Genomic DNA, 140,745 nt, shown 5'->3' on the forward strand with positions numbered 1-140,745 from the left:
AAGCCTCTTAAAGAAAAATGTAATTTGTGCCTCTGCTTTGCCCTGGGATGAGGAGGCCACGGGAGCGTGCGGGGCTCCCTCGGAAGCTGCCACCCAGCCCAGGGCTGTCCTGGCTCCTCAAGCTCCGCACCAAGACCCAAGAGCTGCCCGTCAGCGACTTAGAGCAGGCTGCCAGGGACACGCGGCGAGAAGGAAAGGACCAGCACAAATCAGGAGAGTTTATGAGGATAACTTACATTAATTTTATCCTTTATAGGCAATAAACCTTTGCTGGTTCATTACTGGCCACTGTTTTAAAGGAGTTTAACACGGAGGGGAGGCGCTGCCCGTCCCCACGGGCTGCTTGGCTTTGCTGCGTGCTGTCACCACGGAGGAGGAGCGGTGGGTTTTGGGGACAGCGTGGGTTTGCTGATGGCGCAGGGGAGGGGACACGCGCTGGCATCTCACCTGCGGGCACAGAAGGGCCGGGACGGACCCCAAGCGAGGATTTTCTCCCCCAGACTGAGGTCCCTTATGGTGTTGTCCCCGCTGGTGGTGGCGGCAGAGGATGGGATCCCCGGTCAGAGCTTCGTTTGCTCGGTTTCCTGCACGTCCCAGCTTCGCACCCCTGAAGTTTTAACTCTACTTTTGGAAAGTGTGTGCTGGCCTGATTAACCCTTTCCTTTCTGCTCACAGCAAGACTTCAACCAGCGCCAGCAGCCCAGGGGTGCCACTGCAGTGCCCCAGCCCTGGTGACAGGGCATGGTCCTGTAATAAAAATGCAAACGCTGGGGCTTCCCTTTCCTTTCCCCCCCTCCGTGCTGAACGTCTCCGACGGGAGGCAAGCAACGCCGGGCGTAGTCAGGAATGCATCCCCGAAGGGCCGGGGGCAGGAACTGGCCCCTACAGCCCATCTCCTCCGCGCCGGGCACCGCCGACTCATTGCCATCATGTGGCGAAAACGAACCTCGTTTTATTTGCTGCTTACCTTGTTCAGCTTAAACGCCCGGTAAAAGCAAGTGCCATTAGGTCGGAAAGAAATTACAGAGCAAAATATCCAGCTGCAAGCAAAAATGATACTAAAGGTACAAAGCTGGAAAATAAAAAAGAGCGGGGAGGGGGGGAACCTGCACACACCACTGCTGCCTTATCTGTAGTTTCACCGTGATTAAACAGCATCGACTTGGCTGGAGACTTTCCCTGGGTCTTGAACATTAGAGAAATATTATTCTCAGAATTACTTGAAGTTTTATTTAATGCAATAAAAGCTCATTTTCAAAGGGAATTAGTCCTGAAATAGATGACTATTAGGAAATGCTGGATGATGTATAGCTCAGCCCTCTGAACTAATGAACTCCCAAATACCTAGCGGTGAAGCGCAGGGGAGGGGGCTGTGGGGGTGCTCGATGCTTTTCTGTCAGAGAGGTGGCTAACAGGACAAACAATTAAGAAAATGTCTAATTTAGCACCGAAATTAACAGCGGTCTCAGAATTTACACCAGCTATTCCTCTACCAGAGCTTTAGTATTTTCACAGATTGAGCCTAAGCAAAGTTCCTCCCTTTTCCAAATTACTCAAAGGAGATGAGAAACTAAAACCAAACCAACATCCCCACCCCAGAAAAAACACAGAGCAAGAGAAAACCAGAGGTATTACCTCTCTTACAGGGTTTTACAAGCCACTTTCTATTATTAGAATTGTTAGCATCATTTAATGAGCCGTTATTCCCAGGGTCCCCTCCAGCCTTAACCAAAGGGAGCTACTGCTAATTTTAAGAAATTACATCAGCTATTTTGCAGTTTATTTCCTCCCAATTCTTGGCACCTTTTAATAAAGTGAAGGAATTCAGGGCAAACAAAGGAGAGCAGCTGGAGCTGGGGTCTCAGAGGTACCACTCACGTCCCCAGTAAAACGCCTCTTTGCAAGAAGAGAAGAGAAAAAGAAAAGGGGAAACCAGTAAACCAAAAACCAGTAGCAAGGGACCAGACCCTACCCCTGCAAAGACAACAGCAAACCTCTCATTCCCTTCGGAAGGCTCCAGGCTGAGGGTAGAAAATAAAATGACTCAAGGAGAGAAGCTGCATTTCAGGTATTTATAAACTTCAACGATCCTTACCTGAAACCTGGTCGGGGGAACCGAGGTTCCCAAGGAAAAGCTCTGCCAGATTGGTAACTGGGAGCACCTGAGCGCTTCCTCCGAAGCTCTCGCTGACGAATTAAGGGACAAGTTCATTTAGAAATCATTTGCTTCTCTGCAATTTTATTTAACTCTGCAGTGGTTCTCAGCACACCCCCCCCCAGCAGCCAGGGCAGCTCTTTAACACGCTCCCGTGAATATTTCTCCATATAAGAGGAATAATTAACCCCGTTTCCAGTGGGAAGCAGGTACACAGGGGGAAAGGGAGCCAGCCCCCCCCATGCGGAGCTGCACTTTTGGGCAGTTTGACCCAGAATTGGCGTGTTCGGCACCGGGGCTGCCGGGAGCATCCCTTCCCGCCCCAGCTTTGAACCGGGGGGGGCCAAGCAAAAATTTGGAGAGCCAAACTAGATGATGGGAAGCAGAAAGAACCCAACCTAGGAAGGCAGCTCCTGTCTGCCAGGTAAATGCCGTATCTGGTGAGGCTGTCCTTTTTAGCTGTCTATATAAATAAAAAGGCTCCTCCTCGTCTCCATTTTTTTCCGCCGAGCAGCCTGTGTTCATTGTAGCAGTAAATGGAGTTCTTTAAAAAGGTGTACGGGAGCTCTCAGTATTACGGCTGCGACGCTGATGGACACCATAGATCACGCGGTAACACAAAGCAGTGCCAATGCGGGGCCTGATCCTGCTCCCGCAGGGATGCGCAGAGCTCTGGGAACCCGTGACCCCAATGTGGGGGCAAAGCCACCCCGAGAGCCTCGGGGAGCCGCGGTGCCCAGAGCAGGAGTCGGCTCCTGCACTGGCAGCATCCTTGAGCTCCTGTACGGTTAGGCACCAGCTTTCCCGAACAACCAGCCTGGTCCCCAATTTCCAGCGCGCGGCAGCATCCCCCGGCCGCTGTGGGTACCGGCCTGCAGCGCAGTCCTGCTCCCCGCTTTTTGGGGGTGTCAACGAGGGTTTTTTCCTGTTTCAGGTTTTCACAGCCATTTACAAGCGATCTGATGATTCTGCTGGCTGCGGTGGAGATGCCGGGGCTTTCCTCCATCCCACCGCGTTAGCTCACCTCTGCTTCACACGCACCTCCCGGGACTCACATCTTCTCCCCAGATGACGCCCCGACCGCCCGTCGCTGCTCTCCACCATCCCTTTGCTGCTCTCCTGTCGTTGCCGCTGTTGGCTCATCCCCCGGGTTCTCCCAGGAGTTGAAGGCAAGACCCTGCTCCTCCGGCACGTCCCCGGAGCAAATGCAGCCGCACGGGCAGGGACGTGCCGTCGGTACCGGCATCACAGCCAAACCCGCTCTGAGAGCCCAGAGCTCGGAAAAGCCAACGGTGTTCGTGAAACAAAACACAGCGATGGCTGTAAATGTGTCTGGGTGTCAGGATGCTGCCCTGCGAAGCTCTGCCCTCTCCCCTTCCCTCGGCCGCCTTGTTTCCATTTCCACAAAATAAGACTCGAGGCTAAGCAGTGATGGCTGCTCAAAATAAATTAATAAGGAAAAGCGTGCTGCAAGGTGAAATTGGGTCTGGACTGACAGGTGCGGGGGTACCTCCGCCGGGGACAACGGCATCAGCCTGTACGGTGCACCCTGTCCGACACACGAGTGCAGGAAGAAGGAACTAATCCTCGAGTAGCATCCCTGCACCTCGGCGGGAGCGGAGCGGCGCTGGCCTCGCGCGGCCGGCATCCCAGACGGCACCCCTCGCGGCACCCCTCGCGGCATCCCTCGCGGCACCCCTCGCGGCATCCCTCGCGGCATCCCAGACGGCACCCCTCGCGGCACCCCTCGCGGCACCCCTCGCGCGGCCAAACCGCCTCGCCCCCTCCCTCCAGCGCAGGGGATGTTTTGGCTGAACAGCCCCGCTCCCCCCCCGCATTCCCGCCACCTTCTCTGCCTGCACACGGGGCTGCAAGGGGAGAAACCACCAACGTCAGTTCCAAACTCTACGCCGCCGCCAGATGTTTGTTTAATTAAGTGAGTTCCCATTTTGGGAATTAAACTGGCCGTGCTGGTTTGCAGCAGGGACGAGGCGGTGGGTGGCCGTGGGCACCCTGCAGTGCCTGGCCTGGACGTGCTCCTGCCCAGAGCTGTCTTCACGCTTCACCCAGCCACGTTATAAGGAAGTTATCGCACTTGAGATAATTGAGATAAGACTTGGCCATGGGAAAGCAGAGATTTTGCAAATTATGTTGAGATTTGTTTAAAGCGCACCTTGTAAAATCACACATGTTAAGGTAAAATAATCTGGAATATACTACTACCATTAATACATTCTTTTATATGACAAATAATAACGTGTTTATAAAATCTGTTGCTGCACTGATAGAAATAGTTCTAAAAAAAAGAAATCTGATATAAAATAAAAAGACTTTTTAACTTTAGAAATTCAGGTGCACTCATCCATTTCAGACAGTAACAGAAATTCCTTTCTTTTTTAAAACACCACCCAACCAAACAGGAGCAGGAGCAAAAAAGAAGATCCTTAAAATGACGTGCAGAAGGGGGGGGGGCCTCAAAATTTTTCTCTTCTCTTGAGAGCTGAGCAGAGAGGAGCAAACGGCCTGAGCTGAGATCCAACGACCTGGCTCCCCTTTCCGGGGACGGCTCCCGGCTCAGGTGGCTCCTTTAGGAAACGAAAAGCTGCGCATTTTCAAACCAGTTGGTTTAAGAAAGAAAGAGAAGAATCCCCTGTATTTCTGAAAGCCCAGCTAATGTATATACGTACATATATTTTCTCATATATATACTGCTTCAAGAGGCATAACAAATTACCATAATTCGGGTTCCTGTTCCACCTCTCCAGGCCAGCTAAATAACGCTATTACACCCAACGCGGCTGCTGCAATCCCCGCTATATACATCAGGGTTCCCAGGCCCAGCGCGGTGCTCCGCGTGGCGCGGGGTGCCCCGTCCGCACCCAGCCAACGGGGACACCCAGCCCGTCCTTCGCCACAGCCGCCCGTGCCGCGTCCCTGGGGCCGGGGCCGGGGCCGCCGTCCCGCGGTCCCGAAGGAGGGCAGCCCTGCCCAAACGGTGCCGCCGTTGGAACGTCAGCCGCCTCCGAGTATCCGAAGGCAAGGAGCTGATGAGTGCACGGGACATTTTTCTCACCCACCTCCGCTCAGGCGCTGGCAGGCGGAGGGACCGCAGCAGCAGCAGCAGCGTCCATCACCCATCCCCAAACCGGACCCTCCATAACTAACGAAGGAATGACAAAAAAGGGTTTTTTTCCCCCGTTTGCCCAGCTCTGTGCCACCCCCAGCACGTTTCTCAGGACAGCCCTGTTCCGTCTGTGTCTCTCTTGGGAGGGATGTGCCCTCTCCAGCGGCCACGGAGGAGATGGGCAGAGCTGGACCACGATGGGAGTTTCCAAACGCGGCGTGGCTGCGTCCTGCACCCCGGGGGGACCGGCCCGGCCCCCGCAGCTCTCGCCCAGCATCTGGCGGCTGCTGCAGCCCTTCACCAAGGGTGCGCTGAGCCCTCGCCCGCTCATTACACATCACCCCACAACCGCCTTGCAGCAGGAAAAAGCAAAGCGGGTTTCCCGGGTGCTCCCTGGTTAACTTCTGTGGCCGCTGGACCTCGACGCTTGGGGTTTCCCCTCCCGCTTCCCAGCGTTTTGTCCTTCTGGGAGATTGCAGGGCCCCAGGGCTCGCCCCTGGGTGCCGGGCAGGCGCGGTGCCCGGTGGGTGCCCACGCGCGCCCATGTCTAATATCAGAGCTCCACCTAGCGCTGCGCAGCCCCTCCCGCCGCCAGCCCGGCCTGCCAAGGCGAGGGGGAAGGGGGGGAAAAAGGGAAAAAAAAAAATTAAAACATATTAAAGGTGTTAATAAGCGACTTATTTAAACGGACTATCACATATTGAACATTAATCACCTTGCAGTAAAAGTGTAATTAAGGAGTCACTCTGCCTTCTGGGGAAGGCTCGCTTGGAAGCCGAGAGAAAATGGTCTCTTTATTAACACAAATTATTTTATTTGGCTAAAGGTAATAATTCTAAGTGAGGTCAACGGGACTCGTGCACACGCGAGCGGCGCCGGGTCCCGGCCAGCGTTTCCATGGTGACTGAGCCAAGTTCATCCTCCGCGGTAATGGCTTTGCTCTCCCACCACCGCTCGGGATTGTTTCTCGGGAAAAAACAGCCTTCGATCTGTCAGCGGCATCTCCTCACGGCACCCCGCCGGGGACTGCGCGGGAGAAACCCCCGGGCTTTTCCAGGTGGTTTTTGCCAAAGTGCCATGTTTAAAGGGTGGCAGCACCGTCCCCCCCAGCCGCTCGGTGCCGGGGGCTCATGGCATGGCACCCACCAGATGCTGTCCCTGTGGGAATGGCGTTCAACAAGCAGGACCAGCACACAATATTGCTTTTTGTATTTGCTAGCGCAGCTACGGCCCAAAGTGGTTGTAGGACGGTTGTAGCACCACGTCCATCCCGGCCCTGCACGCACCGCTGCAGCCATGGGAATTTTCACCACCGCCTTCCCGCGGGGGAGCCAGGGCTTTACGGGGGGCTGCAGCTTTCCCAGGGAACTCCGACAAACTGGAAACCCACGAGGAAAACCGTGCCAGGGACGTGCCCTGAGATGTTTTCCAGGCAGAAACCCATTTTCCTCCCCATTTTAGCACAGCTCTAACTAACGCGTTTGGTGTCTTAATGGGCACCAAGTTGCAGCGAGTCATTTTCCAGGCTTTTACGCCGTGAGTGTCCATTATGAGCAGGGAACAGCATATTTAAAAATCTATCTAATTTCATAAAATCAAACTCTAATAAACATACTAGTAAAAATCAGAGAGGGTTTGGGCTGTAAAACCGCATTTTCCCGAGCACATTCCTATGCTCAGAGAACTCATGTGTTATTCTGTCTCCCGCAGATTATTGTCTGAACACAGCGGTGATTTATCTGTCTCCCATGTCATGTCATCCGTTTATGTACAGTATTATACGTAGAGTACGGCATTAACATTTTACTATTATTCTTACCTTTCAATGCAAAAAGATAAGAGTGTAAATCTGGGAGACAAGGGATGTGTCAACAGCGCTGAGCCTTGCTCCCGGGCGCCGGTCCTCCTCCCTCGGCGCACCGAGCCTCAGCTCACCGGGGGACCGTGCCCAGCCCAGCGACCACGATGGGGACATCTCCATCACCGAAACGTGCCCTCACCAGCACCCACCACAGCCCCCAGCAGCGCCATGGGCGCGCTCGCCACCCCCCCGATAAAACACCCCCCTCAACCCGAACATCCCTTCTCGGCACAAAGCGTCCTCCCGCGAGGCTGCAAACACAAACCTCCTCCCTGCCACGCCAGGCGGAGCAACAAACAGCCTGTTCACAACTTACGGCCGGGCCCACGTAACTTATTAACACCTAGTCAAGATTAATCAAGTAGGGAAAGCTAAAGCAGGTCTCTAATTAGTTGCTGATGATAACTATATTTGTCATCCTCTCCCAATTAGTCTACTGTACATTTTGGAGTTTAATTGCACCTTGTTCTTCATTTAAATGTCACCATGTGCATATATTCTCCTCATTCTTTGGTAAATTTGAGAAAAATTTGACATTAAATATAGATTATCTTTAGATTTTCATAATTAACACAACTGAACTGTCTTCGGCCTAAATACATCTCCTTATGCTATAAATCTGGCCTCTCTCTTGGAAGCGGGTACTTCCAGGGGCACGGCAGACGCGGGTTCGCATCCCCCTGGCACTGGTGACGCTGGGACCATGCACAGGTGGCACTGGTGGCCATGGTCAGGAGGTGGCCTTGGGCTCTCTTCCCTGCCCAGACCCCCACGGAAGGACAGGACGGGGCAATCCTTGGGTTTTTCTCTCTTTCGGATTTTTTTCTTGATTTTTCATAGCTGATAAGGTTTTTAGGAGTCTGATGTGCAAAGGGTGGGTCAGACTATACCCAGGGAAAGGATGAAGGTGAGGAGATGGTGTCACCTCCCTCCATCCCGCTGCCAAACCTGCCCCGGGCAGCGTGGGGACAGGCAGCCCCGCTCAGCCCTCCTGTCCCGCATCCCCCTTCGGACAAGACACGTCTGCTGCTCTAGGCGGGTCGCACCCGCTTCCCCGGCTTAGAGGATATTCGATATATCGATGTACAAGGGAGAGCTCTGGCCGAGTGACCTGCGCCTCTGCATCCCTCTGCATCCCTCTGCATCCCGCCGCCTTTAACCCTTCAGCGGCTGCCCAGCGCTCACCGGCAGGGCTCTGTGCCTCCAGCCTCCCCCGCCACCCCGCAAAGTTGTCACCGGGGCTGGGGACGCCCAGCCACATCGCCCCCCGCACCCTGCGTCGGGCTGCGCGCCTGTTCGCTGCCCCGCTGTGCAGCCCGGGCTCCCTGCGCGCTGCGGCAGCTCGGAGGGAGCGAGCCCCGGGGGATGGCTGCTCACGAGCCGTTCCCCGCCATCACCGCAGAGTTCAAGGCACCGTGTGAGCGTGGAGTCTCTCTCCTGCCATAACCAACGCTCCCCGTGTCCCCACGCCGACCCCCCAGCCCCGTCGGGGCCAGACCTGCGCCAAGCCACCATTGCAAGGGAACGAAACCAAAGCAATGGCCCAACGCACCAACGCTGCAAACGGAGCTCCGGGGCAAGGGCGCGATGGGACGAGCCGGGATCGGGGTCTGCCCCGCGCTGCCGACGTGCCGGCCCCCACATCCCGCGGGGACTCGCGCTTGCCGGGCTCCCCCCGAGGGGAGCCATCCGCCGGGCACCGGCACACGGGAGCGGCTCCACAGCCATCCCCCTGCTCACGCTGCTCGGTGGCGGAGGCTGGGACCAGCACAAGCCCCCCGCCGCCCACCCCAGCCCCCCCGAGCTGCCAGGGCAGCTGGATTTGGCCCGTAGGGCACCCGCTGCCGCCTCCTGAGCACGGGGCGAGCCGCAGGAGGTGCTGGTGGCCAGCAGCTCTGCCCACAGCCCTTGCCACAGCAATGCTGGCACGGAAAACGAAGGTCAGGCTTACAAAAAAGAAGAGGAGGGGAAGGGGAAAAGCAATGAAGGAAGCTGTACGGTCCTACCTGTCCCTTAGGAGGAGGCTCAGCGCACAGATCATCCCTACCGCCTATTAAGAGCAAAAAAACCACTCCGGGCTATGCATTTCCTAACTGCTCCGGGGCTCGGCGCGTCCAGTGCAGGGGCTGCAGCCGCTCGCTTCCCCGGGAGGAGGCTGCTGCTGCGTGAGCGGACGGGGGAAGGAGAGGAGAAAGGAAAAGTGGGAAAAAAAAATTCAAAAAAAAAAACCCAAGGAGTAGTCAAAAAGTGTATTAGAAGCAAATTTGGAAAGAAATCAATGGCACGTAATTAGATTTGATTTTTCTTCACGTTTTGTTTGGCTGGGGGTTATGTATAGACTCTTTATATGAGCGGAGCGGAGAGATTAAAGCGCGGAGAACAGGTGCCGGATCACGAGCCGGTGGCCACCAAAGCATGACAGCTCCATCACCGCTGTCAGGAGGCACGGCAAAATAAACATATAAATAAATAAAGGGGAAACCACGCAGGGAGGAGACAGGCATTTGCTTATTTACTATTTTAGCTGCTGCTCCCCCCACCCGCGCACCCAAACCCTCCCGTCAGCAGGACGGGGGCCGAGCAGGGACGGGGCTGTGCCGCACGCCTGCCCGCTGCCACCGCCCCGCGCGGCCCCCCGGGCTAAAGCCTCCCGGCGCCGTGGGGGACCCAGACGAGCCCTGCCCTGGACGGAGGGGCACGCACAACGATAGCGATGTCCCAAAAACCGCATGAAGGGAGCCCGTGTCCCCGCTGGCAGGGATGCCTCTACACCCCCCAGCCTTCACTGTCCTGTCCGGACAGCGGTGCAAGCCCGACATGGGTGCTTCGTCACCGGGAGAAGAGAAAAGAGACCCCTTGTGCCGATTCAGCCCACGTCTCCCGACAGCATCGGTGTCTTTAAAACCGCAGGTGTTTCTGTTTGAGGTTTTAGTTCTCCTCCTCTAAATGGGAGCGATCCCTACGGTGCTTGGAAAGCAAAGCCAAATCCCGGCCCGCCGCGGCGCGGGCTGCACGCGGGGACGCCGGTGCACGTGGCTATTCCTTAGGTAAATACAGGCAAACACCGGGCTGAAACCGTGCCCCCCGCACAGCACGGCAGGGCTTGATAAACCCGGACTGACGGCGAACCTCAGCCCTCCCCACACCCAGCAGCACCCAGGAAAAGCTGCTTTTTCTTTTTTATTAAACCTGCTTCCTAAGGCACCTTTCCACAGCCGGAGAGCCCGGCCCCACGCGGCAGCGTCTGCCAGCCAAGGCTTGGGAAAGGGGCGCAGTCTGTCGGGAAAGAGGACGGGAACCGCTGGGGGGCCCGGGGGGCTCCGGTGGGAGCACACGTGCAGCCACATACGTACACACACGCAGAGCCTTGGATGCACTGTGTGTGTGTATATATATATATATATGCGTGTGTGTATGCCCACATATATATAAATATATATATATACCCCCTGTGCCGCTTTCAGTGTTGAGTTGCCAACCCTCGCTCCTCATCCTCCGAAGCTGTGGGGTATTTTTTTTTTACCCTTTAACCTTGAAAATTAACCTAAAACACAGGGCGCTGTGCACATGACTTACTCAAATAAATTGCATCCTTAATTATGAACACCCTCCGCTCCTCTGTGCTCCAGGCCACGCTGCCCCAGCGGACACCCCCCTCCTGATGAGTGGTTATTGAACACGCGAACAACAATCAACACTAATTAAATACTCAGCTGTTGAGAGGAGACAATGTTTATCAAAAAATGCAAGAGGAGGGGAGCGCATCTTCTGTTTTCTATAATTAGTTAGCAATATTCCCCAGGCGGTCTTGGAAATCGAACTCGGGTTTGTTCACATCTGTTTGGCACAGGCAGACAAAGGCCACCGCGGCCCCGGCCCCCCGGCCCCCCCCCAGCCTTACACCCCAGCGCAGCACCCGCACGGTGCCACCGCAGCAGCCCCGGCCGGCGGAGGAAGGCCACCTGCCCTCCTCATCCTCTCCACGGATGTCACCGGTGGGGATTAGGATGTTGAAGGGGGAACAAGCCACGGGAGCGGCTGTCGGCTGCGGAGCTCCTGTCCCGGGCGGAGGCGTCCCGGCACCGCGGGGTCCCCGTCCCCACGGGAGCTGCCGGGGGCTCGGAGAGGGCAGAAGGGGAAGGGCGAGGGCACAAGGTGTATAGACCTTCCCTCACACCCCGTTAAAAATGAACTCCTCAGCAGCAGGAAGTAATTTGAATGCAAATTTATACCTTTTTAATTCTTTACTTTAATTCTTCAGCGGTTTTCAGCCAGGGAAGGGGCAGGACAAGGCCGTTAATTTCCCTCTGCCTCACGTTATTACCGGCTTAAAGATCTACTCGGCGGCAGAGGACAAGAGTTAAAATTTCCCTGAAGGAGGGGAAGTAAGGCGATTAGTGATCGCCGGGGTTTGAATACTGAAGCCTGGGAAGGGCTCCAGATAAGAAAACGCTGGTGTCATAGTTTGTACATGAATGAAGAACAACAGGAACAAGAAAATCTCTCCGTCATACTCTACGCTCTGATATTTATCCAAGAGCTGCTGGACAGTCCCTGTCCCGTAGCCCCACACTAATATTGCCCATCTTCCTACACACTGCCGATAGTACAGACACCCTTGTAATAAACCCAGGGTTGCTAAAAAAACAACTTCAGGAAATGCTCTGAAGTTCCTACGCTGGCAGGCTGCAAGCCCTTCGCTCCTGCAGAAACTGCTGGAGCTACACCACGCGCTTACTCCTGTCACCCGTAGGCACCCCGCTGCCTGCAGGCGCTCCTACACTGCATCCGGACCGACACGAGTGCCTTTCTGAAGTCTATTCCACTACGTTAACAGTTCATCTTTCCAAATACTGTCCATAATTCAATATTCACGAATATTCTGCGTGCAGCATCATCCCCAGCCCACCCCCGCGGCGAGGCGGGGCAGCCGCATCCCCCATGCCGGGAGGATGCTTGGGTGATGCTCGGCTGCCGGTCCAGCGGGAGCACGAGCCCTGGGGACAGCCCCGCCGCAGCCCCCTCCTGCTCCCTGCCAGCAGCCGTTGCTTCCCAGCCTCGGCCCCGCTCGCCGCTTCGATCCGTCAATACTCGGCGCAGTCGCCGGGAAGGGCGGGCAGGGCCCCGGCCCCGGCCCCGATCGATGGGCAGCAGCCGCCGGCCCCGTGGGTGCTGCACTTGTTGAGCAAGACCACGGTGGAAGGAAAAGGACCCACATTTAATACCTTCCTCCTCCATACAAAGCCAAACCCAAACGTGTAGGAGCAAGCAGGGGGGCAGCAACAGCTTTTAGTGTCTTGCAGAGGCTGAATAACGGCAGCACAAGCCAGTGCTGGGAGCCGGGGAGGAGCAGCGCCTCGGGACGCGAGCCCCTCCTGCAGCACCCTGTCACCGCCCTTGGGCTTCACCTGTTGCACCTGACACTGCTAACGACATCCAAGCCTTGGTAGTAAAACACACTGGGAAAAACAGATGAAAGTTCAGGACGGCTGGGCGGTGCTGCCGGGCTCCCCGTCCTGCGCACGTCCGGGTGAGGAGGCCTTCCCCCCCTCTTTTCGGCCCCTCCTGCTCTAATCATCAAGAGCAAAAGCTCGCTGGGGATCAGCACGTGGCTTCTCTTGGCAAGTTTGGGGGTTACAATAAATAAACAGCAAATGATATTTCCAGGGTACTTTTCATCCCAGGGGTCTCAAACCGCTGTTGGTAAGACCAGGAATGAACCCATACTGTCTCCCTGCGAGACGGAGAAGGGCCGGTACCCCCGCTCATAGGCGGGACGTCACTGCGGATGGGGGGGCACCGGTGCCGCGAGCCGGGACGAGCCGGGTCGCTGGCAGAGCAGAAGCTGCCACCGTTGCGGCTGCACTTTCCGACTCGCTCGGCTCATGGCATCAGCGCTCCGGGTTTATATAACCGGACTCAGAAACCAGTACATTGCCCTTCCACTCCACTGTGATCTACCCTGAATACCTACAATATTTCTGGGAGTAAACAATCTCCAAGACTCATTTCTTAGAGCAGTAGCAGATGGTCAAGAGCATTTCCTGAAATTGAATATTATAATGAATTTAGGATCGAAAAAATTTACATAATAATCTGTTTTAGATTCTGATAGTGAAGAAACCTACACAGAAACTGCTTCTTTTCAGCTATTTGAATTAAAGTATAAATCTTCAAGTACTTTAATTATAAACAAACTCTTCGCTATTCCAGACCCATGAAAGAAATTGAAAAATTAACTACCCGGCGAGGCTCAAGGCCACATGTCAGGCTTAATTCATCGGCGAGTTGAGTTTACCTCTCGTGACCCGGCGGCGGGGCTCACCCGGCGGCGGCTGGAGCGGGACGCTTAGCCGGGGTCGTGCCTGCTGCGCCCAAGTTCACTCGAGATTTGGCTGATCCCGACGAGACCCCATCAAACTGCACGGAGAGCGTGATCCCACGCCGGCTTGGCTCGGACTGGAAACCCGCAGAGCTGCCCAGGGAAGGCAAGAGGTCTTGGATCGGGAGGTGTTAGGGCCTTTGAGCGCGTTGCCACGGGGGGTGCCAGGTCAGCACCCACAGCCGGGGATGGGGATGGGTGGGGTGAAATGAGACGGGAGGGATGGGATGGGGTGGGATGGGATGGGATGGGATGGCACGGCATGGCACAGGTGGGATGGCATGGGATGGGACGAGACGAGACAGGAGGGGACGAGACCATACCGCCCTGGGGATTAGCCGTGCCCAGATCCTGGGGGAGGAAGGTCCTCCAGAACCGGCACAAAGCCCCGGTCACGCACAGTCGCTGGGAACCGGGTCCCACCGTGCCTCCCCCTCATCTCTCCACCCGCTGGGGGTGCCTGCGGTGACGCAGCGGTGCAGACACTGCGGCGAGGCTGCGAAGCCCCTCTCGGGGTCACCTCCCCACGGTGGCACCCGGCACCACCCTGCCAAAAGCAGCCCCGCGCAAAGCGCTCCCTGGGACGAGGCACAGGCGCCGTCGGGTCCTCGGCTGGAGACGCTGACGGGCGTCCCTGGAAGCAGGGGGGCATCCGAAGGGGCAGCAAATACAGCAGCAATGGCCAGATTCTTTAAAAACAGTCCTGATTTCCTTAAAAATAACCGAAAAGCATCTGGTCCAAAGCCAGCTCTCCTCCCCGGGGCCAGAGGAGCAAGCTCGGAGCCGGTGGGGACGACCCACGGCGGGCTGTGACGAACCCGCCGCCGGCGGTCGGGGCTGCGGCAGGGACACCACCGTCCTCCCGCGGCTGCTGGACCACGGGAAAATTTCACTTCCCACCCTCGTGCTGGGAGATGCAGAGGGCCTTCCATTTTAGAAAAGCAAATATTTAGTCTAGATAAAAAACCCCGAGAGCGTTTTCCCCAGGTAATACTAGTAACTAAAATAATCACATTCACTTTGCTGGTTTAATTTTATATTTCCATTTCTACCTTATCTTTTTTCTGCAAGCATCATTAAACCACACCATAACAAAAATACATGAACTGTTATTCTTTCAAGAGAAGCCATAAACCACCTCAAAGCTTTTCAAGTTTATTCTTATCTCGTACATCTTCCTCTGGTTCTTTTTTTTTTTTTCCTTCATGCATTTCAGAAAGGTAGTTTTCCCTAATGTTAAGAATAGTTGCATTGAAAATGAGATGCTGCCTCTGAAAAGCCCCTCTGGAGGATTAAATAAGTAAAATATAGCCAGAAAATAAACTGGAACCTCATTAAAATAATTTTGCAAGAAGAAATTCTACTTTACAGTAGGTTTTCAATATCACTTAGGAAATTCTTAGAGTCATATATATATGTTCTTAATTCAGGACCTTCCATTAAAAAAGACATTACAGAGGGAACTGAAAGGCCATTTAGTACCCTTGTTTATATAAAAATGCATATTAGGCACAGATGCAATCTCCAGCAAAAGACTTGTGATATAGTTTGAATAAGCTCCGCTTTGCTGAAAGGTGCTAATGAGGGTTGGCAAAGCTGCGAAGGCGCCGCCAGACACCACCACCTCATTTATTCTGCCGGGTAACGCGAACCCTCGCGCATCGCTCTTGCATCCCCCTCGCTTTTAACTATTCTCACCGATCCCCCCGCGGCGCCGCTGGGGCTCGGCTCGAGGCTGTTTTATGGCACCGACCTGCTCCAGCCTCGGGGACAGGGACGGGGCCATGCAAGCAGCTTGCTCCGGGGTGGCAAAACCACCCGATTGCCCCCAGCTGCCGCTCACGGGATGGAGCTCCTGTGCCAGGAACGACCCCAAGTGGAAAAGGGGCAACTCTCCTTCCTGTAGCTCCATGTCACGTATATTTAATGTATGATACTATCCCATACGTTGGTATAAGCACAAGGACACTTGGCTGCAGCACCGGTGGGACAACCTCCATCGCTCCACCATCCACTACTTGTTCTCACCCCGGGACCCCCTCGCTCCCGTCCCCACCTCCAGCTCCCCCCTCCTTTCTCTCTCCTACCCACCCCGGTACCCGACCGCCCGACACCACGCAGGAACAGGGGACGTTTCCCGAAGCCCCGGCACCCGCAGGCGAGGTGGCAGCGAGGGGTTGCTGCGGGGCCGGGGCTGGGCCGGTGCGCCCAGGCAAGTCTGCAAGCAAGGGTGTCAGCGTACAGCACCCTGACCCTGGGGAGGCTCGAAAGGGCGAAGGAAAAGGCACATCTGCAGCGACAGCTTTCAAAATGGGAAAAATAATTGCAGTTTTGGGCGGTGGAAAGAGGAGAGGAGGGAAAGCGTCATTTTACTATTCCTCCTCCTGCAGGAGAAGCAGGCAGCAATTGCTCCCATAATTAATTAAACATTGGAATAGTGCTAATGATTTATATGGGCGTGGAGGCTTCGTCCTGAGGCCCTCTGAGCCCCCGGCAGCGCCGGTCGCCCCGAGCTGCTCCCCAGGGCTGAGCGCGTCCCCACTGCCCGCTTTCCCGGGCACTTTGGTGCTGGGACGCTCCGGTAACACCTCGCCAGGACCCTGAACCCGCAGGGTCAGGCAGGCTTTTTATCTGCTGTACAAACCTTTCAAAGGCAGCTTTACAAATGTTAAGAAAGGACATTTATACCCAACTGCAGGCACTACAGCTTCCCTCCGCGCAAGCGGACGTGAAGGGGGACGCGTGGAACGCGCAGGATGCGACGTTCAGATCTTCAGAGAAAACAGCTGAGCTACGGCTTCCCGAGCACGGGGAAACACTGCTGAGTTCGCAGCTTCTAAAAGAGGCCAGCGAAAAAAAATTGGCAGGTTCAACTTTACATCAATTCACAGCGCATTGTTACATTTTTAAAGTATAGAAAACTATCGATCATCAGCAAGGCAATTACTTCTGCTCATATTCAAAGCCACGCGGCAGGCGATAAGGAGGGATCACCGAATCCAGCCAGCCATTTCACACGGAGGAGGCAAAAAACCTCCATCAGGGGGAAAAAGCCACGAGCGGAGGCTCCTCGCGGGTGAGGGGCTGGAGGTGTCTGCACCAGAGCCGTGGTTAAATCACGGAAATTGCCAAGATGGGAGCAGGTTTGGACATCCTGCTTCACCAGAGGCTAGAATACAGGCGACCCCAGGGTGTACCCCCAGTGTACCGACAAATACTTCATCTCCAGAGGCTTCAAAAACCACCATGAGCGTAATTACTATTCCCCGTCCCCTTGAAAACACGAGAACTTCTTCAGCTACCTCCAAACCTCCATCATTTTGAGGTGGGCCTCGAAATAACTGTAATAATCCTGAGACTGAATAATCCTGAAGCCCAAGGGAGGTGAAAGCATCTTCCCTTGAAGCAAAATAACCCCTCGACCTCCCAGTCAGAACCCCGCCAGGCGCTGGGATGATACCGGTGCAAAATCCGGGCCGCGCAGGCGTTACGCACGGCCCAGCCACGGCAGAAACGCCGCTGCGGTGACCGAACACGATATTTGGGTAGCAAGTTTTGTAGAGAATAAATATCACACTTCAATTTCATGGTAACTTAGGAGGGTTTACTGGCAAATACCATGGCTTTTACATGGTTCTACCAATTACCGAGCAATTACACGTCACCTAGATCTGGAGGACATACAGTGGCGATGTAATGTATTCCTCTCTGTGTTAAGAAGAAAAAGGCAGTTAATACAAAACACTTTTTTTTTAAATTATAAACCCCTTCACAATATTCCTGTGTGACATTATTAAAACGCCACATCAATATCAAACCCAAAGCAAAGACTGCCATCCCATTAACACATCAGTTGTGGGATGATCAATAAAAATTTACTTTAAACTGCGCCATATGTCGCTCCCCACAAAGTTTTATTATTCAGATTCATCAGTTTGTACCTCAACCCCCGTGCAATTAAATCCCATTTAGCAGCACTGACCTTCTGATTTGAACTTGTCATTCCTACAGCTGGTTTGGAGTTTAACAGCACTTTTAAATAACGAAAACAAAATGTGAATTAACGGTGGGGTTCGGGGAGCCCTCCACCGGGAAATCCCCCCCACGCTGCTGCCGGCGACACAGCTCCCGCGCCGGAACAGGGAGAGGAGGGGAAAAAAGGGAAAAAAAAGAACGCCGGCACATTTTAACATGTTGTAGCGTATTTGTAAACATCGTTAATCACGGATTAGCAGATGGTAATGTTAATTGCACCTGTGGAAGTAACAAGACCTCAAGGTTGATTACATTTACAAACTCGGATCGGGGCTGCGGCGCGGCGGAGGATTCCCCACCGCCGGCGAGGAAGGTGCCCCTCGGGCGGCGTTTCCAGCACCGGCCGCTCCTGCCCCAGCCCAGCGGGTGCCAGGACCGGCCCCAGGACCGCGCTGTTCCCGTCAGCCGTGGTACCACCTCCAGCTTTGCAAAGCCAAAGAAGGTGTTCTCTGTCCCCAAAGCCCTTCCAGCCTCAGGAAACCTCACTGGGACCCAGCGATGGATTTGACGGAATGGGATTTTTTTTCGCTTGCGTTGATAATCTGTGCACAAAACTGAATTTTGGGGCATGAGCTGAGCTTCTCTCGCAGCCAGTTCTCCCTGGAGTTGATTTTGGGGGATGAAAAGATTTGTGTTCACAATCGTCTGAGGATAAAAAGGCCAAGGCGTGGAGTGCATCTTCTGAACCAAGGAGGACAAATATTTTGCCACTGTGCTTAGAGACGCTTTGATTATTGAGAAATAATTTTGGAAGGGCAATTACTAAATTTTAAAATCAATTTGGTAAATAAGCCTCTGAAAGGAATCCATGACAAGCAGCAGGGAGGGAAGAATTGACTTTCAAATTACACACACACTTTATTCATATCTAAATATCAAAGAGACTGTATGTACAAACAGAAGTAATCAGGAAGCATGTTTTGATCTTGCTGATGTACACAAAAAATGACAATTAATGTCCTCCTTTATGATATAAAGCCGGGAGTTTTTTTACAGTTACATTACAGGGACGATTATAGTCAAGCTTAAGGCTAAAAATAATGAAAGACTATAAAAACTACATTTTAACATTTAAAAATACCCAGGAAATTAACTGGAGAAGCAGGCAATGATCCAATTAATGGATCGCATTTATTAGATCAGGGGCAAATCGCACAGCACAAAGCTCCATCTCCAAAGGTGCGAGTGTGCAGAGGTCCCCGTGCTCCTCGCGGGTCTCAGCCTGGAGCAGGATGGAGCTGCGGCTGAAGCAGAAAGCATCGGCTGCGGCAGATACATCCAAAGCCGGCCGGGCGATGGCAGGGGGGCATCCCAGTGAAACAAAGCCGGGCCACAACTTACCACCAAGGGCAATGGGCTAAATGCAAACAGCAGAGCTGTCCGGAGTGGGATTTACTGCACCCACAAAAGCCTGTATTGCAGCTCTCAAGCAAAAAAGTCTGAGCTGCACCCCTAGTTACGTGCCCTGTCTCTTAAAATTCAAGCCTCATGCAACTCCCAGTAAGCCTTGTCTGATACTCCAGGACCAAATCAAGGTGCTCCGTGGACACAGCGGCTGTACGGGGAAATTCGCAGGGGATCGCGATGGCTGCTGGACTGATGGACAAGCGACTGCGGGAACTTCCATCCACCTCCCTCGCCCCGTCGGCAGAGCCGCTGGGGGCACTGAGGTTTCAAAGCTTTTTGGGAGCCTTCCAGAAGTAAAGTAGCTGCTCCATCATTACTCACCTGCTGCCGCATTAGGGGGGTGAGCCGGCACGGCTAAGCACAGTGTGACGGCGCCCGGCCTTCCCAAACACATGCAAAGCCAGTGAAGTGCCTCCTCTATTAAAGTACTGCTCAAATAAATGAAAAAAAGAAAAAAGGAGAAACCGCAGTTCCTATGAAATCGGAAATATATATACTTACCTATTGGTCAAGAATAAAGAAACGGCTTCATCCTCATCCCTGCTGCCCAAAAGGAAGGATTCAGTTAGCCCCAAGCACTGAATCTTTCCTCTGAAAAATGAGCAAATCTGAGCCACGGGCACCCTCTGCTGGGGCACCCTCGGCTGCATGAGCAGTGCCGGCGGGGCTGGCCCGCAGCCTCCCTGGCCCCGGGCCTTTTTATTTCAGCATTAAAATAAAAGACGCATTCAGCTCACAAAATGCAAGTGCTACACACCCGCCCAGCTGCCGCCCCAGCAATGCCCCGCACTGTGACTCAGTGACCAGCTCGCCGTCAGCCCCGGGCAGCAAAGCCCTGCTCGCGCTATAGCTGCCGTTTGGGGGGGATTTGGGTTTTGTCCTTTTCCACAGGAGAGGGCAAGAGGGCAGCCACAGCTCGGGATACGTCCCACCGCACCAGGCACCCTCTCCATCACGGCCGCAGACGCAGAAGTGAGTACTCGACACCTTTGAAAAGCAAAAGCTTTCACTGCAAAGCTGTGCAGGATCCCACCTGCAGGCCAGGAGGGCACAAACCTTCTCGTGGGGCAACTCCAGGACCCCCAGCAGCGCGCGGGGGCAGCCGCGGCCCCGAGACACCTCCGTGGCCACCGCACAGAGGTCTCCGAGCAGGGGAGGGAAATAAGGCCCCAACTGGGCAATCGGCTGCGCGAAAGCCCAGCGCCGGCCACCGCGTCTGCTCGTCCCTCGCAGGCTGTGCAAAGTCCCCGTGGCCGCGGCAGCCGCCGAGCTCCATGTCCCGTCCCCAACCCTGGGCACCTGGGGCGTCCCCAGCCCCGCAGCCGCCCACCGCGGCAGCACCCACCGGCCAGGCCCTCCCAGGGACACATCTGAAAAACCTCCACATCCACAGACTGGTTTACAGACTTCATTTAGCTCAAAGGAAAGTCCTAATTAGTTACTCTGAGTGATTTACTTGTTCATTTGGAAGGGGGGAAGGGGGGGGACTAAGCTGAATTGTTTGAAATTATCCCTAAAGGGCACTGTAAATTAAGTGTTAATGAGGAATCCTATGCAAAGGGCCACAGTAGCTAAATAAAATAATTAAGGTGCTAAGTGATAACATTCATTTGGTTCTCAATAATTTAGCCAGTCTGGTTTTCAACCAGGATATTTGCAAATGAAGTTACCCTCACCCCCTCCCATGCCATCAGAGGGGACGGTGGTGCTGGGGCAGCTCAGCAACCAGTAGGATCAGGCCCACCATAGAAAGGAAACTTCCCTGGACGAAGAGAACAAGCTCCTGATTCCCCTTCCCACCTGAAGGAAGTGCCCTGTTCCACTAATCACACTCTGGATTTATGTATGACACAAAAAGGATGGATTCGGGCCTACAACCAGTCTTTAGACAGGCTTTATTTCAATGGGCTGCATTTTTCCCCGCTACAGCTGCTTTCTAACAGCTCGCGTCCATCCTTTACAGGGCTGCAGACCTGGTTTACAACCAAATACAACGTGTGTTTTCCCACATTCAAGCAGCAATATGTAACAGAGAAACTGCCTCGTCATGAAGAAATTGCTACCAAGTAGTCCCAAATCATACCTGGTTCTCACCAGCACCCTCCTGGCTGCTAAGGGGGCGGTGGGCTCAGGCACGGGCACAGCGTGGGCACAGGGCACGGCTGCTCTCAGTGGCTGCACCAGCCGAGCACCGTCTCTCGCCTACAGCCCAAATTCGCTCCACAGCACGAGCGATGTACGAAGTGCCCCGTGCAACAAGCACAAAGCTCGCAGCCTTCACCGGGTATTTTACTGCAAAAACTGACGAATTTCGCTGCTTTTAAAACCTAGCTTTGTCTCCCTTCCTTACAGCCGCTCCTCCGAGGTGCCAGTGGGAGGTGTTACCTAGTACGTGCAGGTGGCTGACTTCAGCGTTAAGCCAAGGTTCTGGTGGTATCGCGCGTCAGCCAAGATGCTGCTCAGGTCAACGGGGCTCTCCCTGTAACTTGCAGCATCGGTGAAGAGCCTGGAAAGAGCGCTTCCATATCCACACCGACAGAGCACAGCCATGAAACGCCGAGCAGCTTCCCCCGCCAAATAAAAAAAAAGTCAGTCACCGTGCCTCAGCTTTTGGCTGCAGATGGAGTGCAGGAGAATACCTGTAGGAAAGTAAAAATGTGTTAAAAAAAAAAAGATCATTTTTTAAACCACAAGAAAATCGTTCTGCGGGCCTGGATGTTTGTTTGGTTCTAAATACAGAAATTTGGACTATGATGCCTTTGTGCATCAGAACTGTTTTTACCAGTAGCAACAGAGACGTTGAGGGACTCGATGCCGGGGTGAAGCGCTCTGCCAGGGGGTATGGCCAGCATCCGATGGCACAAGAGCTGCGTCTCTAGGGACAGTCCGTCACCTTCACTACCTGCAGAACAAAGACACCGCTCAGGTCAGCTCGCAGCCGCTGCCATGTCCCTTTTCCCCCCACCCGAGTACAGTTCTTGCTAATGCTCCGTCACAACTACACCCTTGCCCCTGAGCTCACCAGCAACCTCACCAGCTCCCATGGAGCAACAGCCAAGAACTACCAGAGGCGAGTCGGGCACCTTACCGGCCTTCCCTTCCAGGCCCACTCCAGTCGCCCTGGATCTGTTCTCCAGTACCTGAAGCGTTTTTGGGGAATACCCGTGCAACACGCCTGCATGCACAGCGCAAAGCACAGAGCCTGAGCGCAAAGATCCCCTGCGCAAGCAGCCACCGTGCCAGCAGACGGCTGCCCACGTACGCGGGCGGCTGCCGGAGGGACAAGGCAGACGAGGCCACAGGCCTGATCTGGTCCAGCAAATCCCACATCCCTATTGATAGTGACGGGTTCAGCCTTTTCAGCACACAGTACCACCAGCTGGGTGCAACTTGTGAATGCAGACGGTTTAACCAGAGGCTTCAATTGATTAGTTGTTAAACCATCCAACAGCCCTGATATGTTTGGGCTGATACACTGGTGAAACAGAGTTGAAATCTATCCCAGGTCATTAGTAGTTGTTTGACTCACACTGTCACAAAGGGAAATGGAAAGGGAGAGGCTTTAAACAATCCTGTGCACAGACAAGTGAAAATGCAGAAGACCACAGACCTCCCAGCCCGCTCGGCTCCCCAAAGAATTCTTCCACATTCATTATTTAGAGCTACACAGACAGCTACACGGCTGCAGGAATACCCAGCTCACTTCTAAGACATGCTCACCCTCTGACAAAACAGGCTCGGCATGCTGGAAGCCAAACGTTCCCCTTCAACAGCCATACCCCGACCCCAGTGGAACCCCAGACTCGTCCCGGGACGGCAGCGCGGGGGCACACGCTGCCTACCAAGGGCTCTGCCTGCGTGACCAGTGCTGTCAGCACGGACTCGCTCAAGCTCACCTAAATTTAGACACTGATTACACATTTAGACGCTTCACTGTTACCTGAAGTTTTAACAGCATACACGTATGCTTTAGGCACTGTCTATGCCACTGGAGACTCACTCCTCCACAAGGGAAATGAGCTCTTTGCTGGGCTGAGTTGCCACAGAATTCTTCCCCTGTTGTCTACTTACAGCACCTCCCCAGCGGGTCCCGCGCCCCGTCCCCATGTACGGATCCGTGCGACGCCCCTCCGACCGCACAGGGTAGGAGAGTGCTGTTATTCCCATTTCATAGACTGGAAGCTGAGGCCCAGTCTCATGTTTTGCTGGCCTGATCTAAGCGGCAAGATGCATTTTGTGCAACCAAAAGAATGCTTTGGGTAAGGCATCTTGCATCACCTTCCCACATGAAATAAGCCATACTGGCAAAAGCTTCCTTTGGCTGGGGTGAGTGAACCTTCAGAAAACCAAAATCCCGTTCTAACCATTATTTTCTTCCTTCTTTCTTTAATCCAGAAGTGCAGACAAGACCTGGGTGAGTTATCCAAGGTCACAGGGGAAGCCTGGGTGACACAAGGAATCGAAGCCAGGCCTCCCATGGCCCGGCCTGCCTCTTCATCACTAGACTGTGGCTCTCTAGGGATGCTTCAAGAAAAAAACATATATATATTATCCTACCTTTTCCTGATTTAACACAGAAAAGTTTTACAACTTACAGTCATATTTGCCTCCTGAGCCTCTCAAACCACACTCTCGTGGGACTCTCCAACTGGGACAGCAGCTATTGCCAGAGGTGCGACAGCAATCCTCTCCTCTCTCTGATAAGGGTCTTACGATTCCTAATAAAGGCAGCAATTTTGCTTCCACCTTTTACAAAGCTTTTTATGGCTCTGGCTGCTTAAAATAATTAGGAACCATAAATTCAGGGCAAAAAGACTTGCACAGTGTGACACAAGGGAGGGAGTATTGACTGAATCAGATTAAATCCTAGTTTATACTGGTGAACAAAACACTTCCCACTTCAGATCCTTGACTTCCATCTCTTCGCTTTGCCCCTCACTGACAGGCCTCAAAGACCAGAGTTAGAGCTTGGCTGAAATGATAAAACAGGTTTCCTGCCCTATTTACAATTAACACCACTGTAACAACTGCAGTTTCCAGTGCAGGAAGTTCAAATTCAGGCAGAAGCAGCCATGCTGGCAGTTCAGAGAAATATGCAAAATGAGCACCTCGATAAAACCAATTCCATGAACAGTCTTAAACCCCAAGCTACAGACTGAAGGTGTAAGAAGAACAAATTACCCAGAAACTCTTCTTGCTCAGACATCTAAGCGCTCCCAATGTGTTCCTGTTCGCACAAGGCTCCCAGTCTTTAGGGCAGCCAGCCTGCCTGTCACCTTCGGCAATGACTCCAGCGCTGACAACATTAAGCTGGACTGTCCAAATCACTCTCTGCCAAGCCAGCGAGAGTGCCAGGAGGGTGAATTCAAGTCTGCAAATGCTTAACTTGCAAGACAATCCGTGCAATGCTAGGAAGCTCACTACCATGCTGAATTATCTCTGCTGCTCTCTGCAGCTGCAGGTACACTACATATTCAGATCTAGGACGTTTGTTCAAACCACCTCAGCATCAGACGACTGTAATGTTCAATTTTCTTTTCAGCGAAGAGTTAGTGCTCAGCAGAGAGTTGAAATCATTACTGCTGCAAGGTCCGGGAGCTCTCCTCATGCATCCACCAATCAGCCTCCAATCTCCCTTGACAAAAGGATATTTGGACTTTTTCCTGGAGAAATCTCCCATAATTCAAGGTAACGACACCACTGCCACTTTCACCCCCTTCCTTTCTCCTGGTGTTGTCGTTGTTTCTGGGATGCATTTCTTTGTGGTCCATCAGCAGCGCTGCCGGCCTCCCTACTCCCTTTATAATATAGCTCCACACATCTTGTAGAGATGCCAGATTTGGGGCATTGTCTTGTCAGTATTTCTAGGAGTTCAATAAACATTTTAATTAAAGGAATGTCTTCTGAGCCAAGAAAACCACAGCACGGGGCAGGATTACAGCCCCTTGATGGCTCATCGCCAGCATGACACTACTTCCAAGTGTAAAAGCTCAAACCAGCTCTTGTGCCAGGTGACACAAAGCGAGGGGCTACAGCATGCTACAGCAGCACTCCTGGGTGAATTTCTTTCTCTGGCTACCACGAGGCAGTTACTCCCCTTCTCTTCACCTTCTGGGAGGCTGCACGACCCCAAACTCTGCCTACAAAAGAGAGCATCCTTTGCAAGTATCCACTACACAAAGAGGGGGCAGAAGCAGAGGGCCCTGTAGGAATCGCCCGGTGTAGGTGCTCAGGAAAGCGGCACCCATTGCTCAAACAGCGCACAGGTCTGGCAGGGGGGAGGTGACACCTGCTCCTCCTGCTGGTACCGCAGCAGCCAACAGCTCCTGCCTTTTGGCATACAAAAGCAGCCACTGACTGGTCTCTGTGGTGCTCTCCGTGCCACCAACTTTGTGTTCAGACCATCCCCAGCACCAGCTCCTCATGCTTCTTTCCAGCCCTGGGCACAGAGATATATTCCTGGTTTTTTAAGAGAAACACGACAGAGCAAAGACACGGCACAGCTCACCATTACAGCTCAGCGCAGCAAGAGCAAACACATACCTCCTGGTCTCTCAGGTTTGTGGTTCACCAACACAGAAAATCCAGGCTCAGGGCTCTAGGACATAATGGAAAGCGCCGCAGAACACAATGCAAAACAACACGCTGTGGCTTCACTGACCCAGACCTGTCCTGCCACCAAAAACTGCCATCCAGACCCTCTGTTCATCTACACAAACTGGCTTGTTCTTGCAGTTCCTACTGGGAGTCTTCTCAGCTCCCCCTCTTCTTCTGGGTCCCTATTTCATTTGCAGCCAGATCATTCTAGTACTTCTTGCTCGGCTTTTGTTTTCCAGACCCAAGTGTGACGTCACGTAACAGACCTGCCACTAGCTTTGGAGTAAAACATCACCCTGATCGTTCCCTCGCACATGCACTTCCACCAAGCCCAAAGCTCTGTAAATTGAAATACCTATTACTATAATAACGGGTTTATTCCACCGAAATTCCAAGCAACTGATGACAGGAACATTTTCCACATCCTCAGGCTTGCTGACCGTTCCCACGACTTCCCAGCCTTCTGCAGTTTTAGCCTAGAAAGGGAAAGGAAACAAATGTTAAAAAATTGCCTACTTTTCAAGCTTAAAAAGAAAATAAGTCATGCATGCAAACACACTTTTTTTTTTTTTAATGTTTTCAGTTAAGCTGACTGGCTTTTCTAGTTTTTTTGGCATCCCTTGAATTTCTACCACCAAAGTCCTCCCACACAAACCTTGATTGAAGGGGGGGGGGGAAGTAATTTTCCTTCTGGTGTTTATTCCAGTTCAGCAAGCAAACAAACAGCAACTGAAAAGCTTTTTTTTGCCCATACAACAGTTCTAGGAAGGTTTTTTCCAGGAAACCATACAAAAAGAGTAGTGTTAAACAAATCAGCATAAGGCTAATCCACAGAGCAGTGCAGTGGAAGTTCTCAAGTGCGGGCTCAGCCATCAGAAGCCCACAGTAACGTTTTAAAACACAAGTGCACATTTTCAAACTCAGATGCCAAAAATCAGCTCATACAAAAGGCAGGGCACTCAACCCTCAGTGCCTCACATAACCAGAGAACCAGCCTTCTCTCCCACACCCTTGTAAAAAGAGCCTTATTTGTCTTGGAAATCCATTTTAACAATAAAAGAGCTGCTGCTTCTTGCCAGCTTCATTTCCTGTGAAACTGGCACTTTTTACATGACGTTACATCAAATGTACACCAGCCAGGCAATGCCAAGGGTTAGGCCAGCGACTCTGGGTCCAACTAAATGAACTGCTGCAATGGCTCAAAACGTTAATAAAACAAGCTTTACAGTAACAAAGTGATTCTTCCATCTGTTTCAATTAAATATCGATGTATTTTATATATCTTTCATTTCACCATCATCCAGAGCTCCAGCTGCCACAGACCTATTGTACAGCTGGACAAGGGTTTTCTAGCACCAAGCGGGAAGAGTCCAGGCTTACCTCTGCTCGGCCTCCTCGCGGTCACACCAGACTACGACGAGCTGTTCCTCAAAGGGACACAGGCACGCAGCGACCCCGGGAGCGCAGACCGGGCACCTCCATTCCCCTGAGGGTCTGCAGCCTTCCCCCTCCCACCCCGCGCTGAACGCTCCGACCCCACTGCTCCCCAGGTCTGGGGGATCCCACACGAACAGGGGAGGGCAGATGAGAGCCTGCAGCTCCCTGCTCCGCGTGCGCACAGCGTTCAGCCGGTCCCCAGCCCTGCCAGGGCACAGGGGACCTCCATGAGGAATCGGAGCAGTCACACGGTGCTATCACAGGGGATGGACGCACTCTGCCAACTTCCCTGGGTTTGTTTCAGTTTAAATCATTTTTTTCCATGCGCATTCCCCCTCCTTTTGCAACACTGTTCTGCAAAGGGCCCTATCTCACCTCACCGCTTAGGTATAGCGTAAAAAGATTCCCAGCAGCTCGCACCAGCCCTGGTTTCTCCTCTCTCCCCTGCTCCAAAGGCTGCCCAATGCTGCCATCGTGTGCCTGGGCCCCGGGACGCTGCCTCCGCCACATGCCGGGCAAGACCTGGGGCAGGCAGCAGCGCTAGCTCCGGTCCCCACGGAGAGAAAGGGAGACAGACCCCGTCTTACCGAGCTCGCAGCCTGAGTACGGGAGACAGGCACAGCGTTACCCTGCTATCGCCATCTTCCAGAAGAAGACCCATAACTCAGAGCCGTTACCCCCACCCGATGGAATGGGACTGGGGGTGCATGCCTGTCAGATCTGGGTGGTCCAACAGCACAGACCACCGGCAGCAAACAGGAATGCAAAGCAGGAGCACAGGACACTGCAAATAACTGAGTCCTTTTCCTGTACCTCCTCGCTGTTCAACAAATGCAATATTTGAGGTTTCTTGAAAGAAAAGGGAAGAAAAATGCAGATCATTCTACCTTCAAAAAGCTCCGGAGATCATCTGTGCTGTAGACATCGAAGACTTCCATCGCTCCAGAGCTAGCTTTGCTCACTGTCGGAGTCAGGGGGCAGCTGCAAGGAAAAAAGAAAGGAAAAGTGTCATATGAGAGCAAAAAAAGAAATCCAGGAGAATTTTTACTTCTGTATTTCCTTCTCTTGCCTCTGCAACCCAATTCCAACTAGTCCACTAAAGATCTCGCTCACTATACAGATATATTTCCTATGGAGAATAGGAGGGCTCAGAAATTAACCCAGTAGGTAGGTTACAGCAGTTCTCTGCACAGACGGACAACTGAAACACAAAATGGATTAAAACAAAAAGTAGTCAGGGAGGTTCCTTACCAGCCTGGAACACCACGTCCCACAGCCTCCCTGCAGAGCCCAACACAACGCAGCAGCTAGCCAAATTCAGCTCTCAAGCTCCGTCCTGGAAAGCCCTCTAAAGAAGCTGTCAAGCAATGCAGGCTAGAAACCTCTTTGGGAGCCAGCAGGAAAAGAAAGAGAAAAGCTGAAGGAGCAGATAACCGACCCCGTACCTCGTACCTGTTCCTCTGGCTTGTCACCACTCTGTCCACCCCCAAGAAGTACGCAGAGCGCAGCAGTGCCCCCAGGTTCATGGGATCCTGGATCTGCTCCAACACCAGCCAAATCAGCTGTTGGTTCAGATTCTCTTCATCCCCCAAATCAGGCTTTTCAGCTTCCTCCAAACTCTTGAAACGGAGAGGAGTGGCCTCCAAACAAACTCCCTGGTGGACCTGACCTCTGCAGAGAGCATCCAGCTCTCTCCTTTTGACGTGGTGCACAGGGACTCCCCGGGCCGTGGCCTGAAGGACAAACTCACTCATAACAAGCCGCCGAGAGCCGCTGCTCTGCTTGAGGAACAACCTGAACAGGTCCCTTCTTGACTGGGAGAGGGCCAGGGCACACGGTGCAATCCCAAATAAGATCTCTGAGCCTTTAGTCCTCTCGATGGACACAGGCTTTCGTTCCAGCCTCTTCCTCGCCTTTGAGAAGTCACCCTCTCGCCAGCTCCACAACTCCCTGTTGGCTGGCGCAGCCAGTCCTCTCTCGTACCGCTTGTGCCACGGCCGCGGCCGGCTCTGCGGGGCCAGGCCCCCACGGGAGGTACAGGACTCGGTCACCGCCTGAGAACCCCCCAGGAGGGCTGGTGGGGGAAGCTGACCGCCGCCGTTCCTGCCTCGGGGTGGCCCTTCCTCATCCCCGCGGGCGGCTGGCGGTGCGGAGGGCGGGGGCCGCTGCTCCCCAGTGGAGCGGTATCTCAGCCCGCGCCACCATCGGCCGCGGGTAGCGGGTGACAGCCCCACGGCCCTCCAGACGCTGGACTTGAGCGCTTGCTCCATGGCCTTTCCACCGGGGAGAGGCCAGCGCGGGCACCGGCGGCCTGCCCACGGGAAGCGGTACGGCCTCAGGCCGCGGTGAGCTGACAGGAGGCGGCCCGCACCGCCCCCACGGGCACGGGGGACGAGCGCGGGGCCCTGGGTGGGGGGGAAAACACCGAGCTCGGCTCCAGAGACAGCCCGGTCGTAAAACCTGGACGGCGGCAGGGGCACGGACACGTGTGGGACGCCCGCCGGGCGGGCTGGCGGGGCTCCCCGGCACAGCAGGAGGCACTGCCGGCCGCAGCGAGCGCCGCGGACACGCGTGGGCCCCGCCGCCGCCCCGCTCCTCCCGCGCCGCTTCCGGGCGGGCACGCGGCCGCACCAGCGAGAGGAGGGAGGGTGCCCCGCCCCGCGCGGCAGCGCCGCCTGGCGGTGGGCGGGGGCGCGGCCCCCCTCGCTCCCGCCCCTGATAACGGTCGCCCCGGAGGGGAGCGGGCGGCCCTCAGCTCGCCTCAGCTCAGCCCCCGGGCACCGGGAGGGGAGCGGAGCCTCTGCTCCCGGCCAGAGCCCGCCAGGGGCCCCGGCAGCCGTGAGGGAGGAGGGCGGCTTCGTCCCCGCGCCCCTGGGCCGAGCCGGATCACCCCGTTGACGAGGGCTGCAAAGGGCAGGGCTGGTGCTGCCCCGAGTCAGGGGGGAGCCGGCCCCCCGGCCTCTGCTGGCAGGGCCTTAATTCCGCAGAAAACAGCTTTTAACCGCTTCATTAGGGCTCTCACACCGACTGGGGGGAGAGGCTGCATCCTACAGACCCCAGCGCAAACAACCGGCACCACGCAGGTCCAGCAACAAAAGCGCTGGTGCTTTGGAAAGTCCTGGCCCCGGCCTAGCCTAGGTATTTTTAATATTAAAAAACGAGTTTTTGACCTGCAGCTACCTCGGGGGGCAGGGATTTCTCTCAGACCACGTTCCCAAAAGCCGTGTGTGCTCAGGCGGGCTGTAAAACCCCAGGGACAATGGAAACTGTCCAAATGGCGTCCAACGGGCTGGAAGCGCGCGCTGGAGGGCGACGTCCTGGCCTATTTGCTGCCCAGGGACGGGAATTGCAAAGTGCTTCTCTAAACACGGGCAGAAAGGGCTCCGGCGGCATCGGGCAAGCCCTGGGCGCTGCCACGGGGCCCGACTCGCTCCAAACCTCTAACTTTACACCAAAATGCTGCTCTTCTAATTACACGATATTTTATATCCATCTTTTAATTTCATAAATGGGTAGACAAGGGGCAGGTCATTCACAGGGAACCAGGTCATTCACAGCAATAGGTTTGGGGCTTCCAGGGGTTTATCCCTCAGGCAAACACACCTGCGTGGGCCATGGGGGACAAACGACAACAATATTATTTTAAAATGATTTTGCAGAGAGAACTGGAAGTGTTTCAGTCCTTTTCTATACTGTTAGTCTAAAGCATTGACAAGTTACATCAGGCCTCAAAAATAGAATGAAATTGCTTTTGTAGGTTCAGAGATCTCAAGTAAAATCACATTTTTCCTGCTGCTCACCAGAGCCAACTGTGCTCATGGTTCCCCCTCACCAAAAAAAATGAGAGCTGAGACTAGTCCCCTGAGATCACATAATCTGCCAGATAAAACTGCTGTACCTCCAGCAAACATGTTAACATAACTGATGATATATACTATATATGACAAAAGAAAAAAAAAGCACAGGAATAGGAAAAACCCATGGTTTTAATTCTACAAATGCTCTCTACCTATTTACAAGGTACCCAAAATATCTGCCTCAAATCCAGCAATGGCAGCCAGTTCAGCTATTCATTACTTATTTGCAAAAACCTTGTATTTCAGCAACAGCAAACCTGAGCTCAGGAATGTGCCTCTGCGCTTGGACAAGCTGAAAGGGGACTGGCGAACAAAAATGCCTTCAGTTAACGACAACGATAACCTGTCTTGCTCCAAGGGAAGCACGAGAGACTGAAAGAGTTCAATATCCAAGCCCGAGTAGCAAGAGCAGCTCATCCCTTGCATAGTTTAGTCAAACCCAGCCGTGCCCAGCAGCCTACCTGGGGATTTCAGCGAACCCCTACGGAGTGCGGCTTCATTTGAACAAGGACGGGCGAGTCCAACCTCCACAGGTTATCCGTGAGACAACTGGATGCTATTCTGCTCTAGAAAGCAATTACAGTTTTTCTCATGAAGAACCAAAACCACACATTTCTGTTTGAACTCTTCACAAAAGAAAGGCTTAGCTGTGAACAGTAAAAAGGATGTTATGTTTTAACACAAAAACTACAATATACACAACAAAAGAACCACAGGGTGCCTCTCTTTATTCTTTATTTTACAGTTCACAATTAGAAACCTACTGATAAATTACACCCTCCTGTTTGGGGTTTTTAAATGCCTCAGAGTCGTGCTGCCAATCCCATCTCATCCCAGGAAGATGGCTCAAGGTGCCACCAGGTTACACGAGGCAGAGCGGTCAAACAATCCGCGCCAAACCCCTCCACAGGCTGTGCTTCACGTGGGAAGTTAACGAGCAGCAGGAATTATCCCCTAAAAACACATTTGAAATGGAAAAATATACTGGATATCATTTCAAGGTTATTTTATAGACTTGCAAATGTTACAAATGTTCTTGGGGAAAAAAAACCAAAACTTCCAGGGCTGCAGGTCAGCCAGGTTGTATTTGCAGGGAGCAACTACCCAGACCGGCCCTTTTTCAAGACCTTACATCTTAAGCAATTCTCTCCAAAGCCTCCTTTTACAGAGCAGAAAGATAAGTTAGGTCCCTCCTTAGCCATGCATTTCAACAGCTGCTTAACTTCCTACACAGTTGTGGCCACCAATTCAGATGTTTCACCAGTGCTACCCACATACCTGCTCATTTTTTTTTCTGCTCAGTTCCCAATTTCTCAACTTTTTTTTTTTTTGCCTCCAACTCCTAGTTCAGCCATCTTCTCTTAAAAAGATGGCACACACTGCACAGCGCATCTGCTGAATTTCAACAAGCTCCTGCAAAAGAAATCCTACGGAAAACATCAGGAGTTTTCATATAAAGTCTAACTGAACACCACAGGGGCATTATAAAAAAAGCACAGTAGTGCTTGAACCTTCCTTAGCCGAGTGCTGAATTGAGGATCATGGTGGCAGGGAGACTGAAGAGCTTTTCCAGCTGGCGCAGGCTCTCCGCTGCAGTGAGGATTGCTGGCTGCGTGGAGACCTGGACTGGCTGCTCCTCACAGCACACGATCTCACCTAATGCCGCGGGTGAAACCCAGCTCTGCGCAAAGAACCCACACAAAGCCAGCGCCTCGGCAAGGTGGAGGAGGGCAGTGCATTACAGGGGTGCCAGACTGCACCACGGGGCACGAATTTCACTCACAGTAAGTTAAAAGGCCAAATCCAGAGACGAGGCTACGTGTACTTGCCAGTAGAAACTGGTGACAGATGAGGAATGGACAGAACACACCATGAGCATGTATTTATAAAGAGGAAAAAAAAAAGGGGCAAATTGCCTTTGTTTTGCCATTACAAAGGAATGTTTTACCAGTTTTCTCCTTGTATCCTTCTACAATTGCTCACCTTTGGCACAAGGAATTCTATGTATCACAAGATTTAATTAATAATAATACTTCATATCAACACTCAGCACTTACATAGCGCTTCTCATATTCAAAGTGCTTTACAAAAGTTTGTGAGTCCTCACAACACCCCTGTGAGGTAGGTAAGTATTATTATCCCCATTTTACAGATGGGGAAACTGAGGCAGAGAGGTAAAGTGACTTGCCCAAGGCTTTACAGGGAGTTGAAACTCATGACGGAGTGGCCCAATTCCGGTCTCCCTTATGGTGGTGTAACACAGATGAACTCCCACAGAGCTATATTGGTGTAAGCAAAGCAATCCAACCCAAGTTTCTCTGGCTCCCAATCCTCCGCTCCGATCAACTGACCATACCTGCTCCACCTCAACCAACGGTTCGCCTTCCGAAACACTACAGAAAGTCCAGAGCGCAGCAGGAGCGAATCTGCAATCTTAAGGCAACATATACGTTAACAGCTCCATAGCTCTGCAGCAAGTTGGACTACACACAGACGTGTTTCTGCCATGCTGCAAGAATCTTAAGACAACTCAAGTGGTCGCCAGCTCTACATATATCAGCTTTGAGGCTGATTCTCTTCTCCCTCAGGTTAGAATAAATCCAGAGCAAAACAATGGGGCTGCACCAGCGTAGAACTAGTACGAGATCTGAACCAGACCTTTTACCTGCTGCTTCATAGGCAAACGCCCCTACTAATATCTTTTCATTTTGGACAGCTTCGGCATGGTTCATTTCACTCTCTCTCTCTCCGAGTTTGTATCTCTGCATATAAACAAACTTTCAACATTTCCGACTCATCAGCACCAGCATTTAAACAGCACCATACATCTTTCTAAGACCGATCAATATTTCCAGAAAAGTGTCAATGCATGCAAATATCACGTACAAAAACATCAAGAGTGCTGGGAGATGATACCAAGGATAGAGGTGATCACAAGACAGCACACATTTAGTTTTTATTAAAAATACCAAACAACTCACTCTTACTGTAACTATGCCACTTAGATGATCATTCTAACCTGCAGAAATACAGGTACTTTTCCTCCAACTATTTACCTACCTAGAAAGAAAGAGAAATAGCAAGCACACACATTTATACTTCCTCAAACTTGGCAGGCATGATTCATGTGAATGGGAAAGGAGGGTTGGGGGAGGTGGGTGCGATTGTACACTGGGGTTAGGGCAGTGGAGTATGAAAGAAGTAGAAAATATCACATGCATCATTACCATCAGTAATCAATCTGATGAAAATAAACCCAAAAATTAGATGGATTCATGTATGACATCCACTAAAAAATCTCAAACCCTAAGCATACTGAAGCTGGCAAACACCTTGTGCCACTTCACCTATGCCAGACACAGCATCAGCAAAGATGATCAAACAAACCTTGAAAAGAAATCAAAAGGAAGAATAAACCAGCCTGGAGACAACAATCTTCCACAAACCACTTCCCTGCATTATTTTCAAATACATTTTACTCTTAAGCAGTTTCAGAAAGGAGTGGGGAAGAAAAGAGACCCACTACTATTTTTTTTAAACTGGCTCAGCACCAGCACCAGCTCAGAGAGAGGGAGAGAAAAATAATTCTTCAAACATGATCCTTGGTACTTGATTAAAACATTGCTAGCCAGCCGACGAAACCCTAAATTGCCAGAGGGTTCGAAGTGGAGTGGATACACGGTGCTGCTCACGGTCCTCTTCATTTGCTATGATATCTGCTCCGTGGGCCTCATCTGTATATCTCCAATCTAGAAGAGACCAACATGGGATTTCACTGGAGCACTGAAGTCCATTTTAAATCCTGCACTGGGCGTTTCCCATGCTGCACATGAAGAAAGTTCCTGTGACTAGAAATGAGCCTGCTTAACTGAGATATTAGAAAGAAATAAAGGTGAACGTGACTGCACTGCCTTCCGCGGAAGGGATAAAAGCACAAACGTGCAGAAAAGAGTGCAAGAGGACACTGATTACAAACTCTCATGGTTCAAGTCTTTAGTTTGGTCCTGCTCACGGAGGGTCAAGCAGAAGCACGGCTTGACCAGCCACGGGCAGGACTTTTTATCCTCTTAACAAGGCCAGCTATCACTACTGATCCAATGTCAAGACAGCCACGTCTTGCTCCAAAGGAGCAGAGTTCACGCGAGGGGCTGCTAAACCTCTCATGATCAAAGTTTGCTTTTGCCACAGGAACTTTTCTGTTGCATATACTAAACTTTGACACTGCTCCTGCCTCCTCCTGGCTCCAGCTCAAAGCTGGTCACTTATTTCTTGTTTCACAGGATGGAAGTCCTTCTGGCAGCACGAGCACCTCACACCATCCTTGGGGAGGTGCAGAGCACTTGGCAGGATCAGGCCCAACACGTCATTTGGCAACTGGTAGGATCTGACCCTGCTGCAAGACTGTCAGCAAATCTCAGATGGCACTATCCAAAAAAAGGGCAAAACATGCCCATATCCCTACCATTCCCCCTGCCTTGTGCAGTCCTTCTCTGGGGGCAGAGCAGCCTTTGCTGGATCCGCAGGGATCCGATAAGGGAAGTGTAAACAAACGTGATCACTGCTAATCCCCAGCCCAGGCTCCGCTAAGCACACAGCCGATACAGTGGCTGCGACGCTGATGAGCAGACGTCAGGGCAGCAGTTACCCTCTCCGCCTTCAGCCGCCTGCCGCAGAGTCCTCCCACCCAACCACAGCCTACCTGTACATGAGGTGGGGCACTGAGGACATATATGACAGCGTTAGCCATATCTTCAGCTTTGAGACACTGGAAAGACAGGAAAGAGATTCTTAGTCAAAGGGCACCTCAGGAAGTTAGCCACAAGATCACTTCTTCCCTAACCATCAATAACGAGTTTCGACAGTGTCACTGGGGCACATCAAAAAGATGCAAGCAAGCAGGAAAAAAATAATCCATTAGAAGTTTAACAAAGGACGTGTCTGGTGCTGATAATTCTCCATTTGCTGTGAATAATCTTACTACTGGCACAGTAATTCTGCCAGGTCAGGCATTGCCATCCTTATCAAAAATTACCAGAGAAGCCCAAGAAAAATCCTATGCTAGCCACCTGCAAGACAACACGCTCTCACATTTCTTCTTGTGCAGGCATGTTTGCTTATTGTATCTTCTCTTCAATAAAGAAGTCACAGCCTGCCAAATGTCAAAGCTGACTGATGTTTATTTACAGGAACATCAAAATAAAAGGAAAAATATAGGGAGTCGGAAGCTGAACCTGAATGAAAATCTACATAGTGTGTACATATCAGTGCAAAATCTGAGGTTTGAGTGCTGAGACTTTGGGGATGCTGATTACATCCTGGAAAGCACTGGGCACTCTGCAGAACTAGCTCCTTGTGCTGTTAGCCAGGAGAGAGACTGTTAAACTATAATCAGAGCCACTTCCCTCTGTTTCCATTTCTCCATGTCCTACCCGAATGCTCTCATAGGTTGCAGCAGCTCTCTCGGGGTCATTATCATGAAGTTTAAAAGCAAATCCCGTTTCCACCAGTCCTGGAGATATACACTGGAAAAAAGCAGAGCACATCCTAATAGGATTTGTAATTCCCCTTCAGTAAAAGAATAAAAAAAAAAAAAAAAAAAAGGAGAGAGAACATTTTAGCACTGAAAAAGCCAAAAAACTCCAGCCCCCTTTCTATTGTTCTCCCTCCCCACCCTTTTTCTAGGGGAATAGTTTAAGAAAGCAGGCTTTGTCTTAATGACTGTTGCGGCACAAATTAACTTCTGCACACATCGCTTCTGAGACGCAAGCTCTGCATGAGAGCAAACAGCCCAGCTGACTGCCTCCCTCTGCTGTCGTGAGCTCCCCTCGCTCCCGGACAAGCAACTGCCCACTTTGTGCACCCAAAAAGTTTATTCCCTGGCACAGCTCATTGCTCCTGTGCCTCCTGCCCCCCAGTCTCTCTCTGCCTGGGCAAGAGAGGTGGCCAGGGACAGTTGGCCGCAGGACTCCAACGTTCCCAGTGTGCTCAGCGCTATTTTTGCATTTCCTTGCCCGTTTTCCAAAAGGAAAACCTCTGCCCCATAAAGCTGCCAGCTCTCTACCACCCACAAAAGCAGGAGAGGGGAAGAGAGCCCGCAGTACTCACTGTGGCTCGTATATGAGTCTTTGCTTCTCTGAGTTCTTGCCTCAGCCCCTCCGTGAGGGCTGTAACCGCGTACTTGGTGGCACTGTAAAAATGCACCACCGACTGTGGCACAACGCTGTGGCCGTTCATGCTGAGGAGAGAGCAGAAAGGAAAGTGCTGGGAGGTGGGGAGGCAAGCAGCCCCTAGAAGGAACCAACAGATATTCAAGCCACCGTAAGGAACACAGAAAGAGACGCTGACGTGGTGGCTACGAGGGGAATCCCCCTCTCCTGCAGGGAATGCCTACCACCAGAGGCTCCTCTCAACACAGCTGTTTTCTGGAGCTGGTCAAGAAGTTTCAGGCTTCAACCTTGCACTGTCACAAGTGGTTGGCATTATCCTTTTCTCCCTGGTTTGGTCCTTCTTGCATTTAGACCAGCAGAGGTTAAAAAAAAGTGCTTTGAAAATCAACCATCGCAATCCTGAGAAAAGCCCTCCTCGGGCACCATCAGCCCACTCCGAGGTTAAAGCTCCACCACTCAGATGCTCTCTGGGAGGCGGGGAGGAGGAAGCCCACGTGGCTGATCCCACATTCCCCCCTTGCGTACCTGTTAATGTTAATAATATGCCCATCATCGATGTTTCTCTCTTTCATGGACTGGTAGGCCTCTCGGGTGCAGATGCTCACAGCCATCACGTTGACCTGAGGGAAGAGAAAAGAGGAAGAAACTAAGAGGACCCCTGCCTGGCACCTTTCGACTTGCCCCCCGCACGCCCAAAGCCACGATGCAGGTTACAGTCCCCGACCCACGGCAACTCCTGCGAACGCCAACGGAGGGAAATGCACGTACGCACACCGCACGCCTCGCCACACACCCCAATCACGCTGCGACCAAGATGGGGCTGCAGTAACAAGGGCTTTGGGCAGGGGAGGCACAGACATCCAGTTCTGTGGGACAGCCTTGGCCTCTGCCAGAAATAAGTGGACTTAATTGTTTTACAGACAAGAGTGAGGGTAGAGTGCAAGGTGAGGGAGAACAAACCCACTTCCCCACAGTCAGCACTCCGTCCAGGAGACAAAGTTGTTTATTTTGTACAGCACTGAGCACACTGGAGTTTGGGCAGCTGATAGGACACTAGCAGCAGGTAATTAGGTCAGCTAGTTAACGAGGAAATCCCCAGATATTGCTTGTCAGAGCGCCAGGCGCTCAGAGGCACTGCAAACCACATCCAGCAAAGAGCTTCCCATGCACAAATGAAGCCAAAGATCACGTCGTGCCATGGGGAGGGCCAGAGCGGGCAAGTAACCCTGCAGATGTGAAAGCCACCGATCTGTCACACTGTCCGCTGACATTTTCCTCAGCCCTAACTGGATAAGCCAAGGAAGAAAGCAGTTTGTCCAGTCCTTTCGCACAGGATCCAGAGCTTTCCAGGCTTTTGCTCTTTGGACCAGCACTGCCCAGCACACCGTGGCTCGGTTAAACTCAGCCGTATCACCCCTGCAATGTGCCACCGTTAATGCACAGATGCCTCGAGCATTTGCTGACTGTAAAACACCGAGTCAAAATTTCCAGAAAGATGGAGATATGGAAATTCTCCCAGCTGGAATACAAAGCACCCAGAGGTGTGTGTAAGACTGATGAGCAAGCCGTCTCAGCAGCAGTGCTAATTGCTCAAGTTTATAGAGGTTTAGATTTGGAAAAGTAGCTGAAAAGTAGAAAGCGTCTGCTGAAGCCCTCTAGAAAGGATGTAACCACTTCAAGGCAGGACACACTGGCAGGTCCTACCCAATGGCACGTCACTTTGCTAACTAAATGAGCAGGCCAGACAAGTCTGAAAACACCGCTGTGAACTAAATATCCAGGAAGAACTAAATTTCTGATGAATCAGAAGTCAGGTGCAACTATAAATGGGAGGAGCAGCAGGAACAAGGCCATGTGGACAGCAAGCGAAGGATATGTGTGAGGGCTGCCTACCATCGCTGTGAAACTTATAAATAATGGGGCAGGCTAACGAGGACTTGCCAGCACAAAAGGACATGCAAGAGAGGAACATTAGTTTGGAGACCAGAAAGTAGGAGGCAGAAAGGGATGGATTCGAGAGACGTAATTACTGAGCAGCACACAAATGACGAGTGGGGTCAGCTGAAGGATCTTCAGGTCACTGCTTTTGTCTTGGTCGTTATTTCTATTCATTACTAGAGGCCATGCTTATGAGTTTTTGTCTTGGCGATAGATAAATAGCACGTTTATCTGATCCTGGAGTACTCAGGCAACACAACAAGTAGAGTCATCACCCTCATCCAAGCGCACTTTGGTTGAGCACACAGTCACTGCCGGGTATCTCAGTCACCATACCTGCAACTACAGAGATAAATTCCCTGGCACCAGGTTGAAGATTTACCTGGCTGTGCAAGGAAGTTAGCAGACATGTCAGCAGAAGTGGCACTGTACAACCACCTCAGCAGTGGAGTGAAGCCCAGAGCAGGCAGGGCGTCTGAAGGCTTTCGGATTTCACGGTAAGAAGGCCAAGGAAAGCGGATGTAACCCGCTCCAGTCTGATATACTCACCAAGAGAGGAGCCAGTCCTTTCAGATACAGATCTGGGCAACTGTTAGTATAGAAAGCCTTCGTGGCAAACGACATCTCTGCTTTCCTCCCTGCCCCAGGACGCCCTGAACCCACCCGGCACCGTGTCTTTGGCACAGTTGCTCCCCAGCTCCACTCCACCTCCGTAGGCCACTAGAGGGTAACATCAGCCTAAAGCCTGGGACCCGGCTCCAGCGCTGTGACTCATGCTGAGCAACGCTTCCTTGCGTGGGTAGAGTTACAACATTTTGACAACTACTTGCAAAGCAAGATACTAATCAACAGCCACATGGGAAAGTCCAGAGCCCGTACGATAAGACACCCTGGTACAACAAAACAACGGGCTGGAAGGCAGCTGAGCTGGGATTGCCTCGCTGCCTTTTCCCTATAGCACCCACAGGATTTTTGGGTGAAATCCCATTTCAAAACGTGGAACAGGCACTCAGGAACCTAAAAATGTGCCTGGAAAATGAGCAAGTCTTAGGGCTTTATCACTTTGAGAAATAATCTAAAGGCCGTTGTTACAAATATCCATGCAAGACATTTTTCAGCCTTGTTTCCATTTTAAGAACAAAAGGTTCAAAGGTCCCTTAGCAGAGATGGCCAACACATCTGTGCTCTGCCTTTGCACAGCATGCCGCGCAAGGCAGCAGGTCTGGGACTGCCGCGTGTGTGCTAATGCAATAGAAACAATGAAGGCACATTTTCTAGTTATTAATGAGTTCCAATTGCCACGTTGGGAGAACATAAAAGATCCAGTTCCTGGAAGCACTGAGCATTTCACTTCCCAGAATCAGCCTTTTCTAAGGCATCAAAATGAGTACCCCAGCTCCTAAATACATATAAAAAGGCAGGTTACAGAAAACATATCTCTGCACAGATGGTATATAAAAACAAGAAGAACAGAGCCTTGCTGGTCAATGAATAATGCCAAGAAGAATCAAACCCATTTAGTGTCTAGAGGAGCGAGAGGATGTGTGCTGCAGTCCGTTGTGCCCCGAACAGTGCAGATGGAAAGTTCAGCTTGAATTCCTGGCTGTAAAGGTCAGTAGGTAAAACGTGAAGGAGCTGTTCAAATCCCAGAGCCTGGAGTCAGTGTGTACACAGCACCCAGCCCCGGCTACTCCCGTGCGGATTGGGGACGGCTGGAGGACTTTGCTCCGGCCTCATGTCAAGCACAACCTCACAAACAAGTAGAGAGAAAAGGGGGGAAGCTGTGAACCAAAAGATGACAGGCTCAGAACCTGCCTGCGATAACACGCTCCCTCCCTGGCACGCTCCGGATTTGCTGGCTGGCAGCGCTGGGCTCCCCGCTGCTGGAAAGCGACGGAGGGGCGATTCCCAACATGAGCCTGCTGCAGCCCTGGGAGAGGCAGCTCCCCCTTGGGAACAAACACCAGACAGTAAGGAACTGGAACATTAAAAAAGAGAAGGAATAAGTAAACGATAACATGATTTCGACTGTTAGATGTATAGCAAGAAATTTTATGAAATTTTATGGTATACTCAGAGGGGAGCCTGGAAGGAGACAGAGCCTCAAAGCTCATAAAAAATGCATGGAAACAAAAATCGATTTACGAAAAAGAAAAAAATGCCTTTAATTTAAGGCCCTAATGCCTCCTAAATCGATAGATTGATGGCTGTTTAGAAACTTCTCCTGCCTTGCACCCCAGAAGTACACTGAAACTTTCCAACAGCATCTCTCAAACTGTGCTGCTCACTAACACCTTTCTCCAAGGGACCTTTGGAAGAAGCCTCCCTGCTCCTGCTCAGCTCTGCAAAGCCCAGCGGCCCGTGAAAGGCACTGGCAACCTTCCCCCATCCTGACCCTCCGAGAGCTTCAGAGCATGCAGGAAAAATGGGCCTGGCGAGGGTTTCCCTGGGGCTGGTGTGCTACAGCGGGGAGAGCTGTCACTGCAGATCCCTCCCCAAAGCCCGCTGCCACGCCGGCGCCTGCACAGCCACGGCACGCTTGGAGAGCGAGACCTCCAAGCAGGGAGGTCGCAGCCACAAAACTGGGGACACACAGCAAAAGGAAAAACCCTGAGCTATTTCTACCGCTTACCAACAGGCTAAAAAGCAAAACCCAGGCTTGTCAGGCTGCCTAGGCTGAGGTGGGTGAAGCGTTCGGGTCTGGAGGATCCCAGGGCTTCACCTTCACATTAAAGGTGCAAGTGTTATTCAGACAATTACACACAAGCCAAGAGCAAACCCACCAGCTGCTGGGAAGCTGGTGAGAGGAAAAAAATCTGCCAGCATATGAAGAAAGCTTGGGTGTCTCAGTCTGTTCCCAGTGCTACAACAGCATTTTTGCCAAGCAAATGAGAGCAGATATAGCCGTACAGATCACCTCTGGGAATAAAATATTCCCCCGGCCTGGTTTCCTAACGCTGCCCTTGCGCAGCCACCACCCTGCCTCTCCTCCCACCCCTTCCGTCACCCCGAAGCAGCTCCAAAGGATGCACTCGCAGCACCCACAAGGAGGGGGACCCCACAGGCTCCCAAACCCCATGTCAGGCCACTGTATATACCAACACGGGAGTGTCTCGTACAGGGCAACCCCTGTTCCAAAATCTTCCTCCCTAAAAGTGGTGGAAGGTGAGACAAAGGGAGCACTCCCACCTGAGCAGCCAGGGAAGGGAGCATGGAGAGGGGAAGGGTCTTCAGCAGGCAAAAGCCCCCTGCCCACCTTACAAAGAACAAAAGGTCAGAAGAACAAAGAGAAACGAGTGTGAGGGACTCGCAGCATCCACAGAGGCATCCACACCAGACGCGACGACAGCGACCAGGACAAGGAGTTTACAAGGCGCAGGCGACCCGCGGGGCCAGGCTTGCAGCGAGACAACGCTGGGAAGTGCCCTGCTTTACACCAGCTCAGCCTCAGCTACACTTCACTTAATTTTCTTTAAAGACTCCATGGCAACCAGGGACGGGGAGATGTGGCTGTGCAGTGACCCAGGCTGGGCAACCCACAAAAGCCTGGCTGGGCAGACAAAGCTGAGCTGAGCTTGCTTTGGCTGCAGTCACAGCAGCCAGCAGACCAGCCAAAATCCTAACAAGAACTTAATTAGCCAGGATATGGCAGCTCTTGCCCTGGCAGCAGGAGTCCGAGGCCTCAATGTGCCTCTCTGTTTTGCTTTACACAGCCCCTGAATCTGCTGCTGGATGAACAGCCACCGGCTGCCGCAGGAGCCGACAGATCCCGGCTCGCTCCGCTGTCAGATGTAGTACAGCTTCGAGCAGCTTTTCAAGTAGACATGTCTTTTCCTTTACTAGGACAAGCCCTTACAGCTGCTGGAGGTGCTGCAAGGTTTACTCAAAGCCATGAGTTTGACTCTTGTTCCTATGAGGATTTAGCTTTCATGCACAAAAGTAGGTAGTATAGGAGGGGAAAATCACCTTTGTGAAAAGCTCTTGTTTCGGCATCTCACCGGCCAGCGCTGCAGGAAGGCCAGTACAAAAGGGCCATTGCAAAGGCACACAAACTGGCCCGGGGTCCCGCAGCCGTGGCTGCCACTGCTATGTGCAGAAAAGGGCCATCACATAATGACAAAATGACATAATGACTTTGGGCGAAGTCCCAAAAAGATGCACAGCAGCACCTCAGGACAGCAACACCCAGGGAGAAGCGCTGCTAGTAAATGGCATGGGCCATTTGCACAAACTCCCAGTTCGGCATATGAAATTGCGTTGTTCACATCCAGCTGTAACCAGATTATGGGCAGAAAATTAAGCTATAAAGACAAAAAGCATTACAGCTTTTTAAACCAAAAAGAATCTGCCCATTTTACAACCCACTGCTACAACTAACAGGATTAGCTACAAAAGCCAGTGCTTGGCATTCAATTTCCTATTTTATTGAAGAAAAAAAAAGTGAGGCTCATCACCCTTTAGAAAGCCATTGAGCTAAAGAAAAAAATGCTACTGAAGGTATTGAGTGTCTTCATACTCCAAGGTGAAGGCATGTGGCTCAGCAGTGCATGATGTGTTTCTATTCCCAATCAGCAAACCCGGGCCACGTCAGAGCCAGACGGGAAGCAGGTCCTCAGCTCTCCACACGTGAAATAAGTAGCTGGGGACAATGCTGCTGGTGGCCAGAAGAAATAAAAATCTAGCACAGTTCCTGCTCTCCCAGTGGCACTACTCACGTCTATCATCGTCCGCCAGCCCTCCGTCTTCCCCGAGAGCAGGGGCTCCGGGCGAGCCAGCCCCGCGTTGTTGATGCAGACATCAACTCCTTGATGAAGGGTCTTGATGGCGGAGAACATCGACAGGATCTCCTCTTCGTTGGAGAGATCGCACTTGTACGGGATGAGGGTCCCCGGATAGCCGGCACTCTGGCATTCAGCTGCCAATTTCTAGGGAAGAGAAAGCAAGGAAGAAAACAGCCATCAGCCTCCTCTCCTTGTGGAGCAGCTTACCCAGCCATTCGCTTAAAAACACACCCCAGGGCTAACAAAACATGGCAGCTTCCCGCCGAGCCCGTCTTAAGAGCAGGCGCTAGGGAAGAATCATTGTAAATGCTAATTAAGAAAAAAGAAATATCGATATACATGAGAGTCTGAGCCCTTCAGCCTTTAAGTTATTAAACTTGAGGACACACTCTGTGCTCGTCCATCACCCCAGGCAATACAGGTCGAGGTGAGCAGGTGCTGGCAAAATACAAATAAATACTGCTGCGGCAGCAGGCTGCAAGTCTGCCACGCTGCTGCGCGGATAAAGGATGCGGCAATCGCATGCCTGACAATTCCTCATTAGCCATTACCAACAATTATTCCGAGCATCCAGATCTTTTATAAGACTAGACAATATAAAGCAAATGAAAGGCCAAGAGCTGCTGCCGGCCACCTGTGTTAATGATGCGGCAGCCACCGCGCCAAATCCTCTGGAGGATGCCCTTTACCCCCTGATGCTAATGAGACGCAGCGTCTCATCTCTGATGTGTCGTATTAGCGACAGTGACAGCTTCCAGCGCGGGGCGAGAGCCACGTGATGTCTGGTTTCTGCGGAGAGATGGACTCTGGCTACAAACGTCCACCAAATCACTCGAACGCCATCGCCCACGGCGGTTTCACCGACGTGACATTTCGGAGGGTGCAATAAAGCCGCTCTCCTGCCAGAGGCAGCTTTCCCACTCCTCCCGGCTCCTCCCTGCATACCAAGGACTGCAATTCACAGCCGTTTATAAAAGGAGGAGCGAGGCCCAGCACAGGAGTCCCCTGGCTGGAAGCAGAGGACAGTGATTGCACATGAAGGCGGCTGCCGAACATCCCGGCCCCAGCCGAGCGCCTGCCCTGGAGCTCACTCGGCCTCGGCCAGAAACAAGGACATGGGGAAGCCGGGCCACCAGCCGCAGCACCCAGGACCACCCGAAACACCACCGGCAAGCTCGCACTGGAGGGGTGCTGACTTTTTTTTGCTTGCTGTGAGGTACAGCATCACCTCCCGGGCTGGCCCAGCCCCTCCTGGCCCTCCAGGAAGATGCATGGAGAAATTCCCACATTTTGGAGAAGGCAGATGCTGAAACCAGCCCCACCATCTGTACCAACACAGGGAGGAGCCTGGAGAGCCACGCTGGCCTTGGACACAGCTCGCTCTAATGAAAGGGGTGACAAACCAGAGCGTTGAAGGTGGCTTGCTCCCAGGGGAAGCTAGCAAGCCCCGGGGTCCCCTGTCCCTTTCACTTAGCAGAGCCGGTCTTTCGGCGGCTGCTGCGGGGGCAGACTTGCCCCCCAAAACACCCAGCATCGGTGACATTCGCCGTTTGTCAGCCAGCCTGATGTCCAAATTCTGAAATAAACATTAGACAAAAGAAAACAAAAAACAAACATGGAACATAAGGGAAAGTGGAAAGAGAAGAAAAAAATCAGAGACAGCACGGCACTGCTCCCTGGCGCAGGCTGGCAGGAGAGCTCGTGGGGCTGCATCAGTTCACAAACACCACGGGACCTGGCAAATGCCAAACCAAAGCACGGGCCCAGCTCCCATCCAGCTGGCCTCCAACGCTTGCCATCCCGCAGATCAGATGCCAGCACGCCCAGGAAACCTGCAGGTTCTGATCCCTGAAGTTTCGATAGAATCGGCTCTCTGCTCCCCAGCCAGCACAACGCAGGACGGCCGCGTGCCGCAGGGTAACAAGGAGGGCTGGTAACTCGGTTAGATGCCACAAAGTCCAAAAAAGGGAAAAAAAATCCACCTGAAGATACGAATTGGCTCCCAACTCCAAATCATAAAGTGTGCTCTTCGTCAGTGGGTTTTTCGGTGACCAACTTTCTCTTAGCCAAGTTTTACACAGAGCAGGGCTGAGCATCCTCACTGGGAGAGGGACAGACAAGCCAGGACCTGCAAACCCCTCTCTGCGCCCCAAGCACATTCATTTTAATTACTCTGGGGCAAGTGGCTCTGTTCGGTAAATTATTTTCAACCTTTCTCAATACCTAAGAGCACCGCAGAGGAGGGCCGAGTCCCTGAACAGTGATTTTAAGCTTTTCTGATTTGCCTTTCACAGCAATCCACAGCTTTCACCGACCACAAGCCGAAACCAGCCCAGGTCTAAGGGTCTGGTCCAGAAGCCGCTCTCCTTTCTGCGTACCGCTTCAGTGAAGGCATTGCAGTTACACAAGGATTATGATTATTGCTCTCACAGCACCAAGCGAGAAGGGGGTGGACATGCTGAGTTCAGCCCGGAGGTCGATACGTCCCAACAGCATCGCGCTCTCTGGAGAGCTCTGCTTGGGCTGAGCTAGACAATATTTCTGCCCAACGGAGAACAAAGGGGCCCCTGGGACTGAATCGTACCTCTCTGTACCCTCCCGGGGCTGGTTTCGCTTTGCTATACATGCAATCTTGTTGATTATGTGCTGATAATAGTAGAAAAATATATACTTTTTAAAGATCGGAGTACACACTTGAGAAAACAGTTCGGGGAAAAATCTGCAAAAGCAGCATTTAGAAAATTAAAAGCAGCATGAAGGGCTGCTGGAAGGTGCTAAGGGGTGGGGGCTTGTTCCTGCTAAGATACAGGAGGGAAAAATGGGCAAGGGGCCCTCAGCCACGTTCTTCATAACCTGGCACCAAGGTGACAGCTTCAGAGCTCTCTCCATCCCACCGCCCAAACTCGAGCACTCCACTAAGGGATCCATCCCATTTGGTATTTGCTTGTAAAGTACCACAGCTTATGTCTGGGACAACTTCTTCCTGGTTCACCAGGTCATGGCCAGGAGCATGGTCTGACTTTGCTCTTGGAAGAGGGCTGGTGCCCTGGCACCTCCTGCATTGCCCGGCCACGTTTAGTTTGCTCGATCAAAAGCTGGGTTGAGTTATCTTTCTAGTGGTGCCTCCAATTTTCACTGCTGGTGTCAGGGCTCGTCGCAGGTGAAGCGGCGTGCTGTCTTTCAAAGTCAGCGTACTCTCATGCAGGAAGGAAAAGCGGGGATCGCGTCCTGAGGCTGAGCATCACGGTGCATCCCAGAGCTGCGGGGAGGAAGGCTTACAGCTCACGGCAGGAACCGGTCCAGCCGAACTCAGCCCTGCTGAACTCAAATCAAGCAACGCCAATGATTTTAAAAGATGAGAAATACAAGCATGAGGGAGAGAGCTTGTGGAAGGAAGAAGGCCCATCAGCATGGACAGGAAAGGACGGACAAGCTTATCTACAGCCCAGAGGGAAACGCTGTGTTTAATAGCTCCGTTTCCATGTTCAGCTGTCACTTTTCACTATTCGGTGAAGCCTTTCCCTCTTCAGTACCGCTCCTCGATGGAGGCAGACAGGGTCTAAACACCACAGGCTGCAGCACAGCAGATGAAGGAGCAGATGAAACACGGGGTGCTCTGGACAGCAGTGGCTGTCGTGGTGGAGCTGCCCATCCTGTTTTCCCAGGCAATCTCCTTAGCTTATGTCTTAGATGGACCACGAGAAAGCTCTTTCTTACTCAGGGAAAGGCTTCTCTGCCACAACTGACCAGAGAAATCAAATATCTCTCCAGATCCTTCTTTTCCTGCCTGGTGTCTCGCCGCCTCAAACGAGGCTCAACATGGATCCTTTCATCTCGCAGGCTACCCTTGTGTTAACAAATTCTCTTTGAAAACGAAGTGCCGAACACCACTGACACCCAGGCGGCGCGGAATGTGCTTCAACCATCTATAGATAAAGAGTCATCACAGGCTCTTCAAAGAAACATCAACTGCGGGCAAGTTTGCAAGAGAAGACATGTAAAGCAACTCTCTGAATTAGGGAGCTTGCAATATTTTTCCAGAGCATCCGTTAAGTCACTCAATTAATGCTCATTCCACTTTAAGCACACCACACGCACAAGGAGGGAAAAAAAAGAAAAGTGCCATTTTTCCAGATTTCATAAGCAACTTGAGAGTGACCGCGTAACGCAACACCAATATAGACGGGGGCCAGGGCACCTCCAGCAGCTGGAGATGAAGATTTGAAACAAGACCTGAGCATCTCTGTACCACACCATTATCACTGGATGCTTGGAAATGGACAGCCAGGTGCTATAGCTACTGGTACAAACTGGGATAATGCAGCATAAAGAAGAAATAGACACCCTGTGTGTTAAAACATTTGACCTAGAGCCTTCCACTGCCCTGATGCAAGCCCTCGCCCCTGTAATTCTGATACGCTACCCAGCATGAGCACAGTACCCGGCAAGTTCTGCAACACCCATGAAAGCCCAGCTTTCCACCCGGCAAGTTCTGCAACACCCATGAAAGCCCAGCTTTCCACAAAGGGCATCTAAACTACTCGTGTGACATAACGAGCCAATACAGCAGTATGTACTAGATACGCGGGCTGCGATCTGCCTCGTGCTTAGACACCAATTTTTCCATTGACATCACAGTGATTTATCTCAGCTTCCAGCAGTGTTGGATGAATGAATGAGCAAATGAAAAAAAACCACCCAGCACTTCCCTGAGTGTAAGAAAGACAAAGAAGAATACCTGGTCATGCTGCTTACTATATACTATTTAGTCGTCTGCTTTTAAAGGTCGAAAAGGATGCCTCGCATTTATGGGATGTTTTCCATATGTTACATACACGTCAGTTCTCCCAAGAAGGGGTTAATGCTCTTTATGCATACGACACTTGGAAAGGGCACAGTGCCATGCATTTAGATTCAGTCTTGGTAAAATGGTTTTACAAAACTAATTGATACAAACATTTAAAGGGACTCTTAAGGGGAGGAAAAAAAGAAGAGAGTCACGTAGGGCTTTATTTGGCAAACCATCCTATTAACTTCAGACACATTTAGTTCAGAGAGATTAAAGCCAGAAGAAACCATTAGGTAATTTTTAATCTAACCTGCCATTCATCACAAGTACTTGCATCCTACTGATTTAGCTTATGCTTAAATACATAGCTGTACCAAGAAACGAACTGGAAAGAAACCAAAATCACCCCAATTACTTTTGCTATCTAAAGGAAATGAAGGAGAAAAATCCTAACGAACAGCATCACAGTTGTGAAAGAAAACTGGGGGCTTACAAATCCTTTCATTTTTCTGATTGGCAAGTTTGAAGCTTCTTTTAATTAAGATTTAATACCAGTGCAACAGCATAATAGAAGAAGAGATATATATGGAATAAAGCACTAGACTGGGGTTTATTTCCATAGTGTGCTCTGTGACCATGGGCAAGATTCAGAGTTATTTCCCCATCTGTAAAATGGAGATAATCCCTTCCTAGAGCTGCCAGGTACCTGGGGCTTTTTGCCCACACATGATCCAAGGATGAGTATTACTTCACATTTCTTCCAGTTCCTTTTGCCTGGCTCCAGGTGCCCAGCCAGGGCCTCCATGGGAGTCTAAAAGGAGGTTTCAAATGAATAAAACAGTAAAGTGATGCTCCTTCCCTCTTGTGAGCTTTAAATTGATGCTTTTCGATGATTGTTTGCCAATCGCCACTCCTCAGCTCCGATCCGTGTCTATTCCAGGACAGAAGGCAGAACGGTGGGGATGGGGAAGTTTGGAAAACAAGGTTTAAATGGAAAAGCAAACATGCAGTACTCAGCTGGGGGCACCAATACCAAAACCTAGTACAGACAAAGAAGGACCAGCACCAGTTTCAGACCGTTTACCTGAAGTGCATCTCAAGTACAGACAGGCTGCCTGATCAGGGAGACTGGATTTTTCACACTGCTCCAGAAACCCACCACCTCTTGGCACAGGCAAAGGAAAAAAGTGATCAAAATTTGGGACAAAATTTAAGTCCCTCTATGTATTTTTTGCACCCTCTGTCATCCTAAATGTACTGACTTCACAGTCCTTGCAATGACTCACAGGTGGCACACAAAATCAGCACTCACGTAATAAATAACCGAGAAAAACCAGATCTCATTTTGTGGAAGAGAAGGGAATAGAACCCCGGGGAACCTCTTGGACCTATCTGCTGTTTATCAGCTGCCAGCAGCGAGAAGCAGACCATGGAGAGGCTTCTAAGGGGTAACAGTCCCACTCAGGTAGTCATGACCACGGTCATCATCAGGGCTACAGAGCACGGCACGGCACGGCACGGCACGGCACGGCACGGCACGGCAGCCCTCCCTCCTCCGGGCTCCTCACACCCGTGGTGCTGCCACACTTTACATCTTGGCATATCCCCGGCATCAGCTGCCCGGGACGTCTCCCCGACGGTACCCAGGCTCTGGACACTGAACATCAACACGGCACCTGCCCTTCGCCCGCAGACCCGTCCCACAGGCTCCACTCCTGCCCCTCTCCCGCCCGTGGGAGCAGCCGGGCCCAAGGGAGCCACTCAGCTGGTGTCATCCCAGGCATCGAAGCCAGACTCCTGCTAAAGAGGCGCCTGGCTGAGCAGCCACGTCTTCCCAGTCCTGGTAATTGTCCTCCCAGACTGCTCCAGACTCTGCTTTTTTCCAAGCCCTCTCTGCTCCCTGCGCTTTTTCAGTAGTTAAACATCCAAGATTGTTTTTTCCTAGCTCACTTAATTTTAGATTTCCAGTGCCATACACGCAAGCCAAATCGCCCCATTTACGCTGCCCTGAACGTCCCTGCTACCTTAAGGCATTCAAACAATCGCTCCGTACGTCAAGGCTGAAGGCACCTCTTTTTTTTCCTGCTTGCTCAGATCACGTTGCCACGGGCTGGCGTGGGGGAGGAGGAAACACGCTGCTCCCACGATGACAGCTCATCAGAGCAATCTCTCTTGCTTATTTGAGGTATGACTACCCTAAAACAAGCATCATAGGTGCCTGCCTGCTCCTCAGCTCCAACATGCACAAAGCAGGTTCCCACGCAGCCAGGCACGTAGATGCTTTCCTTCCTCACCGAACCCCACGCTCTTATTAAGGCCGAAGCTGCTGGACAGCCGCCACCCGCGGTCCTCCGCCAGCCCTCGGCTGCCTTCGCAAGCAGGGTTCAAAGACCACGGAGCTCCAAGACACCCAAGTGCCTGCACGCAGCAGACCCGACGGTCCACGCGTCGCAGGCTGGATCGCCGCCCATTCGAGCACAGATTTCCAAGGCAACCTGCAAACACATCCCTGGGAGGGCAGAGCCGAGCCGGAGCTTCAGCCTGACACCCTCAGATCACGGCACATGCCTTCTGTGTCATCTCCACCGCAGGCGAGCACACCTCCACTACACTCAGGGAGTTGAAAAAAATGTATTTATTTATTTTAATTAAATCAAACCCCACCTAATCTTGCAGCAGTGAAGGTCTGAGACCCCTGAAGATGTAGGGTGTGATCAGAGGTCCGTGGAAACCATCAGCACATGCCCACCCTGAATAACGTATGTTGTAACCGAGTATATCACCGTACCTTGTGGGTAAGACTCGGGAGCACTCCTGAGGAGAGCCGGGACCCGTTCCCAGCTCTGTCGCAAGCGCACTGGGAGGCTTTCCCCCTTCCCAGCCCCAGCATTCCCACCTGTGAGACAAAGAAGCAGCCACCCACCAGATGATAACCCACCGGAGAGCTCCTCGCTCGCAGGCCCAGGAAAACCTGAGCGTCGATCGCAGCCGCTGGGCTCCCAGAGCTTGGCCAAGCCCCGCACGTTGCTGCAACACAGACGTCTGCCAAGCACCCGCCGCTGTCACCGAAAGAGCTGTACCAGAACAGCGGGTCTCACCGTCAGATCACGAGATCGGCCTTTTCCCCTCTCGACACCCCACAGCGCAGCCCTGGATTTTCTCCAAAGCTCGCGGAGCTGGGCGTTTGCCCGCTCTCCCCAGCGCCATCCACGCGGCAGCATTCCTGCTGCGAGGGCAGGGCAGGAGCCGCGGTCCCCAGGCATCTGTCTCATCGGCTCCCATCCTGCACCCGTGTAATCCTCAACGAATCCACTTCTGAAAAGACAGATTAACGCACGCTGGGAGAGCGGCAGACCTTCCCCCACCGGCTCCTAATGCTCCCCAGCACCAAAATTCAGATGACGGGTCCTGAATTTTAATACGTCCCAGATTTACAACCCACCGACAACCGTGGTGAAGGCTCCGCGCGCCCAAGCCCAGCCGTGGTCGGAGCAAGCGGCAGCGACAGCAAGGATTACCACTTCCATCGCCGTGCAGCTGCAGGTGCCGCGATTAAACATCTGTGCTAACGCCATCGGACACGGGGGGCTCAGCGCCGCTCACATCTACGCCGATGCTAATCCCCAGTTAAGCTGAGCGGAGCTGCAGCTGATCTGCACGAGCCTAACAGGGAGAAAAGTCTGGCTGAAGGAGCAAGACCGCAGGTCCTCTGCTCCCATTTTACCCTATAGAACCAGGGTGGGCACAAACCCACCCAGGACCGACCAAGGCAAAATAATGATATTGTCAGCCAGGAAATTACCATTAACACTTCCCACATGGACACTGGCAGGAGCAAGGGTTAAAGTGCGACTTTAGCACAGCCGCTGTTTTTTGTGGAGCTTAAACTATTAACAAGCCCCAGGAAAACCACCATCGTATTTACTCCCCAACACTGTGCCGGCTGCGTCCGGACCTCCCTGCCCTGGGACGCTCTCCACAAACCCAAAACACAGACCAGAAAACCCCCTCCGTGCCTGGTCGCTGCTCCCATCCCGCCCTCCCACCTCCGCAGGGCAGCAGCTACCAGGTTTTACATGGGGAAACTGAGGCACGGGACAGCTACCTGATCTGCCTTGTTACACAGCGAGGCAGAGGCAGAACAAGCACCCCACCATGTCTCCAGGAAAAGGCTCAGTTATTACTGATTTTCAGGGCTGCAAGTGCAACGTACCCCGGTATTGCTGCTTTACTGCAAAGAGAAGCGGAGAATGGGGGGCTGCTGCAATAAGACATTTTTAAAGCACATTTTGGGGGGAAGGAGGATGAATCCAACCTGATTTAAAAGCAACCCTTCCCCCACGCGCCTCTGAGCTTCAAGGCTGAGGAGAACCATCGGGACAGCGAAGCATTTGTTCCCACTACTCAGGACAGCAATTATGGGATCTCTTTCGCATTTAATCAGGAAAGGATCTGGTCAGGGACGAGCAGCAATAAAAGCACCTCAGAGGCCTTGAGAACCCACCACCCCCGAGGCAAGGCTTTCCCCAAACACAAAACAAGCCCTTCCAGAGGCCAAGGAGAATCTGAAGGTCATTCATTTACACGGGGACCATGCCTTGGGATTATCCTGCCTGGAGCTGCTCCTCCTGCCTTAAAAAAAATAATTCATTGGGCTACCGCGCAGCCCAGCAGCTCCGCAGCCTGCACGCCCGGAGAGCGACGAGACAGGAGAGGGGGAGCGACGCGGGCCACGACGAGCGTTTGGGGACAGCGGCTCATCCACCTTCGGCACAGGGAGGACGGGAGCCGCAGAGGCCGAATTCGCGCCTCTCGCGTTCAGCCAGGAGCCCGTTGCTGTAAGTCACAGGATGAAGGCGGCGTGGGCACAGAAGCAAACCTGTGTTTTCGGGGACGCCCCGCGAACCCCAGCCCCGACTGTAGGGCAGAGGGACAGACCCCACCGTGGACACCCGGCACTGCGGGGACACCCACAGCTCGACCCCACGGACGGACACCCACAGAGGGAGGCCAAAATTTTAACCAGTTGACCTCCAAGCCATCAATGCGATTTGCACGCAACGTAATTAAATTCCACATTCAGGTACTACGAAACAATTTAGCCGTTAATTAACCGCCTTGGAGCACCGAAGGGGTCAAGAGCCTCCCTTGCACCTTACGGCCCGGGCAGCGACCGGTGGAAGGGATCAGCCAGCCCGCAAATGGCTACTCGGGATGCTCAGCTGCCGGGAGGAAGGCTCGGCGACTTCTTCCTCCTCCCACACCACCACGCGCTGCTTGATGAAGAGAGCAGTAACCTCGTCAGAGATTGGACTGCTCGAATCTGCAATCAATAGCTCAGCTTATCAAAGGCTATTTCTTGAGCAAGATCTAACCTTGACAATGCAGTCCCTGGTTATAAATGTTACCTTTGATCAATAACTGTCACAAATGCATTAGAATTAATCGGTTAAGCCTTGTATTTTAAACCACATTTATTGCTTCCTGTACAGCTCGCTCTCTCCACCCCAACAAAGAACAAAAAAATCTTTTTTTCAGAACACGACATCCATGATTAAATCTCTCCAACGCCTTGAAGCAGGCCATCGCCCAAGGGCCCCGATCTCCCCTCGCTCGCCGAGCGCAGCGGGTTCCCCCCCATCCTGCCCCTCTGGCAGAGCAGCCAGGTACCGCTGCTTCCCAGGATGCTCGCTGGTCTCCCGGGAGCAGCCGGACGCTTTGTTATTTGGCCTGCAGCGGACACAAGACGTTCCCATCGCAGAGAGGGACGAGCCGGCCGGCACGCCGGAGCGGCGCAGCTCTGTGCGCTGCGACCCTGCAACCCCGCCAGCTCAGCTGTTTCCAGCAGCGATGCGAAGGACTGCAGGAGCCGGCTGGCTTCCCGCACCTCTCCCAGGAGCCTTTTCTAAGGGGTGAATTAACAACACTTGGAAGGCGTTGGAGAAAAATACAATTAAAAAAAATTTAAAAAAAATAAAATCACAAAATAAGTGACAGACGCCCCCGGGCACCCTACAGCAAGGTAGCAAAGGAATGCCTGAGCTGCTGGAAGATTTCTAGCAAAACTGAGTGCAGCAGCATCAGGTGCTGCCTGACCCGAAGCGGGTGGGACTGCCCCAGCCGGAGCTTCTCCCATCGGCGACAGCCCTGGCCACGAGGCATGCACGGATCCAGTGCTCCGACACCGGGGCCGGAGGGAGAACTCCTGCCAGCACTTTTGCCATTCTCTACAAATATAAAAATAAAAATACATGAAATTAAATTTTATTACAAAAAAAGAGTGTAATAGCAAGCGTCGACTGCAAACTCTTTGGAAACAGCTCCCTGTCTCGTACTTTCCTGTGTTCCAAAAGAAAAGCACCGGAGTACCTCGATGCCTTTACCATGCCCCTGAGCCAGACCCTACACTTACCACAAACCCTCCCAAGTCTTCCCCCACCCCAGGGAAAGAACACCGCAAAATAAAACTTGTGCATCATGCTGAATAAAAGACCAGAGAGTGGTTTGCCAGCCGGGGGGGAAACATTTTGTCCGGTGCATGGGGAAGCTCTCTCCCTTTTTTGTGCTGCTGCGAGAAGTCAGATGCTAAATACAGATTTCTGGAAAACATCAGGAAGAAGAAAGTTGAAGAGCCTTGTAGTGAAGCCATCAAAAGCGATACACTGCCTTTTGTCTGCGGGGTGGAGTGACTGCGGCTAATGTGCTACCGCGCACCAGCTAGGCTGTGGCGAGTCATTAAATCACAGCAAGTCTTCTCCCACGCTGGAGACCCAAGTGATCAGCGAGGGGGTCCCTGTAAAGGTGATCCTCTAATAGGGAGCAGTTTCCACCAAAGCTTGGTCTTACAGGCTGCTAAAAGCTCCTGGCTCATTCATTAAAGCACTGACGCTCGCTCCTGACTTGGAACACGTGTGGGTATCTGAAGAGCAGAAAACAGTAAGAGCACAGGCCAAAAAGTCTGTGACAGCCATTAGGACCTCCAGGCTTCTCATTTAAAACCAGCTTTCAACCCGAATTATTTCCTGGCATGCAAAAGTAAAATAAAGTCATTTTAATTATATTTTATTCCTCGATGTCTGGCTATTAAAGTTACTGTTGGATGACCCACACGAAGAGTCTCCACTCACAAAAGTGGCACGAGTGGGGAACACGAGGCTCCTTGCGAGCGAGGACTGCAGGAGGGTCAACACCGTGTTTTAAAGGGTCACGGGTAGATCCAGCTACAGAGGGGAAACCCAGCCGCCGGAGCCTGCGTTTGCCATGCCTGCACATACAAAGATGTGACAAAAGAAAAATCAAATCCAATTTTGAAACGATACCACCGAAGTCAGCCGGAGCACTAATCAAGGCAAGTCAAACACACAGCTTTTCTACAGAGCCATGGAAGAAAGAAAAAAAAGAGACTTTTGCAGTTTTTGTAAGCCATTAACATTTTTATTTCAAAAGTCAAATAAAGAGCACTGGAGTCATGACACGGGTTTAATACCAAAACCGCAACTTTGCAAATCCTTCGTTATCTTGCCTCAAGCCCTTATCTGATTTTCCAAGAGATTAAGAAATCTTGACATAGCATTTATTGCCCAAGTTAAGCTCCCCACAAGACAACATACTCTTTCAGTCACCCGTTTACAGTAGGTTATAAAACCACCACATAGAGTGGTTCCAGCACTTTACCTTAAAATGGATGACTAGTGCATAACATCAACGAAAACATACGCTTTTCTGCTACAAAATGAGTACTGTATTCCTGCTTTTACACTGTACTGTTCGCACTCTTTCCATTTCAAGCTGCCTTGATGTATTTTTTGGGTTCATTCCTCTATACACCATTATCCACAGGGGTAATTACTGAATTACTCAGTTTTAATACAGCAACAAGACTTGTCCTGCAGCAACCATGGTCGTGATGCTCTAACCTCTCCTTTATTCACATCTGGCAACACCAAGCCCTCAGCTCCTTCATATTTCTCTCCTCTCGTCCCTCCATCACCGCACCCCAGCCCCGAACATCAGCACAGCTTCCCCCCTCCTGCCCTTCCCGCGCGAGCCGCTCTCCCCGAATGAGCGCATCCTTCGAATCCCCACCGAGGCGTCCTGTAAGGATGCTGTGCTCCAGCTCCCGACCAACAATGACTTGGAAAATCAGCAGCCGGAGATGACAGACGAGTGTATTTTGCGGATAGATCTGGTTATACAATAACTAATCAAGGTAACGACACGCTCGCAGAGTGCCGACAGCACGGACCTGCCCAGTGCCTTCCTCCTGCCCGGAGCATCCGAAGCCCCTCAGGGGCAGGAGTCCCGCCGGCAGCTCCCGAGACGGGGTCTGGCGGCATCGCCCGCCGTGCCAGCCGCAGCACGGTCATCCTCCGCACACCACGCCAACTCCCGCTCCTCGAGATGGCTTCTTGTGGCCACGTCCAAAGTCCCAAGTCCCAGCATGAGCTCAATAGTCTGAAGCCTGAATATCTTCCTCCTCCTCCTTTTTTTTTTTTCTTTTAAAGAAAAATAACACAAGGTGAAGCTCCTGGAGGAAAGCTTAGTTATCACAAACAACTCTGCTCCAAAGGCAGGGCAGGAGTCGGTAAGAAGCCTCAGCTGTGCCGACAGAAGTGTCCCTGGCAGCCAGTCCGAGGTGATGGACCTGTTCCCGGCGTGACCCTGGACCACCTCGCGCTCCACCACCTTCCCTTCCCTGAGCGAGCAGCACCTCTGGGATTTTCTTCCTCTTTAAGGAAATGTGCTTCACAATAAATAAAACCAGAATAGCAACGGAGCAAAACACAGTCCAGACACCTACCAAAACAAATGAGCTGCAAACACAATTCAGTCCTTAGAGAGGACGGGAGACAGAAGTAAGCAGGGACAAACATTAGCTGCGGTGTTAAACACAAGGTTTTGAAACACAACAGTGACAAGAGACTTGGAAGATACCGGTCAGCACTGCTCAGTAAATGTGCGTACCATACTACCCAGATAAATCGCCTGGATAAAATGTGATTGCATTTTGTGCAGATTCAACTAAAAAGGCAAAGCCTTTAGAAGACTACACTTTCTTAAATCTACACTGTATTTTTGCCAGAAAAGTTTCAGAAAGGAAGGCTTTCAGGCTTCAGAAAGGAAACTCCTCTGTAGCACTGAAGGAAAATATAAGTTTCGTTGATTTTGTTTACCAAAGAAAAACAAAATATTTCAAAAGAAAATCAAAAGAAAAGGCAATATTGGAAATGGCTTTTCTTTCTATTTTGGAGGGGAGTGGGAAGCAACGGCATCCTTTACGGCATCCTTAACCAGACACCGTGAGGCTGCAGCAGCCTCATGAAGCCAGGGAATAAAAGTACATTAACCACCATCAGCCACACGTGGGAAAGCCTTTGGAGAGCCCGGCTGTCCCTGTAAACTGCAGTGTCAAAACGTCGGGAAGTCCAAAATTAGAAGCCAGCCCCAAAGGACAGTTAAATAAGTTGCGTCGGTGTATTTTCTCCTCTCTGCAAGTGGTGTCTTTCTCATTCATGATGAGGAATGGAAAAAGTTTTGTTTCTTCCAAGCATTTCTTTATTTAACCCCACTTCTCAGCAACACCAGCAGTGTCAAGCCTTGTTTTCCATGATTTTTTGGATGATTTACTCCTGATGTGGTCAGCTGTGCAGAGTGAGTCCTTATCCCCTTTGCTAAGGAAATACGAACGCTGGATGTTCGTATATATATAATCTATAGATCTCCTTTGGCTGGGCAGGCACCAACCAACCAAGATGACAATATTTAAGCTGTCTGACTACAACTTTTTTCCTCCCTCAGAGGAAACTTCTTAAAAAGTAAATAAGCCTTAGCTCGTGCCATTGCGAGGGAAAGCCTGCAAATGCATCCAGCTACAAAAAAGGCTCCCACAGAAACTATTTCTTTTAAGCATCTTTATTTTTAAGCCAACGCCGTGAGGTTTGTGACTTAGCTCTAGAGGTGCCGGTCGTAGGGGCAAATAACACGTTAAGGACCGAAACCCTATTTTAACATTAACTCATAGGAGCGCCCCACCTCCCGAACGCCAGCGTGCAGGCAGAAAGCAGGTTAAACCCCACGCCGAGGGGGGTCAACAAGCCCTTAAACATCCCCGCTCCCCCCCGCGCAGCCAGACGCTGGTTTTAACCTTCACGAGGTAGCTCAGAAAAACCCGAACCTGAATCTGCTCCTCGGGCATCCTCCAGCCAGCCGTCCCTGCTCCTCCGGGCTGGGAAAAGCCCCACGCACGGCTGTACCCGGCTCTTCCCGGGCAGGGCTCCGGACACCGGGGCGGGGACGGGACCACGGAGGGAGCCGGCCGGCCAGCGCGGCCCGGGGACGCTCCGGTATCAGCCCCGCGCCGTCCCACCGCCCGCACCGGGGCGAAGCCGGCGAGCGGCACCGCGGCCCGGCCCACGGCGGAGCCCCGGCCCGCCGCGCCCCCGCCTCGCACCGCCCGCGGGCCCGGCCCCGCTGCCGGGAGCGCTCCCGCCCCGGCGAGGCCCCGCGGGGAGGCGGCAGCGGCACGGCCGAGGCCCGCCCACGGGGCGCTCCCGCCGTAGGGCTGCCCGCGCCCCGGCCGCGGTCCGAAAGGTGCCCCCGGCCCCCGGTACCTCGATCTTGTCGACGCTGCGAGCGCACCCCACCACCTTCATGCCGTGCTGCACCAGCGCCCGCGCCACGGCCGCGCCGATGCCCACCGAGGCGCCGGTGACCAGCGCGACGCGCCCGGTCCAGCGCTCCATGGCCCCGGCCCGGCCCGGCCCCGCCGCCGCGCACAATGCGCCGCCCGCCCGCTCCGCCGGACACGCCCCCGGCCCACCGGACACGCCTTCGGCCACGCCCCCGGGCCGCCGGACACGCCTCCAGCCACGCCTCCGGGCCGCCGGACACGCCCACTACGCGGCACGCCCTGCGTGCACCGAGTTCGTGAGGGCTCAGCCCGCGGGGTGGGACGCGGGGGCGGGGGGCTCTGCTTGGGTTTGGGGTCTCTCCTCCCCAAAACGCCCCCACTGAGAAGGGCGAGGCCTGAAATCAGAAAGGTGAGATGCTGTTAAATGACTTTTTCGCTTTAAAGGTAAAATACCCTACAGCAGCTGGGTAACGAACAGCGATGGGCTGCTTTAAATCAAAAACAGTTTATTAGCATGAAACGGCTGCATCGGCTCCTGTTCTCTTCAACCGTGTAACGATTACGTGAGCTGTACAGCAATCCTGTCACTGGCTGAATTACCCATTCGCTCGCACGCACGGCGAGGAGGAGAAAGCTGCTTTGTTACGGTACACAGAAGTCAAAAAGCATCCAAAAAATGCAAAGTTCCCCCCACCAGGGGAATCTTAACTCTGTTTCGCTGCTTCTCCGCAGCCACCTGTGGCAGAGCGGGTGCTGCCGGAGGGTCCCCCCCGCTGCAGAGGAGACGCTCGCACCCAGCTGGCACCCATCCATGTCCCAAAAAAAACCAGTCCTGGGAAAGAGACGTGGGTGCCGGGATGGACACGCGGAGCCCAAACGCAGCGACCCAGCAAACAAAGAGCGAGGCAGGGTGAGGGGTGGGCTTGGGAGGGAGAAAACCTGTTGGTGAGATCGGAGGAAGGAGCTCTGGCACGGGACGAAGCAGCTTTGGGAAGGGACTGTCATCCCCCCTCCCGGGGCCAGGGAGCACGTCTGAATAATTCACAGAAACTTTTGAAGAAACAGATTAATTGAAACGGAAGAGGCGAAAGTACAGGTATTTAATTTATGAAGTAAGGAAGGGCTGGGATTTGACAATTCCGTTTAAATTCTGCAGAAGTAGAGATCTGGGTTAGAAATGGGGCAGCGAGCCCTGGCACGACCTTCTCTACCTGCTGTGGGGGGAGAGGGAGCTGTCAACAGAAGAGCGTTAAGAAATAAAGTCCGGCCCCACTGTGGGCAATGACTGCACTGGCCTGAAGGAGGGTAAGCGCTTGCGGTTCCTGCCAAAATTATCTTTCTATCAAATCTAAGATTTTGGGCAGCCAAAGCACGCTGGTGTTCAAGTCACTGGGGGAGACCGAGCCAGCGGCACGTGCGAGCAGGGCGGGCGGTGGTTGCGCAGAGCTCCCTGCCGGAGTTTACCTGCGGTACGAGCACGTTGCAGCTGAAAAAGCAACTTTCAGGTTCCCCACTAGAGACAGATACTACAAGGAATTTACAAATGGGCCCTGACTCAGGTTTGGCCGATGCAGACCGCTGTATACCAATGATACAAGGAGGAAAAAGATAAAAATAGGTCTTTCAGGGGTGCTCGAATCCAGCTGCGGTCTTTCATAAGCTTCACAGCAAAATCCACGCTCTCAAATAAGAAAGCTCAAATACCACCTCTCAGATAAGACAGATGGGCCATTCTCACCCTCCACACGGAAGAGGTTAGTTAGAAATGGGAAACTGGGCTTTCTACGGAATGCAGCTTTTGGGGCTTTTTCTCCTGGGTGTGACTTTTCCTGCACCTCCGAGGGTGCAGTAAGAACCGTAAAGCAGTTAAACAGCGGGACAGACCAAATTCCCGCCGAAGCAGAAGCGTCTTCAGTGGTCACACGTAGCAGAATTTTAGAAAATGAGCATAAATCTGAGAGCTGAGAAGGCGATGCGCTGAGCCGCCCAGGGAATTCCTCAGCTGGAGCCTCTGCAGCTTCGAGCCCGACGGTTTCATGTGTACGTCCAGCTGCATTCTGAATCCAGACACACTTCTGCCATCCTCACCGTGCTGCGATAACGAGCTGCCCAGTTTAACTGGGATGAATTGAAGGGATTCCCCCCTTGGCTCTGGAGTTGGTCAGATCTGGAGCAGATCTGCTGATCCCCAGGGTCCATCTACCACCGGGGGCAATGGCTTGCTGCAAGGACATGCTGGGAGAGCCGTTTTTGAAGGTGTTTCCTCCCGTTCTCTTCCCGCTGGCCATACATTGCTGGGCGGCTTATTTTGAACCTACTTTGGACGGACACAAAACGAAGAAGAACGTTATTAAAAGTCTGATTCCCAAGTACCACCCCTAGAGCTGATTACACAGCCTGTCACTGAAAATTGAAAAATAAAAAGTAAAGAATAGACTACACAGGTATTCAGGTTCTTTTGATTTTGTAAAAAAAATATGAAGTACCACTTGTGTCCCTTTCCCAACAGGGCAAAGGCTGCAGGAGATTTTCCTGGGGGGGCTGAGCTTGAGTGGGCGCAGGGCCCACAGCGAGCACTGGGCTCCAGCTGGGCTGTTGCAGTGAAAAGGGCCCCTCGGCCATAATAAATATATAGGGAGGGTTGTAGATGCTGCCATCCTACACGTATAGCAAACACCACATACAGCACCTGCTGGCCGCCGGGCTGGCCGCACGCCGCAGCGGCTCCGGGACTCACTGCTTTCCTCCAGATGTGACCCCAAGCACCAAATCGCTCGAGCGCCCTGCGGTAACACCGCATTTAAAACAGTGATCTAAATTCTTTTTTTTTTCCCCATCATTTCAGCTCCTGGTAAAGCAGAAAACGACAAACGCCCCACTTAAAAGTGATGATTTCATCAGTTCCCAAGGACAACTACCCCCCGAACCAGCTCCTTGTGCAGGCACAAGCGGTGCGCAGCCAGCAGCTCGGCTCTTTGAAGTTAACCACGTTCTTCCTGTGGCTGACAGAGTATTTGATTAAAGAAATCACCACGATAAGGACTCTCCTTCCTCACATTAAAGATGGAAACTTCTTCCTTTTGCAAAATTAGCCTTTTGCATTGCAAACGTAAGAGTCCGTGTGGCTTCAGAGGAAGCTGAAGGTTCGTTTTCATGAAGCTGAATTTCAAAGTTAAAATCAGGACTAGGAGAAAAGTCCATCCGTGTTCTCTGTCACTCTCAATGAATTGACTCTCGGGTTTATCGTGAGAACCCTGGGCAAATTAAGCATCGCCAGGCACAAGTGCCGCTTTATAACGTGTCGAAGCATGACACAGCGCCAAGAAAACAAACCTGTCTCTTTCCCTTTATCAGAAAAACTAAAGGGACCACAGTACAGAACATAAGGAAATTAGGAATTATATTTCTGCTTACCCCCCCACCAAAACAGAATTTTCTCCTTTTAGTGGCAGCTGCTACCAAAATCTAAGCACCGTCATATAAAAAAGCATTCATATCTTTATAGTTTTCTTCTGTGTTTTGTAACACAGAAGTATTGTATTTGAGTGAAATAATCAGTAAATATCTCTTCAATAATATCCAAAGGGACTATTTATCAGTATTACCAGTTAACTTGGAAAAAATAATGAAGCTAAAGCTCACTCAAGAACATAGTTTTTACATCTGATTTTGTAAAACAGCTATAAAATAACCAAGTGGGGTGTGCATTAACAGAGCATGATCTCCTTTAAATATGAAAGTTATCTGGGCCTTTATTATTATTATGAAAACATTTGTATCTTGATTTCAATTTGCATACATGATTTTTAATTCCTACATTTTTTGAGGTGCACTTGTACAACAAAGAGCCTCCGCTTCTAGATACACATCAACATGTAAGAGCTTCCAGGTGGAAGTGCCACAGGAGTCGGCTCACGTCAGCTGAATTTGGATGCTTACCGTGCACAACCGTACCACCACCTCCAGTCTTGTCGATTTAGCACCAGGTTTTAAATTGCGTTTTTCTTAATCTCTCACACACTGTATCTTCACCACTTGCCAGACCACCCTCTGCAAACAAGCCATGCCACCAGATACCGTATTTGTGAGAACAAGATATGGCTGAAAGGATATTTATGCAAAAGCACTCCTGTTCTGCCCTCAGAACAGAGCTCATTATTCCATTAAGAAAACATCAAGGTGTGTGGAAAACCTGCTTTTTGTTGGATTACGTTCTGATGGGCTCAGGCAGAAGCTTTAAGTCTGCTTTGTCGGGGAAGAAGGTAAATGAGCACCGTGGTCTCCTAACTCACTGGCATCAGTAATTGTCTCGACGAGAAACTAAATTAAGGCCCAAAAATGGTACAGGCTGCACACTCCAGACAAATCCCAAACCACCACCAAACCAAGCACGCTGACCCTGGGCACAGCGCTCACGTCATGCAGCACGTCCGCACGGCCCAGTGCTGCTCAGAGACACCCCAGGCAGCCCCGCGCAGCGCCGTGCCACGCCGAGACATCATCCGGATCCTGGGAGCGGCGCCAGGCAGGTGGGGTGCAGCGCCCTACTGACACAAGCGGGGTATCACGGACCCAGCTTGTCCGGCAATAACTCCAAGATCTCTAAACCACCTCAGTGGAGAATCACACGCCCCGGTGGGCTGGTTTCCATGAGCGCCACTGAAGGATCCGTACTTTTCCCAGGCAAGTTTACTCACCTCACGCCTGCCTCCATGAAGCTTCGCAGACTGAAGAGACAGCAAGAATTCAGACTGCTGGGAAGGAGTCTTTAAAGCAGGAACATGTACACCAACTTTTACTATGCATATTAATAAATATTCTTTATTTAAATTTTGCACATTGCGCTTTAACATATTACATCCAAAACATTTTGCAAATGGATGTCTACTTTGTAAAATCTTATATTCAGCTCATTGTCATTCTGTACAGAATTATAGGTACAACATTACTTTGCCACTAGTTTGCTTTTTGTAAGTCTCACAGTAAGAGAAACATTTAATGAAAAGAGATGGCTTAAATTATAAGAGAGGCTTGCACAGCTACTCAACTAAAGATACAAGCCTGAAGAAAGAACAAAATTAATGAAATCACCTCCACCAGCCTCCCCAAAAAACCAAGAAAAAAAAGAATCACATTAATTTAAGATAAAATTTTGCCATAAGTCACTAAATTAAGTTTTTGAAAGAGAAGGCGCAGTAGTCATCTTGAGAATTTCAGTGAAAGACAGAGCTATTTTATTGTATTTAGTTTGCTCCAGCCGTTGTCAACCAACCATTACAAATGGGCCTCTTGTGATCATTTAAGCGGCAGTATTTATTAAATTTCTCCTTCAGATGCTGTCGGTATTGTTCTCTATTGCTGTAAAAAGACTTGTTGTTTGCCATAAAGGACTGTATTTCATCTTGTGAGATAAAGATTTCCTCATCAGAAGTGCATTCAGACTCATCCTACAAATGAAAACAGGCATTTAAGAACTCGAGCATTGTCCCTCCTGTGCAGTACACCTCTCCTGCAATTGTACACGTTGTCTACAGTTGCTCTGAAGAAAGACGGAGCCTTCATCTCACGACACCACAAGTCTTAGCTGGCTAATCCAGTCACCTGATTCACACACAACGCTCTGCTATTTTTTTGGGTAAGAGGCAGCCTATACAGTCACAAAATCTACCAGAATAAGCTTCAGAGTCTTAGCACATTTCCACTGAAAGCGGATGGCTTTTATCAGAGTTCAAAAAAAAGGAAAGAAAAAAAAGAGGAAAAAAAAAAGAAAAAAAAAAAAGATGTAAAGCAAGGGGAAGGAGGAGGAGAAGAGAAGGAAAGGGAGAGAAAAAGTTGTCCAAGGAGCCTATAGTGGGAAGTAGTATTTGAGGCATGAAGGCAGCAATAATGCACGCTTCATTTTATGGAATAATATGATCCTTGATAATAAATACTTAGAATACAAGTTCTGTCACTTGCATTCCAGTGACAGGCAATTTCTCCTCCTCTGCAAAGCATCCGAGTTACATACTTTACAGGGAACATGCAAAAGCAAACAAACTAACACTGGGAGAGTAAGCTATGAATTTAGGTTCAGTTACGTTCTCTCTTGCAACAGTTCTGCAGTGGGATTTGAGTTCTAAACCCCATCCTCAATCCTGAGGATTTAAAGCAGTATGCTACAACCTAAAATTCAAAGTAAGTGGTTACTTACAAGGAGTTCCACTAAGCTCTTGGCACCTTTTCCAGTATCAGGAACAAGTGACATTTCTGTAGGTTCTGCAAACTGTGACACATTTTTCATATGCTCAAACCAAGGCAACTGCTGCCCACTTTTTTCTGAGCTACAGCAGCTTTCAGCATGTGTGTCTTTGGTCTTGTCGCGATGAAACTCTGTGTGCATGATATTTCCTGAGGTCTCTCTGTTACCTGGATCTGCCATACAGCTTCCAAGTTTCTGAATCTAAAATTGAAAATAGCCTGTAATGAACTACTAGCAGTGTTAAACCTGAAACATTCAAGTTTCAGATGGGAGCAGGAGGAAAAGAGGAAAGGAAAAAGTTCAAAAAGAGAGCAAGGATATATGATTTTTAAATACGTGTGCCTGGGGAGGAGGGGGCAATGGTATGTTAATCCACTGAGAGTGCGCAAAAGTGCACATGCTTAGGAACATAGGAGAGAAGAGACTCCTTCCGCCACAACCTATTCTAGGAAGGACCTCGATTTCAAAACTCGGATGGAGAGGTAACAGAAGATCCTTGTTACCCCATTTACAGCATTAGTCACAATTGAAATTTGAAATACTTTTGTAACTACTTTAAAATGTATGCATTTAAATAAGCATTCTGGAATAGCTATGTTCCTTACATGTTCATTCTCACACTTCAAAGTTTTACTTTTCTTTTTCTTCTTTTTGTTTTTGCCTTTTGTGTTATTCTCTTCCGAATTAGCCCAACATTCCACACAGCTATCTCCATCCTCCTCTTTGTCGTCACAGCGATGAACACAGGAATCATCTCCTGCAAAAGACAGGGAATTTTCTTCTCAGATACTTCAGTTTTGTGGATACTAAACCAATATTACGTTCTTACCAAACCTACCATTCTCGTCATGGTTGCAAATGCCTTCAGTGCAGGCCACATCTGATCCCTCTCGAGATCCAGTTTCGCTGCCCTCCATGCTAGACGAATAGCCGCAATCACTACCATTACAATGCGGGGATAAACCTGAGACGAAGTGAAAAGTTACGCTAATCTACAGTTGCTGCTGCATATTCTTTAGTTATGCCTCTAACAAGAAAGAATTCTTAAAAAGAAAAGTTATATTTAAAAATAGCTGAGCACTGTTTACCCCATAAATGGTAAATGTTTTTAAAAATGAAAAATAATGACATTTAACATACCTTTCTTGATTTTAGGTGAACCTAATAGGGTACCACTACTAGGACAGGTGCAAGAAGTGCTTTCATTAGTAACAATTACTTCTACACAATTGTTTGCTTCTTCGGTGCTACCACAGGCTTTGCAACTACTTTCCGTGAAGTTCGAATTTTCCTTAAAACAAAAACAAAAAATACTTGCAAGTACTGAAAGTAGCTCAGCCAGCATATTTATGAAGAAAAAACTGGTGACTGACTGATAACAGCCACAGCATTGTTTATAATTCTTCAGAAGTACAAGACAACTGAAAAAAACCCCAACTACTTTCCCTACAATAATATGACCTACAGTTAGCCCATTAAGTTCAGTCAAGAGATCCAGAATAATAATTGCACCTACTCAGTCACTTAAAGCTTCCCCCTCTCCAAAAATTCAATGGTAATTGTCCGCAACTAGCATTTGAATTCCCATATTCTAAGCGACATTTAAGAAATTATAGCTGAAAAATATTCTAGCATAACCTTACCCCCTAGATTTAGGATTTTTTTTAAAAAACTCACCAAACCCAAACCCCCAACAGCTAAGGAGTTCCAGGCAACTACTTTACAAAAAGACCGTGCTAATCTGAAAACGTATTATATTCCACTAGCGATCAAAAACTAGTTCCCAAAACTAGAGATACAGTAAAAACTTCTCAAGAATTCTAACATGGAAGAGTGAACTGATGAATGAAGCGCCAAATTAGAAATCTATTTAACAACAGCAGAAAGCCACAGCTATCAGTGTTTACCTTTGCTTGATTTATTTCCTTCTCTTCCGTGGCCTGCAAAGGAGTAGGGATCTCACACACACACTTATTTTTCCGTCTGTTCTTCCGTTTTTGGCGCTTCTTCTCTTGTTTAAGCTCTCGCACTCTTTCTTCTTCTGAAAATTCTTCACAGAGCTGTTCCAATCGACTAATACCCTGCACTTTTTCCACAGCCATCTGTTTATAAGAGGTTAGATCTATTTATAGATGTTAACACAATTCAAGCTTTTACATTTATAAAAAAGGAGGAGCAAAATAGCTGGTAAATTCTTTTTATAATAAAGTCACAGCAACACAACTATTGACTACAGAACAAAAATGCCTATCCAGATTTAGTCACTAAATTTAGATTGCTGGAGAAGATGTATGTACAGGGGGAGCACTGCGTTTAACTTATGGCCCAAATTCACAGTTTTCAGTAAAAAGTTGCAGACTTGAATGCATTTTTGGATCTGTATTTACATGGTAGATACCCTGATTATCTAACACAGCAGCACAGAAAAACACATTAGAACTACTGCTACAGAATTCCTGCAGATCTTTGCCTAGGGTAACCAGTGAAAAATCTAACTGATTTTCTAGGCAGTCCAATTTTGAAGTATAGACGTATCTCAAAATATAGCAAGTATCTAAATATGTTCCTTAATATTAAATTTAGAACAAATATCATAATGGCACGTCTACATATGAAGTTACAAGAATATAGTTAAACTAGTAAACTATTGTGGATCAATACTCCTACAGAGTTAAAAATAAATTCACGAGTTTTGGGGTTTTTTTTCCATATCACTCTGGGAACTCCGTAAGCCAAAATGAGACATCATCTTTCCCACTCACCTTAGAAAAGGACTCCATATAAAGATATAACAGTTCCATACTTCAGATTCATAGCCAACCTTGCATACCAGTATAATTACCCGAGTTTTACAATGTCAATGAATTTTCAAAACCATACTTTATCAGATCAAAAAAACATCAAGGCAAAACCTGACAAAAATGCCACAGTGCACCCAGCCCAACACTATTTCCATAGCATTATAAGTCTCTTAAAAAATTACTTGTAAAAAACCTCCAAGAACTAACTAGATTAGGGTTCCACTGTGATCTTTTCCAAATTGATTTTGTTCTTCCTCCTCTGATGTTTTAAGAGTTTTTAGAGAGAACAGTCATGATGAATGGAAGATAAACAAAACAAAAAAGATCTATGTCATGCCAAAGGGAAAGTATACTATTGGCATATGTTAAAGGAGCTGCAATGAGGTCTGTCTGAAGTTCAAGATCCCACAGGATTACACAGTGCATTTGGAACACACTGAATGCAAGAGTTAGCAGTTGTGCTTGTAATTCAAAAGCACATCCTCCATTTTTACTAATAAGACAAATAAAACTGTTGTAGCCAGAGCTACTTTAAATGCTATCAGGTAGAAATACCTTCACTGTGAATTAAAAACACAGAAGATCCAGTGTACTGTAAAGTGCAGCTTGGAAAGTAAAAGCAAGCCTCAATCTTTTATGTTCCAGTAGACTTCACATCGGAATGCAACTCAGTTGTGCTATGGATTGATATTACACAACTGTTGCCTGCAGTGAACAGGAGATTGAGTGCAACACCCTCGGAGCTCCTTCCAGCCCAACGTTAGTAGAAAGCAGAAAAATAATTTTAGTGGAAATGCACAGAGTTATTATAGCAATTCAAATACGAGTTAGATAAAACTTGATTTTTACCTCAAAGCTTTTGCGTAAAGCATCAACACCTAGGTAAAAAAGCATCTGCCATGTTTGTTCCTCAGCCCGCAACTTTTGCCAGATTCGGTGTAATCTTTCATAAAGATGAATACCCAGGCAGGTCAAAACTTCTTCTTGGGCTATGTCTATTGTCTTAGCATGCCTTTCTCTTCGTCTAAAGGAAGAGTTGAACCAAAGTATAGTATGGTTAAAGTAGCTGGAAGTCTACCAAGAGATCAAAGCAGTTCAGTGACGTATTTTCTGTATGTACAACTGAAGATATGTTTGCATGAACAGCTTTTTAAATCGAGTTCTGCTGTGCTGCATGCGGATGCAAAATAGAAAGGACCAGGTCAAAACCACCACTGCATTCCTGCGTTAATCTGTGCAGGGCACTGTTAAGCTGCCCTATGCCTTCCCACTTGTGACTTCTGAAGGTGCTACCCCATCAGTGTCTGCTTGCTCCTACTAGGAGGGATCAGCAGGGTTTTAATGCCAAAGAGATGCAACCATTCTTCATTTCGTAGAATTTGTATTTAGTTTATAGCAAATATTTCAGCTTCCTAGACATTTATGCGTCAGTTAACTGAAGCTGAATAAATACACATAGAAGTTTACACATTACTTACCGTACAAAGTAAAAATATTTCAGTATTAACCTGTATCTATCATTTATTAAAGAAAAAATCATTATAAAGGATTTAGCCTCCTAATCAAACAGTTATGATTGAGCTCTAAAGACACTGAGCTCAGAATTGAATTTTTCATTGGAAGATTTTAAGATGCTAAAACAGGTTCAGAAATTACTGTAATATACAAACGGTGACAAAACTAAGTTGAACACTTGGCATTTGGTAAAACAGTCAACCAAGGTTCTCTTTCTATTTCGCATATTTTGAACACCTCAATGGAAAAGCAGGCAGCCCTGGTGAGTGAACAAATGAACCAGAAGACATTTGGCAATTTCTTTCAGTCTTGCCTTCAGAGTTAAATGCACCTTAAAGTCAAAAGCACATATGAAATCTTCGCTACTTTGAAGCACTATCTTGAAAGTCTACTTCAATACGAATATTTACATTCAGAAGTTTATTATGCAGCAAGGAGGCAAAGATCACTTTTGCAAAATACATTCAATAATAAAATAAAGAAGCAAAGCGCTAGATAGCCCACTCTAGCAAATTACATACTCATACCCTCCTGCGAACTCTGGTTCAGCTCGACCCAATAGGTGTGCGATGAAATCTGTTTCACAGCATACATGTATATGACGTTCATGGGGACAGCAACGCAAGCCCTCGTAAAGTGCAGCGCAGTAGCCCTTTTCCTTGCTGCAGTCTAGCTCACCAATAAGAATATTGTACGCCCGAAGTACTTTATTTTTGCAGTCAGTGCAAAACCTGTGTTAAAACAGAACATAACAGAACTGAATTCTTATTCAAGCAGAAATTTAGACCCGCTTAGTCTAAGTTATAATATACTGAGATATTTAATAGCGCATGCTATATTTAAACTAGGTCACAGAAGGTTTATGTTACTCCAAAAGGTAAAATAGTAAGACTTTGGCTGTAAGCCACCTAAGTTTACTATATGTATTATGCTACCTATCATATATTACAACTCTGGATATCAACTTCCATGCTCCAAGGCATAAATCAGGCTAATTGTTAATATGAAGAAATTCCTATATGGATATGCAATTCCATATTCATTCAAAGATCAGAAATCTAATAGTGAACAAACTGCATCATTAGTACAAGCCAGGACAAAATTCAGCAATTATTTAAAGTATACTCAAGTGAGTGATAAGCAATAAGGAAAAAAGTTTCCTCTGTTGCCTACTGTATAAGAGCGATGTTTCCACTACAAGCACCTTTAAACATATTTTGAATTATTAGATTACTGCACAGATAGCCAAACAAAGTTTATTTATAACACAATGTATTCAATTTAAACATGTGATAGCTCAGATAACTAATATGAGAAGAGTATAGTTATGAAGTCTGTTATAATTAAAATACAACCAAATTAAGCTCATTCTATTTTATAAGAGGAAGTAATCTTCAAGAAGCTACAAAACTCCTTGCTGTATTATTCTAAAAATGCAAGTCAGACAAGCTGCTCACATTTCAGCTTTCAGCTTGAAAAGCTGGCTCTTCATGCCATCTCTGGATGGTGTTTTTCCCTTTCCTAGTTTGTCCAGTCACTTGACAACACTAAGTGAAACATATTTTGATGTTTGATAGAACTATAACAACTGGCTAGTTTCTGTGGCAAAAGGAAAGAAAACAGTAATATTATTGCAGGTTAGCATCAGGAACACTGCCAACACCATGTTTAATGTCACAGGAGATTAAAGTTATTTTGTTTCCAAAGTGTTATTTCCACACCACCACCCCCCCCGCGCCCATCTGTGCCCCCACAGTTTATATCAGAACCTTGAGACTACTGGAAATTAAAACTTTTAAAGTCAGCATGGTAGCTACCGTACACATGCAACAATAATTTAGTGGCCTATTTTTTCCCTGCAAGAGAGACCTAATAGCACTAGCAAAGTCAAAACCAACTGTTATAAAACAGTGACTTACAAGCAACACCAAGCCTAAAATCTGCTTCTATTAGTTTAGTTCACATTATTTTGAAATTGCATGTACTCCCTGAAAGCCTAAAAGAAGGCATAGTCCCAGAGTACTGTGAAAGAGTGAAAGAATATACACAGTTTTAATACATCAGATTGTAAATCATAATTTAATCCTAACAAAAAAAAAATCAAGACAAGTAGCTAGGACTTCATCTGAGGTCTCCGCATTTCCCCTACCATAACCCAGAACAATAGGTAAAACACAAAGAATATTTCACCGTCTTAGTCTCATCAACTGTTACAATGCAATCTGGCAAGGTTCTCCATCACTATGAAGCTTAGATCTTAAGGTTTAGAAGGGTATCAGAAGAATTCTCTACACTTAAACGTTGTGTGAACTCTACATACATTTTGATTAAAAAAAAAATGCAGCATGTATTCCTCAAGATGAAGATGTGTCTTTGTTCTTTTAACATACCTGTGTTTTCGTAGATAGGTTTCTAATGTTTCTAAAAGACAACTAGAGTCAATTAAAACTACTTCATCCCTGCATTCCTGGGACATGAGCTCCCACACATCCATCCAACAACCCCTGCAAAAAAAAATCATAAGAAACAAAAGACTGTACATTATCCTGTTAGGGGTTTAGAAAAGAAGCAAAATAAAGCATCATTAGTTTACCTGACTGCTCCCTGGAAAGGTCCATAGTGGAAAGTGATGCTACACTTGCTCTCCTCCTTCCTGCTGTCTTCACTATTTTTCTTATCTGCACTTAATTTCTCTGTACTGAGTGTGCTACTGCTCCCTTCACTGTCACATAGTATTAGAAAACATTTTTTTAAATCTATACAATATATATTATGAACTAGTTATTTCTCCTAAACAAATGCTATGAAAATGCTATGTGTTCCTTAATTTACTTTGAATCCTTTATAGGCTAAGCCTTAACTTCCAGTAACATTAGGGTCAGACATGAGATACAAATTTCGCTGTCCATGTTTATAAACCCAGATTCATAATGACTTTTTAAAGTTACAGCTAATTTTTCAGAATATTACCTTAAGTATAAACGTATACAAGTTTTAATGCTTCTGGCAGATTAAGTTTCATATGACAACTTAAAAAAAAAACAACACCCAAAAACAAAACACAAAACAAAAAAACCCCAAAAAACCCCAAAGAAAAAAGCAAAACAAAAACCCCAACAAAATTCCACACATCTACCACTATAAGAAACCGTAAAATACACTATATTAAATTTCCAAAATTTGTTAAAAAAAAAAAACAAAACCCACAACTTTACAACACACATTTGCTAAAAGTACACTTACAGAGCAAAGAACAAACTTTAAATAGCAAGTCATGTTTACTTACAGACTTGACTACACTTGAAATTTTATCAGAACAGCCATTTCCGTTTAAGCTCGTGTATGGATACAACAGAGCAGGAAAACAGGGGAAGAAGCACTCCTATTTAATAACTAGCTCCTCAAGAGTATTTATGTATGCTATTACTAGTTTGCCAGATCATATGGCTTGCATTTATGAGAGGTTAAAATGCTCCTTAGCCCCGAATGGAACTGAGAACCGTAAACCAGGCACATTGAAACTGAGGACATCAAGTAACTCTCAAGTGGTATTAGCTAGTTATGTAACTTGTATAATTAAACACACAATTACAATTCAAAGCCCTTTTTGTGTGTATAAAATGCCTAACATGCAACTTATCTGAAGAAGTTTCTTGTAATGAAGTCAAGCAGAAGCTCTAAGTTGCTAAATAAAATTTGTTCTGTAAGGCAATTCTATTTGATGCCCCATGTCTAGGCTGTTAGCATATTTGCTTGCACTCAAGGCAGCAGATTTATTTGGAGAAATATCAGTACTGATACACCCTGATCACTTCTGTAGCATAACAAATGGGCATTGACTGAGCAAGCAGAGTGCAAGCCGTATTTCTTTAGCAAACTACACTGATAAGCCATGTTATCAGACAAAGCTGAAAGTTTTACTTGCAGTATATTAAAATACTGCTCTTCCACATATTCCCTATTAACCTGCCAGCATTCAAAATACGAAGGGGGTTTATTCCAGCATGAATTGAGGAAATAAAGGCAGCATTTTCCTCTCTATTCATTCAGTTTCAGAATTGTTCTGCCTTGCCAAAATGGTAAGTACAGGTTCCATGATATATGTTCTTACACAGAAAAAATTAATCTTACTGAAAACAAAGCAAAAAAATTTAACACTTTCATAATGCTTCAAATTTGCTTTATTTTTAAAAAAATATACCCCTATACCCCTATCATCTTTTGCTTGTGTAACATAAGCGTTAAACTAATTATATGAAAGGCCTGTAACCAAAATATAATAGGAGATAATGATTAGCTACCACTATCCTCAAGTAGCAGAAGTAAAAATCAAGTGTCAAATTCCACGTGCCTAGCATCTCAGGGGATTTATCTAAACCCAAAGAGACTCAAGCCTGCACAGAAAAATACATGCCCTGTAACTGGAAACCATGATCAAGCTTTAACAGGTTGTATGCTTAACCAGAAGCAGAACACAACTGACTGAAAAAGGTCCGACACTCCAACTAGGCATACTAATCTAATTTATTGGTCATCATATTAAAACAAAACAAAACACCCCACAAACAAGAAACCTCCCCAAAACCCACAACAGATTTACAGGAAGTGTTATTCTGGTTAACCAGCTGGAATAAACCATTTCAACTTCAAGAGACAGAGGCATATATGCATCTTTTCACCGGTGTATTCAAAACATGCTGTCACATTTTGAGAAAATACATTTTACAGAGTTTTCATTTTAACCCTGCAGCCCAACCACAATAAAGCCCTTTATTAACAGTTGTGCAAGGCATTTTTAATAAGCCCAAGCAAAATGATGTATATTTGTTTAGCATGTACACTTTCACCTCAATTTGAGAAAAACTGCTGATCAATCATTTCGGTGTAGAGCACAAAAACCAGTTTGTCTTTCTAGAGCATTGTTTATATCACAGTGCATAAGCCATCCATGCCCTGAGCAGACTATATTCCAAGTTATGTCCAACGAGATATGAAAAGCACATCAGAGAGCACTGGTTTGTAATGGCCAAGTTCCGTTTTGGCAACTGGTTTTGAAATTAAACAGAGATATTTTTATAACAAAAAACCCCCAAACAAAACACCCTACCAGCAAGTAAAAGACCCAAAAGCCAAGATGCAAAAATGGAACAGCTAGAACTAACAAGCAAGTTTCGGGAAACAGCTGATTTCATGTAGTAGCCTTAAACTTTATATGAAAGCATCACCACTTGCTTTGCCCTGACAAAGGGCAGAGGGACAACTCTCACACTGAGGAAGGAGCACAGATCTTACGTTGGGAGGGCAGAAGACCTTCTTGCACTAGTTTTGTCCAATCAATAAAATGTGAGCAAGGGCCATGGGGAAAGGATTAAACATCCTACTGATAAGACTGTCACTCTCACTGCACAAAAAATGGCTAACTACCTTCTTATGAAAACCTATTGAGAAAGGCTCATGCCCTACAACACACACTGCCCAGAACTCCTGAGTGCCTCTGTTCCTCTCCCCCACAACTATTTGGGTCTACTATAATTCAAATAGCTTGGAGATTACTACTCTGGCAAACAGATAACAGCATAAGAATTGATCTCAATGCTTAAAAATAAATTAGCATCAATAGTTTGCTTCCTTAAAATATTTTAGATTGAATCGTGCACGTTAAACACAAACTTACCCCAAAGGTTTTGGTTTGTGTGTGTCCAAGGAGTGTAATTGACATCTCTTGTTCTTCTTACTTTTGGGAATTGCATCAATCATATCATTCAGTTTGGACCTATGGAAAAAATGTAATTTAGGATTCTGAAAACATGGTTATCCAGAGAAATTTTAAAGGGATTGATTCAGCTCATGTATCAGAAACAAGTATGCTAATGAACATTAAATCTAAAACTTTCTTCCTGTCCCCCATTTTTACTTCTTACGACATACAATCCTGCAGTACACAAGGAAAATACAATATAGATTTTCCAGACAAATCCTAGCAAGCAAGATAAAGATAACTCACATCTAAAAAGCTATTGCATAACTTCGTAAATAACAGACCTCGAGCAATGACACCTATTTCAGAAGTGTAGGGAACCACTAAGAGCACTTTATCAAGTTACACTACCTCACCCTCCAAATCTCCATATCCCCAGCTCTGCACTAACCTTCCCTACTTCTCACTGGCCTGCTAACTGGAGCAAGAAGTAGAATGAGCTGAAGCCAACTGGAAGGCAAAGGCTCACTGTGGTGAGCAGTCACTGTTCGGTCTGCTGACAGCTGAGAAACAAATGGCACTGAGACGAGGCTATTTATTGTGCTAGCCAAACCCAGAAGGTTTAGCTTTCTCAGTGTTACCTTTCTACCCAAGAGTAGAAAGTCTGGGGAGATGGGGGGCAGCGGGGGTGTTAATTTTTTTTTTTTATTATTATTTTTTACATGCAAAGTAGCGGGCCAAAGAAACACTCTTCTTCCAGAGATCATAAAAACCCCACAGATTTCAGATTAACGACTAAACATTTTAATATTGGTATCTTTCAATTGCTGTCATGGCATTGCAACTGATAATATGAAAGATCAGGTCTTTTGAGTTTGTTTTTTCCCAGTTTAGGCAATAACTAGTTTAACATGGCTGTAAAAGACAAGTATGTGCTATAAGATTCAAACTTGTGACAATTCAGTATCACCAACAAGAAAGCTGCAAAGTCACATGCACAGAAAGTAGCTTTCTTTTTCCGCAGATTATTATTATCTGAGCAGTTCTGAGACGGCTGTGAGCCTAACTTACCCATGCACATAAAACAGTGTATAAAGCTTCTTTGCATCAGTCATACAGCTTCGAGTTACAGAAAGAACCCCCTTTGGCCCTACTGTTAGGGGCTCAAGTGCTGGATTTCCAGACTCAACAAGCTGAGAAAACAGACGTTCCACGCTACGACGACAGCCAACACACGGGACCAGCTGAGAAAGTGCACTCAAAACTTCACGCGATGTCACCATCATGGCAATATTTAGATCCTGCTGTTTAAGCATGCTATGTCTCTAAAAAAGAACAGGAAATGAAATAATTAAAAAAAAAAAATAAACACACATCTTAAACTGTTCAGAGTTTCTCCACCTTCAACAGCATTTCCTTACCAAAATACACTTGAAGTGAAAACTGTATGCAGTGCTCAGAGTTTCAGATCACTTAAAATACTTACTGTATGTACAAAACCACACTTGCTAACATCATAGGAGCAATTCTGCTTCAAGTCTTACAGTCTACCTTCTGGAAGGAAGCTAATATTTTTCTCCTCTAGTTGTCTCCTCCTACCACTCAAATCAGCAAATGCTGCTTCCAAACAAATGGCACACCTCCCTGTCCTTATGTCAGGAAGCCCTTTTCTCTCCACCTCAGCACAGATGTTTTAGTAAAGGGTCTCTCATACAACTCTGCAAGTTTTCATCTTCTACTCACGCTCATTTTATCTTTGGCACATAGAAAGGAAATTCCTGGATGCTCATTGGCATATATGGAAATCTCATTTAAAACAAACTTTTTCTGTTCGGACCAAGACAATTTAGTAATATTTTTCCTGGAAGGCTAAATGCCACTCCACATTACAATTCTAATACCTGAAATTAAAAAAAAAAGCACACATTACTATCCATAGCGAAACATTTTACTTCAGTAGCGAACATTCAATGTGTGCTAATAATAGAACATTAAAGGGAACACCTTCTAATATTTCTTACGTCAATAAACAATTTTAGGAGCTTCTCCTGGTTCCTCTGTCAAATACATGCAGGCGCACACACACACAAAAAGCACATACCCTTCTATTTCTTCTTTTAAGTGCTAAATTACTGGCTTGGACTTCATCAATGCTGAACTGCCACTGGCACAGCTATATAGAAGAGAGAGTCTCTTCCTCACACACCAATCAACACATCTACACTTAGATTATCAGCACTACTGGCACTTTCCAACATAATCTGTAAAAGCAGAGTCCTGTCAGTGTATTAATTATCATTTTTCCCTGGTTATACAAAGTACAGCTTTGTAAGCATAGCTGCATCTACAGAGGGAATATTTTGCCATGATGTATTATTGTCGTATCACACCACTTAAATACTCCTACTGTAGAAATGACTTGTCACAACTTCTGGGGAGAGAAAGAAAAGACCATACAACATAGCGAAACTAATCAATCACATGGAACGTGTAGATACATCAATTGAAGAGAGAAAATATTTTCAGCTGATTTTATGTAATACATGTTATGAAAAGCAAAGCTATTATCAGATAACATTTAAGGTTTGTGCTCTTAAAGGCAGGCACATTAAATAAACTGACAAGTGATATCACTCTGCAATAATCCTCTTTCCTGTAATTAATAGTACTAGTCACAGCAACAGCAGGAATGAGCTATTTTCACAACACAGCTATGCTTTATATGCAGCATATGTCTGAACTGCTGCTGTCAAACCACAAGTGAAGAAGTGCAAGCTGCATATCAGCAAACTGGCCTGTTCCTTTGGACATTAAGTGGCACAATTTTTTAGTTGCTACAGGTGTTCCAGTGCTACAGTTATTTGCCAGAGTGTTAGCAGATAAGTTTCTATTATTAAAGCTTCAGGGTACCACAAAATCATCTCTCACTATTCAACTATATATAATCTATAAACTGGCACATTAATTCTATCTTGGTATGGTACTAATCATAAGAACTCAATCTTAAGCAAGGCACACTTCCACTTGAAAAAGCAGTTCAAAAGTATTTAGGAAAAAAAATCAAAATGCATTTAGAAACTGTACTTTCCGTTACATATAAACTGGCAGTGTCCAGAAGATGCATTGTTTTTACTAGTTTTCAGTTCTAACTAGATATGCAGCAACTGCCTCCTGACAAGACAACAGCATATAAATGCTGTGAAATACAGAAAACGAAGGCACTGAGTGTACTTTGGTATCAATATGTAATTGCATATACGTGCTGATGTGGCTTTTAAGTCATTCCAAGAGTGACAACCTCCTAGGGAGGAGAAAGCACAAATCTAAGGAAAGCAAGATCTGATATGTGCCCTTTTTAAAAAACAGAAGGATGTATTTACCTGAATGAACTGTTTTAATTGTGCACCGTTATTCTGATGTCCATCAAGGTTTAACACATTATCAGGAAATTCCATCACCATCTATACAAGAAAGGAGAAAAAAAAAAAAAGAGCTTTCAGAAAAAAAGTCAAACACAGAGCATTAGTTTATTTTACTTTCTTGAGGGAAATAAGACAGAAATGTTAAATGCTCATTCTTTTCACGTAACTATTGGAAGCTGGGGAAAGGATAAAAGTAACAGTTTAAGATAATGAATGTTTCAGCAAAGTAACTAAATGTTTCACTAATATAATGTTCTAGGGGCAGTTTATAAATGGCAACTCTTAAATAGCTGTTATAGAGAAAGCAAGTTGCTAAATGGAACACCAGTATTTCTATTACACTATCTACATGACTTGAGACCCTGTTTCAGTTTAAAAAAAAATTGTACTTCAATGCACTGAGATCCAAAGTGATCCAACAGCCTAACTCAATTTATAAAGCTATGAAGAAACAGTCACAACAGTTTAATGACTGAGTGGACTCCTTCAAAGGCTAATTTAAAACCGTATTAACCCAACAAGGTACTCCAAGGTATACTTTGTTTTGTATGATTGCAGCTGCAACTCTCAAGAGGCTCAAAGTAAAATGTTAAGCCTACAGAACAATGTGATTACTCGTAATTAATAATATTTCTTTTCAAATTACTAAGCAACAAAGAGGGCAATTTCTTGGGGGGGGAGGGAGGGAAGGCGGAAATCAGTAAAATAATTTTCAGTAAAAAATCCAACTTCACAACCACGGAGAAAAATGAAACCAACTAGAAAAATGTGTAAAGACTGGCTTAGTTGATCTTCTTTGTCCAAACTGAGAAATATAGAATTTATCAATATGAATACAGAAAGTTCACTTTAAAATCTAAAGGACAAAATAACAACTTTGGTTAATAACTCTAATACCAATCAACACCAAATGAAATTGTCTGATTCATCCTTTTTCCTCCCTCCACCTTCCCTCAATTGTCTAGTAAAAGACAGAATTCCCTGCTGTCTTCGTAACTGCTGACACTACCTCCAGAGAACTCACACATTTACTTTTACAGGCACTCAACATTGCTCCAAAATAAACATCTATTCTCTAAGGCCAGAAAGCAAGGCAATATTTTGATCTCACATGTGCTAGATTGGAACATTAGCACAGCTGCCTTATCTTTGTGCAGAACAGTGCCACAGTCAGTGCTAATTCTGACCTCTCATGCATTTCTTCTCCAGTTTCCCTTGCCCCTGACCCATACACACTAAGGACCAGCACAAGTTTTTGCTGCAGAATTACAGGTTTCCTACATTGCTAATTTGATGCCTCTGTGGGGAACGAGCTATATCCAAAAGTAAAAGCTCCATCTGCTAATAACAGAGAGAAGAGATAAATCTATTTTTCCCCCCTTACCTTCATCTCTCACTATCAGACAATAGCCTTAGGTGTTTTGTACAACAGAGTGAAATTATCAAAGACTAAATTAATTCATGTGTCTGATGAGATGTTATTAAGTGGTTAAACATCAACCACCATCACAACCTGAACTGGAGAAAAAATTCCCATAATACCACATCAAATGGAATGCCTTCTAGAAATCATAAAAGCTGCTTAAGAAATTAAAAGGGTTAAATATTTAAACTTCCTTTAATTTCTAGTTGAGCCATAAGAAACAGAAAAGTGTGATAGTGAACAATTCATTTAGAGGAGCAGTATCACATTGCACCTGAACAGCTTTCTATGCTACTACAAAGCAATGTTACAAGCTTAAGAGCATTATAGTCCATTCATTCACTAAGTTGCAATCACTGATTCACTATTTCTAGATTTAAGGCATAGATTAACTCTTCCAGCTGACTAACAGAAATGAAGTAGTCCCATTATTTTTAAAATTTGAGTTTTAAAAGAGGTCAACAGAAGCCAGTTACTATCAATAAACACCACTATTTTTTAACAATAAAGCTGCAAATGTAAAATTATGTTTCAAAGACAACTGCATGTCTTGCAATAGCGCTCATTAAGAATTTAAAACACAAATTATAGAAGACTGAGACAAGGAAGCTAGAAGTTCATCCACTTGCTTCTGCAGATTTATTTAATAAAAGTCTCCAGGAACCACCTAGAAATCTGAGTACTTTGTAACAACAGTAACAGAATGGAAAAAAAATATGGACCTGAGATAAGATTTCTTCATGGTGAGGATGACTTGCACTTGCATAAATGCCTTTCATCCAGATGGACACAAAACTGATTTACAGCTATAGCAACCTCTTCAATCATGAGGATGGCTTGCCTTTGGTGTAAAAAGTAGAAGGGTAGTGACAACATAGTGCAATTGCACAAAGTTTGGGCCTGGCATTAAATTCTGGAACTAAACCACAAATGGAATTTTAGGTCAGCTGAAGTCATCTACCTGACCCTGGTATAGCTGAATTTTCACTCTCTCTCTCTCAACCTATTAAATACAACAAAGGTAACAAGAGCATGGAAAGTCTTCTACTTGACACAATCTAATGAGTAATTTTTACTAGGGAGTCCAGGGAAAAAAAAAAAAGAAAAAAAAAAGAGAAAAGAGAAATCTTTAAAAAAAAAAAGAAAAAAAAGAGAAAAGAGAGAAATCTAAGATCTTAAAACTACATGGAGAATGGAGGGGCAAAATAACTCTCAAGGCATGGCCAAGACACCAAAAAAACCCCAAAACTTACACTATTCCTACCCAGTGCTGGGTTTCCAGCTAAGCAACCACTCCAGGGAAGCTAGATATTGCTTTGGACAACTTAAGGGGAAACTTTGCCTAATGCACAGTTAACCAGAGATGACAGACTATGTAAAGCAAAAAAAAAAAGTTATGATATTTGGTAAATTAGTAATACACCATCATTTAAAACAATCAAAACTAAAATACAGCAAAGACCCTTTCTTCAAATGTAGCAAAACCAGATGGGATTGAGATAGATAATCTTTAACAGTGGGATGGAGCGTTTAGGCACTGTCTGAAGATACTCAATCGTTTTGTTACACCATTTAAAGTAACAGCAGTTACTGTCACACCACTGACAGCAACAGTATTCAAATGCAAATAATTAAGATACCAAATTACATTGTCTAAGTCCAATTTTATTTTCAACCCAACATTTTCACACCTTGGGAATTAAGACAAACGACAACTGGCTAGATTTTTTTTTTTTCCCCATTTGCTCTACGTTCACCTACGATGCAATTTCTGAGCCTTCCTCTAAACACGTGAGGAAGAGAAGAGAGACTAGAGAGCCTCCAAGCTGCATTTAGTTTATTTCTCCACTGAATCTTCTGGAAATGGCAAAACCCCCATGTTTTTCAATTGAGAATAACACGTTGAAACGGAAACTCTCTCAGATTTGTTACTGTAGACATAGTGGCACATTATTACAGACTTGATAATCCTTACTTTAAGCGAAAGCTTTCAAAAACACCTTTAGCCTTTTCTTGCCTATTTAAGAGCATAATAATTACCTAGTTGTAAACCTGGGTTTTAACGTTAATATGGCTCCCTTCCTTATTAACTGAAAAACGGCTTCACTCCACATTTGGGCACTGAGACAAGCTTGTCACTTGAAAACAAGTTACGCGCAGGCCCCAATACAGCAATAACTTTCTTATTACGCGGTTTGCATGTTTTTAGAGCTGGGAATCAGATAAAAAAGTTGCCACATTAAGCGCTGTTAACCCGAAGTGTTGCAAAGTCCCAAAGATTAACGCTGCAGGAGCAAAGGAGGAGCTAGGAGGCCTGTCTAGGGAAAAGGCCTCGCCTGGGAATTGCAACACACCGCCCGCACACGTTGCAAGCGGGAGGTGCAGGGACACCGGGTGCTCCGCGGGCCGCAGGCACTCACCGTGAGGGTGTCATCGATGTAGAGGGGAATCTGCCTCTTCTCGAAAGGGAATTCCTCCTCCCCGTCTCTGCAAACTGCAACGAGCCGCGCCATCTCTGCTGCTGTTGCTGCTTCCTCCCCGCTCCAGCCTGCGAGCAGCCAAACCCCGGGGAGGTAAATACCCGCCGCGCTTCCCCGGCACACTTTCACCAGCCCGGGAACAAGCCTGCTTTACCCCATCGCCTGATTCACCACGCCGAGCGCTGGCCCCGCCGCCCGGCCCACGCCCGGGCGCGCAGCCTGCCCGCCGCTTCAGCCTTGGAAGGGACTCAAAAAGACTACGGGCCGGGAACGGGAGAGGTGGGCAGGCTGGGAAATGCGACATAACATGGAAGAAAGGGAGGGGACGGCGAGGAGGAGCGCACCCGGCCCTCCGCCGGGCACAGCCGGGGGAGGAGGGCCGGAGGCCGCCGGGGGATGGAGCCCGCCGCGCTGCGGGCCGCTCCCCGCCCTCCCCGCCGCCGCCACCGGCCCAGACAGGCCGGCGGGGGACCCGCCCAGCCCGCAGCGGGGCTTGCGGCTCTCCGCCGCCCCCGTCCCGCCCCGCGGCGGCTGGGGAGGGCGAGGAGCGGGGCCGCCTCTCCCCCCGAGCGACCTGCTGGCGGACCGCGGGGAGGGGGCCCGCCGCCCTCCCGCTCCCCAGCTCCAGCCCGGGATCGGCGGCGGTGCCGCCTGCGGACCCGCCGCCACCTCCCTCCGGCGGGCCGGGGAAGAGGGCGAGCCGGGGGCTGCAGCCCGGGGGACCAGCGGGCAGACCCACCCCTTTCCTCCCTGTCCTCGCCCGGCCTCCAGCCGGCCCGGGGCGGCGATGGCGGGGGGGGCAGCCCCGAGCGGCGGCAGCCGGCGGGCCGGCTCCCGGCCTCCCTCTCCTCCCGCCTCCCCTCAGCCCCGCCGGGGCCGCTGCCCTGCCCTGCGGCCCACCGGCCGCCTCGTCCCCCTCGGGCCTTTACCCGCTCCTCCGCGAGTCGGCGGCCCGGGCGCTCTGACAGGCGGGCGGACACCCCGGGCTCCGCCACAGAGCCGCCTCCTTCCTCTCCCCCTCCCCGGGCCCTCCCCACAGGCGGCGGCCCCGGCCCCGGGCCGCCCCGCCCTCCTCTCGCGAGAGACCGCAGCCCCGCCGCTCCCCCCCGGGCCGCGGCCCCGCCTCGCCGCCCCCGGGCCTGGCCGCAGGAGGCGCCCGCTCACCCGTTACCTCCCGCCCCCGCGTGCCCCCCGCCCGCGCGGGCTCGGCCGCCTGAGGAGCTGCGCGGCGGCCGCTGTCACAAACGGCCGGAGCGGCGCGTTCGACCTCGCGTCCGGGGGGTCGCGGCCAGCGCGCTGGGCGGGAGGCTGAGGTAGGGGGGCGGCCCCGGGGCCTGAGGGCGGGGGCGCGTTAGAGGCCTGGCCCCGGGGGCGGGGGCAGCTGGCCGCGGGGGCTCCTCGGGCCTTCCCCTCCCGTGAGGCGGCCGCTGCCGTTCGCCTTCCCGGCCCGGGACGCGGTGCTGAGGAGCCGGCGGGACGCGGGGCCGGCGCCCAGGCCCTCGCCTTGGAAAGGCGCCGTGTCCACGGTGGGATATGAGGAGCTGTCCCCGCTGAGGTGCGGTTGGGAGTGGGGGGAAGCAGGGGGTGGGTGAAGAGGAGCAAGTGGGGTTAAACCCCAAAGCGTTGGCGGGGCGAAAACCCGTCGCTGTCTCGAGTGGGACAGGGCCGGAGCGTATGGGGGCCTGTGCGTGCAAACGGCCTGGGCACAGGCTGTGCTGCAGATGCAGCCGAGCGCAGGCCGACGGGGAGCGTAAGCTAACAAAAATGCATCGAACGCCTGCGCTTCAGACACAGCCCAAACATCAAAGTGCAGCCTCAGATTTCCCTGCCCTGATTACATGCCGGGTAGGCAGGCTTTAATTGGACTTACGGTCTCTAACTTAAGGCTGTTGGCTTCTGCAGCATCCTGGTGCAACCAGCTAGAAATCCTGTGGCTGCTTAATTTAGGCAGCCAAAAAAAACCCCATAGCCTTTCTTGCACTATTAAATAATACAGTTGATCTGTTCATTCTTGTTATTTATGTATATAGATACTAAAGCCCTCACAAGAAAATGCAGGGGAGGCAATTAGGGAGCACGATTTTTTTTTTCTTGTTTCTGCATAAAAACCATCTTTAGTGGAGGAGTTAATTTACTTGAACTCACCATGCAACATCTCTACCTCTAACGGAAACATTGTGCAGAGCCACATCGCTGCACAGTTTGCAGTTTGTGTATTTTCATGGTTTTCTTCTTCAGCAAAAAGGAAAGCTGGCATTTTGTAACAAGGGATAGTTTCTCGCATTAGAGTATCGTGAGCACACCGAACTGTGATGAGCATACGTTGTCTTCGCAGGGTCCATTCAGTGTGCAGGCTCCCGTGTCACTTCTGTCCCTCCATTCCCAGAGCATGGTTGGATCACATCGACAAAAGCAGCAATGCCCCAAATTTTGTATTCTCAGAGTGCACCTTGGTAAACTACGTATGAAAAGCACCACAATATTTCATGAATGTTTTATCCACGGAAAAGGGTTTTTTACATTGCTGGAAAACGTGGCTCTCTTGTTATCTACAAAACAGTGAAAAGACAGCCCCTTCATGCTGTTCATTTGCATGCCCTGTCTTTTGCCTGGAAGAAATACCTGTTCTTTAGGACATAGTGGCTTTGAAATAGGATACTGCCTGAAATCTTTATTGTAACATTTGACTTCAAAAGAGACGCTACTGGCTTGGAAAGGAAGGCATGCTAGTGAGTTGATCCTTAAAAATAATGAAATTTGGTTAAGAATGTTTAACAAACAACAAGGTTAAGGATAAACATAATCAGCTCTATTCTCCCACCATGTTTTTTCTATCCTGCAGCCCTGCAAAAAGGCCATTCGGTGGAATTATGGCATCAAAGACAAAAGAAATTACGTTTTACCAGTCCTCTGCTTTACTATTATTATTGAAGTCGGTGGCATGCTATAGTTGAGCCATTTCAGTCTTACTAGTTGAAATACCTTCAACTTTTACTAATTATGTAACAGCTAAATAATTTCTGATTTTTTAAAAATCAGATCTGTACAAGCTTATTCGTCTAAACACACCCCAAAGTGAAATGAAATGTAGTGTTCGTGTTCCTAGCAACCACTAAGGTAACAGCTACTGAGGTGTGTGTGGAGAAAGTGTCTACAGCAGTGTCGTGGTGTTAGCTTCTCTCGCACCTTTTCAAACTCATTACAGTGCCGTTTGCTCATACAGACTCTGTGATCAAAGAATGCTTGCTTGCATTTCTTGGTTCTTTCAGAAGCATGGTTAATTATCTATCTATTCATAGTCTAAACATTCAGCATTAATAACTATGCTCGCTGCTTCAGGGCAGAGCTTGCCGCATTTGTTATCGACAATAAGCAATGTGAATTAATTGTCTCTCATTAATTCAGTGGTGAACAACTTACTTCATACGGCTTTAAAAGCGGGAGATGGCCTCACGATGTGGTGTGGTGCCATTATAGCGAGAAGCGGGCTGTTCTCACTCGTCGTCTCTTGTGCATCACAGTCCCCTCGCTTTGCAGGCTCTGTCGTTGCAAACCGCAGCTCCTGTCCTGGAATTGGGACCCGCCACCCTGCTGCCTCTGCGGAGCTAACAAGGCTCTGCACAGACACAGCAGACCTCCCACGTAATTTTTGCTTCACGAAATGGAGTTGGCATCTAGATAGTTTGCTGCTTGTCCAGACACAACTCTGCTTTGTCACACCCAATTAATGCCTTAATTCTGAATCACATTGATAGACTTGTGCTCACAGGCAGAACTCATTGCAGAGCTTGTGCTTCAAATATTTCAAAAATTAATATCCATGAGTAATTTTGCATAAATGAGTAGCGCCATTCAGTTCATGATGGAGGCCTTTCTTCCCTAGGCAAGGCTAGGAAATGTTTTAAAATAAATATATACACCAGTTACCAGAAAACTCTGCTACATTGTACTGTGACAACTGTTTATAAGACATTGTTGCCAAGTAATTGCATTTGTCCCGAGGATAATACAGGCTGTTTTTCTTTAATTCTGAAGACTATATGGCTATAACTTGGAAGTAAACAAGCATGAAATCAGCGTGGCCACAGCCTATAATCCTCAGACTTCACCTTTCCATTGGCCAACGGCTAAGAGAACCTCATAAATTTAAGAATACTCCACAGCATGTCTGCCTTAAGGAATCTGATTTAGAGGCTTAATCTCCATAAGTTTTATGATTCATCACATTTACTAGACAAGGAGAAATATGAAATATGGCCCATGTGCACTGCTGTAACTCCACTGACATTAGACATATATCATCAACTACCATTTGTATTCTACTTCTTGTAGATACTTGTATTTATATCCCCCATTATTGAATTCCTCACAATCTTTAAATTTATTTCTCTTCTCAACAGCTTAATGAGGTCAGGAAGAACTGTCACAGTTAGGAAAGTGAACAAAGAGGCTGTTCTGCTCTGGGCTTGTAGGAAGACTGTGATAGAGAAACAGAGCACATCTCTTGTCAGTACTCTGCTGGTACCCTGACCCACTGCGTCATGCTTCTTTCCTTTTGCACACTGTTTGCTAATAAAAATTAATACAGAATGTTCCCACTTGAGACATCTCAGCTGTCAAAATACAGTACTAAATGAGCTGCTGTTTAAAATAATTTTATAGACAAGTAGGTGGGTCTTGAGTACTTTTAAAGTAGAGCTGAAGATCGTATTTTACAGCGTTCCTAAAGATGAGCTGTCACAACATGTTGGTATGCAGGCTGGGGGTGAATTAGTTTTGTATCTTTGTATTTTCTTACAAAAGTCTTTGCCGCTCTTATCATCTGCACCACAAATTCCAACAACTGCTTTATGAATTCATCTGCAGTTGAGTTTTATCCTTCAGAGCATCATACTTCATCTAGGGTCTTCATTTATATTCATCACTGAGGATGAAAATAAAATTTAGCTTTAATTCAAAGGCTAATTTAGATTTCAGTATATGATTAACATTCCACATACAGTTATTCCCATCAAAGTCAAGCATATGCATAAATCTTTGCAGGACTGGGGCCAAAACATTTTTAAGCATCCACTTATTCAATACATTTTATATAAAGAATTATTCTTATCTATTATTTATGCAAGGGCCTTAACTAGGTAAATCCTGACGCAGCTAAGTCTCTCTGTAATTACTCATTTTCTTACTTTTCATCTGACTTCTACTCTGTACGTTGTTATCTAATTCTACCAGCGGTTGGGTAAGAACAGAGCACACTAACTGTGAATACAATGTTCATGTTCTGCATGAGTGTTTATAGGAGCAGCAAACGATCTGAAAAACTAAGTTTTCAGGAGAATGTGTAACAACTCCAATAGGTAACAGCATTGACTGTATAATTTGGTAAAACAAATAACTAAAAAATAATCAATACTAAATCATAAAAAGCTATACTAAATTATACATTATTACAATACCTACAGGAAAAATACTATTTTTTCCATTAAAACTACAGCAAACAAAGTTCAACCAGTCCACTTAAGAGAGAGTGGAGTCACCAAAACTTTAATACTATATTTTTGGCATGTAATATATACATAATTAAACAGTTAAAAAACATATACAAGTGTAGCATACATAATGCAAATGCAGTCTTGCTGTGCATTGTATCTATCAGTATATTCACAGTACCAGTCATAACATTTGCTAGCAAGAAAAATAGTAATTGATTTTTATTAATAGCGCTAATCAGGCAAATGTGCGACAGCTTGCCTTCCCTTCCGATAGGCACGGCCTCCGTTTCATGCTTTGTACTGGTATTGGGGGGCTTTACAACGTTCCAGCAACAGGGCACACTGGACCCCTTCACAAGAAGCTTTGTGAACACCAACACGAGATCTGTCACTACAAAATAGATAAAGAAAGTCAGACAGTGAGCAACCACCCATATGCAGTAGGATAGGTTAGCCATCCGGCGGGACACAGGGTCCACATAGGCTTGCGACACATGAAGAAATACGAAGAGCACGAGAACTGTCAGCAGTAAGAAACACACTGCTTCAATCCAGCCTTTGACTGAGTTTCTGCACTTCAGCAGACAGAGTCCCACTTGGACGCTCGCCATATATATGGCTAGATATCCAAAAAGAGAGAGCAGTCCTTCCCTGTTGGCATTTAAAAAGCCAACCCTAGTATCTCTGCCGTTGCTCCCATGCAAGATAAACATCTTCAGAGAGGTAGTGTTAAGAATAAGCTGATAAAGTACAGCAAGATTTATAGCAACAATCCAGGAATTTGTTTTTGGAAATATGGCTAAAAGTAGAGATGCTGCAAGCCTCACAAATGCTAAGGTAAAGAAAAAATTCCAGTGCACTCCATACTCTGACGTATGTTCATGATACTCTATAGATTTAACACTAAGCAGTCGCCCAACGCCAAGAAAAATCAACGGCCAAATGGAAAAGAACTGCCTGGCCAGATTGGAAAATTTTGGTTGCGTCACATACGACTTTTGTCTAACTTCAGGACAAACAAGAGCATTTCCAAAAATAAAAGCTCCAACCCCCAAATCCATAACTCCTGTTCCATAGGTCTCGGCTTTGGCGTATCGCCTTGGGTACTGCGGGAAATCCACTGCTAAAATGCTGATTGATGTCAACACATTGACATAAACGCGAAACACAGTTATTGCTGGAATGTATTCTGGATCCAAGTATGTCTCCTGGAAGTCTTTTACAATTTGCCTGAAAGGCACTCTGGTCTCGTGTTTTCTTTGGCTGCATATTTTAGAAAATACTCCGGCACAGAAGGCTGCAATGATAGTTGGCATGAAAAAGATGATTGGAGACAAGACTGTACAGGAGAGCAGGAGAGGAGATACTAGCACAAGGAAGTCTAGCAGCAGGCTGTGTTTCCTTGAACGTAAAGGTTTCCCATAGTGCAGGTAATATAAAATCAAGAGGAGTCCTCTACCAAGCAGGCAGAGTGGAGCTAGAGACAAGCCTACTGAAATTTCCAGCAAACTAGTTCCGTTTAAGTTGCTGATAAAGGCTTCTTTCAGGTGCTTTTGTGACATTCTTCTTTCTTCCTCTGAAAACACAAACGTGAACTTGAGTTAGTTTTGCAAAACAGGGGTCTTAGAACTTCATCAAAAATGAATCTTACGTACCGGTTCATTAAAACATACATTCATTTCAGAAGTCATCTGTTTTTCAGTTACTCTTCAATTTAAAGAATACAGAACAGCAGCCCCGGTGCTGCAGACACTCAGCTGTGGCCCAGGAAACGGAGCAGAGCACAGGCACTTGCAAGACCTGACCGAGTTCCAGCATTACAAATCTTGCTGTGTTCCAACAAGATTCTTAACATATTTTTGCTGGATCTCTAAATATCAAATACTCTGTTGACTATTCACATTGTGAATAATCTTACTGTATGTATACTTAGTATATACAGTATATATACTTACAGTCATATTCTCTATAGCGTAAATGAAACGGATATGTAAAAATGTGACCCTAATGAAGTTTCCGTTGCCTGGTCAGCAGAGAGTGTGCAACAAAACCAGCAGCTAAAACCCCCACTTGCCACAGAAGTGCCTTTTTAAAAAAGTCCCACTCCCACAGCGATCCTACCCGGCCAGGCTCCTCTGCCTTGTGGGACCTGTTTCAAGAGAATATATGTTAAACCTAAAAAGCATTAATTAGAAAGTCAAAATTGCTTTGTTTAACCCGCAGCGTGGGTAGCGAGGCAGGCGTTGTTAGCTAACCGCACTGGCTGGCACAACCTGGGCAGCCATTTCCCCACGCAGAGGCGGCGGAGCTTACCGGCGCCGGGAGCGGGGCCGGACGCGGGAGGGCAGCAGGGCCTGCCCGCTCCCGGGGGCCCGGCACCGCAGCAGCGGAGGGAAACGGACGTCGCGGCGGGGAACAAACCGCATTTCAACGCTGCCGTCCCCTGCAGAGGCCCGCGGTGCCGGCGGGGCGGGGAAACAAGCCTCGGAGGACGCCGGTGTAAATTAATCCCTTGCCCTCAGCGTCCCGGCTCTGCTCCGCCGGGCGCGCTGGCCGTAGCGGAGCCCCCGCCGCGGCCGCCGCCAGGCCCCGGGCCGCCCCGCCGCCGCTCCGCAGCGCTCCCCGCCTCCTCCCGCCCGCAGGTAAACGCCGGCCGCGCTCCCCGCCCGCACTTTCGCCGGCGGGAAGCAGCCTGCTGCTCCGCAGCGGCCGATTCACGACCGGCTGTTGCCGCCGCCGGCAGCCCCCGCCCCGGCTCCGCCTCCTCCGGCGGCCGCGCCGCGCTGCCCTCCGCCTCGGCCCGCGCTGCCTGCCCGCGGTGAGTGCGCCCTGCCCGGCCCTGCCCTGCCGTGCCGTGCCCGCCGCCCGGGGACGGCGCGGGGATCGCCGCGGCCCTGAGCGGGGCCGCCGCCGGGCGCTGCCCGGAGCCCGCCCGCCTTTAACCCCCGGGCAGGGACCTGCCCCCGAGCGGCTGCGCCTCCGCGCTGCTGGGCTCCCCGGGGGGAGGCCCCGGGTCCTGTCCTGGGGACGCGTGGTCTTGCTGGGGCCGGGTGGCGAGGCCCTGGGGGGGGACACAGGCCCGTTGGGAGCGACCTTGGGGCCCGGGCGAATGTCGGGTTCTGCCCTGGCAAAGCCGCGGGGAGAGGCTGGGTCAGCAGGGAGCTGAGAGCCTGCGTCCTTTGGGGAGCTGGTTTAAGGGCACAAAGAACTCCTCTGCCAGCTGTAAGCAACACTTCTCCCAGGAAAGCGTAATAGTGTAACTAGATTAGAAACCCTTTAAAGGCAGAGAGGGTCTTGATGATGGTTGTGTATGTCGTGAGCTCTATGCACTTCAGTTCATGGATCTAAATGGTGTTTTTGTGCCAGGTAAGAATCGAATAAGAATAGAATAGGAATAGAATTAGAATAGGAATAGAATTAGAATAGAATAGAATAGAATTAGAACAGGAATGGAATAGAATAGAAATACAATAGAATAGAGTAGGAATAGAATAGAATAGAATAGAATAGAATAGAATAGAATAGAATAGAATAGAATAGAATAGAATAGGTAACGGCAGTTTCAGCTGCTGTAAGAAGACAGAATTCTTCCTGGCTACATGACTGGAATCTCTGTGTTTATCACGGAAATTCAGAGGGTGAGCTTAACTCACCTTGGGTTGGCTCCCACTGATTTTTAGAGGAAACAGGAAGAGGACAGTGAGCAAGGGTATCTTGTTTCTGCTGCAATACAAGACTTCTCTGAGTCACTCCAAAAGCACTAGCTTCTCTGACACTGTCAGACCCACAAATCTTTCCTGTTTGTCTAACAGGAGGAATTTAACAAAAACAAAGTTGCAGTTTCTTGCCAAGAAACTTTGCTTTATTAATTCTAGAGAAACAAAGCATTTTATTCCTGCAGTAAGGAAATATATATTATTCCCTCCAAATAAGCTTTATTTGCAGGGACAAACAGAATGTATGACTATTACTCTGACAGTGCAGGCAGGCTCTCTAGCTCCAGCGTTACTTGGGCCCCACCGGGATCGGTACTTCTGTCTGAAGCCTTTGGGCTCTGCTTGTGGAACTCTCCGGAGAATGACATGTTCGGAGTTATTTTGTTCTAAATGCCTTCTTTTTAATTTTTTTTTTTTTTATTTAAGCATTCTTCAGTCTGATTTGAATGAGATACCCTTGAGTAAAGGCCCTCTCCAGCGTTCCCATCCATAGGGCTGGACAAGATGCCAAAGCAGGTAAAAAGAAAACCAGGAATTGTGTGTGCTAATTAAACTTTACTGCCAGGAAAGAATTCTTGGCTTGTTTCCATGCAGTGAAGATTAGGTAACTACTAATGTATATTCACCCCTACTTCATAACTGACTGGACCTATTAACGGTGTGGTTTTGAGCAATGTTACTAACACCAGCTAGTGATTTTTGTTATGCCATTGGCTTTAACGGGGCAGGTGTTAATGCACGTAGGAAGCACATCCTTAAGGGTATTTTTTCAGTAATGAGCTATGCAGGTATCAGAAGTGATGGTATTTTCAAATATTGTTTTTCTTTTGACTAAGTGATCACCATCTCTTCTCAAATGAAGCGATGTTGAGCAAGGGGGTGCAGGTGAGCAAAAATAAGCCCTTTCTCAGGTCTTGCAATATCAGCTGCACAATGGGCTTAAGAACTTGGCTGGTGCCAGCGTAATGCAGCGAACACATGGGAGGGCACAGGAAGAACGGGCGATTGGCAGAAACTCACCTTGTCCGCAAAATACTTCATAATTGTGCGTGTCTGTTCTCTGTGAAAGCGGCAAGCAGAAATCACTTTGATGGCAATGCTTAACTGTGTTCCTAAGCTTTTTTTTCTCTTGCTGGGTAAAATTGTGTATTACTGGAGATGAACTACTTATGCTGTTCGCAAAAGATAATAATGCTCCTAAATGAGTACATTATTGTAGCTTTTTTTTTTTTTTTAGAAATGTGTTAATGGGGTTTTGCAGTGTATTTCCCCCTTTATTAATGAGCTTAGCTCATGTAGTGGGAATGCTGCTAACTAAATTTAGCACTTTTTCTGTATAAACAAGGTGATACTGTTCATTGACTTGGTTAACTTGTAAAGAATTGCAGATTTATGCTACTAAATACAAATGAGTAGGGTTACTTTGAAGAAGTTTCTATCGAGGAGAACAGAAAAGGAATATCCAGAAAGCAAAAATCAGGACTGGCATCTTTTCCCTTCTTCATTTTCCCTTATAGCTCCTCTCTCCTTGCCCCCAGAAATGACAAAGAGGAGCTGAAATCTCTCTTCTGGCTAAGTTTTCCATTACGTTTGTACAACAAATGTGCCCTTCCAACTAATATTGTCAAGGACATGGGAGCCCAGAGGCTAAGATTTAAATACTTTAAGTGATTCAAAGGGGACAAATCTTCACCTAATGCAGGGCAGCTCTTGTAACGCCACCATTTCTTTCCCCTGACTGCAATGTGTGCACTCTGCAACTTCACTCTTGGGGCCCTCAATCTCTGCTCTAAAAATGAAAGTCTCTGCTAGGAAAACTGCATTTGTGTCGGACCACCGTAGCTTTCAGCTCTACTTAGCCTCTGCAGCCAGTCCTTCCTGCTTCCCTCTGCCCAAAGCAGTGTTTGCATTGAATGCGTGACATTCGTAGGCTTAGAAATATGCCAGTTAAGAACACTGTATAAGCGAGTCTGTGCTGAACAACCTGCAAAATTGCAAGTGCCAGGTAGTGTGAGTCTAAGCACAGATTTTTTCCAAGTGCCTTTGCTTACAGCCAGAACTACCAGCGATGAATTCAGTTTACAGACAGTGTTGTCAGCCTGCCATCTCTCATATGCCAGATAATACCTTTCTAAAAACAGAGCACCCCATGGGAACCATTGATGCCGGGGGAGGGCAACCGGGAGGAAGAGTAGCTCAAACATACTAAGTTATGACTCCTGCTGAGGCTGAACTTCTGTTACATGGAAGCAGTAGAAGAGCCATAAACTATAGTGGATGAAGTGAAAGTCCAGCTATATTCAGCCTTTGGTGCTGATCTGACATCCTCTCCAGGAAAATGGCCAAAAAGAAGATTCTATCATCCAGAATGACCTCAGTGAATCATTTGAAGAAGAAGTTAGAGCGTTCCTCAGTGATGAAGAGAAACTGCATCTTTTTGATGACCTCACAAAAGTTAATCCGGTGACAACTAGAACGGGTAAGCAGCCAGCCAGGGGAGTATCTCCTGAGGAGTCACTTTCCCTGGTGGCTACTAATATATGGTAGCTACTGTTCTCATTGCATTAATACTATAATGAACACAGTAGTTAAAGATTCGAAGCCTATTAAACCCCATTCAAAGCCTTAGAAAGTCACATTTGGCTTGGTTGAATTTTTTTAAAAATACTTTTATTGTAGATTTAGCCATGCTGATCTCTTATCAAGCTCTGCATGCAGAGCTTACATTTGTATTGCTGGTTCAAGTAGCCAGGGTGTGGTTGAGAGTTAATGTTATTGAAGGACTCCTGCATGACCTTGTGATTGCAGTTTGGTGTTATATGAGCGTCTCAGAAAATGAGGCTCTAACTTAGATTCAAAATATCCATGAAATTGGTTTTGAAAAGTAAATTCCTCACTCAACTTTTAAAGATGGTCCTGCGTGCTGGTTTTGGCTGGGACAGAGTTAATTTTCTTCACAGTAGCTAGTATGGGCCTGTTTTGGATTTGTGCTGGAAACAGTGTTGATAACACAGGGATGTTTTAGTCACTGCTGAGCAGGGCTTACACAGAGTCAAGGCCTTTTCTGCTCCTCACCCCACCCCACCAGCGAGCAGGCTGGGGGTGCACAAGGAGTTGGGAGGGGACACAGCCGGGACAGCTGACCCCAACTGACCAAAGGGATATTCCATACCATATGGCGTCATGCTCAGCATGTAAAGCTGGGGGAAGAAGAAGGAAGGGGGGATGTTCGGAGTGATGGCGTTTGTCTTCCCAAGTCACCGTTAGGTGTGATGGAGCCCTGCTTTCCTGGAGATGGCGGAGCACCTGCCTGCCGGTGGGAAGTGGTGAATTAATTCCTTGGTTTGCTTTGCTTGTGGCTTTTGCTTTCCCTATTAAACTGTCTTTATCTCAACCCATGAGTTTTCTCACTTTTACCCTTCTGATTCTCTCCCCCATCCCAGCGGGGGGAGTGAGCGAGCGGCTGGGTGGGGTTTGGTTGCTGGCTGGGGTTAAACCACGATATCCTGTTAAGAGAAGCTAAAAGGCCTGTTCCTAGAGCAGATGGGGAATTCTTGCCTCTGTTCTGCAAGTGAACAGATTTGCTTTCTAGGACTGACTGTGTGAAACCTCATAAAAGCACAGAATTTACTGAATGAAATGGTTAGCAGATCCTTTAAGATTTTTAAAAATAAGGGCAACTTGTGAACACATTGTTATGTATATTAGATCTATATCGCTCTCTTGATCACCTGATTCTCTGTTAAACCTAATAGGTAACATACCTGAAGATTTTTGTTACAAACAGGAACAGGAAGAGTCAAATACACTTTTCAAAAGATGCTAACAGAAGGTCTGTCTTTCAGTTCTGAAATGTCTTCAAGCAAGATATAAAGTAAACTTGTTTTACACAAATGCTGGCTGCAGCCTGGTGGCTTTAAATCCATTTCAGCCTATCTCCTGCCTCTATTCACCGGAGCTTATGAGGGAGTACCATGTTGCACTTCGTCCTCAGGTAATCCTTATATTTGAAATAACTGCCCTTCTGCAGAACCCAGATGTCAAGTTCTTCAAAATCTATGTAAGCAAAATAATCCTAAAGGATAAAACCCATTTCTAGTGAAATATGAGTTCTATTAAAAAATCAGTACTGCTTTCAGATAAATGTGAGAAGACCTTTGCTGTCCATTGCTGTTGAACTTTGTAATTACTGTTCTCTTAAATATGAATATCCTCTTTTACTGCCAGGATTTAAAACCTCACATCTTTGCAGTAGCTGAACAAACCTACAGAAACGTCCAAAGCCAGATAGACCCCGTAAACCAGTCTATAATTGTGAGTGGAGAAAGTGGTGCTGGGAAGGTAAGGAGATTTTTTTTCTAACATCGCTCTTAAGTTTTGAGATTTGCTAGTGATTTGTAGTGCATAGTATTTCAGTGAACAAGCAAAGACGGAGAAAAAAAAATTCTGACAGAGCACGTAGCCAGTCTGCTCTAGCACGACGCTCTTGAAATATGCCTAAACATTAAGTGATTGCTGCAGTCAAATAGACTCTACTAAATATAGCTGCTCCTTAGATGACATCTGTAATTTCTGGGAGGGCTAGATTTGAATCATTCAACAGGAACTACCTGAGTTAATGCCAGCCTAGTCTGTTAGGGAGCTAGTGTGGGTCTCGGCAAACCCTATGTAGAGACTTAGAAGAAGTGGGAGAGTTCAGATCCTATCCTAGGTCCTTCGGTAATAGTCCACCCCTATTCAGCAAGATATTGAGGATATTTTTAAGCCTGAAAACAAAATGGTTTGCTGAGTGTTAATGACTCAAAGTCCATTTATATTCAATTCATCTTAAGATACTAGCTGTTAATTCTAGCTGAGCTTCCAGATGGCTACATCTTGGTAAGACTGCCATTCAGCGAAGCACTCTGACTCCAATAGCATTTAAATGTGTGTCTGTTGCACGTAAGCATACGCACAAAAAGTTTCCACCGAACTAGAACTATAAACCCGACACAATGACTCTCTTTAGCATCATCGCCAGCTGCATACTGTGTTTTCAGAAGCTAGCATCGTTTCACTAACTGACATAACTAATAACGTGGTAAAAACAAAGGCCTATTGTCGAGCCTCTCCCTTGCAGACCTGGACATCTCGCTGCCTTATGAAATTCTATGCTTCTGTTGCTGCTTCAGTTATCTCTCCAAAAGGCAATGAAACTGTGGAAAGGATAGAGAAGAGAGTGTTGGATTCCAACCCTGTCATGGAAGCATTTGGTAAATGAGGCTTTTTTAATAGCAAAAAGAAGTAGTGGCCACTGTGGGAATTTTCTTTATTAATACACAAGTCTAAGCTAGCTCTTGGTCCTCTCCTTAAAAGACAAACTCTTCAAATACTGGAGCTATATACAAATGACCCTTAATATCTCTATGTCCTACATGGAAGAGTGGAACCACTCTGATTGTGCTGTCACTGGCAATTTCACAGGAAATGCATGTACCCTGCGGAATAACAACAGTAGCCGTTTTGGAAAATATATCCAGCTTCAGTTAGACAGGTAATAATTACTGTGTAAAAACCTTATCTGTTGTCTTCTTCCTTTAAGTCTTTACAAACCTATTTCTGAAGTCTGCCATAGAATATTTTATCTGTCTTTAGAACATATTTTGGTTTGCTGGTAGCTTACATTATTATTATATCATCTTTTCTTTTTTCCCTGGAAGCTCTCACCCTGATCTCTAAAAGAGAGCAATGGAAAAGTGGAGATGCAGTTAAGAACTCTGAATAAAATATTACATTAAGCTTGCACAAAACTGAAGTCAGTCGCTATTGTAACAACACAACACCTATCGGGTTCTGTGAGGAAGTTTTGTTGACATCTTTGCTTTTTTTTCCCCTCTAGATTCCACCATCTGAGTAGTGCGTCCATTCAGACTTTCCTTTTGGAGAAGACCAGAGTTACCTATCAGGCCCCCAATGAAAGAAACTTTCATATTTTTTATCAGGTTTGCCTTCAGTTAATTTTGCTAGATATTTCTGACAAACAGTGGGGATGAAATCACCAGATTTAGCACAGTTGCAACCTTTAATATTTAACAGTTTTCCTGTCTGCCATGCTTCCAAATTAAATCATGCTCCCAGTGCATTATTCTTTATTGTCTGTAAGATGTAAATACCAAAGGCAGAATTCAGTCGTTGCCCTGTTTTCTGTCTCCAGATCACAAAAGGTGCCACTGCAGAGGAGAGGCTAGAGTGGAACCTTCCAGAAGGGGCTGACTACCGCTGGCTGCCAAATTCTGAAAGAAACTTAGATGGTAAAGATTTGTTTCACACACTGTCCATTAATAACGGCTGTAACTTTAAAGGCAGGCAGGCAAAAATGTGTCTGTCCTATTAAATCCCATGACCCAGGTTGGTCAGCCAAGAGCAGACATTTTGCAAAGCCACCTGCATTAATGTGATTCTTTTTAAGTTTCAGTTTGCACTATTAAGATTTTTCATCTGGCTTAAAACAGCAGTTTCTGGCCTAGTGAATTTGCATCTCTCTGTGGCTATGTTTAGAAACTGTCTCGTCTTTGGATGTGCTTCAGCCACCTGCTGCCTAACTTCAGAGCCCCACAGAGTCAGTATTAAGTCAATGGCTTGGTTCTCCAGCTTGTACTCTGGGATTTACCAAGAGAGCATCTGGCTTCCTTGATTTCTTTTGACAATTCCAGCTAAACTGGACATGGTGTAGAGTGTTCTGCTTGCCTGTGTTTGTGTGCATGGCTTTCTTTTAAATAGCACTTGTTTGGCTTTTCAGAGGACTGCTTTGAGGTGACCAGAGATGCAATGTTTCACTTGGGCATTGACCGCTCCACGCAGAACAACATTTTCAAGGTCAGGTACACAGCGTGGTCACCACGAGGCTGCTAATGATGTTTGGAATGTCTTTTTAGTGTGGGATTTCTGCAGAAGTAAATCTGTATCAATGTACAGAGCATGGGTTGTTGGTACTCCTGACTGGAAGGCCTGCAGCTACACATTAGGTTGCACAGCCAAATATTAGATCTTAACTAGAAGCCTGCACCTGTGAACTTTATTTTTCCTTCAGTAATTGCAGCATTAGGAATTAAAATAGAAGCTTGGAATCTACTTGCTTTTTTTTGTGCAGAAATGTTTTGACTTGTCCTGTTCATGTGGCTAAGGGAAGGCTAAGAGGACACTGCCTTGGAGGGGAGCTCTGTTTTAGAAAACTCAGTGATTGATTATATTTCAGGTATTGTCAGGCCTTCTCCATCTTGGGAACGTTCAATTCTCTAATCCAGTGGATGAGTCTCAGCCTTGTGAACTAGAAGACAAAACCAAAGGTGAGGCAACAAGCATGCCATGCTCCAGAGAGTCTTGTTATCTTAGTGCAGGTGCCTAATGGAAAGGATTACTACGCTCTTCTGCTGGATAGGAGACTACCAAGGTCATGGGCAAACCAAAATTTAAGCGTGTTTTTGTTCGGTACTTCACAGTTTCAAAATACTGAACAAACAAAAACCTAATGCTCCCCTGCTCTGAGAGATAATATCCTTCCATTACAGGTCAAGGCAACTGCAACATTAGAGAGTCATTTCAGAAGGATTATTGGCAGAACTGTTACTCTTGATTGTAATCTTACACTGACATCACAAGTCTTCCAGAAATCTGACCCAGAGTGGAGAGCAGGGCTTTTAAAATGAAAGCTTTGAAGTTTTCATGATAAAGACTAAAACTTAGTAACAGCAAATCTGTTAAATTGCAGCATAGAACATAGGTTGTTCTGCATGTCTTTAGGAGGCTTGTGGATCTAGTTTTCCTTCAGAACTAAAACATTGCCCTGAATAGTGCAGTTTCCTACTATTATTTCACATGCTCTGAATTCACACTACTTAATATTCAAATAGTTTTGCATACAGCTCAGATTAGCAAGATCTTAAATGCTTTGTTAGCAAATACTCATTCTTCTGCATTTCCGTACTATCCCCAAAATCCCTGTTTTTTTCTGATCACGACTGTTTGATTTGTCTATCTGGATTTAGAAGTGTCTGCTCAAAAAGGTGAAAAAGTAACAAAGATATACCTAGGGAGTACTCTAAAATGCCTACTCCAGTATGGCAAACTTCAGACTTTTTTGGTATTGTTTCATTTTAAATAGAGTACCTAAAATTCTAGGGGCTCTGTATTCCAAATTAAGAGTCTGGTCTTGCTAAACTTTCTCCCAAGTTTGGGTAAAAAGATCCAAAATCCATGTTTAAGTTGGTGAGTTCATGGAAGTGTCGTTTTTCTATACTATCTCCAGACCTTCCATAACCTTAAAGGGGCTGCATTCATGTGATACTCCAGATAACCTTGCAGTGTTTTTTTTCCTGAACAAGATTTTGTGAAGACCACTGGAGATTTGCTGAAGCTACCTGTCGAGGAACTACTGGAATCATTAAGAATTCGAACAATAACTGCTGGAAAACAACAACAAGTCTTCAAGAAGCCATGCTCCAGAGCCGAATGTGAGACCAGGAGGGACTGCCTCGCCAAAGTGGTTTACGCTAAGTAAGGACACGTAGGCCAGGCTGCTGTACTAATCCGTATAACTTTTGTGAGGGAAAAGGGAGGCTGGAGAGATTTACTTTCCCTGGCTTTCTGCTTGGACTCAATAACAGTGTAACCCTCCCTTCCCCTCTTGACACACCCTCGGTTCAGCTGAAGGCACTGACATAGCTGCAGTATCTAATAGATCTTCAGAGAACTGCCGTTTCATGTCCGCAGCCAGCATGTCATAATTTTTTGTTTCTTCCACGTGATACTGGGATAAACAGCAGTAAAAGAACACTACTCTGATTGTTGTAAGCAAGCACTTTCCAACTAATCCAGTTGTCATTGTTTGCAGATTGTTTGAATGGCTCGTTTTGGTCATAAATGAAAGCATCTATGCAGATCCATCAGTGTGGACCAGCTTCATAGGTATGGTTATTCAGCCCTGGTTTAACTGCGTAACCGTAAGTCTTCAGGCTGCTCCTAGACCAAAGTGCACTGCCTTCCCATATTCCTTCTAGGTTTGTTGGATGTTTATGGTTTTGAAGCCTTCCCTGAAAACAACTTGGAACAGCTTTGTATTAACTATGCCAATGAGAAACTGCAGCAGCACTTTGTAGCACACTATCTGAAGGCACAACAGGTAATTCCCCGCTAAGATCAAATGTTAAATACCTAATTTTAAACTAGCATCTTTTGTCTCTTTAATTGTATTTCTGTGCCTCTGGTCAGATTGCAACCTTCAGTCGAGTAAGTAATGCCACAGAAATCAGTAGGATGTGAGTAACAATTGCTTTTTTAAAGAGGAGAGTGTGGGGCAGTTGGTGGAATGAGACAGCTTTCTCTCCGAGGGTACTGGAAATCTGTTCCCTATTATACAGCTCCATTGGTTCTGAGATGAACACTTAAAACTAAATTCTTGAGATAAGTGTAGCCTCAATTGAGATTCTCTTGGAAGCTGCTGCTCATAACCATATTAATTCTCTTCATCAAGCATGAAGTACCTAGATGGGTGGGGAGCTTCTAGACCTGAACTTAGTGCGAAGGCAGAAAGCCCAACAGAACCTTGTAACCCGAACATCAATAGCACGTGGTACCTGGTGGAGGCCTTCTGCTGCAGGAGAACAGCTTCATAAACCCCGTTGTCATGCCAGTATCTTTAAAGACAAAAAACACACTGCACCTCAGCTTTTATTTTTGAATGAGGAGGTACATGAATTGTGTTGTTTCACAGTAGAGAAGGTATTTGCACCATGCTAAATACATTGCAGTCACTTGCCTAACTGGTCACACACTGCCAATTCCAGTTCTCATCTGAGTGCTCTGAAAGCTACAGAGTCCCTGCCAGGCCTGGGCTGCTACTCTAATAGATATACTTCAGTCCTTGTTGAATTCCTCCACATGACACATACGTTACCACAATGATCTTTGCCATTTACTGGAATCTGGGAAGTGATTTTCTTTATGGCACCAACATGATGGTACCTTTTGCCTCACAGCAGAGTTTTACCAATTTATTCAGGAGATAAGTATCTCTTGGACCATAATTTGTGCCTTCATATGGCCAATGTTTTTTTTCCTGCCTGGTCTCGTCAGTATGCCACGGGTTAATGGTCAGTGAAGATGGAAACCAAGTTCAAGCACACAATTACTTTTCTTGAAACTGATTCATGACCTCTGTTTATAGCACCCCTCCCAATTACTGCCTGCCCTCTTACCTCTCTTGATCTGGCTGTGTCCCAAACCACTTAAACGCCGTTAGTGGCTGTGCTGAGCAAGCTTTTGGCAAGAGACTTTTAAAATAACTGGCCGGAGCCTGTGCTTGTTAAACACTCCTGACAGTTTGTTCTGTAATTCAGCATAAATATTGTACAAATTATTTCAACCAATATCTTTCCCCACTTCCTTTTGGATCAGGCTTTGTTTTAAATGGAGCCCAGTTAGTAAAGTCTGGCACACAGTGGTTGGTTTATGGCTATGTCCCAATCTAAGGAAGGAGTTCTGTGTATTCCTCGCCCTTCAGGACAAAAATCAGTACAGCCAGGAGAGGCTTAAGGTGACTGTAGCCTCTCTTTGTTTACTCTGTAAAGCAGACTTGCAGCGCACCCTGATAAATCTGTGAGGTTCCCAGATACTTAAACAAATTGTTCCAGCAGGATCTGCTGCGACATACTCAAAAGTGACTTGGGGTAGAATATCCTCAGTTTGTTTTTTTTCCTCAAAATTGCCATTGAACATGAGCTGAGCTTTGGATGAGTGGGCTGAGCCTGGGATTAACTTGTTAAACAGTAACTGCACCAAACTGCAAAAAGGCATACAGTTATTTGAGCTCTAGTGCCCTCTGCTGCAGAATAACCGGTTTCTCTCTTACTTCAGGAAGAATATGCAGCTGAAGGCCTACAGTGGTCTTTCATAAACTACCAGGATAACCAGAACTGCCTTGATCTGATAGAGGGCAATCCTCTCAGCATTTTTTCTTTGCTGAATGAGGTAAGTGTGGATCTAAACCTCTAATGCTTTTGGCTTAGTTGCCTGCCTTCTGTCCTATGCCACCAAAGAAAACATGAACACTAAATTAGTAGGAAACCTGTCAGCTATAAAATTTCTGCAGAGCTTATTTTTCAGAACAATCATGGCACTGCTTCTTCCTAGTCTGAGTTGTCTTTTTTCCTCTGATCCTGGATGTTCTGATTCAAATATGAAGCCTCAATTACTTTTTTTTTGTTTTTCTTTTTCCCTAGTATTTCAGGGCTTGCATACTCTAAGGAACTCTAAAAGTAAAATGGCTATGATTTTAATTTAAAGTGTCTTACCTTTTAAAGACAGTTCTTTATGACAAATAAGAGGTGCTGCAATTTTGTCTCGTTTGCTATGCAGGAGTGCCGTCTGAATAGATCCTCTAACACTGACCTGTTTCAAACTCGGATTGAGAAAGCCTTGTCTAATAATCAATGTTTAAGTCGAAACAAGTTTAGTAAGAAGCCTAACTTTATTATTTCACATTATGCTGGCAAAGTCTGCTATCAGCTGGCAGCAATGGTGGAAAAAAACAAGGTAGGTGTTTTCAGAAAGAGCTGTTTAAAAAAAAAAAAAAAATCTTACGGACCAAAAGCGATTTAAATCAAAGCACCCCTAACAAGTATATTCAGTGATGCTTACTGGATATACATACCTTGCTCTAAATAAATCCTTCAGGCCATGTAAAACTGGGTAATGTTCTTGGTCTGATTTTCAGTGAACCATCGCTGGCACAGCAAATGCTTTGTTAGCAGACCTTTCAGCTGAGGATTAAGTGGCCGATGTATCACCAAATCGGGGCTTCTTCCATTCCTGAGACAATGCAGAAGTGTTAATGGCATCGGGGCATTTCTATAACCATAAATATAGCACTTCATTTCCCAAAAAAATTCGGATAAGCTTATGAGAAACGAGCATGGACTCAACTACTGAAAGTTCTGAAAGTACCAGGAAACTCAAGTTTTGGCCTCGTTGTGCCATCAGGGAGTAAGTGAAATAGTCTGCAGATATGAGGGTCCCTTGTCGTTCTGACATCACCAGCAATTATGGCAAGTGGTATTAGGTGATGCAATAAAGTACCATCTCTTAATTAAAAGAAAGACTTTCTAATAGACTTTCTAATATCTGCTGCAGACTGTCCTATGGGGATTAAACTAGTCCTGAGACTTCCAGCTCACTTAAGTTGTATAATGAGAACAATGTTAGGAGCAGTCATACATTTGACTAGATTTGCTAAATGTTCAGCCAAACATTGTTTTTTGTTCCTGAATCGGTCTATGAATGAATGTATGTAGTCAGATCTGAAACTACAGCTGTGGTTAAATCAAAGTTGGCATCAGAAATACTATTCCATCTATATATGTGGAATTTTTAGTCATTTTGGCATCAGAAATACTATTCCATCTATATATGTGGAACTTTTAGTCATTTTCAAAGGTGGCAGGTTTCTGCCTAAGTCCAAATACTAATAAGTCATGTTTGTGTTTGCAGGACCCCATTCCACCAGAGCTGGTCCATGTTCTGCAGAATTCCAAGGACCCTTTGCTTCAAAAATTATTTCCTGTGACAGAAAGGAACCAAAATAACAGCAAAAGCCAGAATAGAGCAGTTGTTGTTACAGTGGTGTCAAAATTCAAGGTACATCCTACTCAAGTTTCTGCTTTCTACTGCTATCTTCATAACTAGATGAGAAAACAGTATAGTTGGACCAAGATCAGTAAATGTTATTAAAATGAAACAGCTGTAGAAATAGCTCCTGAGATTCTCTGGGTTTTAACTAACTCACTCCGATTTTACCTTTTCCTTTAACAGTTGGGCATCTGCCTTTGTGAGACTTCTTCCTACCTGTTCCTCTTGAGGGGTTAGCTTCAACTGATGGCCCTGCTATAATTTTGGAAACTTTCTGAATTTACCATCAGCAATTTAACAAAAGCATCCATAAGTGGATTTTTTGCTCAAGGTGTCTTTATAGAAGAGCTTTGCTAACACTGAGTCTGTAAAGCATCCTTGCAAAAAATGGCTTCATGGTTTTTTATAGAAGATCACTGATTAGCTAAACTATCTGTGGAGGAGGAGTCCCTAATTAAACCTGTATTTGTTTTCTACAGGGTTCACTTGAACATCTCATGCAGATTTTGAATAGTACCACACCGCATTACATCCGATGCATCAAGCCTAATGCTGACTGCAAGGCAATGACTTTTAAAAGGGAAGAGGTAACTTTTCAAAAGCCTTTCCTCACTAAGTCAATGAGAAGCTTCCTAGAGACATTGTGCAGGGCTTTGCATTGGGTGTCTTATAATCTTGAGTCACTTGCAAGGCTCTTTTCACAGCACATTTTGAAATAGCTTTTTCTCCTTTGGAGTTTCCAAGTCCTTTCAGAATCACTGTTGCTGCTTATCTAAAATGGAGCTAGTAAGCACAGCAGCTCTTCCAGATGCAGCTTACTTTTGTTGTATGAGAAGTTCTCTTACCAGAGTGCTCCTGGGTTATTTGGGGTGCTACCATCCCAGCCCATGGATAGGTAGATAGATAAAAGTGATTTTACTGCTTAGCAGTCCTGGTCACACAAGTATCTTCATGGTGAATGCCCACACAAACCTTTGCTTGCTCCTGGAGCCTAGTCTAGGACAGGTTAGATGAGATCAGCCGACAAACATCTCTGTGGGAGCAGAGCAGCAGATGTTAAAGCTATAACTGGAGAACCTCATCTGATGTAAAAACAAGCAGCTGGAGTAGTGCTGCATTAATTTTAAACACTCGGAGAATTTGCTGATTGCATGCAAGTGGTATTAAAATACCAAGACTGGGTTTTCATATTCTTCTGCATTTGGTCCGTGCAGCGTGTGGCTACCACAAGAGAGGGCACACAAGGACTGTCCCTCTGAGTCAGCACTGCCTTAACCCTACTCTGGGTGTTACTCAAAGCAGTAGCTCGGTGGCTGCATAATCCCCTTCTCCGCCCTCTCCGTTCGTTCCCCAGCAGCCAGTGTGGTGGTGCGCATTAGGCAAGCTCTGGCATGTGGCTTGGGTCGAGCACACCCTGTGTGCTTCCACAAACACAGTGGTTACCTAAAACTCCTCAATTTATGCCTCAGGTTCTCAGCCAGCTCCAGGCATGTGGAATAGTCGAAGCTGTCACCATCAGTGCAGCGGGCTTCCCTATTAGGTAAGTCCGAATGTCTTGAGCAACGTCTTCCATAATCCATTTCTATAGCAATTAGTGGCGTATTAGTTACTCAGAAGAGCTTATAAGCAGGAAATCCAAGTATTTTGCAGTCTGTTTCAGACGCAAAACTACTGATTCTTTCAAAGCTATCTGAAGAGTTCTGCTGACTGCTTGCTTTTAAGCTTATTTGAGCACCTCTCTTTCATATTTTGGAGACAAAAATACCTGTCAAAAATCTGGACTGTTGTTCTGTGTTTTGGATAATGAAACTCTGCTCATTCAGCAAGTCCAAAAGTGCAGTAACAGCACAACAAGCAGTGCTAGCGCAACTTGCATTCAAGACAATGGGATTCTTAAAAATGTACCAAATACTAACAAAGTCCAGATGTGTCTATAACACACCCCTGGTCTGAGAGCTCACTGTACCTTTCCAGTCTGAGAAGCTGGGGAAGAGATGTTTTGATGTGGACCATCATGTACTAAAACTTTCTAATTGAATGTGGCTTCACAGTAACGTTTTCAGCAATTGAAATTAAATTATAAAGGACATGCATCTAAGTGTAGTCATCTCGAAGTCGAGCACCTCATCACAGCCAGTCACCTTGCTGGGCTTTCTTGACCACCGTTAGAGGACGAAGGGAACAAGGCCTGAGCTAGTCACGTTTTTGACAGCTCAGCATTGATGGGGTGAAGCTCACCGTTACCATAAACAAGCACAATTCCTGCCCAGTCTTTGTTACAGGCAAAAGTCATTGTCTGTCACTAGGCAACAGGCAGTCTCCTGAATTTCTTCATAAAGTCTATACTTTCCTGCATGTTGGTGACTACACAGGCATCAGTCTATTTGCATTCTATGCACTGGATCTTTGAAGCCATTCTGCAATTTTTGCCCCTTAAAGGATAGGTTATTTACCATAGAGTAAATGATACTTGCCTAGAATTAACTGTATGTTTGTCTATCAGGATCCCTTTCCAAAGTTTCACTGAGCGCTATGAAATACTGAGAAAATCACGTGGGTCCAATAAAAAGAGTGTGTGTGATAAAAGCAACTATGATCCTGCTGAGAAAAAAGGTATGTTTCTTTAGATAATCCCTCTGCTGTCAAGTAAAATTATCACTGCACCAATGTGGTATCGCATAGATCAGATACAATTACTGTATTCAGCACTAGGGACACCACTATTCTCAAAATACTTTTCTACTCTGTCACCAACTTGAGTTTCCAATTTGCCTAATGCTTACAGCAGGCTCTTTTAAAAAGTGCAAATCTTTCATCTTACTGCTGTTTTTCTGTGTTCCTCTTGGGTAGCACAATTACAGTTACGATGGTGTTTGATATTCCCCCCCATATAATTTGATTTAGAGTTGGTTCTTGAGTAGACTTGAAAACCACTTACCTTTTTGCTTATATTCTTTCTCCTTCCTTTCTTTTTTTTCCCCACCTTGTTTTCTTGCCAAACACACTGACCTTCTAGCTTACCTGGATTCTGCTGCTTCTTCTACCTTTTGCCAACTTCTGTATGTGATTCTTTTTTCTAAGCAAGAGCGAGGATGGACTTAACACAATCCAATCTACAAGGTAACATCTTTGGTACCAACCCCTGAAAGAAGGAGCTCATCAGGTGGTTACATTTAATACTGAAAGTTACTGCAACCCCCTTCTCTCTCCCAGATTAAGCCCATCTTCACCCAATGGGTCTGTTCAGTAACCAGTAGATGTGGGAAGCAGGACCAGTAAGTACCAGCCTATGTCAGATAAGTGAAATGGCTGGAAATCCATTCACCTTGCGGAAATGGAATGAAGTAATGAAGTACAGGCTGAAAAATTACTTACACACCATATCTTTCTCCCTCAACTATAAACCCATTAGCTGAAATGCCTCATTGTGATAGGTTACTAGTCCTTTTTATCTTTAGCGGGTAATAAGCTGCAAACAAAGCTAAACAATTTCCTAAACATGGGGATAAGCTTTTGGTTCCCTTATCAGCCCAGCCCCATGGACACCATCATAGTCACCAGATGTCTTCCTGTAAGCCAGAATTGCTTATATTTGTTTTCAGTACCTTAAAATGCTCTCATCTCCTTAGAAAAATTTATAGCAGAAAAGCAAACAGTATCCAGGATGGAAAGATACAAGACCATCAAGTTCCGGCATTGGGCATGCAGAAACTCATGCAGCATTGCCTTGAACAACACAATCTCTTTCAAGGACAGGTCTGAATTAAGTCTACCTCTATTTCCAAATAGATTAATCTGGCTAACCTGTTTGTCTCATCATGTAAAAAATTGTGTACTATGTCCCAGAAATGGTTTTAATAACCTCTTATTGCTGCAATAAACTCCTGCTTAGTACATGTCCCTGTAGCTGCTTCTGATGCCCTGTGAAAGCTGTAGAATTGTGTAGAATTTGTTTTCCGTTCCTGCATCTTTCAGTACATTAAGGCTACGCATTGAATTCCTTGCTTTTTGTTTTTTGTTCCCAACAGCGTTGAGTTTTGGGTATTCCATCAGATTTTCTTACAACTGAGCTGCTCAAATCTATTCTTAATTGCATTGCTGTTGCTTTCTAATGTTTCCATGTAGGATGCTTTAAACACCGTGAGAAGAGCTGAGCCCTCCGTATGTGTTTCATTGTCTAGATCTACCCAAAATGACATTTGTTACCTATGGATAGGTTATAATAGAGGTGGTAAGACAGCACCCAAACTACATCCTAGTTAAAACACACCATGCTGGCTTTCCAGTTGCTAGCAGATGGCGAAATCTATGCTGCCACATTTTTCCCTTAAACACAGCTAGATCTAGTGATGTCTCAGCCATCGCCTCCTCCCCTCTTGTTGTAGGTGCATCCCCCTAAATGGCCAAGAAGTCACAAAGACAATTACTTGGTCCTCATTTCCAAGTTTTGTGATACCTTCTCTTCAATGCTTCATTTGCAGGCGAGACTCCAGTGGTGGATGATGACAAAGCATCACGTTCTGTTGTTTTAGAGATCCTTCAGAATGTTGTTACGGGACAAACTACTGCTGAGCAAACAGGGAACAGAGCAAAAAACGCTTCAGTGTACTGTGGCAAAACCAAAGTATTTATGGCTAATTCTGTGGTAAGAGTGCTATTTCCTTGGCTAACAGTCCTGGAGCATACTTGCATAATGGGGATTCTGGCACAGATTATCATCATGGTTTAGGCGATACTTGGCCTAATACCAGCGTGACCAGAATTTGGCATTTTCCTTCAAATTATTAAACTAAATCAAACATCCATCAGAATCCAACTATCAGAAGCACTTTGTTTAATGGCATTCCTTGTTGCTACCAGACAAGGAGCTGCACTTGTGTCTGGCGTTGTCAGTATCCTCCCAGCTCCAGTAAAGATTACAGCGTTCCTTGGCTCCAGCTGACAGACTTGGCTACTCTGACAGGCCTGAGCAGCTTCTTTGTGAAAGAGGTGAAGGAGACGAAGGCACTTTTGCAAAGCTTGCATGCTGGAGGGGGCAGCCATAAAAGAACCCCCTTCAATGGAGCTAGTTTTAAGCCAGCTGCTACTGTGACTTTGGGACTGTCCACTTTTCCCCGCCCGACACTCTTTTCCACCTCAGATACTTACATTTTCATTTTACATGTTATCTAATAAGCACTAATGAAGTGCACTTCTAAAACCTAATCCAGCAGTCTTAGGACACTGAAATGTGCGTGTGGTTTTCTGACAAACACCAAGAGACTGTAGAAGAGGGAAGAGTCGTAAACACAGCTCCGTCCCCGAGTATTAACTGCAGGCTCGTATCCCCAATGCAGCTGGAGCAACTTGAAGCTAGAAGAGCAGAGGTCTTGAACGAGAAAGCATTTTGCATTCAGTGTTTCTGGAGAAGATTTAAACAGAAGAAACTAGCGAAGGAGAGATGGTCTGCAACTGTCATCCAAGCAGGTAATTTGGTAAGGGTGTGGCTGAACATAGTGTAACAAGTAACATTTCCAGTTACACTGGATGTTTAAAGTGGCAGGAGTGGTTATGGTAATTGAACATGGAGAAAGCTTAAGTGCCATCTCCCTTACATTGTGTGCAAGAGCTTCTCAGATTCTTTGTACTCAGATTTCTTTTAATTAAATCTTCAGCTATTCGTTCCTGGTTAGCCAAGAATCGCTTCCAAAGGATGCGCAGGGCTGCTAATGTTATTAAGCATGGCTGGAGGAAATGGAAAGTAAGTATGTTGGTACAGGAAAGCATTGAAATTGAGTGACTGGGACTTTTTAGTGGTTGAGAAAGAATCTACCTCTGTCAAGTAACTGTACAAAACCAATATTGTCACTTCTCTAGAAAACTCTTCTCGAGCTGAAGTGTAGAAGATGGATGCCAGTCTTGTACAGCTGCTTCTACAGGTTGGCAGCGTAGAGACTGCAGAATGAACTCGTTCCTTACCTTCATAAAACAGGAAAATGTCCCAAAGGGTGTCCTATCCTTTAAGATGCCCTCTTTCTAAGGCTCTTAGTTTTGCAGTTTTAAATTTTGTTCAAGGTGTTTGAGAATCTTGTTCAAGAATATTGTTCTGCATCTCTTCATCAGGCAAAAATGGCTGCGTTAGCAGCCGCAGAATTGGATGAGGGTGAAGAAAAGGCGTTCTTCTCAGTTCCTGGAGCTACAGTGATCTCGGCCAAGCCACCTTGCTCTTTGGAAACAACTTGGCCTCTGCGTGCAATAATTCAGTTCTGGCCCCTTGGCCTTGTCCTGGCTGCGGCACCCGTTACTGTAACGGGACTTCGGAGAGACCTGTCCCTGCTGGCGGGCCTCAAAGTACTCCAGGAGAGCGGCTGCTACAAGGTGGAAAGCTGTTTCTTTGGCTGTGGCATCACTTCCATTAGAGCTCTCCCACAGGTAACAAACTCAGGCACTCCAGTCAGCAGCACAATTAAGCTGCCGTGAGTTCAGAACCTGAACTCTGCTATCGAGCAGAGCAACTATGAAGTCTGCTCTCGGGCTACAGTCTTCCTTTTTCCACTGGCTTAGGTTTGCAAGGATGACTCCGACATCAATAGCTCAAGCTAGAGATAGAGCTGAGTTGAGACTTTCAACTAAGCGTGAAAACTCCTCTTAATCTCTGTCATAGGAACAAACTGACCAAACTTCTGCTTCAGAAATGGAGAGCACAGGATTCTAACATGGGCTCTGCTGTCACCTACCATGTATTTTTTCTGCTTAGGGGATTCAAGCTGCACAAGAGGCGAACACATGGCACTTGGAGAGAAGCCACGGGGTGTATTAATAATATCCCAGTAATTCTGCATTAACTTCACTGTGCAGACAACTGCACAGGCTAATTCGCACACGGGATTTTCAGGGCGGAAGGTGGGGAGCAACCCTCACGTACTTCACCTCCTACGCACAGGCAGAATAGTCTGAGATACCATTTACTACAAACAAGCCACAACCCACAATGGCTTCTCTCAGAAATTGCACTCTGGTTACAAATCACCTTGTGCCTGTGCTTGGTTTTTTTGTTGATAAATTTTTAAGGTTGTGTAAAATTCTGTGTTCAAGAATAGCCTGTGCCTGGTCACACTTACTGCAGTAGGAAGAAGCAGTACCAAGTTCAGTACTGACTAAATACTCAAATCTTCAGAGTTTAAGCTAATTTCAGTTCAAATTATGGTATTACTGCTCCTTCTAGTAACCATTTCTCTTAAATCCATTTGTACTAGGACTCCTTTGGAGGACTTCCACTATCCTTATTCGTATTCACTAGTTGCTTATATACTAAAGCACTGCTTAGTTTGAATAGCAAAATTAGTTCAAAATCTGGCAAAAACAACTGACCTCTCCACCTCTTTTTCTTGTAGGGCTCTATCAAGTTTCACTGTAAGAAGTCTCCCCTGCATTACGCAAATGTCAGCCCCCATTCGGATGCCTATTCCATCACTGGATTTAACCAGATTTTATTGGACAGAAAAAAACTCCTTCCAACATAGGTTTTGGCCATATACTGTACTTTTTCCTTCAGGGAAGGACTAGGACTGTCTGCAAGCTGCTGCTTTCAAATTACTCAACGTCCATATCTGCTGCTACCTCAGAGCTTTCTATGTTGATGCATTATACTTATACTTCAAATTTAGAATGCATGGGGGGGCATTCCTCCTCTCACACACATGCACATATTAGGGGAAATATCAGTACTATGAGAACACTCAACATAATTAAAACAGATCAAGTGCTTTAAGCCATATATACTTGAACTGAACACTTCTGGCACTACCTGGGAGAAGCAAGAGGCTGGTCATGAGAGAGCAAATAAGGCAAACATTTCTGATGCGTGCTGGATTCTTGTTCGGAGGTACCACTACAACTATTCTGACTGACCGAGCGTTCACCAACGTCATAACACTTGTGACGCTGACCGAGGAAGTGAGCAGCAGTCAACCGTAACATTAATGGCAGACGTCTCAGGGAAAAGTGAGACTGGACTCTTGCTTTTTATCTATAGGACCAAAACATATGTACTCTCACAACTGCCACGCATTTCTAGCACTACCTAGTCAATAGTATTACCTCTGCCAAGGGGCCAAGGTTCTCATCAGAAGCGCTCTATACCGTCTCCTTGTTGCTCACATGGGTCTTGAAAATGTTCAGCTCTTCTGTGTATGCCACTTTTCAATAAACTGTTAAATACCTTGTAAGGGTGTCTGACCATCCGCAACAAGGTTTAGTTAACAAAAACATTTCAGATTAGTTTGTGGATTAAAATAAATGCAAATATATTTAATATAATTGTTACTGGGAAGCAATGTTTCCCACGGTTGACAGTATTTCTGTACCAACAGAAAGCAAGTCCACAGAATATCAAGTTTAATTCCTAGTATCTAGAGGTCTGTCCATCACTGCTTATCAACTCTAAATTGAAAATTGAAGCACTGACATCCATGAGCAAAGCGTGACCAAACCTTGAGGAAATACACAGAATGGTGCACCACGGTAGCATGGGGTGCTGTCGAATCTCTTCTGTAAGAGGGAAAAAATCTCAAGAAAAGAAAAATGTTCCCAAAGTAGCTCACTCAGGAAGAATGTTCTCTTTCTCTGGAGGTTCAACAATTCTCAAACAGCAGTCTGCAAACTCAACAAATAACGGCTCCTGCATGTACTTCTTCATGAGGGAGCTTTTATCTTCTGCTTGATCGACTGTCAGCAGTAGCTGCCTGAGATGTGGATTCAGAAGCAAGCTTCTCAGTTCTTCCGATTCCCCTTTAAAAAAAAAAAAAAAAGATAAACAGTACTACTCTTGAACAGTTACAAATGCGCTTGAGACCACCCTTATTTTGCAAATAGACTTTCAAAGAGACATGGTGAAAGGCCAGGTATCTGACATTCAAGTCTTTGAGGCCTTGCAATGACGTGCACGACTGGGATAAACCGCAGCGCTCCATGAAGAATTCATGGGAATTGTGACTATCTCTGCTTGCTTTGAAGGCCCTCCCCCACCTGCACGCCCGGTTCACTTCTGACTTCTCAAGATTACCTAAAAGCTTGAGTTTCTGCAGCGGGACGCGGTCCTGCTCGTCATCTTCTGTCAGGATGTCCTCCACCGACCAGGGGCTGTCTGCGGGCGAGGACAGCGCAGCTGCAGGGGGCCGGGGCGCCCCGCGCCCCCAGCCCGCCCGTCCCACCTACCTGCGTGCTGCCCGCCGCGGTTCGGCCCGCCGGGGAAGACCTGTCCCGCCGCCGCCCGCTCCCGCTCTTGCTCCCGCTTCGGCTCCGGCGTGCATCGCTCTGCGGGAGAGGACGGCGTCAGCAGCGGTGCGGCCCGCCCGGCCCCCTCCCCGGCCCCGTCCCGCCGGTCACTCACCCTTGTGGGTCCTGCAGCACGGCACGGAGCAGCTGTGGGGCGAGAGCCGCCGTCAGAGGCGCCGAGAAGGGCGGGAGGCGGCCCCTCACCGGGCGGCCGCCGCTCCCCTCACCGGGCGGGCAAGGCCGCGCCGCCCCCCACCCCCCGCCGCTGCCGCCCCCGGCCCCCCGCCGCCCCCCTGCCCGGCCCGGCCCGGCCCGGCCCTCACTAGGCGGCGGCGCAGCGCGGGCAGCGGTACTTGGCCGCGCCGGCCGCCCCGCAGACGCCGCACGGCCGCGGTGCCCTCATGGCGCCCGGCACTGCCCCAGTTCCGGCCAGCGGAGCGCCGAGCGCCTCCACCCAGGCCCGCTAGTCCACCGCCGAGCGGCGGGCGGGGCCAGGGGCTATTTTATATTTCTTTTTATAAATATCTATCTCCTCTTGAGGGGGTTCTGGCTGGATTCCAGCTGTCACCTTGCTTTTGCAATGACAATCACTGCGATAGACAGCGATGCGTTAAATATTATGGCGGTTACGCTTCACCTTGCCAATGTCAATATGGAGATGAACAGAAATCGTTATCGTATAATAAATATCACATAATAAAACCGCCCCCAGGTTGATCTTACCATCTGCCCTTTGGTAAGTTTTGGTTGCATCTCGTGTTGTTAAGCTTAGGTTGAAACACCCTGAGGAGGAGGCCGATGTCCGGTTTCCAGCTGGACACTTCTTGCGGCTGGTGGAGTTACCAGAACTTACAGGACAGCAGTGTCCGGAAGGAAAAAATGGAGCCGGATTTATCTTGTCTGAGTCACAGTATCCATTTAAATAATTCATTTTAATTATGTACCATTTAGTGCCATCCATTTCCTTAAAGGTCTGGATATTAATTCAGGCAAAAGAAATTCTCCCAGCATTCTTCAATGTAAAGTAGCAGAGAAGAGGGGTTTTACAGCAATAGACATAAAACACTGAGTATTGGATTTGTTAATGTAATGGCACTTGCCCATTTCCTACATTAGTGGGTGAACCCATTTCTTACGCAAAACATGCTCTTTTCTCATACCCGCTCAGGAACAGATTAATGGGATTTTGTTCTTCGTTCACTCAAGCCTTTTGAAATGCTGAAACAATGACAACAAAGTAAACAAACTGGAAAGAAATCCCTGAAAACTCCAACCTGGACTGGAAGGGCTGACTTTGGACTGTGCGTGTGTGTGTGTTTCACAAATGTGAGACAATTACCACGGAATGGATTATCGCATTGATGTAATACCATTGAGCAGTATTTGAGCGTACTTTAAAACCAGAAAGATGAGCTAATGTCACCAGGATCTATTCGATCAAGGCTTCTGGATTTGTAACTGTGCAAGAGAAGAAATGTAAGCTTTGAGATTCTTCTAGACAATATCCCTGTGTAACTAAGAACAGGCATTCATCTCTACTAGGATCTGACAGATTAACTCTTCAGTAGCCAAGGTCTTTTTTTTGAAGAGGAAGGGTGCAAGACCTTTTCCTTTTTACAAAATACTTGGTCTTGACATTTTTATTTTGATTTGTTTTGTACAGGCAACTTGACTACAATTCTGATACAGAAGAATTCAAGCAAGGTTTTCTCCTAGAACAGTGCAAATTTCAAAAGCCATGGACTCAAGTGTGCCTCTATTTATAAGCAGAAATATGAAAAGTGTAGTCACAAATGTCTCACAAACACATGTAATCCAGCTACAAACCATGGTTAAAATTACAACAGTAAAACAGTGCTGAGTGCCCCATTAATAAAGAGATTCATCAAATACTCAAAGATAAATTTGACTGACTGTAAATGAGAAAGTAAAATTACATTTTCCCCCAGACTACTGAAAATTTTCTCGCCATTTAGCTGTCCTCAAAAACATACAAGTAGTACAAAAGGATGTGAATCCCAGCAGCAAAGCGAGCACAACAGGAGCCTGTATCCGAATGCAAAGTAAACACGGCTAATGGCGTTATTTTTACCTCCGAGACAAAGCACGCACGCCACGCACGCTTCACGGGGGAAAGCTGCAAACCACCCGAGTCACTCGCTCCCGAAGACTGCGAAAGCTGCCGAGAGAAGCCACGAAGCTCCCGCCGCCCTTCCGCGGCCGCCCGCGCAGGGACCCGCCCGCCCCGCGCTGTCCCCTCGCTGGGTGCTGAACCGCCCCGGGCGGGAGCCCGGCCCGATCTCACATCCCCCTCTGGCTGCATCGGATCATAGAATCACAGAATCATCAAGGTTGGAGAAGACCTCTAAGATCATCGAGTCCAGCCGCCAACCCAACACCCCCATGCCCACTACACCATGTCCCCAGGCGCCTCATCTACACCTCTTTTAAATACTTCCAGGGATGGTGACTCCACCGCTTCCCTGGGCAGCCTGTTCCAAGGTTTGACCACTCTTTCAGCAAGGTTTCCAGGTCAGGCACATCAGCAGTCCTAGAGCAAGGGCAGTCCCGGCTAGATGTTCTCAATGGTGCAGGCTCGGACACGGTTGGTGGAGAGGCACTTCAGAGCCTTGAGTTTAGGCCCCAGAGTTTTGGCTTTCAGGGTATATATTATGGGGTTTCCCAAACAGTTCATGGTTACCAGCACAGCTGTGCAGTTTCGAAAGATGTAGACGCCTGGGTAGAGATCAATGGGGCACTGATGGTTAGTTGCATCAAATATGACTCCTGCGAAAAAAGGAACGTAGGAGATCAAGGCCAGGAGCCAAATAAAAATACTGGTTCTGGCGACCTGGATTTCAGCTGATTTGTAGGTGCCAGTGGCTTGTCCACATGCTTTCATTCTCAGTTTTCTTTTCCTCAAGATGATAATGATTCTAAGGTAAGTGAACAGAGGTACAATAAAAGCCACCACAATATTGGGAATGGCGATGAAGATGAGGTAGTCGACGCAAAACGGACTGTAGAGGACAGAGAGATTTTTTTCCGTATCCAAGCAGTTCCACCCCATCAATGGCAAGCAGCCCAAAAAGGAAGCAAGGACCCAGTTAATTAAAACTGCAGCTATGGAATGATTTCTAGCAACCCTGAATCTTGTCCTCATGCTTTCAGCCACAGCCAGATAGCGTTCAATTGCAATGCTGACCAAGTTATAGATGGTGGATAAAATAGACATAGTGTATAACGCATAAGGTGCAAGCATATCCTTGGATCCAAAGATTGTAATGTCAGGATTGGTGATGAACAGCATTGAAATCCAAAAGCCGGAAAAGCTGGTGAAGAGATCAGAAAAAGCCAAATTGCAGAAGAGTATAGAGATAGGCTTGTGCAGATCCTTTGTCGCCATTCTGGTGAAGATGACTGTGCAGTTGAAGATCACAGATGCTATGTTGATGGTCAGTTGAGGGATGCCCAGCGCAAGTACTAAATAATGACTCCAAATTTTAGTATGGTTAGCAGAGCAGTTTGGGTATCCATTCATGGTGGAAAATCCTACTTTCAACTGCTAATGAGGTCTGCTTTACTTATCCCATATTCCAAAAGAGACCGTACTACATGAGTGTTACTGCCACCTTGTTCTCCAGGTGAAGAATGAATCCTGACACACGGCTTCCAGTGCCACATCATCATCATGACAGCGGATTAAACTTTAACCACTCGTGTGTTTAAATATTTGGGTTACCAACTCAGGGCATAGCCAATTACCTTTAAGTTGCTAGGATAACCAAAAGTGGAAAACATATTTACTACTATACAGATGATCTGCTTTAAGCAACCTTTATCAAGAGCAAAATCTGGCCAGTTCTTGTGAAGATAAAGGATCACATGAGTAGTTTAAAAGTCTTTAAGGATATTCTAAACTGGAATGAATGTGAATTCAGCTTTAATTCACAAATAAATTAGATGTATAAAGAATTAGAGAGTCAGAAAATGGAGAGCAGTAATTTTTTGGTTTTGGAGGGAGGAGCAACCGATGGAATCAAAGAACATCACTGTTGTGTCACTAACCTGGACCCCAGTTCAGTGAGGGTGTAAGTCCTAATTCCGGATCAACCCTAGTGACATCACAAAACTAAATTGCTCAAGACTGAGCAAGAGACAACAGAACCTAGTTATTCACTGTCCCTTGCTTACAATTACAAACTGATGCAGCCAACAGTGGCTGTTTTTCTAAGCACAGTTAGATCATATCTACAGAACAAACCCCAAACTTGTAAGCAAAACCATACGACGAACTGCAGTACTTCAGAGGGGATCTAAAAAGTAAGAGTCTTTGTCTCCACAGATGCTCTTGTGCTTGGGCATACAGAAATACCGCCGTACTGAGTACTGGAGTACTCATCAGTTGTCAGAATACACCTGAAATGGTATGGCCTTTCCTTCTCCTGTGTAAATCAGAGGTACTGATGCTTTACAAGCGAAAAAAAGAGAGATGCATTTAATGAGTTGTTGAATTAACTTAATTTTCAAGCACAGGAGAATGGCTTAACCCTTTAGTAGATTAATTGTATTGGAGACTTAAGATGCCTAAGCAGTTCTGAAAATGCCATTTTTTCCACCTTAATTCTTGGATGAGAATGTAGTTAGAAAATGACAGACATCTGTACTCATACCTTTGTTATGGGATATTTTGTGTTTGCTTATTTAAAGTTAATGTGTAACTTGTACGTTAATAAAACAACATAATACCATTATATCTTTTCTTTCTCTGTCTTTTTAAAGGTAAATGATTTTTAAGAACTAGATTTAAAATACTTGAGACTTGGGGAAAAAAGCTCTTCGGACATACGTTCAATGCTATCAGACAGCAGAGGGCACTGCTGGCACAAACAATACAGTTTCCAGTGGGGAATACGGGGATTTTAAACAGCGGAGCAGTTCAGGTGAGCAGTACAACAGTATATCAATATGAACAGCACCGTGGATATTTTTTCTATGCAGAAGTGGCTGCTTTTGTTTGCTAATGCTGAGTGTGGGTCACCTCTGTGTCACCCCACCTTTTATTCGAAATGCCCACATACAGGGAGAAATCTCCAACGTGCTCTGGCTGCTACCTGGCATCTATCTGCAGCTGAGCAGCTTTCCTTTAGCAAAATTATCCAGGTAAAGCCATGTTACTTACAAAGTTTTTCTGATTTAATTTATTTTTACTGTTATCCTAACAAAGGATTAATTTGCATTAGTAACAATTTTATACCATGATATTGCAAAGCAGCTCAGCTAAGTTAATGGGCTTTCCACATTCAGTGCTGACATCTGATCATTATAGCAGCAATTCCAGCTATAGAACTGTAAATCTGTGAACTATATAATAGCTCTGCCAGAATTTACAACATAAGAAATTTGTGCTAAAATGTTGAGCTTAAAAAGGAAAATTCTATAGCTTCTTTTTTCCGTTAAAGTGTATGAAAGTATATTCAGGTTAGTGTGCAATTAGTAGTACACAATTATTATATACTAGAAATACTTTTTGCAAATAAGTAATAGATATTTCAGATGGTCACAAGGAAGTGCAAAGAATGATTATATAGAAATAAGGGTTGAGAATTGATTAATGAAGTCTGCTGACTACAAAATATTCTTCTCAGAGTGTCACAGATAGACCATTCTTTGTGCATCCTATAATCCACCTCATACAGACTTGTCCACCACACCTTTGGTGTGATCTTGCTGCCGAACAACTACTTCTGTCACCTTGGCAGTGCCAGCACACAAGTCAGCAAGTCCTTTTAATGAGAGCAAGTATGTCAGCAGGTGACGTACACCACGGGTGAACGTCGGTCAGGAATGGCAGAGGACACCAGACCAAGCCACATGCACTCCTGATCTCTTTTAATTGTGTTTGCCACGGCTCTGTGAACTGAAGGAGGGGCTGAGGGCTGTGATGAACAGCAGGCTATCCACAAAGTAAAACATCTTTAAAAATATCCTAGTTACTAAGAAGAGTATATCCATGAACTTGGACTCCGAAGTGCCCTAGATATTCCTGAAAATGCTGCTTGAAATTTCTCTAATTTGAAAATTTGGTGGTCAAGCATGAAACACTAAACCATATGAGATCAGAATATAATTAAAAATAATATCGAGAAGCATAAATAGCTCTTCACAAAAGCTTTGTAATCTTATTTCCGTAATATAATTGCATAAAAATTAGCATAATGTTGCTAGATTAAAGCAGGCAATATTATTGTGGAAACTGCTTTTTTAGTGGACTTCAACATACAGAAAAACACAGAATTGTATATTCCAACCCTCTGTAATAAAGCTTGAGCTCTCAAAACCAGCTAAAAAGTAGTTTGGATTGAAAGCACTGTGTGAGACAGACGGCTACTACATAGCCAAATCCCTACGTATAACAATCTTGATTCAAAGATATTCTTATACTCCCATATTCTGGGAACTTTGCAATCTTTCTTGTACTTACGCTCACAACACACCTGCAAGGAAAGAGTGTTATCTACATTATACAAGTGGGAAAAGAACAATCACATTATTTGCTTAAGATCATGCAGAAGTCCAGTACGGAGGGAACTAAATCTAATCTCCTGTATCTCAGGCTAACACGTTAAACACTGGCTGTACCTTGCTGTTGGCAAGCCTTTCACCTTCTGTAACACCTTTTAGTTCTACAATTGTTTTTATATTTCTTTATCTGAACGTCCAAATTGCTATTGTTTTGATATTTGTCATGCGTAAGAAATTGGCATTATTTTGTATAGAATCTCAAAGTTCAATAATAATTGATTGGTGATTGGCAACTGGCTATTATGCCTGTGGAGAAGACAATAATCACTGAATATGGCGAAGAGACTGAGAAAGAGACATCAGAAGCTTTGGGCTGAATTTTTAATGACCATTCATTTCAAGTGGCTGTTGTGGAAAATCTAACTTCACACAACTGATCTTTGTTTCAGAAATGCCCATAACCTGCAGCTCCCAGACTTCAACAGGAATCACAAGTGCTCAGCAGCTCTCAGAATAACAGGCCCCAGCTGTGCCATGCCAAAGCTGATTTCAAAACAGGAAATTAAGTTCAGGAGCTGAGAGTCTTAGTTCTGCGCAGTAACCCTTGGACAAGATACACTTTTACCTTAGCGTGATGCAACAGCAATTCTCCATGTCCTTTATGCTGATAACACACCAAGAGACTTGAGTTACGCCTGAAAGTACAGGAGAAAAAGCTGCATCCGTGTAATGAAGATAGGAACTCCATGGCACAATTAAGCTACAGATGATTTGGTGTTACTTTCAAAGTCATGTAATACACTATACACATGAGAAAAACCAGGCACTGAAAGGATAAGGGATTTTACTGTTCTGGTTTCTTTCCTGTCACATTCTCCCTGAACTCACGTCCAATCCCTACTCCCAGTCTTAAAACACCAGACCTTGTCTGTTGTGAAATGCAACAGTTCAGCTTTCTCCTCAATTGCCCCTGCACTCCAACTATACACTTTACCAGGCTGCAGACAACACACAACCTGAGCCAAAAAATGGCAATGCCATGCAGCTTGGCCAAGTATTGAGGGAGATTAATTCCTGCTTGCCATGACCTTCAGCAAAGCCTTGAGACAAGAATATCCCTCTGCGCAGTCTTTCGATGGGCATCATGAGGCCTGCGAATAAGGAACATTCAGGAAAGGGAGTAATACAAATAAGGAGCCTATTTATCCAAATTATGTTTTAATTTATGCAGATTAAAGTCTTCCTTTTGGAGAGGAAGACACAAATAGGATGTATGATCTCCTTCCAAGATTTTTCTGAGATGTTTTCAAAACAGAGAGCTCTCCGCTCCTCCTCCACCCACTCTTTGAGGAATTTTTGCCTCACAGGATTTGAGTTGTCTGACGTCCCAGCTATGCTTCCATGGCCCTCACCAGGAACATAAAGCGAAGACAATCTTCAGGCTTGAATGTCTCCGACTGCTGTTTAGCATTATGTTAGCTACAAGCCACAAAGTAATGGCAAGGACAGCTTGTTGCAAGAACACCCCCACAAACCAGGCCCTCGCCCCGCCTGTGCAGAGCCTGAACATGTCTCCGAGATGCCAGAACTGCTGGTTTCACCTTTGAGGAACTTGTATTATGCTGCCTAGAGGAGACAAACATTGCTAAATACCTGAAACCAAGGTTGTACAGTAAACGAAGCCTTCCACCGATAATTTATACGTGGAGAAGCCAGAATGCATCTTATCCCTTTAGACATGAAACAGTCCACATAAAGGGCATCTTCCGCCTGAACCAAACAACTGCAGAGGCACAGCGAGGACTGTTGTTACAAGAAAGCCATGGTCAGAAATGTGCGTGCTTCAAAACCTGGCAAAGCAACTAGGCAGGCTGTAAACACACAGAGCTAAATATACAGCTTCGAGGCACACATCCTTCAGAACACATCTTCATAATTCTAGGAAATGTTGAGTTGCACGCTGCTGGTGTTTCATCGTTCACCAAATGAAGACTATTCTTCCATATAAAGAATAGTGCTTTACATAAATACTGGGAAAAGGAGAGAGGTTCAGCTTTACTGATGATGACAGCGCATAATGCAGGGTCTAATCCTCAGGTACAGCCTAAAATAGATAGTGAGGAGTTAATGCACCAGAGCTCAGCAGAAGGCCAAATAAAGAGCCATTGCAAATGCTTCTATTCCATGGGAATGACCTTGTATTAGAACAAGGTTCCCAATAGAGCAGACTCAGGGATAATCATAGCCAGCCCACATTTTCACGTGAAAGGTGAAGACTTAATGTTTCTGATTCACCAACAGCTATGAAATTCCAGATTTCCTGTTCAGTGGTGAGGGAACTCGAATGAAGAAAACTACAACACGCAACTAAATGAAGAGCACGTAGTGTGTTCTCTCACTCTGAAGGGTAGGTTTCCCAATCACCCAGTCACTAATCACGAAATTCATCTGTGTTTTAAGTCTCGTGGAAGTGCTTTCCTCTCCCGCTGCAGGGGCAATTCCTCCCAGATCAGCTCATTTATGAACAGGATTTGGACTCAAGTCAGTCTCACCCTCACAAGCCTTAGATCTTCCTTCTAAGAGCCACGACTCAGCCTCCCAGCACAAAGAGCTGTGCCACCACCTTGACTTTGGGACTCTTACGCATTTGTGCCGTGGCGTCAGACCCAGCCTGCTCTCATCCCCTCCCGCCTGCGCTGCGGGGACACGGGGGGCTGCAGCTGTTCAGCTGGAAGGTTAGGAACAGCTCTGGACTTCCTCCCTTCAGCACATGGTAGGATCGTTTGGCTCAGACACATGCAAGCTTCATTAGCCGTCACGTCAGCCCCTCCGAACTTCCTGTGAAGCCCTTTCGGTAGCAGCAGAATAATGTCAGGTCTCACTGCAGAAAGCAGACTGGGGGGAACATCTCCAAAATCTTTGCTGCTGTGGTTCTCCAGGCCACAAACTAAGTGCAGTTTTCACTGGTTTTGATATTCCCTCCTGTTCTTACCTATCCCGTAGCTACGGACACAACTGCAATCATCATGCCAGAAAAAAAAAGCATTGAGTTCAGTGATCTGCAATAGACTCCCTGCATAACTTTGTCTCTTATCCTCATATGTAGTTAGGTTCAATGTCCAAAGGCCTTTGTGTAAAACCCACCTACAGTTCAAAAATATTCCTAGGTGCAAAGATGCCCTTGAGAACTGATAACCAAGCACATGTCAGGTAAGTTTCTTTAGACAAAAAAATGGAGATCACTTGATGTCTGCCCTGCTTATTTAGATTACAGACTTTACAAGGAAAGGGAATGTCTTTCCCTGAGTCTGCCTTCACTTTCTAGCACAAATAAAGACTTAGTTAACATGACTGCAGTGCAATTTATTACTGCTTTAATAATGACAGTCTGGAAGGTTGACAAAAGGGGGGCAAAAACCCCCAAAACCAAGAATCCTGAGTTTCAAGACCAAAATTTCTAACCCTCAGAATTTTCAGTCCTAAACAGAGGGTTTCTAGCAGGCTCTTAGCTTTCAGAGAACTAAACACAAATAGAGCAAAAAAAAAAAATTCATCAAAGAGCTTTGGTTCAGCTCCCCCACTGAAGACTGCCCCCAGAAAAGAAAAAGAGAAAAGCCCAAGAGTAAAATGTCTTGTAGATGCCCCTGAGGGCTGACACCACCTGACACCCCCACGTTCACGCCCCCGCTTCTCTCTACGTGCTCAGCACGCACCTTGCTTAGATAGCTCCACCGAGACTGCCAAACTAGGAAGTTAAAAAATGCAACAAATTCCCTTATTGTTCTTGTCACTGCAGTAACTATTTATCTTAGCACCATGTGCTAGGCAAATCATCGTCTGCTCATGTTTTAATCTACCTAATCCAGGGTGGAAAAACACTACCCAGCAAATCTTCATTGTTGGAATGTTATTTATAGCCATCCTTTTTATGAATAAAAGACCTGCTCATAAGTCAGCTGTCAGATTTCCCGTTGTTACTACAGGTCCTGATCCTGTGTGACCTACTACTAACAGCGGAATGGCCATACTCTTCATCTGGGAGCCAGCAGCTCTTGGTAAAGGCAAGAAGCACTTTCTCGGCTCCTTTTTTTTAATTCAGCCCTTGCTGGATGACTGGGCTTGCTCAGTGCAGCCAGTATAATGCCACTTCACTCTGTCCACTCCTTCAGGGAGAGCACTGGGGCAAGCATCCTGCTCTTCTTCTTGCACCCAACCCAGCACAAGGGTTGAATCCCCATGGACGGAGAGGCATTTGGGGAAGGGGAAGAAGAAATTGCACTCCCTCTTCTGTCTTCCTCAGCTGTATCAAAATCCAGCCCCAAATGAAAAGATGAAAATGGCTCTATAATAGAGACTATAGAGCAAAAAGTAGTACTGCCACTTTTTGTACACACCTTTGTTTGTTGAACATAAAGCTTGAATTGCCTCTGAATCAGACACATAGAATCAGAGCATTCAGACAGGAAAGCAGAGGGGACAGAAAAAAAAAATCTGCATATATTATACTATAGTACTAGAAGCAGGAAAGTTAAGAAAAAGCATTATTAAAAAAAAAAAAAAAAGGACCAAAAAAGCCCCCAAACAAAAACCATATAAAAGGTGTGCTCTCAGTTAATTCACTAAGTGCAAAAGCATATATAAGCAAGGTGTTGGTATGCCGCTTAATAAACATTTCCTGTTGCTGCACACAGAAGTCCCGTTTTCCAGCCTCACAAATCTACTCCAGTCCTGAGTAGCTGTTTGGAGGGTTGCAGGGCAGGGATGGGGGGTGCGAGGGAGTTGGGGTTTTGTTTGTTTCATTGGGGTTTTTTGAAACAAAACACTAACCTTAACACACACATTCACAGTTAATCGAATGTCATGTGGGCTGTCAGGAAAAAAAGCTACCAGCAAATAAAAATGTAGCATTTTAGTAATAGGTTACTAAACGTGCATAGGTTGCAAAGTATCAGTTATTCACTACAGGCTACTTGCTTAGTGCTAGAAAGCCTTATTCCTTTTGCCATTCATTTTGGAGAAATGAATAAATTTAGGCAAATCAGGAGTAGGGTAAATCTGGAGAAAGTACAAAGGGGAGGAGTTCACCTTCCTGGCTATGGCTTTCAGGTCTGTCCAGGACTCCTTACTCCAGTATAAAACTGAGAGCAGAAATATGATCACATACTAAGAAGTCTAATCAATTCTGGTTTCAACACTGAGCCTATTTAAAATAGATAATGGAATTGCTGTTCCTTGTTCTGTTCTCTCTGCACATTCTCAAGACAGAGGCAGTAGGTAAGTCCTTGCCTGCTCTTTCTAACCCCATGTACCAAGGTTACTTTTATTTATGATTTGTTTCTGAGTATCAGTACATACAGTACAGACTCTCTAATTCTTCTATATGACAAATGGAGAATGTTTTCTTTATTCCTCTACCTTTTATTATTTGTGGTAAAATATCAAGTACAGATTTTTCTCATGAATGAACGAGTGGAGTTTTTTTCCACCTTTAGAGACTCTAGTTGCCTTCCTCCTCCAAGAAAAATCAATGAGGTTCGACTTGATCTCTATAGTTAATTATATATGTAAATTTTTAAAATCAAAACATAATTTCTTTATCTGTGAACTTCTTAATACTTCAAATAGCTTGTTTTAGTTTTCTGCTCATATTGCTTTGCTCTTTATGATATGAAATTCTTTTGGTTGCCTACTGAGAAAGAAAGAACAATATGTCTTTGCTGCATCAGCCCAGCAGATCCATCTATTTTTGCACTCTGTACACTATGTACATAAGTACACTATGCACTTATGATGACTAGATTAAAGTGATCTATAATTAGTATTGAAAAATGCAGAAGGCATTTGTATGCTTCTATTAGATCAGCGATGCTATAACATTGAATAAATCACCTTTCCTATGTAAATATCAGCACACAGCCTCAAAATTAAAGACAAACGCTGCAGTTCTTAATAGTAGCGAAGGGTCTATTGTTTGCACTAAAATAGCCTAGACTGCATTAAGGAAAAAGAAATACAATATTATCAGAGGTATCAGAGGGAAGCACTGCACCAAGAGCCTGTTAAAGGGACGCGGTTTTAAAGCAGATCGAGATTCAGTTGCCAGACTTAAAGTAACAGAGGTCTGAGGTGCTCAGAAAGTGCCTTAAGGAGCACAGCCTGAGCACCGGGGAAACAGGGGTGTTTCCCACATTTTATTTCTCTGTTGTTTATTAATTCTCCATATCCATGACTCAGTAGCTTGCCTTTTCCAGATTCTTACCTGACAGTTCAAATACCTTCCCTGTTCTTTAGTCTGTATTTTGTAGGTATTCTGCCTCCAGAGGCTTCAGGTAAACAGAAACACAAAGAACCTTTGCTCTTCCAAAGTCTACAACTAGTGTTTGCTTCATGTTGATTACTGATTGATTAACACTTTGCTAAATTTACTGCTCTATTAAGGGATTTATCACAGGATCTTGAAAGACTATTTAGAAAACCCTTATGGGCTTTATTAGACTAGTGTTAATAACTAGTGCTTTAGCAGACAGAAGTAAGATAGGGAATGCATATAATATTTTTTGTTGCTTTTTTCCCAACCATGATTATTTCCACTTTCTTCCCTGAGTGTAGAGGCAAACTACAAGTCATTAATGCACAAGAAACCTGCTCTCCCCCCTACCTTCTTTTCCAAACCTTTTCCTGAGGTAGAAGCTTCACAGGATACATTATGCTAAGTTAAAGGCTAAACATTTCAAGAAACCTCAATGTTTAAGAATCAGCCTAAATTATTTTTTGTTATATTTGGATGGTATCTTTTTTAAAAAATAAGGATTTCATTTCTATTTGACCACTTTTCAGAACTAGCTTGAGTGATATCCACTAATCAGCTCATTTAACATACCTCCACCAGGGCTGTTTTTCTAATCTGAGCAGCCTCATAATTCACCACACTTAAATAGTCAACATGACTGATTCTAATAGTTCAAATTGCTTTCAGCCTTGACCTGTCTTAATATCATAGCACCTATGTTTTAAAATTATTACTAATAGTCCTTACAGGGCTTTATAAAAAGCAAGCTTCTTTAACCCCATTCTACAAAAGGGAAACCGAGGCACATTGGTGCAGCCACTGGCCCAGAGATCAAGCAGCACCAAGAAGAGAAGCCATCAGCTTGAATCTCTGTCCAGCATCTCCTCCACTGACTTATATGGATCTCGGTTAGCACATTCCATCCACAGCTGCACTGGTGCACCGCAAATGGGTTGCTTGATTCCTTTGAGAGATCAATGACCCTCTGGTACTGCTATTAGACCGACAGAAGAGAGGCAAAATGTCTGCAATGTTCCAGCAGGAATATTCCAAACCTTTTGAGAGAGGGGTTTTATTAATTCAGTAGATTCAGTCTCGTGCCATCCAGAGAACAACAGTTGTAGAGAATCATAATGTACGTCCCTCTAGAAGCTTTGTGGTGGAGTTCACCACACAAGCTCCAAGTGCTACTGAAAAATAATTTTCTTTAAGAGGAATGGAATGAACCCCAGCATGTTTTAACCTTTTTCTTTATCACAGACCAGGGCTCAGCCATGAGAAGACATTCTCCCACAGTCCATGCTCTAGTTCTCAAAAAAATTAATGCATGATAGAACATGATTCCTCTAATTCTCTATATTTCTACTTACATACTTTTAACTTTCACAAACATAAAATTTACATAACCATGCTGGCACTGATGTTGTCAGCATTAATTCTCAGTCTGATGTTTCCTCAGGGCCCTTCAAATACAAAGTATACCTCCTATCTCTATAAACAGCATAAGAAGAGATGCTTTAACTTCTTCCATTTCCACTTCTAATGGTATAGACTGGACACATACTTATATTTGTATTTCAAATCCAATTTAGCACTGGCAAAATTGGGATGCTGGTGCACTCAGATACACTCCGGGATGAAAAGTTGCATTTTCAGTTGTTTAAGAAAGTAGAGTAATAACTGCAATATAAGACCTAGAACACATAGAAAAGGCAATAAGATATAGCTGCTTTAGGCAGTAATCCATAGGTGCTTTAGGAAATATGGATTACCTGAATTTTCCTCTCTCCATCCACCTAATCCAACAAATGAGTAAATATAACTGACAAGCTATCGCTGACATTATCTCGAAGTAGTTACCTCAACTATCTCAGTGCAGACAGACTCGTGATCTCAAGTTATGATCTTTATGCAGGATACATCGCTTAGGGCTTCCTTCTCTTTCTTCCTTGTAATCATTCAAGCTGCCAAAAGGGATTTAAAGTCTTATCAGAGTCTGCCTGCCATCATCCATACATATCAGCGTATGCCACCATCGTCAGATCCACTGTATGCAAGAAGAAACAAGAGCTCACGTTTGTCAGGTTGCTGAGTGTGCACGGAGAGCCAGAGATACCCACTGACACTGTCTGTGCTCTCCCCTCTCTCTGTAGCTCTGTAAACTGCACAAGCAGCTTCAGGCAGCAGAGAATTTTCTAGCTTTATCATCTGTGCTGAACCAGTAGCAGCATTTGGTACACCTTTGAAACTCTGAAATTTTTTTATTAATGAACTTTCCCATTAAATGTGGATCCTGCAATTAACTTTTAGCAAATGAACTCTATCAGAGGGACTGTTGTGGTGAACAGAGGTTGAGCCACTGTCATATTCACTGTCATACTTGGCTTACATTTGGAGGGGGTTTACAGCTGAGAGAAGAGTGGGCACAGATTGCTTGACCAGGATATCTAAGGATGCAAATCCTGTCATCTCAGAGTACACTTATTTCCTTCCACAGCTTATGATAAAGGCACAGAATGGTAAGGCATTGTAACAATTTCATTCCCACTCTTCCTTTGACACTAAAATTCAGCAAAAGACAGAAAAGTGCTTGTGGCAGAGCAGCAGATGAGACAGTGGAGCCAGAAAGCAGCTCTTCAGCTAGCTGTAACAGCCTGTTTCATTTTGGGGGGCAGAGAACCAAGGCCAGCAGCCAAAAAACCAACACTGTGTATCACTGGAAGACTCCTGAAAGGCAGCTGCAAGACAGTATTACAGTCATACATGGAATAAACTTCAAAATGTTTTTAACTTCTTCCATTTCTGCCGCTTGCCAGGCGTGGCATCCAGATACATCTGTGTTGCACAAATGGTTAAATTTGTCTCAGAACAGGAATGCCTTGATTCTCTTCACGTTAGTCTATGTGTGAAGTTATTCAAGAATATGTACTGTGCAGTCACACCTTGCTGTAATCTACATTCATCTGCAGATCCTGACTTCCTCTTAAAGAATTACACATGTAAACATTGTAAGATCACCTCTGCTGTCTCCATCACGTATGAATCCAACAACTGCCCCTCATCCCCATGGCATGACTTCTGAACTGCTGAAGAGTGATTGCATATGGCAGGTAGTGGTGAATGACTGACATCACAGATGAGATGAATCCTGCTTTGTTTTATCTATGCTGCCTAAGGCAGCATACAGCTATGCGATGCCTCAATAGGTGTCGAGGTTCTTAAGCAGGCAGATTTTTTACTAGGCTGATGCATCCAAGGGCATCACAGCTCCCAGTTCAAAAATCATTGTTCACTAGTTTGCAGCCTGTTTCTGGGGACATGCAGAGAGTGGGCAATTTTCCATGTACACAGTGGACCCAATCACATTATTAATGCTCCATTTAAGGATCAGCCTGACTACCGTGAGTACACTACATTGTCATCAATTTGTATTAACTCACTGTTTAGCTGACCTCATGCAGAACTGCAATGTGCTGCATCACCTCGTCCTTCTCCAGCACCCAAGCCAGGGTGCTTTCCTGCTGCTCTTCACTTCAGCTCTGGGGAAGGAAAGGAGCACGGTAGAAGCCATACATAGAAGCCATATGCAGGTGACAAGTGAAATTACTTCAGCTTAAGAATTACTCTCCTTTCTCTCATAGCAAAAGCTATTGCAATATCCCTTATATGCTGCAAGTTGTGCACTGTCATACTTAAGAAAACTGGAGTCAGGATTTCTCCTAGCCCTTACATTTAGAAGGCTGGAAGGAGAAAAGCAGTTTCAGAGACAAGCGCTGCTGTGAAACACCTTTCTCTTAGCTGTCCAAATAACCAGCACAAACCTTTAGGTCTTTGAGACATGCTGCAAGGTCCAGCTCCTCAGCTAGTGACTGTCTCCATGCGAATAGGCTTTTTTCCCCTGTTCATAGCATTGCAGGAGATGCTTTGTTATGCTGCAGAATATATCTAATGGCCTGTTATTAGATTTTCAGTCACATTTCTAGCCATGGGATCAGTCATCATAAACCCAGCACAAAAGACTACAAAAGGACAGTAAAGTCACAAAGTAATTTGTTTGAATTAAATTTTAAAAATACTAAAAAAAGGATTTCTGAATTTTGTTTGACACTGCCTCTGTTGTAAGCAAAGCAGAATACTCCACAGAAGCAAATCACCTTAGCCCTGGATACTCATTTTTTGTAAAAGGCCAATTTCCTTCTTTGGTACAGCAAATTTATGAGGAGACATATATATGACAGAGGCTGCAACAGTATCACAGGTCACAGCTAAAAACATTTTCCTCACTCTTTGACACAAAGGAAGTAGTTTGCAAGTGTTTATAGGGCATATCTAGAATCCTCCAATCTCCTTGGATTTTTCCTTTAGTTTATATGTGTTACAGACAAAGACCTCATTGAGCATGTGATTTATGTATCCACGTGCAAATTATAAACACTATGCTCAAATCAGATGTGGTTACTTGTAATGCTTCACTATTACAATAAAGCTTATTTTCAAGGCTAACTCCCCAAAATATCTTGGACTGTACATACATACAGATGTATATCATTATGAAAAATAAAATTTCCAGGTAAAAGTGAATAGAAGAGAGATGAATGATCACAAACATTTGTTTTTACATGGTTAGAGATACACAAATGTAGAAGTAAATATTTGGAACTGATTTTGCCTGTCAAAGTAGTTGATCAGGACTTCCTGAGGATGTGTAATACTTAAGAATGTATAAATAGACTTATGTATATATGCTCAGTTTGTATTCAGCAATCTTCTTAATTAGAAAGACAGACTTAGATACCACTTGCTTTTAAGTTGCTTTGTCCTTCATACTAAAGATAATAAGTTTCACAAAGCAACCTAAAAATAGAAAGAGCCCAACACAAACCAAAGCTAAAAATACACTGCATGCAAAACTAGCTTTTGCCATTTTTGTAGAAAAGGCCAGCCTTCACTCTGCTGCAAAGCCGGCGGTTACACCAGATTTTAGGGCTGGATTTGAAACCAGTGGACAATAGGGCAGTAATGAGAACTATGACATTCAGGGCAGCCGGGGCTTTCTGAAAAGCAGCAGTGCAGTGGGAGCACTATCAGCTGAGCGTCTCAGCAAACAATGAATTGCCAGCGAGGACATGGCTGAAAGAGAGTGACAGGAGATCTAAAGGGGCAAACAAAGGAGTCAGTCAGTGAAAGAGAGAAGGGATTTTAACTAAAAAGCAAGGAAGGATATTCTTACTGTCTCAGTACTTCACGCTGCTAGTGGCATAAAGGTCATTCACACTTCAAGAGATTAAATACAGTTATTAAAAATAGCTAGCCGTCAATATATAAAATTAATAGATTTCCAACCACTTTATCTGGAAGGACAATACCTGTTTAGTAACTCTTTTGCGCAGATGGACAAATTAAAAGGGCAATTTTCTGCTGAACACCACCTGTCTCACGGCACTGAGTCAGAGGAGACCGGGCTTCCAAGCAGCAGCTCACCAGGTCCAAGTAGGGCAGTAAGCAGGGAACAAGCAGAACAAAGTAGATTTAGGAACTTTTATGGAATTCAGGCAATCTGACCATGGTCCAAAGAGCTTAAGGGTCTTTTCCTAGATCACACAATAGCACACTGGCAAAGTGCTAACACCCTGGCTTCCAGCCAGAAGCGCTGTCCTCCATCCGGCTGCGTAAGTGAACAGAAGAGGGAGTGCTCAACTGAAGGAATTTTTTGCCTCAAGCTTCCAAGCTAGGCTTGATAGCTAAAACAATTGAAAACATTTACAATAAAATGAAAACAATACGTAATTGTATTGTTTTCCAGCTATTCTGGTGCCAAGAAACAGCTTTGGTCAGGAAACCAGTTGTAAATTTGACAAGGAAGAAACAGAGATAAGTAGGACTGCTGACTTGCCAAGAGAGACTCCCTAAATTTAACTGTCTTGAACTTTGTGAAGGAAGGGGAGGCCTTCAGCCCAGTTCAGCCTTACTCTAAATTAAAACCCAATAAAGTCAAGGTGACACCTATGATACGGTGCGTCGCCACTTAAATCAAGAATCCATAATACAACGTAAGGGCCAGATATAGCTGATAATATAGCAATTCTAAGCCCAGGTGTATATGTATACTGAACGTATATGAATACTGAATGGTGACAATGCAAATGTCTCTATTTAATGCCAATTAGGCAAGGAGCTTTTGGAAATCCTGACTAGTATCTAATACTATCCTGAAGGAAGTGTGGATGCTCACGGCTTAACTCACGTGTACCAGCAAGGTATGGGAGTAAGATATGAAACCCTCAAGGGCAGCTCATATGACAGCAATGGTTTCAGCACCTCAACTACAAAAACAAACAAAAAAACCCCAAACACCAGAAAACCCCACGTTCTGCTGCATTTTTCTGGGCAATAAAATAAACAACAAGAAAGAAAACGGGGGAGCTGAGGTTCGATTGAAAGAGCAGTCAGGTGAGAGACTGCAGGGCACGATCTGATAATTACCGAGTCCCTATAAGAAAGGGGCTTCAGAGAAAGCGAGGTGAAAGATTTTGAAGTGGAAAGGGTGGAAAGGTGAAGGGCACGTTGTCAAGAGATGGGACAAAGGATGGATGAAGCAAGAACAGGAATTACAGATTATGAAGGAACTGTTTGAATGCTGTAAACAGCAGGGAGGGAAAAGAATTGTTTAGGGTGGTTCAGTGATATTTCTAGGAGTGATGGGATGCAGATAAGCAAGTGGAAAATTATTAAACAGGAAACGTTTCCTGACAGTGAAGACTAATAGACTGTGGAAAAGTCTCCTAAGGGAAGTGGCAGGAGCCGCTCAGACAATTAAAACTAGACTAGACAACATACCTTAGGGCATAATCATGCCTAAGACCACATACAACCGACTGGATGTGAGAAGTATCTTTCCTTCTTGCTTCAGAAATAAAGCCATAAAGCCCAAGGGGAAAAAAGGACCATTGTAAATGCAAGGTCCCTATGCGTGGGGAGGAATCACACCGGACTCAAATAAAATCCAAATGCAAGTTTTCCTTGTAAGTGACACAGAGTATGGCAGTTTGGTTCTTCCTGAGCAGTATCTACACAAAAGATCCTGTTCTCTAATGTTACATTACTGCCAACCAAAAAAAAAAAATCTAGTTCACAATAAACATTAATTCATTGTTTGCTCAGGCATTCTGCAATGTTTAATTAGCTCATTGTTTAAGGTTTAACAGCTTTAAGGACCTTTTCTTATGAATTGTTGAATTTATATCCTGTTCTACTTCACTGATACCATCCAACTTTCTAAACCACAACTGTGATAAGTACTGGATGGAAGAACACTAACCCTTTGTTAGTTTGTAGACATCAGGAATTTTGCAGAAAGCTTGCAAAAGTTAGATGCTAATTATTTGGTGTACGTTGCATTCAATAGAAGAAGGGAAGGATACTCATGAGTGCTGGATGTGAGGCAGCAGTAGCCAGCTGAGGGCTGGATTTTTTTTTAATTTTAATTTTTTAAACTTTTTCTCCCCATCATCTCCCCTGCATCTTGTGCAGGCTGAAAGATTTTTAGTGTGCTCATGCGTCAATCTATTAAGACATGATTGAAACCCACAAGCTTATTTGAAAGAACCTGCCAAACACCCATCAGCTGGTAAAAAGTCAGTGGTTGCTTTGTTTGAGAAGGGTTGGACTCAGACTCGGCAATGAAAGGCTCCATAACCCTCTTCCATTTCACTCCTCTGGTACAGAGACACTGTATCAGGACCACTGACAATATGATTTGGTGAATTTACCTTCCCTCAGTGTGTCCTGTGGTCATCTTTGATTTTCGTGGTTCTATGGTCATGGTCTAAAAGCTCCACAACATGGGACCCGATGAACAATGAACTTACTGCACTTACTCCTAATTGTGAATCATATTGACTGTAAAATTTGATTTGCATTACAGTAATGCTTTGATGTCTAAGTCATGATCACACTCCCATTGTGCAAGGCACTGTACAAACCCAGAACAGTAGACCTTGTTCAAAGGATTTACGGCAAACAGACCGGAATACCTCAGCCGACCTTGATTTCTCACCTGACAGCTTTCCTCTCTGGTTTCACTCACATCCCAAAGAGTCTGAGACCAAATCTTTGCAGGTAACTACCCTCTCATGCCACATAGATGCTACCACCTTTGAAGGTTTGTGTCCGGGTTATTCCCGCATGCAGCATTTTTTCTCCTGAAGGTTCATGCACATGTAACTTGCAAAGAAAGACCACTCCCAATCACAGGGTGCTGGTGCAGCCATTATTAAAGCATATACTGACCACCGGGCGAGAGCGGTTGCCAAAAATACGTCTGCAGTCATTCATCCATGCAAACACTAGCACGTATGAAACATAATCAAGCATTGTGAAGATTGGCTTACCTGGTATTTGCTAGGCATTTATTGATTACAATATCGATTAAGGCACTTGGTGACATTCTGTGCTCGGAACTCCTGGTTCTGCTGTTTCCCAGTGGAGATGGGAAATGGCTCAGTGCTGCTGGAGGTCTGGCCGCTGTCTTGTGTACACAGGCCTGAAAAAATGCAGCAATCAGTTTTAGAAATGGCGGGTCCTAAAGCTAAGGTTTGTGAATGTTTAGAAGTGTGTCAGAAGAAAACTTTGTTAAAATAAATTTTTTTATAATTACAAAATATTAGTGGAACAACGACGAAGAAATCACTACAGTCCTTACAATAAAAATGTAGCAAAGGTGTTAACTTTTCGTCTCAATATTACTAAACATTTGCTAAACCGCAAAGCGAGTCAACATTATTTATAGTTTTCAGCATGAATTTAATGTTTGTGAGAGATGAACTAAAATACTAGCATTTTTTCAAGATTATATTAACTGCCACAAGCTCATCCAAGTCTCCCTCTGTTGTTATAGCTAACCACATTTTATATCAAGGTTCTATTTATAACTTATTCTAAATACTTAATAGATGGATGGTATTGTTATGCTACTGATATGAAGATAAAGGTGTTAAAAGCAGTTATGAGCCTTCCAGCAGAGGTATTATAAAATATCACAAATTATGATAATTAGCAATCTAATGACAGAACTCCTCCATAATAATCCCTAAAAATTGGTTAACCATTTATTAAAATGTCTATAATTTACTAATCATGAGTAAGTAGAAACTATAGTATTAATCATGATTATAAGAGGTTTTGAATTGTTATTGATTAAAGTTAAATAGCCAAGGGTAACTATTCCTGTTAAAGTCCATTTAAACTTTATAACTGTCATAAACAGCCATTGAAGCACGCTGCGATAAACAAAATAGTGCCTGCTTTCCTGACTGCATCCACACATACTTAAGTTAAATCAGCTCTCTGCCTCTGAATTTCACGTTTCTTCTGACAATGAAAAAGTAAGAGTAAGACGTTCTATTGAAAAATTTTTCAACCATCTGTGTGGGATCACAGCTGAGTTAGAATAAAGATTCTTCATGTCTTTCAGGAAATGAGATCCTTCATTTCTTAAAATCCCTTATTGCACCAAGTAATCTTTAAAATAGTTCCTGGAACAGAGTAAGTCATCTTGCGTAAGTGAATTTACAAGCATATGAAAGGATGGCAAGTACAGAACTGATAAAAGGAAATTTATTTTAACACTAATATATTCAGATGTGGAATTTTGCCTCAAGAAGTTGCTGAAGCCAAAGTTTCAAAGCCAAATCATTTAGGACTGCAACCCATCCAGAGTTCTACTATTTCATGCTAGCACAGTTTTTTGGAAAGAATATTAACAGGTGTAAACTGATTCATTCAAGATCAGGAGGAGATCTAGAGAGAGACAGAGCAGCCTACTGCAGGAATTTTATGATCTCTTCCGAATTATTTGATATTAGAACCCAGCTAGACTCGTTGGATGGTGTACTCCACACTTTACAGCCAAAGCACTCGCCTATTACCAGCCTCTGTTGTTTATATATTTAAGAAATGAAATATCTTACTCTAATAAAATCGGGCAGACAAAACCAAGAAGTTGTCAAAACTGTGTGCCCAGTGACCACTCTCTGAGGATCACAAGTTGTGAATCCATTTCCCATCTGCTTTTTGGGAGGACAATTTGTACAGCTTTTCGTTCATCTCATTTTTAATATCTGTTTTCTTTTTTTTTTTTTTTAGTTGGAGGCCATTGGTGCTATCAGTCACAGAAGTATGAGCAGCCACACTGCAAAGGTACTGCTAAACAATGTATTTTTCCAGTCACATTAGTGTTTGAATTCTTCTGTTTTGCAAAGGGCCTTTTTATAGAAATAATGCAAAAATTCACACAACTCAGCATTTAACGCTGCGCGATCATGTTATATGCAAACATAAGTGTTAAACAGGATACCTAAAGAACGGTATTTTGAAGATATCAGTGTTTGTTCTAACTCTTCATTTTGTTTCAACCAAGGATAATGCTACAAATATAAAAACAACTCTAAATGTGCTCCAGAGGTAATCATCCCAGCAAGCTGGGTATAGAGAGCTATTTACATTTTTAAGGACAGTTATGAAAAATCCTGATGTTCTACCTACAACTGCACCTTTTGTTTTACCAGCAGTATCCACCTAGGCTGCCTGCTCCCTTGCTCATCCCTGTGTCCTGCCCAGCCCCCCCTGGAACTGACTGTGCTGGGAACGGCATTTCACACCCCGCACCACCACCATCACCACCACACCTTCTTTCCAAGTTTCTATAGTTTCCATAGTTCAGCCAACCTCAGTGGTAGTTCACTTTCTATTTTACAGCCATTTACATGTGCATATTTTCCTATTAAGCTTAACAGAACATTCTTGACACATATTAATATTTTTAAAACTACAAAAAATGATATGCTGAGAAAGTTCCTGTATTAAACTCCAACATCCAAAGACCTTTTCTTCAAAGATGTCTCCAATTTCCCAAACAAGAATCTGTTGACTGTTTGGTGGTTTGGTTTTCTCAAGGATTTGCAGTCTACAGAAAAAAAAATTTTCTTCGTCCTTAAATAGATCCTCGACAATGGTATCTAACAGATGTCACCTGCAAAGGAAACAAACAGTCACCTATCAATATTGTCACCAAAAATGTCATTTATGACAAGAGCCTTAAGCCATTGAATTTTGAAGGATATGATGTGAAGGGATCTTCGAAATGGAACATAGAAAATAATGGACATACAGGCAAGTACTGTCAAATTATTACTGTTATTATGGGACTTACCTGTGCCTTCACTTGGAACCATGCATTCGCTTCTTCCATGTCCTAGGCAAGGTGTTAGATATAACTACTGCTACTTAAAAGCAAGCAAGTGAAAATAAGGTAGCACCCCTATATTTCAGAAGCGAAACTGAACCAAGGTCTTCCGGGAACTTTGTGGGAATTATCTAGTTTTTGGATCCTGGACATGGTCCTTGAGTGTCTCAGCAGAAATTAGTTCTGTGCATATGCAGAAACAGGACTTGAGATGTCTAGGGAACCTCTAGGACTAGGAGGCAGGTGAGTATAAGGGTTTAAGACAACAGTTTTGGCAGAGGTATATAACTTCTGCTGAATGCTCCCATACCCTTCATTTCGGGGCTTGCCCTTTCTGACTCTTGCTTCTGCGCAAAGAAGAATTCTGCTGAAGAAGAACATAATCTGGGAAAGTCATTCAACCAGTGGCTTGCAGTGTGCGTCTTACTAGTTCTTCAAATAATGAGCTGAAATCTTCTCAGATTTCAACCTGTTTTCTCTGCATGCAGAAGTAATCTGATGTGAGCTTGCTGATCAGCTGCTTACTGATTCGGTAAACAGTGAATCAGTGAACAGCAATTTAGCACTGGTTCACTTCCTCCACTTTCCTTCACTAAAAGCAGTACTAATGATGACACTTCAATAATATTATGCTAAATTACTTTAACTTTACAAATAAATCTTGTCCTTTTTTTTTTTAATTATCTATAGGTGTTCTTAAAATCTTAGATGGATTGTTTTAACTGCCAAATCCCTAAAATGGAAAGTTGCAAGTGGCAAATATTTTCCTAACTTAAAATGGAAAGGTAGGAAGGTAGACAGCTGGTTCAATTTTCCCAGCCAGAGATTCTAGTTTAAAATGTCATTATTTGACAGACCACAAGAAAAAGTCATGTTTTGACTTTTCACTAGTATATGGGTTAATGACTTTCTCATTACAGAATGATATTCTAGAATCTCCATATTACAGTCGCTGTGCATAGAAATACCTTTTACACACAAATTAATATTTATAAGGATTGGTCAGAATTTTCATCTTTCCCAGACATGCAAAAGGATTAGGTTTTTAATCTGGGCTTTTTAAATTTCTTCTTTCTGAGGGCAAGCAATTCCTGTGCTACAATGAGTACACTGGAACTGTTATTGCTTAAATTACAGCTGTAATTAGAAGCTCTACATGAGATTAGACTGTCATTATGTTCGATGATGTGCAGATAGCAAAGGTCAGGGTCTCAAAGGTCCTACAACCTAAATAACAAAGCCAACAAAGATATGTTACTCATCCATTTACAGATAAAAAGGCAAAGTAACTAAATGACTCACACAAGCTTCCAGTTCATTTGGAATTTAGAATAGAAATGAAATCTCTGGGGCTTCAATCCAGGTCAAATAATCTTTCCTATGGAAAGAAAAGTATTGTGCTTAATGTAGAGGTCTTAATAAGTAAATTTTAAAAATATATCCCAAATGTCTCAAGCACAGGAAGTCATGGTGATTTATAGCTAGAAAAATATCTTCTAAAAAAATTTTGTTTTGCTGTTATCAACAGATCAAGCATCACATTAAATAATGACTTAGATGCTTAGGCTTAAGTTGCAACACTACTCTAAATTAAAACAGAATATCTTTAAACCCTGCCTAAAACAAATATTACAGTGCAGACAATAGGGGATAAAAATGATGCTTAAAAACCACATAAACAGAGATCCAGTTTACTTTTAAGAATACTTTGGTAGAGGGTGTTCTCCTAGACAAAAAATGGAGGAATATAGGGTCTTCTGAAAGGTATAAGTAGCTCTGACTCCTGGGGTTATAATAGCAGTGAACAAATCCCTACAAATCCCCTCAGTGCAACCAAGGAAAGACGATTGTTTTCTTCAAAATGCAATTAACGGATGATACTCCAAAGGATATACCAATGGATGCCATAAAAGTCTATAAAACCCCTACCCCAGAACAATCCAAAGTAGTGCTCTGTCGTTTTCTGTCCTGGGTAGCTCAGCTCTCCAGCAAGCGAAGCTCTACACAAGTCATTCAAGTTCACAGAGCAAATCCTAGGTAGAAATGGCAACAGCACTATAGCGGGGTGCCCAAATGCTGTTGCATATTACTGGGAAGTGGGCTATGATATTTCTCCATCTCATCTCAAATTAATCTCAGCTAACATTTTGTAAGAGTTCAGCTTCTGTAGTGTTGAATTTCTGGAACACTTGGTTTGAAAAACCAAGCTAGAACTTTAGGATAAATTTGGAGCTCAAGAACATGCATCTCTCTGCTCTCAAATACTATTAATGTATGATCTGATTTTTTTTTTTAACTACTTATTTGTTTTCCCCAGTTAAAGTAATATTAAGCACATCCCCTAAAATTGGAGGTGGCGGTCTGGGAAGAAAATACAAGGCGGTAGAATTTCATTTGCACTGGGGAGTCCAAGGTGTGCAGCAATACCTTCCCGGGTCAGAGCATAGCATAGATGGAGAAAAACAGGCTATGGAGGTAGGTGAGACTGTTTGTGGATTATGGCTTTTACTCAAGAACTCTGGCTTTTTAAGATACTGTTGCACAAAAACTATTGGCTAGTTCTCGTATGAAACCCCAACAGTGGAAATAAAGAGCCGAGGACACGTTGCTCACTAAACAGGGCATGCAGGAAAACACACTAGTTTTGCATAGCAAAGGCACAGGACAGACAACAAATCTGGAGTTACATAGCCTTTTGGGAGGAGAAACGTTTCAAAGTCTATACAGTCTGATTACACTCTCACACTGCTTATTTAGATTATATATTAATTTCTGGGACTGCAACCATGAATCAACCTATGAAACTGAAAAAAATATTCTCCCCAA

General features: G+C 46.3%; 7 protein-coding genes and 1 long non-coding RNA gene across 34 annotated transcripts in view; 2 read left to right on the forward strand and 6 right to left on the reverse strand.

Moving 5' to 3' along the window:
• Nucleotides 1–16,369: 16,369 nt before the first annotated feature.
• On the reverse strand, nt 16,370–29,594 carry MRM1 (mitochondrial rRNA methyltransferase 1). 6 transcript variants are annotated; one of them, XR_012676551.1, is made up of 7 exons: nt 28,451–29,588; nt 27,886–27,979; nt 25,917–26,037; nt 25,508–25,562; nt 24,146–25,403; nt 21,747–21,866; nt 21,566–21,603 (listed from the first exon to the last, which is right to left on the reverse strand). XR_012676551.1 is itself a non-coding variant. In XM_075168379.1 (5 exons), exons 1-5 carry the CDS (start codon nt 29,266–29,268, stop codon nt 21,554–21,556), a joined length of 1,203 nt encoding a protein of 400 aa, XP_075024480.1. In that variant the 5' UTR covers nt 29,269–29,594; the 3' UTR covers nt 20,843–21,553. The 6 variants fall into 6 exon arrangements, 2 of the variants coding, with proteins under 2 accessions (XP_075024480.1, XP_075024481.1); XR_012676552.1 differs by having other exon boundaries at nt 21,569–21,603; nt 24,146–24,828; XR_012676549.1 differs by lacking the exons at nt 24,146–25,403; nt 25,508–25,562 and adding an exon at nt 16,370–19,392 and having other exon boundaries at nt 21,350–21,603.
• Nucleotides 29,595–31,563: 1,969 nt separating this feature from the next.
• DHRS11 (dehydrogenase/reductase 11) lies at nt 31,564–59,316 on the reverse strand. 3 transcript variants are annotated; one of them, XR_012676553.1, is made up of 7 exons: nt 59,141–59,285; nt 43,676–43,885; nt 37,548–37,642; nt 36,961–37,090; nt 36,285–36,399; nt 35,555–35,620; nt 31,564–34,604 (listed from the first exon to the last, which is right to left on the reverse strand). XR_012676553.1 is itself a non-coding variant. In XM_075168382.1 (7 exons), exons 1-7 carry the CDS (start codon nt 59,270–59,272, stop codon nt 34,563–34,565), a joined length of 768 nt encoding a protein of 255 aa, XP_075024483.1. In that variant the 5' UTR covers nt 59,273–59,316; the 3' UTR covers nt 31,564–34,562. The 3 variants fall into 3 exon arrangements, 2 of the variants coding, with proteins under 2 accessions (XP_075024483.1, XP_075024484.1); XM_075168382.1 differs by having other exon boundaries at nt 36,285–36,377; nt 59,141–59,316; XM_075168383.1 differs by lacking the exons at nt 31,564–34,604; nt 35,555–35,620 and having other exon boundaries at nt 36,197–36,399.
• Nucleotides 59,317–64,364: 5,048 nt separating this feature from the next.
• Nucleotides 64,365–83,773, reverse strand: GGNBP2 (gametogenetin binding protein 2). 4 transcript variants are annotated; one of them, XM_075168398.1, is made up of 14 exons: nt 83,670–83,773; nt 82,681–82,808; nt 78,796–78,876; nt 76,487–76,740; nt 75,392–75,490; nt 72,108–72,221; nt 70,239–70,448; nt 69,052–69,226; nt 67,309–67,503; nt 66,542–66,692; nt 66,240–66,365; nt 66,007–66,158; nt 65,354–65,602; nt 64,365–64,607 (listed from the first exon to the last, which is right to left on the reverse strand). In XM_075168398.1, exons 2-14 carry the CDS (start codon nt 82,771–82,773, stop codon nt 64,404–64,406), a joined length of 2,103 nt encoding a protein of 700 aa, XP_075024499.1. In that variant the 5' UTR covers nt 82,774–82,808; nt 83,670–83,773; the 3' UTR covers nt 64,365–64,403. The 4 variants fall into 4 exon arrangements, with proteins under 4 accessions (XP_075024499.1, XP_075024498.1, XP_075024495.1 ...); XM_075168397.1 differs by having other exon boundaries at nt 70,245–70,448; nt 83,670–83,766; XM_075168394.1 differs by lacking the exon at nt 83,670–83,773 and having other exon boundaries at nt 82,681–83,186.
• A 126-nt stretch (nt 83,774–83,899) lies between these two features.
• On the forward strand, nt 83,900–112,189 carry MYO19 (myosin XIX). Of its 10 annotated transcripts, none has more exons than XM_075168385.1 (25): nt 83,900–84,053; nt 92,375–92,464; nt 94,283–94,427; nt 95,794–95,942; nt 96,176–96,289; nt 97,068–97,200; nt 97,412–97,481; nt 97,827–97,929; nt 98,142–98,238; nt 98,727–98,803; nt 99,183–99,273; nt 100,309–100,480; nt 100,818–100,891; nt 100,984–101,105; nt 102,839–102,952; nt 103,340–103,516; nt 104,471–104,617; nt 105,088–105,195; nt 106,078–106,148; nt 107,112–107,221; nt 109,090–109,253; nt 109,945–110,074; nt 110,263–110,348; nt 110,711–111,019; nt 111,982–112,189. In XM_075168385.1, exons 2-25 carry the CDS (start codon nt 92,453–92,455, stop codon nt 112,108–112,110), a joined length of 2,904 nt encoding a protein of 967 aa, XP_075024486.1. In that variant the 5' UTR covers nt 83,900–84,053; nt 92,375–92,452; the 3' UTR covers nt 112,111–112,189. The 10 variants fall into 10 exon arrangements, with proteins under 10 accessions (XP_075024486.1, XP_075024487.1, XP_075024491.1 ...); XM_075168386.1 differs by lacking the exon at nt 83,900–84,053 and adding an exon at nt 84,086–84,295; XM_075168387.1 differs by lacking the exon at nt 83,900–84,053 and adding an exon at nt 90,902–91,050 and having other exon boundaries at nt 110,711–110,965; nt 111,982–112,110.
• LOC142090467 (uncharacterized) lies at nt 87,596–88,164 on the reverse strand. Its single transcript, XR_012676554.1, has 2 exons — nt 88,001–88,164; nt 87,596–87,664 (listed from the first exon to the last, which is right to left on the reverse strand). It is a non-coding gene; the product is annotated as an uncharacterized LOC142090467 (long non-coding RNA).
• PIGW (phosphatidylinositol glycan anchor biosynthesis class W) lies at nt 88,265–114,303 on the reverse strand. Of its 8 annotated transcripts, none has more exons than XM_075168405.1 (9): nt 114,187–114,303; nt 113,979–114,010; nt 113,804–113,902; nt 113,652–113,732; nt 110,567–113,377; nt 105,581–109,173; nt 103,635–103,792; nt 101,560–101,619; nt 98,139–99,254 (listed from the first exon to the last, which is right to left on the reverse strand). In XM_075168405.1, exons 1-5 carry the CDS (start codon nt 114,264–114,266, stop codon nt 113,187–113,189), a joined length of 483 nt encoding a protein of 160 aa, XP_075024506.1. In that variant the 5' UTR covers nt 114,267–114,303; the 3' UTR covers nt 98,139–99,254; nt 101,560–101,619; nt 103,635–103,792; nt 105,581–109,173; nt 110,567–113,186. The 8 variants fall into 8 exon arrangements, with proteins under 8 accessions (XP_075024500.1, XP_075024501.1, XP_075024502.1 ...); XM_075168404.1 differs by having other exon boundaries at nt 103,635–103,780; nt 104,777–109,173; XM_075168407.1 differs by lacking the exon at nt 113,652–113,732 and having other exon boundaries at nt 103,635–103,780; nt 104,777–109,173.
• A 2,116-nt stretch (nt 114,304–116,419) lies between these two features.
• On the reverse strand, nt 116,420–117,404 carry LOC142090468 (lysophosphatidic acid receptor 1-B-like). Its single transcript, XM_075168408.1, has one exon. It carries the CDS (start codon nt 117,402–117,404, stop codon nt 116,436–116,438), a length of 969 nt encoding a protein of 322 aa, XP_075024509.1. The 3' UTR covers nt 116,420–116,435.
• An 8,113-nt stretch (nt 117,405–125,517) lies between these two features.
• The window catches only part of CA4 (carbonic anhydrase 4), a 19,476-nt gene continuing 4,248 nt past the window's right edge, over nt 125,518–140,745 (forward strand). The window contains exons 1-4 of the mRNA XM_075168409.1: nt 125,518–125,662; nt 136,821–136,874; nt 137,676–137,846; nt 140,237–140,394. Coding sequence (XP_075024510.1) covers nt 125,605–125,662; nt 136,821–136,874; nt 137,676–137,846; nt 140,237–140,394 — 441 coding nt within the window. The 5' untranslated portion in view covers nt 125,518–125,604. The remainder of the gene's footprint in view (nt 125,663–136,820; nt 136,875–137,675; nt 137,847–140,236; nt 140,395–140,745) is intronic.

The sequence above is a fragment of the Calonectris borealis genome, chromosome 19 (genome assembly GCF_964195595.1).
Source record: "Calonectris borealis chromosome 19, bCalBor7.hap1.2, whole genome shotgun sequence".
Lineage (NCBI taxonomy): Eukaryota > Metazoa > Chordata > Aves > Procellariiformes > Procellariidae > Calonectris > Calonectris borealis.

Coding starts and splice junctions, on each gene's coding strand:
- MRM1 (XM_075168379.1), bottom strand. CDS start 29,268: ATGGAGCAAGCGCTCAAGTCCAGCGTCTGGAGGGCCGTGGGGCTGTCA. Junction 21,867..25,916: donor ACCCGTTATTATAGTAATAG/GTATTTCAATTT, acceptor TTTGTTCTGCAG/GTAGTGAAGGTGACGGACTG. Junction 21,604..21,746: donor CAACGTCTCTGTTGCTACTG/GTAAAAACAGTT, acceptor ACTTTCCTACAG/GTATTCTCCTGCACTCCATC.
- DHRS11 (XM_075168382.1), bottom strand. CDS start 59,272: ATGGAGCGCTGGACCGGGCGCGTCGCGCTGGTCACCGGCGCCTCGGTG. Junction 43,886..59,140: donor GCAGCGTCGACAAGATCGAG/GTACCGGGGGCC, acceptor TCTCTTCCCTAG/AAATTGGCAGCTGAATGCCA. Junction 36,378..36,960: donor AGACTCATATACGAGCCACA/GTGAGTACTGCG, acceptor GCTTTTTTCCAG/TGTATATCTCCAGGACTGGT.
- GGNBP2 (XM_075168398.1), bottom strand. CDS start 82,773: ATGGCGCGGCTCGTTGCAGTTTGCAGAGACGGGGAGGAGGAATTCCCT. Junction 72,222..75,391: donor CACAAACCAAAACCTTTGGG/GTAAGTTTGTGT, acceptor TTTTTTTTGCAG/GGGTTGTTGGATGGATGTGT. Junction 64,608..65,353: donor AGAGCTTAGTGGAACTCCTT/GTAAGTAACCAC, acceptor TTTCATTTGTAG/GATGAGTCTGAATGCACTTC.
- MYO19 (XM_075168385.1), top strand. Junction 97,930..98,141: donor ACTTTCATATTTTTTATCAG/GTTTGCCTTCAG, acceptor TTCTGTCTCCAG/ATCACAAAAGGTGCCACTGC. Junction 105,196..106,077: donor TGACTTTTAAAAGGGAAGAG/GTAACTTTTCAA, acceptor TTTATGCCTCAG/GTTCTCAGCCAGCTCCAGGC.
- PIGW (XM_075168399.1), bottom strand. CDS start 101,611: ATGACAACGGGGTTTATGAAGCTGTTCTCCTGCAGCAGAAGGCCTCCA. Junction 89,809..101,559: donor CAGCAGAAGGCCTCCACCAG/GTACCACGTGCT, acceptor TTGTGTTTTCAG/AGGAAGAAAGAAGAATGTCA.
- LOC142090468 (XM_075168408.1), bottom strand. CDS start 117,404: ATGAATGGATACCCAAACTGCTCTGCTAACCATACTAAAATTTGGAGT.